The sequence below is a fragment of the Antechinus flavipes genome, chromosome 1 (assembly GCF_016432865.1).
Source record: "Antechinus flavipes isolate AdamAnt ecotype Samford, QLD, Australia chromosome 1, AdamAnt_v2, whole genome shotgun sequence".
Lineage (NCBI taxonomy): Eukaryota > Metazoa > Chordata > Mammalia > Dasyuromorphia > Dasyuridae > Antechinus > Antechinus flavipes.
The window spans coordinates 678,933,413-679,077,591 of NC_067398.1; the positions used below are offsets into that span (position 1 = coordinate 678,933,413).

Sequence of the window (144,179 nt, forward strand, 5' to 3'; positions counted from 1 at the left end):
GACCCCCAAAAAACTCTGACAGACTTATGACAAAGAATGTTATCAATCCACAGAGAAACATTAATGATGACTGAATACAGACTGAATCATGCTTTTTTAACTTCATTTTTCTTGAGGTTGTTTTTTTTAAGGGATTAAGTTTCCTTTTACAATATGACCAATATGGAAATGTTTTGCATGACAACCCATGCATTGTCTATATCAAATTTCTTACTTTCTCAATGAAGTGAGGTGGTGAGGAAAGAAGGGAGAGCATTTGGAATTCAAAGTTTCAAAAACAAATGTTAAAGACTGTTTTTACATGTAATTGAGGGAAAATAAAATACTAAACAAATTCCCACACAAGAAAATATTTAGTTCATTACTTTTTACTATTTAATCACTAAGGAATGGCTTTTAGTCATATATATTTATTTTACTTCCCTAAATATTAGATTTCTGCCAGAGATATTTAACATAAAGATGTTTCACCTTTAATTACATTTGTCAGGCTTATATTTTTCTTTTTCATTTCTTTTATATTACTTTTTATTCTTTTTATCTTTTCTTTTCAAGCCAGTACTGTTTCCCTGGGTTTGGTTGATTTTTGTTTTTGATTGAGCTTGTGATTTCATCCTTATAATGAGTTTCTGGGTATGAACTTCTACCAATATAAGGTTTTATATTAACTGCAACATTATCTTCTTAGAGAGCTGTCCAAGGTTCTGAGTTATTGAATGATTCACCCAAAGTTCTACAAGCAGTATATCTCAAAGTCATCACCCAAATCTAGATCTTATTGACTCTAAAGCCAATTTTCCCTTCACTACCTTTAGACCTCACTCTTATTTACTTTTGCTTACACTAATTTGATTTTCATCTATTTCCACAGCATACTATCTCACACCAATATGTATTCATTTTACAAAAGAGGAAACTAACACCCAGAGAGGTGAAGCTACTTACCCAAGGTCACATAAGTAGAAGGTTATAGAGCTATATTCAAACCTAGATTCACATACTACAAACCTCAATTTCTTTTCATTTTCCTATGTCATTATAAGTATGTCAACAAGGTGTTTTTCTCACAATAATTGTATGAAGCTATTGATTGGGTATGCATATCTTTGATAACTAGGGTAGGGTTGTTTTTTAAATAGACTTTACTCTTATTGTGGATCTGCAGCAGACATCTTTTCTAAGGTAACTGGTTAATACAATAATTGTCATTTTGTCACTACACACACACACACACAGATACAAACACACACAAACAGAAGGAGGATATAAATTTGGGCCCACTACCATTATCCATAACCTCTAAGTTTGGGCCCACTACCATTGCCTATACCCTCTAAGTCAATGAATCAAAATTTAAAAATTAAAAAAAAAGATAAATAGTAGATAATAAGAATTGTGTCATATGACAAGATTGGAATGTTATTGCATTTTAAGAAATAAATGAAACCTTTTGAATTTGCATGCAAGTAGACTAAAGAAAGAAGGTTGAAAATCTTAACTATTATGAAGAGGAGGGAAAATTATGTAGTGACTTTTATCAAGTGTAATGTCCATATTTATCAAATAGGTCTAATGAAGACCTCAGGTGGTCTAATGAAGAAAACATAGCACTTAGCATCAATGAGATTTGAGATTTAATCCTGACTTTGACACTTACTAGGTGACCCTGGGCAAGTCATTTAACCTTTGTCTGCATCAGTTTCCTCAGCTGTAAAAAGGGATCAAAATAGTACCTACCCCATAGGATTGTTGTGAGGAGTAAATGAGCTAATATGGTGCTTTGGAAATTTTAATGCTTCTTATTATAATTATTATTCAAAACCTAGGCTGTTCTCCTTCCTGGAGCATAAGGTACCAAAAGAACACATTTCCATACTCAATTTAAATGGGAGCATCAGGTATTTGCTCAAAGAAATAAAAACTGGCTTCAATGAAAAGAAATAGAAAGAGAAGGAATAAAAAAGTAGAGGAAAGACTCATTTTTTTAAAATTTCATTTTGGGGAAAGCTAGTTTTATGCCTATCCATCTTTATCCTCTCTTCAATTTCTTACCCAATGGGAAAAAAGAAATGAAATTTTTACAAACAAGTTTTATATACATACATACATACATACACACATACACATTTCTTCATTGAGTAAAATTCTATGTCAAAAAAAATCTGTCTTATTCTGAATCCATTCTATTATTATTCCAGATGACCTTGCTCTTGACCTAGAATTAGCCATTAAATATTCTCAATCTGATCAATAGAACACATAATAAAACTTTTTTTAAAATAAGAGAATAATACAAGTAACCAGCCCACAGTTTTTCCCAAATCGATGGAAAGACCATTTTTCATGTTGTTCTTTGTTTCTCTTCTTGGTTGATTGAAATAAAAACTTTAAGAATTACCAATGTTCTTCTCTCTGGGTAATCAATTTATCTTCTTATTTACTTATCTTGAAATAGAGGACAGTAAGGGTAGTACCAGAATAAATCAAGGAGACAGAATGTAATGTTGAAAACTGTTCAGTGTCAAGGGAAAAAATGAAGAATTGGAAATGTTCCTGATAAAGAATAAAAAGGTAGATCTAGATTGGCAGAAAAATAACACAAAGATGCATAAAATAGGAGTAAGAGACAATCACAACTGTCAGGCTATAGGAAAAGAACCCTTTATAATCTGATCTCCTCATATTTTTCCAATCTTTTTTACATTTCTTTTCCAACACTCACCTTGTGATCCAGTAATACTGGCCTTCTTTTTGTTTCTCAAATGTCATTCTCCATCTCCAATGTGCTTGAATTTTCACTTGCTGTTTCTCTTATCTATAATTCTCTCCTTCCTTATCTTTACCTTCTGACTTCCATGACGTCATATTATCCTTCTCCCCATCCCATTTCCATTACCATCCATTTTACCCCTCTTCTTCTTACCCCTACCCATTGGCAGAATTTGACAGAGAGCTCCCAAAGGGCTAGAAATGAGAAGAAGTATTCATCTTTTTGTACAGGATGATTGTTCTGCTCCTGCACAGGTTTATATGTGTTCATGACTCAATTTGAGTGAAACAGAAGATTATTTACAAAAACATAAACTGTCTGGATTAGCAAAATATATATATAGAATATTTAAATAAACCTACTTTAGAAAAAGAAACTGAACAGGTATAAATGAGCTTTCTGAGAAAGAAAAAAAGCATCAGGACCATGCTCAGGATGTGCAAGTTCTATGGGATTAATTCCATTAATTCCATTAAGTTAATTCCAGGGATATCCTGGATAAATTAATTCCAATACTATAAATTATTTGGAATAATATGTAAAGGAGTCCTACCAAAGTCCTTTTGTGAAATGATAGCTAAACCAGAAAGAAGAAAAACAGAGAAAGAAAATGATAAATCAATTTCATTAATGAATATGGACGCAAAAATCTTAAATAAATTTCAAATACAAGGTTTCATAAGGGCAAATATTGAAAATTATCACATTTTGAAAATAAAAAGCTCTAGTAATAATAAAAATAGGAAACTAAAAAATTTTTAAATTTGTAAAATTTTTAAGGTTTTCAATTTGATGTTTAGCTGGAAATTTTTAATTTGTTCTTTTTCTAGTTTTTTTAATTACTTACCCAATTTATTGGTCTGCTATTTCTCTATTTGCTGATGATAGAGATAATTTTTCATCTGATTATTGTTTTTTCTACATCTCATAGATTTTGATATGTTGTTTTATTATCATACTCTTTAATAAAGATGGCAATATGACTTGTTCTTTAACATTCATTTCTTAAAATTAGGTTACTTAGCCTCCAATTAATTTATAACACCCATTTCCTTATTTAATATAATTTTCATCACATTATTATCTGAAAAGGATGCATTTAATATTTTGGTTTTTCTGGATTTAACTATTTTGTGTCCTACTATATTATCAGTTCTTCTAAAGGTACCATATACTATTGAGAAAAAATTTCTATTCAATTCTCTCTAGCTATGTATCATATCTAACTTATCTAAGATTCTATTCCTTTCCTTGAGTTCTTTTCTAATTTTTGTTAGATTTATCTAGTTCTAAGAGGGGAAGATTGAAGTCCCCCAATATTACAGTTTTGTTATCTATTTCTATATATAATTCATTAACTTTTCCTTTAAAAAAATATTTGGATGCTAACGCATTTAAGGCTTACAGATTGAGTATTCACATTACTTTATTATCTATTGTACCTTTGTTCATAATATAGTTTTTCTGTTTATCTCTTTTAATTAAATCTATTTTAGTTTTTACTTTGTCTGAGATTATGATTGCTTTTTTGCATTAGTATTTCTTGTTTTTAATATATTTCTTTCTTTCTTTTTTTCTGAGGCAATTGGGGTTGAGTGACTTGCCCAGGTTCACACAGCTAGATAGTAGTAAGTATCTGAGGCCAGATTTGAATTCATTTTGAATAACTTGCCATAGACTTAAATTCCTGACGTAAGGGCCAGTCCTCTATCAACTGTGCCATCTAGCTGCCCCCCACTGCTAATTTTTAAGGAGTTATTCTTTCCATAACTTTCAGGACTTCTTTTTTCCAATTGGTTGACTTTCAGGGTGTCTTAATTTTCCCAGAAATGAAAGGTGTTGATTATTTGCATTCACCTGCATTTATGCAACAATAGATGATTTCAACCATTTAGTTTCCCATGGATAATTTACAGAAATAAAAAAACAAAATGGAGGATAAAACCTGTGGCAGCACAAGATAGATTCAGTGTTCGTGATACTGAATCTAATTGGTTCTCTTCATTTCCACATCAAAACAACTTCATTTTGTAACTGTTCTTCAATTTTGTCACTTCTACAGTTTTGATTAATGAAGGAAAGATCAGCCCATTTCACCATGAATCATTGATCTGTAAGGTTTGTCAATAGCTTTTTAGTCAGGATTGCCTATTGAGAAAATACCACTAGGTGTCACTCTTTTACACCGCTTAGAACAACAGTTACAGTCTCAAGTCCTGAAAAGAGCTGACTGGAAAGGACGAATAATGCAATATATAAATCAAAACAATTCAAGGATTGTCCATATCATTTGTCTCAAATACGATGATTAAAAATGTGAAAGATACTGTTTGCTTGTTTTTTTTTTCTTTCTCATGTTTTCCTCCACTTTGAGTCTGATTTTTCTGGTGCCCCATGATTAATATGGAAATATTTTTAGAATTGAACATATTTAACCTACATCAGATTGCTTACTGTCTTAGAAAGAGGTGAGGTGGAGAGAGGGAGAAAATTTTGAACACAAGGTTTTGCAAAGGTGAATACTGAAAATGATCTGTATTTGGAACAATAAAATACTACTGAAAAACTTTTTTTTCAAAAAATGTGAAATATAGAGGAAGTATCCATCTTTCTCTTCAGAAAGATGGGCATTTATTGCTTCCCCACTCTTCTGAGAAGAATGAACAGAAGAAGAACAGTACATGACAAGATTAGGCAAATCACAAAATGCATTACAACTTTCATTAAAGAATTTTGTTTGAGAACAGTATACTCAAGAGTCCTTTTTTCCAATCTTGCTTGCAGTAAACATGTACCTAGACAGGCTGCGTTATCTTGGTTTGCCGAAAATTCTTAATGTAGACTTTATTTTCAGGATAGAAATCATACAGTGAAAAGTCCAGAGGGCCAGTTTGTGCTGCAACTCTTGTCACTAAGTTCTCTCAATCTGTCCTATAGTTCCTGTGATTCCCATATTAATCTGCTCCTGAAACACAAGGGGGAGCATATCAGGTCACTTAAAGTGAGTTTATGAACATAAGTTGCCAATCATAGACTTAAATTCTCTGTCCATATATTTGACTTATTAGAACTCTTAAAGTGATAAGGGTTATGAATCTCGTGCCAGAAATAAGATCTCTTGTCTGAGTCAATTCAAGTTGAAGTCCCAAACCAAAGATATAATTTTTGGGAAAATAATTTTTGCAATAAAATTAGTAATCGTTTTTGCATTAGGGAAGACTTCTACTCATTGAATCAGCCTCTAATTAGTTAGCAGTTTGTAAAGATTCCAACATCAGCCAGTTAACAAATATAAGACAAACGCTGTAGTAGCTTCATTTAGATATGTTAATAAATTAATTCACAAATTTTCCAGTTTGCAAATGCTCAGAGTCCAGGCTAGAGGATAGCTTCTGAAAGCATGGAATGCATGTTGATTAAATGTCTGACAAATAGGACAAGAACAAAGGCGTGCAGCAACAGGAATATAACCCCAGAAGTAACTCTTGCCCTTATTATATTAACAATCACTTGTGTGCCAGAATTCCCTCCCCCCTTATGAACAGATAGATATAGCTGGTAATAAAAACTCTGAGGCGGGAGTGATTTGCCTTCTGCAGCCTCCCAGACCCCAGATACCTATTTAACATGAAAATTCTATTCCCAATTAAAAATTTCAAAGACCTTATAAGATAGAAGTCAGCACTATCACAAACTATAAGTTAAACCTGTGGGGCCATCAAGGATAGCAAGCTTTTAGAGATATCAGGACAATTGTTTCCTTTTGTAACAGGGTCAGTTCCATTAGTATAGGAAGAGCAGTGAACAATGACCAAAATACTAGGAATTTATAGGGCAGATAAAAACCCTCCCATTTACTTTGCCTTTGTAATAATCTCACCAAAAGAAGTTAAGAAACCTTACTGTAACCACAACATCTGGATAGCATTACAAACTCCAAAGGAATAACAATAGTCAGTGTGTATAATAGTACTTTGACCATCAGTCAGATGGTAAGTTTGAGTAAGTACAATTAATTCAGCAGCCTGGGCACTGAGATTAGATGGCAAAAGAGGCTGCCCAAACAGTGACATAGTCAATAACCACAGCAGCCCTCCTACAACAGACACCATCTCTCATAAAAGAGTAACCATCAATAGACAGGCCAAGGTCAAGATTCTATAAAGAAGTAACAGATAGGTCATTATTGGATCTCTTGGCCTTATGTATCATAGAAAAGAAGCTTCCTTGAGATAGGAAGATCAGGAACAACATGATTGAGTTGAAAAGAGAACAATGTTTTAGAGTCATATTTTCCTTGTAGCATTCAAATGCAGCATTTCCTTGTAGCATTCAAAAATTTCACCATGAGCTATAACTGATGGTTCCACATATGGATGGTGTGGGGCTGGCTGATGGAGTATCTATGTTTTCTTGGTATTGATTGTTAGGCCAAAATTAGCACAAATAGCAGAGAATTGATCCATACTTTGCTGCATCTTAGCTTCTGAAAATGGATTAAGCACACAATTATTTGCAAACAAAAAATCATGCATGATATTCCCTCCACTTTGCTTGTAGTTTTAGCATGGAGCTTTTTCAGTTTGCAGAAGTTACCATCAGTGTGGTAGTTGACTTTGATTCCATATTTCTCATTAAAAGTGTTTGACAACATGGCTGAAAATATCATTGAATCAGACCAGAAGAACTGTGAGATGCACAAAATTAGAGAAGTGTCCCGTCCAGCAGGAGGAAACGACTAAGACCTGCAAGAGAAACGGGCGAGAAGGAGGAGGGAGACTACATTGCGGTGGAAAAAAGTCTCATTTATTGAAAAAAGGAGCTTAGTTATATATGGTTTGACTGCCTGTGTTTTCTGGGTGGGGGGTTGCAATGTAAAGAGAAGAATGTCAGAACACAGGTGTGGCTGACATCCTGGGGCATACTCGTTATCTAGTTCCAGGGCGGATATGGCCGATTTCCTGGGACACACTCGTTACCTTGTCTCAGGAATTTAGGACGTATTGTTTGTTCACAATAAGGTTTTAGCTAACCGTATCAGAGTTTACGCACAGGTAGTCACATTCTTCTTGGCTCTTTGTTTCCTGTCTCCAACATCTCCCCCTTCCTTATTATATGCACGATGAATTATGGGTCGGTGGAGGGCCTGTCTTAGGTTATGCGATGTGCATCTGGACCTGCAGCCTACATAATTCATTTGGCAGGACTCCTGTCTTGGGCTATGGGAGCTGACACCACCCCTACTAGGGGCAGGCTCACAATAATCCCGTCATTGGATAATCCTGCAGCATAAGGCCAGCATATAGCAGGTCACAGAGTTGCAATAATCCCGTCATGGGCTCCTCCACAGCTTTAGGCCCACTTAACTATCTCGACAGCATTTACGATACCAGGGGGTGTTGAGCTCGGCCTCTAAATTGGCGAATTGCAGAGGCTCAAAAGTGGATTTTGCATTTGTTCTAACGACTCAGGAGTATGGAGCCTTTGATAGAACATGTGAGTACTCTTCTGAACGGCAGCATCCACCTGGGACTTAACAAAACCAGTTAACTTAGCAAACAGCCAAGGTCCGAAAGAAATAAGGAGAATAGCCACGAACAGTCCCAGAAGAGTAGGAAGAAGGGTTGTCAGCCAGGAGGAGGTTGATAACCAGTTTTGATACCAGGATTAATAATCCCAAAACTGAGTCTGCCAGGGAAATTTTAACAAAATAAGGGATTCTAAAACTAAAGCATCCAAATTCAATCTGAACTAGTGAGATAGGGGGTGGGGCAGAAATGCCTAAGGCAAAATAGGTGCTAGGGGTTCCCATTCTTTTTGGTATTTTGGCTATCTCTACCTCCCCTTTTTTTTTTCTCACGGAAAGGAATTATCAAATGACCATTCCCCATATAAATTCCGAGAGTGAATCAAAATCCCTATACATAACAGACTAATACAGTAGCATTTCCTAAAAAGCCCTCAAACATAACAGCAATAATTACACAATTTTAACAAATCCCATATCAAATCTTAAACACACAGTAATAGATGATCCAGGCAAGGTTTAACAGTCAGTCATCAACCATTCCCAAAGTCCCTCATATCAGTCCAAAGTACAGTCGATGCAGGGTCCAGTCCATGGTCTCATGTACAAACTGCTGCTTCAGGCTGTGAAGTGATAGGAGGCTCTCATTCCTTGCAGAGTGGGTGTGTGCTGTGGTGATAATCAAAGCTGATCAAAGCTGATCCAGGTTCCAGAAGCAAGCCAATATCTGTAATTTGACCAAAATCTAGAACAAAAACACAAATCTAGCAAATAAAGATTAGATCAGTCTCAGATAGACTCAGTTCACCAAACTGTTGCAAAATACGAGGAGGCCAAAATGGATTGGCCAGCAGTTTCCTATGTGACGAGAAGAGTTTGCTTTACAGGCCAAGCAAACGGCTGCAGTCTTACTTATCATGTAGAACTTTAAAGGAACAGAACACAAATATCCAGTAACAGAGAGATGACCAGATGAAATACTTAGTTGCCCAAGCATTTTGGATACATGATTACATATAACCAGACTGAAAATAGCAAAGCATGACATAATTGAATTGCATTAACAGCTTTTTTTGACTATTGCTCTTATCAGAGAGATCAGTTACAGAAGGAAAAATTCAAGAACATAACTATAATATAACATAAGCAGTTGAGTTTTAACTGCTTATCAATTGTCCCAGTAATTGTCAGAGGGTGGAGCTTTAAAACTCCCAAATAGCATTAACTAATTAACTCTAAGCCCAAAAACCTTTACCTCCAATAACAGATGTCATTAATCAAATGTCTGAGAAATCTTAAACAAAGAGTTACCATAACCTTACAGTAATAACAGAAAGAAATTTTGCCTCAGTAAGTTCACAACTTAGAACAATTATCATATCTAGGTAGATGTTACATGAGTGAACATTATACATACAAATCATTTTGCTTTTAAAATACCCAATACATAGAAAAATATCCCAAACTGCATATTGTCCATAACAGAAACATTCTCAAAGGACAAAGAAAAAGCTATTATGTTCAGAGGCCCTTTAAATAACCTCAGGATGACCCAATACAATCAATTTAAACTTATACAAAAGACCCAATTCCACATAAAAGAATTCAAGAAGGTTTTTAACATAGCAATTAAAACTTTTAGAAATACTCGGACCAAAGTATGGATCACATTTATGACCATATTCCTCAACCAAGAAAACTTTTATCTATCAAAAAAACAAATATTCAATCATTTAACCTAAAAGTAAGCATGTCCTTAAAAATCACAGTTTGCTGCACTGCCACAATCAGATAAGAAAAAAAGCGGCAGGAACATACTTAAGAGGGGTGAGGGGAGAAGAGGATTCCACATGGCCACCCTTCCCCCACTCCTGACCCCCTAGAAAAAAACTTCCCTCAGGTTCCCCACTCGATTTCCTACATGGGGATCCTTTTCAAGATTTAGCCCATCAGTTTCCCAACATCAGATTACTTCCCAAATCCACCTGTTTCCAACTTTCTCCTTCTCTCTAGCTACATACTTAAACAATCTCCTTAAAGAACTTTCCTTCCCAGATGCTCCTTTGGTAAAGTAGCAGAAGGCAGTGGGGGTGGGTGGCTCCCTCCCCCACCTCTTCACCTACTCCCAAAAGTCTTTCACCTTCCTAAAATCATGCAAACCTCTAATTTCCCCTACAAATCAGTCCTTCCTAAATCACCTGTAATCCTCTTTCCTTTTCCCTTCAAAAACCTGTAAGATTCACACTATAGTGAATAGCCCAAACTTCCACAAAACCCACACATGTCCAGCAGAGCTGGATTTAAAGTATAACTTACTTTAACAAATAACTCAATATATTTCAGACGGTAACAAACTGAATCAAACTAATACAGCTGTCTTTAAAAGTTTTTTTTTTCTTTTCCACCACATTTCTTCTAACAGCATCTTATTAGCATCTTATCTCCAGAGCTTTTTATTGCCCAGGCCAGGCTAAGTTTGAATTTTATTGCTCTTTACTCTAGTAGGCTTTTCCTTAAAAACAAATTTAAAATCACAAGCAAATTTTCCTTAATCATTGTTCTTAAAACTTAGCAAAGCTCTTAAATCAGCAAACAGACTAGGGGCTGTTTCCAAGACCTCAACCCCCAGAGAGAGGTTTGTTTCACCTTGAATTCCCTTTTCCCATTCCAGAATCCAAAGGGGCTTCTGTGAACTTCCAAGCCCATTTAGTGCTTTTCTCTGCCTTCACAGAGAATGCCTAGATATTCCATTCAAACTTCTTTCCTTTAAATGTTAGCACACTGCTCTTCTATATATATTTTAACTTTCTGAACTTTCAAATCCCTTTCAATCTGTTTTTTTTATTCATTTCCTTTTTTTTTTCCTTTTTTTTTCTTTTCTCTCCCTTTTTCTCACAGGCTGCTGCAGTCAGCCAGAGACAGAGAGAGAGAAAGATTTTTCAAACTTCTTGATATTTTCTAAGCCTGCAACACAGAGGCTGAATTCTTAACCCTTACTCCCCTTTCCCTGAGTGAATCCTTAAGATCTTTAACAAAGATCTGTTCCTTAGAAAGCTTATGGCCCATAACTGAAATGAGGTGGACGAAACTACTCACCAGAATTAGGGGTCCGGACGACTTCAGGGGTCCACCTGGTCGAGAGTCCGTTCCTCGAGTCCACGTTGGGCTCCACTTGTCCCGTCCAGCAGGACCTCATAATTCGTGGGGTGTCGAGGAAATGACTAAGACCTGCAAGAGAAACGGGTGAGAAGGAGGAGGGAGACTACATTGCAGTGGAAAAAAAGTCTCATTTATTGAAAAAAGGAGCTTAGTTATATATGGTTTGACTGCCTGTGTTTTCTGGGTGGGGGGTTGCAATGTAAAGAGAAGAATGTCAGAACACAGGTGTGGCTGACATCCTGGGGCATACTCGTTATCTAGTTCCAGGGCGGATATGGCCGATTTCCTGGGACACACTCGTTATCTTGTCTCAGGAATTTAGGACGTATTGTTTGTTCACAATAAGGTTTTAGCTAACCATATCAGAATTTACGCACAGGTAGTCATGTTCTTCTTGGCTCTTTGTTTCCTGTCTCCAACAGAGAAGCCACCCCAAATGTTCATATGAACTACCGTGTTTCCCTGATAATAAGATCTATCCCGAAAATAAGCCCTCCCCTTACTGTGGATTCCTCTAAAATAAGCCCTCCCCCAAAAATAAGCCCTATTGAGATTGCTGCTGTAGTGAAGGTAATTCCCTGCACTACACACTACATTACGATACCCTCTGTATGCACCGTTCCCTCCTTCCTCCCCCCCCCCACCCGGTGAAACGCATGCCTCGCTCCAAGCTGCATCCAATCAGAGCTGCAGCAGTGAGCGCATCATCCTGTTCTTCCCCAGTGATTTGCTTGCTGGCGCCATTGAGAGCAGTGCCACGGAGGAGAGCTGGGGCAGGACAACATAAAAACCCGGTATGTAAGCGGGAGTGAGGGGGCATGATAGAGGATAAAAGAAGAACTCAGGGGGCATGATGGAAGATAAAAGAAGAACTCAGGGGCATGATGGAGGATGAAAGAAGAACTCAGCCAGCACTCACCGCTCTAAAGAAATGAAGAACTTCCTTGCAGAGAGAAGAATAGATCAAGTAATGATTCCTGCAGGAATGACTGCCTATCTCCAGACCCTTGATATTGCAATAAACAAGACATTCAAGGGCCATTTGAGCATGGAAGTCAATGACTACATTGAAAATAGAATGGAAAGAAATCAGCGTGGAAACTTTGTGAAGCCCTATCTGCAAGAAGTTGTGACTTGGGTGAAGAAGTCATGGGATAAAATTACTGACAGCTGTGTCACCAAGGCACTATGAGCAGGTTACCTGGACAAGACATGTTCATTTAAAGAGAGCTATATTGCTGGACATGACAGATTGGGTCCACTTCTTCTGAAGGAAATAGAGGTGCAAGACATCCAGGATGGAATTCAGGGTATGGACACTTATGACGATGTTGTTGAAGAAGATGACATGATCATTATTGAATAAAGGTACTTTTTTTGGTTCACATTTACCTGTTTATTAAAATTGCTGTCAATGTTCATTAAAATAAGCCCTCCCCTGAAAATAAACCCTCTGGTGGTTTTCTGTCCAAAAAAAAAAAAAAGACAGTGTCTTATTATCGGGGAAACACGGTATTTGTATCCGATCTGTGGCAGGACATTCTACGCTCACATTGATCTGATCGGCCACAGTTGGACACACTATAACTAAATTCTAACTTAATAATATCATTTTGGTCCTCTTCGAGAACAAAAGACACCAACCAACCAACCAACCAAAATTAGTAACTTCATATCTAGCAAGTCGTTGACTAGAGAAAGCTTGAGTGTGAGGTCTAAAGTACAGGGGGCACTACACTACAAGAGGGGCCCCCAAAACCAAATCACATGCTTTTTCAACTAAAATGGAAGTAGCAGCTACCCTCACAGGCAAGAGAGAGCCCCTGTAGCCACCAATTTTTTTTCTGAATGGAGTAATAAGCTACAGGACAAAAAGAGGGTCTAAAAGATAGAGTGAGGATGCCAAAAACCATGGTTTTACATTTGTGAACAAAAAGAGAAAAAGGTTTACTATACCTATGACTCATGGTGCTGGATCTGATAAAATTGTTTTAAGGTCTTCAAGTACAGTCAAGTGGTTGGGTTCTAAAGTTCTGCAACGACAAGAGAACTGTTCGGTTCTGCAAACATATATTGTATCTAGGATATACTGCAACATATCCAACATATAAAGGACTGCTTGCCATCTGGGGGAGGGGGTGGAGGGAGGGGGGGGGAAAAATTGGAACAGAAACGAGTGTCAATATAAAGTAATTATTAAATAAAAATTTAAAAAAAAATAAATAAAGTTCTGCAACGGAGTCTCTAATTAGAAAAACTAGAAGCTTAGTGATCTAACCAAAAGATGAAATCCACTAGTGGGAGTATTCAGCTATCCCCCAAATAGCATACAATTGTTTCTTAGTTCTGGCCACTGTTGAAGAGACTATGATACAGATTGAGTGCCAACAAACAAAATGAAAGCAAGTATTCACCTTAAAAGAAGCAACTCTACTCTTGATTTAGAAAATTTATGATTTCTCAAATGAGGCTGAAGAAGATGATGAGGAAGAAAATGAGGCTGTCATCATGTCAACTCTTAACACCACGTACAGCTAGTAGATCATCAATGTGCCATATCTGAGATGAATCCCTTGAAAGAGATGGAAGCTAAATTCTGTTACAAAATTTGAGAAAACAGGGTGAGCTTTTCTACATATCCTTGAGGTTGATGGGTTCACATTCATTGTATGTTCTTCCAGGTGAAAGCAAAAAAGTATTGAGGGTCTGAGTGAGTATCCTGGAAATACTAAAAAAGGTGGAGCAAACATCTATCACAATAAATCAGGGAGTCTCCCAAGGGAAAAAAAAAAGATGGTTGCAGGTTTTGGAATTACTGAATGTCTGGAAATAAACATTAATAGCACATAAATCTTGCACAAAACAATAAATGTTTTCCATCAGAACTTAGCTATAATTTTTTAGTAGGGAGAAGAGAAGTGTTACAAAGGCAAACTCTCAGAGAGTCAATAATGAGTGAAGTAGCTACAATATCATCCCTTGACAAAAGATACTAAAGAATGCATGGCAAAGAATGTACCTTGTCTTGATAGTAACAGGAATGGCAGATTTTAACAATCCTACATCTAATGGTATATCAGAACTATAAACCAGACTGTCTGGGACATTCTGAACCAACATAAGAAATAAAGTGAGTTCTCAGTTAGTTTCAACACCAGAGATATAATAAAGGAGCAGAAAATAGTGGCTCTTAATTTACAAAGAAAATCATTATCTATCAGGTTAATTGGAGATTCAAGCATAAAGAGAGCTTCACTGAAAGAGAAGTGCTTTCCCAAGACCTCTACAACATCTAGAGATCCAATAGAAAAAAAAAATTAGAATCTGGAATTACTCATTAACATTGAATTAGAAGCTTCACTATCCAGCAAGCAATTATAAACTGTGTCACCCGCCCTAATGATGATAGAGAGTTCACTAATTTGGGAGGAGTAGAGACAAGAATAATAACAGCAAGAGTGTCAGGATCAGAGAAAATGAAAGGATTCTCATCAACATCAACTGTCGCCCTCACTTCCCTGAATGTTCATGGTGAAGACTCTGCGTGAGTTCTTCTAGAGCTTCCTCTATTCCTATTTTAATATTTTATATCTCATTTTCTTTTTCTAATTCCTGACTGTATGGTCTACATTATCATTTAAAAGCATAGATAGTTAGAAGATACAACTTGGAAAGGTAGTGAAGCTAACTGGCCAGGAGCCCAAAAACGAAAGGAATTTACAGGAGTTTGGGCAGGGGTTGAAGATTGGAAAATAGTTAAAGATGCCTGAGTGATGGCCAAGATTGGGAAAGAAATGGGGGTGTCTGAGCAGAAGCTGAAGTTTTGGAGGGATACCAGACAGGACTGGGCAGGAGACCAAACTTGAAAGGGAGCTAAGGTTGTCTAAGTTGTTGGCTGAGGTTTTTCTCTATCTTTAACTTTTCCTCCATAAATAGAGAGAGCAACACTTTTGAGTTCTATGACTTTTTCATGCCACCCATGACAATTTTTTAGAAAATATTCTCCTATTTCTGGCAGTGCTTGCCTTACAGAGTATGCATTAATAATTCAAGTATCTCTTAGATCAAGAGGATTTAACACAGCATAGTGCTTAGTACTTTTATGTGGTCTGTCATAAAAACAATCTAGTGTCTCATTTTCTTCTTGGCTAGTTTCTTGGAACTTTAGTTCTTGGAATATGCCAAGTATATCTCCATGATTAATGATCCCTATCCTGATGTAACCTGTTGTGATCAACTGAGATATTGGGTACCATTGAGAGTCTTGTAATGGTCAATTTGTAATATTCACAGGGCCAGCAGGGTATTCCTTCCTGATGGAGCTTGTCTATTTGCAGTCTTTATAATAGCAGTTCTTTTCCCTGGGAAGAGTAAATTTCCACTAAATTAATGATGTCTCCCTAGATTGAGTTATAATTTCTAAATGTGGCCTGAAATTGGGTTATGACAGCTTCAGAATACTCATCCACCATGTGGAGAGATCACAGGGACTAAAAGATTGATGATGTCTTATATTTAACAGAATACCTTGGCTAGCTAGATTAAATACAATTCTTTCCCAGAAAGGAAAAACACCTGTAGAAAATCACTGTTGTGCATGTTTTTTGTGTTCAAAAGAAATCAAATTTCCCCTTGAAACAGGAGGGGAGTAAGACAGAGAAGTAAAGGAAAAAGAAATGAAAGTCTGTTTAGCAGCAAGTCCAACAGTGTAAGATTAGAAACCACATTGATTGAGAAATAGGTACCAGGTAGGAGAGACTGAAGAGGAGTGGGAAGGAAAGGATATAAAGAAGAAATCATTTTAGGAGCAGGTGAACAGAAACCATTATTTTTTAAAGATTCTAAGCAAAAACAAAAGTTCATTTGATCAGAATAAGATTTTTCAATAACTAGCCTTAATGTTTTCAATTTGCAATTTTGAAAAGCGCTGAACTGGAGCCAAAACAAATTAGCAGCTGAATCTCTTTCAGATTTATTCCAGATTTTACATAACTTAATTTTTGCACTGTTTAGTCATTCTTTAGCCATCAGGAGAATCTTCTGTTTCTAAGTTATCAAAAATTTATCCAAGGGAGGACCCACCAGTATTTTACTTCTACTAAAATTCATAGTCCTATTTTGTTCACCCCTTAATTTTTTCTTGTTATTTCAATAGTATTCCAGACTATTATTTGCTAATCTTTAATTCATTGGATTTTTCCCTTTTAATTTTAGTGTATACTGTTGTTAAATAGAACCAACAATTTAATAAATATATGTATTTCTTAATGTGCAGTTTTGCCATTATTTGTTCATACTGGTGAATCTCTGTTGAATTGTTGCTAATTAGTTAGTTATTCCCTAAGAAATGAAAGCACTTCATCTTTCTCTCATATTCCTAGAAGGGAAGAAAGGAATATAGTACACAATTTTAATTCTAGTCTTGCTGAAATGTTCTGAAAATCCAGTAAGATGTTCTTTAGCAATTATAAAAATCTTTAACAGCTTACAAAAATCTGTTCTATTTAAACAATAATTAAGTACAGTTATATTAATCACAGAAGTAACACAAAGCATTTTCCAATTAAATTTAACTTCCATTCAGATTTCTCTCTTAAATAATTTCTCTTTTTGTATATAAGTAAGCATATATTATGATAAAACACATATTTTAGTTATTTCCTAATTTATACAAACTTCTTTTTTTCTGTGAACCAGAAAAAAGTTAACAATAAGCAAGTAATTTTAAAGTGCCAGATCTATTCAAAGCAGTTTGTTTTTTCCTCTGCTTTAAAATTTCACTTATACCATTTTCAATCTTACCTCTTTCTAATCAGTGAAATAATCTTGCTCTCTTATTTGTAAAATAATAAAACAGTCATTCTGAAAAAAAGGGGGAAGATTACAGGTCCACTATTATCCTCTATAAGTATAATCAAATCCTCCAGTGTCACAGCTACACAAGTCTGCTTACTCTGCTTATATAGATGAGGACATCCTAAATAGATTTCTGCTACCCCAAATTCAAAGTCAAAACATTATTATTTTTATTTATATTTCTAAATGAACACTTGGCACCATTCTTTTATCAATATAATCCATAACCCAAGGAAATACAGAATAAAAGAGCAAGTACAATATTTCTAATACAATAAATGTTAGGCATCATCTTTATCCATATTACAGAATGAAAAAAACTAAGGTAACTTGTTCTAAAAACATAAAGCTAATGAATTTCCTTATGTGTGCATTTTCTCAGCACTTTATCTTGCTATTTATTGTTATGTCTTGAATTGCTGTATATACAGAGTATAACTTAAAAATAAAATGGTAACTATGGAAATTCATATTTTTTAAAGTACATGCATTTGAATGAAGTTTTTCAGTTCAAGGATATTTGGTGCTGAGTGCCTGATGACAATGTGAACAAAATAGGGGAAAATGAATAATTTGATAGGGAAAAGGAAAGGAAATATAAAGTATTTATTAAATTCCTATGTGCCAGGCATGTTGGTAAGTACAAATATGATCTCACTTGATAAGATTTGTATTCTGATAAGATACTAATATCATCAAATTATAGTAATCAATATAATAATGCAATACTTAATAATTTGGGAAGATGTGAAGTGCTCAGTGTCTCTATTTGTTCATGTTCTAACAACCCTAGTGAGATTATGATCAGGGAAAATACTTGGAAACTAGTTATTAAACTCCTCGTTGAAGAAGAAAAGTTTGAAATAAAGTTCACAATCTTTCTGCCAATGAAAGAACTCTCTAAATATGTTGCCTAGTTCATTCATGTAGTTACAATGACTAGAGTGCTGATCACATTTCACAGGCTATTAGATAGAATAGTGGACAGAGCAGTTGGTCTGGCATCAGGAAAATCTTAATTCAAATATGGCCTCAGATGTGTTTACTAGCTTGTGACCCTTTTACATTTTCTACCTCACTTTCCTCATCTGTAAAAGGAGGGTAATAATAGCATTTATCCCACTCCAGGGTTGTTCTGAGGATGAAATAGTTGCAAAGCACCAAACATGATGTCTAGCATGCAGTAGATACTTAATAATTTTTTTCTTTCCTTCCTCATACATATGAGGGAAAAGTTGAGATTTGAAAGAATAAAGCAAACTAGATTCCAATCAGAGCAAAGACATGATTATGGGAGATTCCCTTCCTTTTCAGGAGAATTATCACCTCCAAATGTCAGGAACAGAACTTGTCACAGAGATATTATAGCTTTGGCATGTGCCACAACTGGAGAAAAGGAGACTATCAAATCATCTTTAAGGTTTCTTTTGATATGCAGCCTGAAACTTGAAAAGCCTCATGTTATGTGTTACAATAGTTGCAATGTTGCTTGAGAAACATTTTGGCATTTTAGAGAACCCACAATAGTCTTATACCAATGGTAGAGTACTCTGTGGCTTCATTCTCCCAAGCTTACAACATCTCCCATTCAATGTAGTAATTATTAGGCAGCTAAGTGATATGAGTCAGGAAATCAGGAAGACCTGAGTCGAAATCCAGCCACAGACTCTAGTTGCATGATCCTAGACTTATCACTTAACCACTCTCGACTGTAAAACAGAGATAATACTAGCACCTGCTTCCCAGGGTTGTTGTGAGGATAAAATGAGATCATATTTGTAACATGCTCGGTAAACCTTAAATTGTTTATCCTTCATTTTTGAAGAGGACCAATGACATGAAATGATGTCTTGACTTGTGTGTAAATTGGATTTAAATGGGGATAGTGTTCTCATGAAATTGTCAGCTTTGCTCTCTCATGGAAATCCAGTAACAAGACAAAAGTCAAAATTCCGTGATGACCCAGGATGCAATGAATGATCAAGCTTCAAGTGCCACACAGCATGGTAATTCAGCCACCTTTGTGGCCATTGGAACAAATTGTCCTCATCTACCCATTCCTACCAGGGGAAGTCATGACGTGTTTAATATAGACATCCTCTAATTCGCTGATGGATTTGATAATTTACGCTCAACCCAGTTTAGTTTGGTTTAGTCTAACTACTGAGATGTTTTTAACCAGAGTGTGACTACTGTACATTCTATAGCTTTTTGGAGCCATGGATAGCCCAATTCAATCAATGGAGGGAAAATAAATGTGCAAAGAATGGAATTAAAATATGGTCACAGGATGAAGTCACGTTTGGTAAAGCAACTAGTTCAGTATTTAATCTTATAGTATAACGCATCTATCTCCAGTAACCTAGTGGGTTACAACTTTGAAATTAAGCTGTCAAAATAAAAGAATGACTCCTGTATGGTTGAGTTGTATCTAGAAAAAAAAAAACTTTTTTTCATGACCAGTAGTTCCCAGTTCCCAGTTGCACACTTTAATCATAAAATACAGTGTTTTATAGATAGATAGATAGATAAACAGAAAATGAGAAAAGATCAGAAGGTATCACAAACTGGGCAATGTTGGCACAGCCATATTAAATTTGTGTGTGTTTCTGTATATATGTCTAATATGATATATAAAATGCACATAGCATATGATTTATATATAAATTAATATGTAACCATGTTAAATTATATGTATAACATGCAATTTCTACCCGTATTATATAGCATTGTAATTTAATGTGATTATGTGAATATATACACACATGAACACATTTAAAATTATGTGTAATAGATTTTCAATTTTATAAATAAGCTTCATTTTCTAGCCTTCCTTGTATATGCAAATGTTTGATTTCTAGTTTATGTTAGAAAATAAAAAATTCTAAAAGATTGTGTACAGTTGGAAAGATACAATCCATCAGGGGTAGCTATTTGGCACAGAGTGGATAGAGACTTGCAACATGCTATCATTGCATTTGCTATTGCCAGTGTCTCCTAATTCCCAGGGCGTCAGAGAAATCTCTGGTAAATATTAATGTCAATCTTACCTCTTCCTGAGGCCTTCAGAAATCCTCTGCCTGCTATCTCATATGGACGCAGTTTAAGCACAACAGAGCACTCCAGAGTTTTATCAGGCTAGCTTAGACTTTATTCATGTGGTTTATACCTCATCCTATAAGGTTCTATGACCTCCTGCATTCTCTTAGCCCCTTCTCCTTGACAGAGCTCCAGATGAAAAGAGTTGGGCTCCTCCTCCACTGAGCTTATATCAGGTCTATGAGGTCATAGGTATAGTCAATCAGAAATAGAGATACTTCCCGTTCTTGATGCAATTTCGGAGTGTTTAGGATTCCCACAGTGGCTGGAGGTCCCACCCACGAAGGAAATCCATATGTACCCTTATCTCACCACGTCTGGGGTCCGTCAGGCCATAGACCTGTGTTATATCCTAACTGTGCTTGCCTGGCCTCTCTAATGGACCCTTACAGAGATTCCTGAAGTCAGGAGAATCTGAGTTCAAATTTGACCTCAGACATTTAACACTTCTTAGTTGTGTGACCCTGGGCAAGTCACTTAACCCCAATTGCCTCAGCAAAATAAATGAATAAATGGATAGATAGACAGATAGATAAGCAAATAAATAAAGAGAGAAAATATTTCACTACTACTAGAAAAATCACCTATTATTTTCTGTTGATACTGGGAGTTTTTTAATCATATGAAAGAAAATTTTTTTTAACATATGAAAGAAAATTTGTTTTATTTCATCTTACACATTAATTTAAATTGATTAAATCTTTTTAATGTTTATTTAATTCTTCTTTTAATTAAGAAAATTAACAAATCTGCTTTAGGAGAGCTACTCCATCAACCTTGTGTCTAGTATATCTGGTTCCAGTTCCAGTCTATTGTTTTGCCTCCTTCTTCAACAGGACCTATAACAAGGAATAAGGCAAGACCTCATGAGGAGAAGCAGTCCAAAGTAAAGATTCTAAGGATTAGATGTACCCACCCTGGTACCGTTGCTGATTGCTTTCTATTAATAGTGTACTTAAATTTATCTTCATATATAATTCTGGGCTGATAATAATCCAGGCTATGTTATAATTATACACACATACACACACCCTTACTTTATAGTCACCATGAATGATAGTTATTTCTCAATATTGATGATGTCCATTCAGAGTGGAGGGTTCCAAAGGACCTGGATGCTTGATTTACTGGATAATGCATTTATCATCAAGTCCTGTTAGGCATGTAGTCAATGGACTCTAGATGACAAAAACCAACAATGTTATGATCATTTTTACTTCAGCAATAAAGTTAAGATTTTGGATAAAATAATATATTCCTATAGGCAATATACTTTCTTTTACTTAGTTTGTTTTTTATCCTGACACTTTTCAAAGTAAACCCCAACTTTTGTGCTCTAATAGTCATTTCATCAGACCAATAACTCAGATGATACAGCTTGCAGACTCAATTATTGACCTTGGTTTCTTTTTTTATAAACCAGGATGTTGAAAGCCCTTCAGATGAAGATTTATTGATGAGGGGTAAGCAATAGCTTCAATGTTACTGATATCCTGGTGAGCAAGAACTCTCTAGACCTTTCATGCTCAGGCAGTAAATGTCAAGTCTTAAAAGGACTTTATGAATTATCAAGTCCAACCCTATCACTGTAGAGATGAAGGACCTGGGGCATCATGAAAGGAAGTAACTTTGCCAAAGTTACACAGTCAATGAAGGATGGAACCCTTACTTGAAAGAACTGAGTTCTCTTAATTCCTAGTTAGAGCCATGTAGCTATATCACACTGTCTTCGATGTTAGTGCTTCTACATACATTAGCTTCTCTATTTCAAAATAATATCATGCTATTACTCTGGAATTTTTATTTTCCTAGAAAAATTATCATAAGACTGAAGCAAAATTAAAGTTGTGAACATATATCAGGTATTTCTCTTACCAAATGTATTCAAATTTCCTAAAGGATGACTTCAAATAGTAATAGCATCCTATACCTTAGGTTAGTCATTTGGTGGTTGCTACAGTTTTGTTATTCAGTTGATTTACTTGGATCCAATTCTTCATGGCTTTACTTGAGGTTATTTTGAAAAAGACACTGGAGTGGCTTGCCATTTCCTTCTTCAGCTCAATTAACAGATGAGCAAACTGAGGCACCTGGAATTGAGTGACTCAAGGGTCGCACAACTATTAAGTGTCTGAATTAAGTTATTTAAACTTAAGTCTTCCTTACTCCAGGCTTGGTGTTCTTTCCACTGCCCGTCTAGTTGCCCCATGTCATATTACTTATATAAATAGGCAGTATGTGTATATATGTGTATGTGTGTTTTGAGCACATATAAAACTACAAATTTTGACCAGGATTTGATTTATTGAACTAAGTGCAGTATCCTCTTAATAAGATGTTTACAGTGATTCTTCATGTGTTCCTTCATTGCTAAGGTAATACAATGTTAAACTTAAGGTTCATTCTCCTTTCAAGAAATTTCCAATATGACTCATTCTTCTTCTTTCACTGCTTTTCCTTCAGCTACCTTTTCCCTTTGTTTTTACTACCTTTATCTCTGTTTCTCACTGCTGACCTACTTAACTCTCAAAGATAACTAGATATTGGTAGGACCAGCTAAACTGGATCTGCTAGCATTTTATCAGGCCAAGAACTCAATAATAGAGAGGTGGGGTTAATTAATAAAGAGTTTATTCATACATCAACAGGAGCAAATCACTATGTATATACAAGATGTATGTGATATAAATGGAAGGCAATCTCATAGTAGTGAAGGGGAGAATTCACTAAAGGCTTTCTATAGGAGGTGGAATCTGAAAGAAATCTTGAAAGTCAGGGAAGCAATAGGCAAAGGTGAGGAGGGAAAGCATGTCAAGTGTGGGAGTCAGCCAGTAAAAAGATAAGAGAGTTGGGCTATTGTCTCAGACTTATTTTATTTCCATCTTTTCATTTTTTCTAATTCATACTCTCAGATTTTTCTAACTCTTTTCTTACTTTTGAGTACTTAGGATGACTCTAACCAAGTTGCTTCTATCCCTACTTGGGGTTTCTGAGGCCTGAAAAGTCCCCTGGGCTAGTCTAGTCTTTCTTCTTCCATGACTGACAAGGTTGTCCAGGGAATAACTGAATTCTCTGGAAGCACATTAAAAATTATAGAAAGTTTTGCTAGATACAAAGTTAGCATAGAGACTAAAAACACATCCTGAGGTTTTTGAGGCTTAGTCTACTATTCAGGGGCTGGGGGACTAGCAGCCTTTATTCAAATCCCATGTTTAAAATTGTCCCCCTTCTTTCTTTTTAATCTATTTTTTTTAAAGTCTGTCCACTGAGTTACTCTGTTTTTTCTCCCCTCCCATAACTGACAATTTGGGTACCCATTTCAGGCTTAAGCAAGAAGTAGAGATGAAGAAAGGGAATGAGGTTTCAAACACTAATTACAGGGGCTGAGAGAAGAGGCAAGGAATGACCAATAATAGAGTGGTTACACACACAGGGAGTCTTGAGCTATTCATGCTACCTTCCTCACCTCAGCTCAAAAATATCCTAGATCCATTCCTATCTGAAGCATGCCTTCTAGGCTCTCTGTCTACTTCATTCCAGTCCAGCTTCCTATAGCAGGGAAAGGACATTTTAAGCACTTTCAGTTCCATTCTTCATTTTCCAAACTTTTCTATTTCCACACCAGAATCCTTTTCACCTTCAAGTTCCTTTGCTGTGTTCCTCTTTTGTAATGAAGCCTAGAGCTTAAACTATCATTTTATGAGAGTTCCAAACCATGCTTACTTCACTACTGGCTCCATTTCTCACTTTTAAGACCTCCACCTTGCTGCCAAGCTAGGATCTCATGTTAATATTTGGAACCTCATTCCCTTTCTTCATCTATATGGGGGAAAGAGTGTTCAAGGAGGACTAGCACTTCTGATGTGAGGACTTACCAAGCTCTCTTCAGGGCTGCTCATTCATCTTTGGTGTCCACCTGGCACTCAGTTCTCACCTGTAGCTCCAAGAAACTGTAGCATGCTCAGTGGTCACACCCTGCAAAATCATCTTCATAGATAAGTTCAACCAGATTGAGAGTAACTGTCTCAAATTCCTTGGTGAGGTAGAAGGGTGTCTGGGATGGATGTGAGAAGACTGAAGACCATGCAGTCATGAATCATAATCCCCATTTTGTGAAGGAATGGGGAATAGTTGACTTGGAGACTGTGGCTAAGTGATATTTAAATTGCTTTATATTGTATCTCCTACCTACTTGTATAGTTTTATTAAGAATTATTGCCCCCTAAATGGATCTTACTTTTTCACATACAAGGCCCTCTAATTCCTGCCTCCATGATTTATCTCTGTCTATGCCTCTTAGAAATGCTTAAGACTTTAAGTCCCATCTTCTGTATGAAGCTTTTTTTGATTATCCTAGCTGCTAGTTCTCATTCCCCACAGATGACCTCGTATTTATTTCACATCTATGGATATGCAACTATTTATGTGTATGTTTCTCAGATAGAATAAAACCTCCTTGAAGACCGCCTTGTGTCCCTGATGTATTGCTGAAATATTGTATACTACTCTGGTTGGTTTTGCAGCTCCCCTACTGTAATATTCTCATGCAGATACTTGGTGGATTTATAACTCTAATTCTGATTTTTAGACTGATTCCTCCTTCTATTTAAAAAAGTGCTGAAGGCAGAATCAAGATGTAGCAAGAAGACTCATAAAGTTCTTCCATAAAAATCTAGAAAATGCACCAGATTGAATCTTGATCTGAAAATCCAAGAAAAATATCATGATGATTCACTTTTTTTGGGACACAGAAAGATCTATAGACATTGGAGACATCTGACCAGAAGCACAACATACAAGTATTCCAGGGTCCAGGAATTGAAATAGGAGTATACTGTAAACTGGAGCAGAGCGTAATAGGGTAGTAAGAGGGCCCAGAGATTGTGGGAACAGGTATCATCTAGCAGTTCTGTCACTGTCTAATTCTGGGTCACAAATCCAGTGCCATTGAGGAGTGAACCTGCATCTAGATTCAGTGAGAGAAAGCAGCCATATAGGCCTTAATTGTATACTGAATAAGAAACAAATTCAGAAGCAAATAGCAGCTCTGTGGCTCTGACCACAGATGAAACAAGAGGTATAAAACCTCACCAAAGAAAATAAGTGTAAAAAAATTATAACTGGCCAAATTGAAGCTAATGATTCAAGTTATTAAGAATTAGTAAACACACGGGGCAGCTAGGTGGTGCAGTGGATAAAGCCCATCATCCCTGAAGTGAGGAGGACCTGAGGTTAAATCTGACCTCAAATACTTAACACTTTCTAACTGTGTGACCCTGGGCAAATCACTTAACCCCAATTCATCAGCAAAAAAGAAAAAAAATAGTAAAACAATATCAAAAGAAAGAAAAAAAATAAAAGAAAACTTAAGGCATTTCATACAAAAACAATTGACCTAGAAAAAAGACTGAGAGATTAACTTATGAATCACTTTACTAATTCAAAACTATAGTCAAAAAAATGAGCCTAAGTATTACATTTCAAGAAAGTATTTAAAAAGAAATCTTGCTGATGCTAAGTGAAATGAGCAGGACCAGAAGATCATTATATACTTCAACAATAATACTATATGATGATCAATTCTGATAGACATGGTCCACTTCAATAATGAGATGAACCAAATCAGTTCTAATAGAGCAGTAATGAACTGAACCAGCTACACTCAGGGAAAGAACTCTGGGAGATGACTATGAACCACTACATAGCATTCCCAATCCCTCTATTTTTTGTCTGCCTGCATTTTTTATTTCCGTCACAGGCTAATTGTATATTATTTCAAAGTCCGTCTCTTTTTATATAGCAAAATAACTGTTTGGACATGTATACATATATTTTATTTAACTTATACTTTAACATATTTGACATGTATTGGTCAACCTGCCATCTGAGGGAAGGGGTGAAGGGAAGGAGGTAAAAAGGTGGAACTAAAGGATTTGCAACTGTCAATGCTGAAAAATTACCCATGCATATAACTTCTAAATAAAAAAGCTATTTAAAAATAAATAAATAATAAAATGAAAAAAAAAAAAAAAAAAGGAATCTTGTTGAGAACTCCTAGAGCCAGAGGACAAAGCAGAAATAGAAAGAGTCCAATAGTCATTTTCTGAAATAAATCTCAAAATGAGAACATCCAGAAAATTACAACCAGAGCAATCAAAGTTATTTTAAAAAAATCATTGAAAGTAAACAGATAGGAAGAATTCAAGTACCAACCATGAGCAAGATCACACAAAATTTGGCAGCCACCATTATAAAGACTTTGGGGCTTGAAATATGATGTTCCAGAAAGCAAAAACAAAAACAAAAACAAACAAACAAAAAAAAAAACACCACCTAGTCTTACAAGCAAGAATAATTTACCCAGCAAAACTGAATACAATTCTACAGGGTTGGATTAGAAAGGTAAATGAACCTTTTTATAAAAAGATAACTCTTAAGTGTATCAGATAAAAAGAACAGAACTTCAGAGAATCTTTGAATAGCAAATACAGGAGTCAAGAGGGAAATGAAAAGGTAGATATAAGTAAGCAATTATAATTTACCAAGTAAAATAAACATTCTAAAACGGGAAGATGATATCTTTGTCTTCTTTGAATTCTTTTTATCATCAGAGATCACAGAGGGGAATCTAATTAGAGGTGTTTTGAGTCATTTTATAATGCTTTGATGATCTTAAAATAATAGAAGAATACTGGAAAAGGAATGCACTGAGAAGGATGGGAGAATTTATCTTACGTATGTGGGGTTCAAAATAGAAATTCATACTCGTTCAGAAGGAAGGAATAGAAAGGGAATGAATAACCCTTGAACCTCATCTGAACTGTAAAAAAAGAAAAGAAAAAGAAAAATATATCTTTACACACACATAGTTGGGTACAAAAATACATTTCACTTAACAGGGGAAAAGGAGACAATAAAACTAAATGCAAGGGAGGGTAGATTAAAGGAAAAATTAGAAATAAAAATAATTCTTTAAGAGGGAGTGGGAAAGAGAGAAGTAAAAATATAAGAGAATAGAATGGGAGAAAGACACAACTAACAATTATAACTGAATGCAAATAGAATGAACTCACTCATAAATCAAAAGAAGACAGCAAAATGGATCATGAAATAGAATACAACAATATTATTTACAATAAGCATAATTGGAATAGAAAAATATGCACAAAGTTAAAATAATTGATTAGAAAAGAATCTGTTATGTTTCAGATGAAAAACAAAATGATGGAATAGTGATCATAATTTCAAACAAAGCAACAGCAAAAATTGACTTAGGTAAAAGACATGAATGAGAATAGTATATTTTCCTGAAAGATACCATAAGCAATAAACGAATATCAGTTTAAAATATATGCATCAAATAGCATAGATTCCTCATTCATTTTTTAAAATTAATATTTCATTTTAACAATTTCATGTAAAAACTATTTTAACAGTTTTTTTTCAAAAGTTCTAAATTCTGTTTGTGGCAGCCCTCTTTGTAGTGGTGAGAAACTGGAAACTGAGTGGATGCCCATCAATTGGAGAATGGCTGAATAAATTGTGGTATATGAATATTATGGAATATTATTGTTCGATAAGAAATGACCAACAGGATGATTTCAGAAAGGCCTGGAGAGACTTACATGAACTGATGCTGAGTGAAATGAGCAGGACCAGGAGATCATTATATACTTCAACAACAATACTATATGATGATCAATTCTGATGGACCTGGCCATCTTCAGCAATGAGATGAACTAAATCAGTTCCAATGGAGCAGGAATGAATTGAACCAGCTACACCCAGTGAAAGAACTCTGGGAGATGACTAAAAACCATTACATAGAATTCCCAATCCCTCTATCTTTGTCCACCTGTATTTTTTATTTCCTTCACAGGCTAATTGTACATTATTTCAAAGTCCGATTCTTTTTGTACAGCAAAATAACTGTTTGGACATGTATACTTATTTTGTATTTAATTTATACTTTAACATATTTATCATGTATTGGTCATCCTGCCATCTGGGGGAGGGGGTGAGGGAAAGGAGGGGAAAAATTGGAACAAAAGGTTTGGCAATTGTCAATGCTATAAAATTACCCATGTATGTAACTTCTAAATAAAAAGCTATTTTTTTAAAAAGTTATAAATTCTCCCCCCTTCTCTGTCCTATCATTGAAAAGAAAAGCAAACTAATACATATTATGTATGTGTTGCCATGCAAAACACATTTCTGCATTAATAATGTCATGAAAGGAAGCACAAGTAAGAGAGAAAGAGAAAAAGAGAGAGAGAAATAAAGTCTTTTAGAAATCATTCTAATGATTGTTTCTTATAAAACAATAATATTCCATAATATTCATATACCACAATTTATTCAGCCATTCTCCAATTGATGGGCATACATTCAGTTTCCAGTTGCTCTCTCACTACAAAGAGAGCTGCTAAAAACATTTTTGCACACGTGGGTACTTTCCCTTTGTATGACCTCTTTGGGATACAGGCCCAGTAGAGACATTTCTGGATGGAAGGGTATGCACATTTTGATAGCCCTTTGGGCATAATTCTAAATTGTTTTCCAGAATGGTTGGATCAGTTCACAACTCTACCAACAACCAGTGTTCCAGTTTTCCCACATCCTCTCCAACATTCATCAATATATTTTCCTGTGATCTTAAACAATCTGAGAGGTATGTAGTGGTACCTCAGAATTGTCTTAATTTGCATTTTTCTAATCAATAGTCACTGTATAATTTTGTTGTTGCTGTATACCATCCTCTCTTCATTCTACTCCACTTAGCATCAGTTGGTGTAAGTCTCTTTAATTCTGCTCCTTAACTTGGCTTACTTAACTTCCTCCCACGCATGGATGCCTCCCTAGTCTTCCTCTCTAACCCTTTACTTCCCTGTCTTCCCATCCCTCTCTCTTATTTCTTTATAGATTTTGTAGGGTGCTACAACCTTCATGGAATATATTTAGTGTTGCCTACTTAACCCATTCCTGATGTCAGTAGGTTTTCAGAATTATGAGCTATACCCTTCATAGTATATATGTATTGTTGCCTTTTGAACCCATTCCTGATGTGAGTAGGTTTTCAGAACTATATGCCTACTCCCCCCTCTAATGCCTTTGTGTCTATTCTTTCTCTGTACTTCATTTGTATAACATAATAACTATTTTTACTTTTGCTGGATGATTTTGCTTTTTAAAGTTAAATCATACTCAACTCTGCCCCAGTTTTTTTTGAACTATCCAATTACTGATGCCAATCTTAAATATAAAGCATATATTTCTATGTAAAAAAAAAATAAGCAATTTGTTCATATTAAATTTCTTGAAATTAGTCATTGATATTGGTTCTCTTGTGTTAAATTTTCTATTGAGTTTGGATTTGTTTGAAAATCCTGAAAATCTGCAAACTCATTAAATGTCTATTTTTTTTTCCATTCAAGACTATGAATAATTTTACTGGATATGATATTTCTAGCCACAGGCTTAATTGTTTTGCTTGCCAGTATTTATGATTCCAGGATGTGCAGTCTTTTATGGTAGCTGCTGATAAATCCTGTAAAATTATAATTGTAACTCGAGCATATTTGAATTGTTTTTTTTTTCCTTGTTCCTTGCAAAATTTTCTCTTTGATCTGGGGATTTTGAAATTTGGCGATATTTCTATTTGTTTTCCACAAAGGATCTCTTTGACAGAGTGATCAGTAATTTTTTTTTTCCATTTCTGCTTTCCTCTCATTTTCTATCACTTTAGGACAATTTCTTGGATTGTATCTTGCTTTATTTTATCAGGGTTCTTTTATTGGTCACAGCTTTCAGATAGTCCAATTGTTCTTACGTTCTCTTCTGGATCTGTTCTCCAAATTTGTTATTTTTCTTATGTTTTACATTCTGTTCTATTTTTTCATTCTTTATATTTTTGTTATTTCTTGTTTTCTTATAATTCCACTGACTTCCCCTTTCCCAATTCTAATTTTTAAAGAGTTATTTTCATCTTTAAGATTCTGTATCTTCCTTTCTAGTTGAATAATTTCATAATCTTATTTCTTTTGGATGGTTTTTATTTTAATTTAGTTTTAGTTTTTGTTTAGTCTTTCTCATTTGATTTTTAAATTCTCTTTGGAGTTTGCCCATAAATTCTCTCTGGGCAAAGGACCATTTGGGATAGAAGAAGCTTTTTTTACTTCAGTGTCCTCTGAAGATGAATCCCAGTCTTCCCTATCCCCACATTAAGTGTCTGTGATTGAGTTCTTCTTTGCTGGTTCATTTTTTTTCTGAAAAGAATAAAAGTATTAGTATTAATACTTATACTAATAAGAAGTATTAGAATAAACACCTCTAATTGTGGGGGTGGAGGAATGGTGCCTCTAGCTTTACTTTGGCTCTCCTCTCTGACCTGGAACCCTAAAGCAAAAGCTCCACCATCTTACAAATGCCAGCAGCCAGCAGCATCCCTGACTCACTGCTTCTACACTCTCCAGATATGCTGATTTGTTCTCTCTGGTGGCTACATCTCTGCAGAACAGCTGGATCTGGCATTCCTAATCAGCCAAGGTTCCCTCACTCTTCTCAGACTCAGATCCCTGGCTCTGCATACAGCCAGGAAATGAAAGTTTCTGTGGTTCCTGCTGAGGCTCTAGCCAAATCCAGCTAACCCCAGGATTCCTCACTTGCTAAACAGCTAGAAAGAGCTAGCCTGGAGTTATTTGAATGTCATGCTGGTTAATCTCCAACCTGAGGTCTTTCTCCTAATCTTCTTGGATTGTTCCAGAAGTACCCTTGTTCTGCTGCAAATCTTCCTTGATTTTTTTTTTTTACCAACCTATGTTCATTCTGAGGTGCAAATTTGTTGTTTATGGAGGAAATCTAGAGAGCTTGAAATTTATTGATTTTATTATTATTATTTGTTATATTATTATGTTATATATAGCATATATTATATATCATTATAATATATATTATTTTATTAATAATACATATTGTATATGTAATATATAATATATATTATGTAATTTTTTATGATTATATTATTACCTACCATCTTCCCAGAATCCTTCCCAAATTCTAGTTTTCAAAAGTTTTTTCTTCCTTAAAATTTTGTTTCTCTTTTCCTAATTGGTTAACTTTTTTCATTAATTTTCTTGGATTTTTTTTTTCTAATTTTTCCTCATTCTTATTTGATTTTTTAAATTCCTTTTAAACGTCTTCCTTTTTAGCATGATGTTTTCAGGGACATTGTCAGATGCCTTCAAAGAAAACTAAACTAAACTAAACTAAAACTAAAATGGCATCAAGGTCAAATACAACAAGGATGGCAAATTATGTAACTTGAAAAGGTTACAAGGCAAGATTAAAGTAGATGGAGAATTGGTGGGTGATTTTTGGTTTGCTGATAATTGTGCACTTAATGTGATCTCTAAAGCTGAGGTGCAAAAAAAAAAATGTATTCTCTGAAGAAAAAAAATCTTAAAAATAGAATTGGCCTAATGGTAAAAGAGGCACAAAAACTCACAGAAGAAAAGAACCCCTTAAAAAAGTAGAATTGGCCAAATGGAAAAGAAAGTTCAAATCCTCATTTAAAAAATTAATTTCATGAAAATTAGAATTGGGTTAATAAAAGCTAATGATACCATCAGAAATCAAAAACCAATCAAAGAAAAAAATTAAAAATAGAAGAAAATACGAAACCTTTCATTGGAAAAACAATTAACCTGGATAATAGATCCAGGAAAGAGAATCTAAGAATTATTGGACTATCTGGAAACCATGATCAAAAAAGAAAAACCTAGAATCATTATTTTAAGGAATTATCAAGAAAAACTGCCCTGATATATTAGAACCAGAAAGTAAAATGAAAATTGAAAGAATCCATTAATCGCCTCCTGAAAGAAATCCCAAAATGAAAACTTCTAGGAATATTATAACCAAATAACAGAGTTCCCAGATCAAGGAAAAAATATTTCAAGTAGCCAGAAAAAGCAGTTGAAATTATGAGTCCAAAGTCAGTATATCCCAAGATTTAGTAGTCTTTACAATAAAGGATCACAAGCTTTGGGATATGATATTCTGGAAGTGAAAGGAGTTAGGATTATAACCAAAATTCTCCTACCCAGTAAAACTGAGTATAATCCTTTAGTGAAAAAAGTGAATATTCAGTGAAAATGGGAATTTTCAAGCATTCTTGATGAAAAAAACAGAGCTAATAAAAAAAAATTTGACATTCAGCCACAAAGTTCAAGAGAATAACAAAGTAAACATGAAAAAATAATTATAAGGGGCTCAATAAAATCAAATTACTTATAGTTCTATATGGAAAGATGATACATGTCATTGCTAAGAATTTTATTATCACTAGATCAGTTTACATAAATAGAGGATATAAGGTATGAGTTGGTTATGTTAAAATGATCTTCCAAAAAAAATGAAAGGGCAAGAAATGGGGATGCAATGAGAAAAAGGGGAAAGATAAGGAAGAATAGGGAAAGTTATTTCACATGAAAGAGATGTGCAAGGATGAATTTTTTACAATAGGAGGGAAAATGGAAAGATGAGCAATGCTTGAACCTTACTCTCATAGGAATTAATTCAAAGAGGGAAGAAGGTATCCATATATTCAGTTCTGTATAAAAATCTATCTTACCCAAGAGGGAAATAGGAGAGAGGAAGGGGAGTTGATAAAAGGGAGAGCGGGATAAGAGAGGCAGTGGTTAGAAGCAAAATAGACATGTAAGGAGGGAAAAAAGAGAAGAAATGGGATGGAAAGAAATACACATAATCGTACCTGTCTCTATGAATGGAATTAGATCAGACACACACACAACACATACAAACAAAAGAAAGCCAATAGCAGAATTCATTAGATACCAGAATCCATCAAAGGGTGGTTAACAGGAGACATACTGAAAGAAAAGGCATACATAAATTTAAAATATAGGGCTGGAACAAAATGTAATAAGCTTCATCTGAATGAAAAAAGGTAAAGATAGCAATCATGACCTCAGACAAAGGAAAGGCAAATATGGATCTAATTAAAAGAGATAATCAGTAAAATTGGATTTTACTAATAACTTCTATAGGCAATGAAGTAATATCAAAAAAAAATTATAAGACATTTCTCTTAATAAGTCTCATTTCTCAAATATACAGTGAGCTGAGTCAAATTTATATGTAGATAAATCATTCCTCAATTGGTAAATGAGTATGAGAAGATACTGAAACAAAGATATGAAGCTAAATAGATGCAACATAAAATACAAACATAAAATAGCTGTTAAGCCACTAGAGATAAATCCTTGAAGTAAGGAAGATCTGACTCTTACATTTAGACACTTAATAGCTTTCTGACCCTGGACAAAATATCTCTCTTGTACAGTTTCCTCACTAGTAAAGTAGGGATAATAATAGCAAATAATTCAAAGATTTTGTGAGGATCTAATGAGATAACATATATGTAGTTCTTTGCAAATCATAAAGTGCTATATAAATGCTGTTTAGGAATCTACATTTGACCTCACATATGACCAGAAGTCATAGGGTACTGAGGTTATAGGATCGGGTTGTTTGTATGATACAAGTTCCAAATGGAGACTTTTGGATGTGTGTTTTCAAGACAACTTTCTTAAGCTTATAAAAAGACAATGTGTCTCTTTGTCAATTATAAAGTATGAGTTTAATTAGTTGTCTGCCATATCTAAGTTGCTCTGATTACAATCTAGTAATGTTTGTGTGATACTAGTCTCACATGGGGCCCTTTGTGCCTTTGTGTGGTTCAAGGGCCATTACGCTTATAATTATAGAAAGGTACTGTCTTTTGTCAATCATTCAGCAAATTCATTTTAATTAGGCAAACTTACCTGAATTAGACCATCAAGTGACAGTCCACATGTGTAAGACTTCAAAAAAAAGCTTTTTTTTTTTCTGGATGATAGCACTTTCCTGAGTCTACAATATCTCTACCAAAGCATACTCAGGCCACCAGAGAATGCTCAGCCTGCAAATACAGGCTTCCTCATTTGCCAACTCACCAAAGTCACTGGGAAGCTGACCTGAAAAACCATCTTTGACTCATTGGCCAAATTTGAATTTAATTTAGGGCAGGGATTCTTTACCTTTTTTTAGGGAAAGTTCAGGAGTTTATAGTGGAGCCTATGGATTCCTCTAAATGATGTGTGTTGCATACATTCATAATTGAAGGAAATGCTAAATTTCATGTAAAGGTTAAGGAAAACAACTCACTTTATTTTAGTTTTATACATATCAAAGTTGACAGAGCTCCTGAAATCTACTCCTTAATCCTATGTTAAGAACCACTGATCTCCATGATAGAATGCAATATTGCTCAAAATAGTAAAATACAGAATCTGCTGTCTACCTTCATCCAAGCTCCCACTCCATTGTGAGTTCCACTCTTTCAGGTCAAATTCCAATACCTTGACAGTATCCAAGATTTAGCATGAAGGCTATGAAAGACTTCTTCTCATCTTAGGATCATGAACTAAAAAGAACAAGTAGTTTACCCAGATAACTAGCTAAACAAGATTCTTAGTTGTTTGCAGCTGCACCAACTTGGCTGGATGTCCTCTCAATTTCCCTTAGGGATAATGAATCATAAAGAAAGAGACTAGCAAAAAAGTTTCTAATTAGCCCTGTAACTCCTTCTTTTCTACTCACTAGTGAACTCTTCTTCATTCTTGTTGCTCAGTCTTGCCCCCAATCTTCATGATTTCCATTTGGATTTTTCTTGGCAGAGATACTAGAGGCATTTGCCATTTTCTTTGCAGCTCATTTTACAAATGGGGAAACGAAGGTTTTTCTCAGAGTCACACAGCTCCTATTTGTCTGAGGCCTAATTTTAACTCAAGTCTTTCCGACTCTGGGTCCAACATTCTATCCACTGAGCCTCCTAGCTAGATCAAATGCTTCTTTGCAATAGAGCAAAAGTCACCAAAAAGTCTAAAGAGCCCCTAAATTGCATTTATGCCTCATAATCCCCTTTTTATTCCTTTTGTTCTAAGATTTAGTGTCTTAGAAGAAACAGACAAAAACCAAGGGGCTTTGACTTCTATCCAAGACAAGAAGTATCTTGACTGTGAGGTCTTCAGTGTTAGGTGTGGTTAGTAGAGGAATTGATCCCTGAGGCAAGCAGGCAGAAGGCTCTGATAGGGATCAGTTAAGCTTCGTGGTCCCACCCTTTAGAGAGCTGGTCCAGTCTGAAATCCAAATTATGTCAAACTCCTGAGACTCACCCTCTATAGAAATCCCAGTCATGTCCCTGAAAATTTCCTTATGAAATCTACTTGTAGGCCATTTCATGGTTGCTACCTTCCTTTGTCTGGGTCAGCCCATGGCATTCTGCCTTGTGGTGTCTTTCCTCTTTCTCTTCCCCCATGCCACATGGTATCTCCCTTGAATTAATTCCATTATGCTTCTCAACCCCACTTTTCCTCCTTATAGCTAACTAACGCTTTCAGGCTGCTAAATCCCTTTCAGGATTTAGTCTGCCCACTAAGGGCATGCTCCAATCTCATTGGATAATCTCTTACTACTGGGTAATTATGAGTTCCACTGAGGAACTTGTATCTCATATGCTCTCCCACTCTATTTCATATTTACTCTTCCCAGTGTCCATTGTATGTCTTCATTTTATCTGTAATCTATTTCCCTAAATAAATTTGCCAAAGAAATGGCCATTTTGAATTCTTCAATTCTTCATGTTGAAGTTGGGAAGGGGACCTCAAAATTTTGGAGTCACAGACTGGTGTCCTGAGGTGTCTCAAAAGAATTTGCAGCCTTGAATCCATTTCCTATTCAAGGGGGAAAGTTTATTGTAATAGTAATGTCATTACAAGAGGGCTGAATTCCATAAGAAATTAGCAGAAAAACAGAAGTAAGGAGACACATTTATCCAGTTTTCTATCACTGACATGTTAATTTGATGGCCCAGAGGAGTAGTCTGTGGAATTTGGTTATCACACACCAAATTATCACTGACCAGATTATCAGTCAGCAATGAATTGAGGAGTGGTCTATTCTGAATCAGAGGATTGGGCAGTTCCTTGAGGCTCCAACGCCAGAAAATTTAGGATTACTGATTTATTGTTAGAAGCTCTCCTAAAATTAGGGGACCACAAAATCATTGCTATATTACATCATTTCCCTCCTCTCAAATAGTTTGTACTCCAAATTCATTTAGGACAAAAGGATGGAAAGCTCATCTTCTGAAGCTTCATGCTGATAAAGGGCGCAGAGCTGTCTCTACTCAATGGGACTACAGACCCGAGGAGGGGAGATATTACTTGAAGATGGTGGCAGCAGCATTCAGTGGGGTACTGTACCTGTAGAAGTATTATGAGTGAATTTGCCAGGATAATTGTGAAATGGATATCCCATAATTATTATATGGGTAAGAGATCCTTTCTGGCAAGAAGACAGGAGATAGGTTAAAGTTATTCCCCTGGGGATAGCTGGTACAAAGGGGGCAGCATCCAGGGTGGGAATGGTGACAATTGGGAATGGGGCCCTTGCAAATAATGCATCAGGTCGCATGTGTGGGCTGCCTTGAGGATGCTGAGGGCACATCCAACAATTCTGAATGCTCCCACTGCCCACAGAGTTCCTTAGCCTGACTAAAAAATAAGGAGTTATCTCCCCACTGGCAGAGGCCACAGAGTGACACTGAGAGAGCTGGAGAGAAAATACTAGGAGCAAAGCTCTCATCCTTGATATATTCTTAAAGGTACACCTGGAAAAAAGTGGGAAAAAGAAAAGAAAGGAAGGAAGGAAAGAGAGAGAGAGAGACAGGGGGTGGGGGAGAAGGAAGGAGGAAGGAAAGCAGGAAGGAAGGAAGGACAGGTAATCTTAAGTGCCTCAGCCACTTTTTGAATTATTTGAGAAGTGAAGGCTGGGCCATTGTCACTCTGCAAAGAGCTGGGCAGGCCAACAAAAAATTCCCACTGACTTGCCTCTGGGATTAGACACTGGCCTGAGGGTGTTTGAAATCAGCCAGAAGGACTAACTTCATAGCCCTGCTGTAGTTAGGGTGGCTGGAAGTTAAGGTTTTGTATGACTGAAGTCAGAGAAGTCTCAAGTGGGACTGCAGCTCAAGATAGCATCTAATCCATACTGGCCATGTTCATTGGTGGGGGGTTACATTCCCCTGGATTTGCCCCTTCAAGGGCAAAAAGAAATTGTGAGTCTTTATGCAATGGTATACAAAAGAAAGCATCTTTAAGATCTAGAGTAGAGAACCATTTTGTCCCCTGGGATACTTGTACTGGGCTCACAATTTCTACTAACTTTATTTGCTTTGATGATAGAAATTTGCTATAAGAGGAAAAAAGAGGGATATGATTATAATAGCATCAAAACTGGTCCTTCAGGCCTCAGCCTGAGAGCACATACATGACAAGATAAGTCATCTTAGATCTATTTGACAGCTGATCATGCAGTAATAATTAGCCAGACTTAGAAATAATCAGATGGAGTCAGACTCCCAAAAAACTATTTTAATGACCTAGAAAAAATAACAACAAAGTTTATATGGAAAAACAAAAGGTCAAGAATTTCAAGGGAATTAATGGAAAAAAGATTCAAATGAAGGTGCCCTAGCTGTATCAGATCTAAAAGTATATTATAAGGCAGCGGTTACCAAAACCATTTGGTATTGGCTAAGAAATAGACTAGTTGATCAATGGAATAGGTTAGGTTCAAAAGACAAAACAGCCAATAAGTTTAATAATCTAGTGTTTGACAAACCCAAAGACCCCAGCTTTTGGGATAAAAACTCAATTTGACAAAAATTGCTGGGAAAATTGGAAATCAGTATGGCAGAAACTAGGCAGTGACCCACATTAAACGCCGTACACCAAAATAAGGTCAAAATGGGTTCATGACCTAGGTGTAAAGAATGAGATTATAAATAAATTGGAAGAGCATAGGATAGTTTACCTCTCAGACCTGTGGAAGAGGAAGGAAGTTGTGACCAAAGAAGAACTAGAGATCATTATTGATCACAAAATAGAAAATTTGATTATTCAAATTGGAAAGTTTTTGTACTACAAAACTAATGCAGATAAGATTAGAAGGGAAGCAATAAACTGGGAAAACATTTTTACAGTCAAAGGTTCTGATAAAGGCCTCATTTCCAAAATATATATAGAATTGAATCTAATTTATAAGAAATCAAGCCATTCTCCAATTGATAAATGGTCAAAGGATATGAACAGACAATTCTCAGATGAAGAAATTGAAACTATTTCTAGCTATATGAAAAGATGCTCCAAGTCATTATTAATCAGAAAAATGCAACTTAAGACAACTCTGAGATACCACTAACACCTGTCAGATTGGCTAAAATGACAGGGAAGATAATGTGGAATGTTGGCGAGGATATGGGAAAACTGGGACACTGATGCATTGTTGGTGGAATTGTGAATACATCCAACCATTCTGGAGAACAATTTGGAACTATGCTCAAAAAGCAATCAAACTGTGCATACCCTTTGACCTAGCAGTGTTACTACTGGGCTTATATCCCACAGAGATTTTTAAAAAGGGAAAGGGACCTGTGTGTGCAAGAATGTTTGTGGCAGCCCTCTTTGTAGTGGCCAGATACTGGAAACTGAGTGGATGCTCATCAGTTGGAGATTGGCTGAACAAATTGTGGTATATGAATATTATGGAATATTATTGTTCTGTAAGAAATGACCAACAGGATGATTTCAGAAAGGCCTGGAGAGACTTACATGAACTGATGCTGAGTGAAATGAGCAGGACCAGAAGATCATTATTTACTTCAACAACAATACTATATGATGATCAATTCTGATGGACTTGGCCCACTTCAACAATGAGATGAATCAAATCAGTTCCAATAGAGCAGTGATGAACTGAACCAGCTACACCTAGGGAAAGAACTCTGGAAGATGACTATGAACCACTACATAAAATTCCCAATCCCTCTATTTTTGTCCGCCTGCATTTTTGATTTCCTTCACAGGCTATTTCAAGATTTCAAAAGCCTTTACACTATTTCAAAGTCTGACTCTTTTTATACAACAAAATAACTGTTTGGACATATAAATATATTTTATTTAACTTATACTTTAACATATTTAACATGTATTGGTCAACCTGCCATCTGAGGAAAGGGGTCGGGGGAAGGAGGGAAAAAGTTGGAACAAAAGGATTTGCAACTGTCAATGCTGAAAAATTACCTATGCATATCTTTGTAAATAAAAAGCTATTTTAAAAAATAATCAGATGGGAAACAAAAAAACAGAATTAGGAAAGTGAGTCAGAAAAATCCCACTTTAAGCAGAGGCTAATGTTATCTTCCTAATGTTTGCCCAGATAAGACATCCACTTAGATATTTCAGGAGCATTCTGAGTAATTTATGGCATTTCTCTCCCAAAGGATAGGCCACTGACTCAATGATCAGGCAATCAAATTCAGAACTCAAAAGAATAATTAGTTATGGTCCCAAGAGATTTTATCTCTAATAGCAAATTCTACCAATCGCAGCAAAGGGCTAGATACATTATTTTAAAAGTTTATCAGGACTTACACATATAGATTTTATTTAACATGCCTCATGTGTTGAAACTTATCCTGGTGCAAAGGATTAATCATTAAACAAACTTATAAATTCTTAATAAACAGATTCCTTGTTTATAAGTTATAAATCCTAAACAGGCTCAGTTCTCAGGGCTGATGATCTTGCTTACCCTGATGATTTCAAGAAAACTGACAAGTTTACAAATTAAGGAGAGTTGACAGAGAGCCCATGGAAAGGGCTGAGCTTGCTGTTGCCCACCCTACCTATTCTTAGTGTTTTTGTGGACTGGGCTATTCAATATTTCCTCCCACTCTATGAAGGGGAAAACTTGGAGGTAAACTGATAAAACTTAACATTATGACAATAACTCTCAGTAACTTAGTTAACAATTTTAGAATTTTTCCTAAGTAATAGCCAAATAGTCTTAGCTGTAATTTCTATTACTTTAAATAAGTTTCCCAGAGAGAAAACAAGGCAATCCTTAAAACTGAGATAGAACAGATTTAAAATAGATTTTAATTGAGATTCCCTAAATTCTGATTAAATGTCCTATACAAACAGAATTGCAATTTGATTATTTTCCAATTTATGAAAATCATTTCTCTTTTTTGAACCAGGAAAATGGTTAAGGTGCCAGTTTTTACTGATAGGGCCCTCGAATATCTGACTCTAGATAACTAGAATTTTTAAAGTAATACCAAATGCTTCTATTAATACTATCAGTGCAAATAGATCCCTTTAGTGGGTTTTAATTAGAGCTCCTTTAAAATTGCTTTTACTATCATCTCAGACAAATTTCCAAATTATTTTAGAAATCACTTATCAATTGATCACATCTAAAAAAATCCATAAAGTTGTCAAATATGAAACTATTATATCCAATAAAGTAGTTAACATTCATATAACACTTTTATGCTAAACACTTTTGCAATCATGTATTCTTCACTACAATAACTATTATTTCTCTTTACAAATCAGAAAACTGAACAGAGAGAAAATAATTTCCCATAAGTTATATAGCTAATGCATATCCACAATTGAGACAGAGAATGGTGGTCTTACCAAATGCAGAGGCTGAGTTGCTTTCTCACCTAACACTGCCATGCTAGATGATGCCAGGGGTATCCGAATTCTTCCCAGGCAGTTCATAGACAGAATCTGCTGAAAGCTAGGGGGACTTGTCCCAAGACATCTCTTTGATGGTCGTTTCAGGTGCCATGTCTCAGGGGATATGGACCATTGGACTTTACCCCCACTCTTCCAAAACTGGGTTGGGGAGTTGTTTGGAAAAAATTGTGTGGGGTCCCCATGGGCTACTTCCCCTATTTCTACAAGTGAGGCAGAATTTGAGTTTTAATCTGATCTGAGATGAGAGGGATTGTTAGCAATCCTCACGACTGAGATACCCTCAGGTTCACTCAGGATCACTCAGTAAGTAGGTCCCTTAATGCTTTCTGGGGTGCTTTCCCAAAGGAGCAGAAGGGGGGCTTCAGACAAGATAGGAGTCAAGGAAGGGTTAGCCAAAAATTGCTGACAAGATTATCAATCAGCAAATATTGAAGAGTGATCTATTCAGAATCAGACAGATTGGGCTTGGGAGTTTCCTGAGGCAGATTCCAAAACCAGAAGATTTAGGATTACTGACTTATTGTTAAAGCAGAAGCCCCCCTAAAATTAGGGGACCACAAAATCATTATTATATTACATCATTCATATGACCAAATCTCAAGTTTTAGTGCCAGATCCCACATCATAGATTACATTAGTAGCTGGGACCATTTTGGGTCCTGATACTGCTCCTGTCACTATTCAAAGAAGAATAAGAGAGGCAAAGACACTCCCACCAGCTCTGGACAAAAATTGGAGTACCACGATGATGGGGCAACTAGAAGCCAGAATATCTGAGGGATATTTTAGTCTTGGGCACAAACAGGGGATTCTCAGATAGCAGATGAAACAACAAGGAGAAACCAGTATAGCTTTAAGAAAAGATGCTTTCCTGTGGAATATCCTGTGAGACTGGTGAACTGGAGACTTTTCATTTAGCTAATGAGTCTGAAGTGGAAATGGGAACTCATTACTATCTTTTCAGATTTCTCTTTTATTTTGGTTCTGAGTCTGAGACAAGGACTGAATCACCTGTCCACCATTTCCTTTAATGTTCAAAGTAGTAAAAAGCATTTAATTAAGGCTCTTCTGGCCATATCTGAAGATCTTGGAAGGTAAATGTTAGCAAGGGTAAGAGATAGACACAAAGTATTTTGTTCTTAAAATATCTTCAGCTCAATGTGTCCAAAATAGTAATCGTGACCCTAAACCATTCCATTATGCTACCTTCTCTATTACCATAGAAGACAACATGATTTTGCCAGTATCAAGATCATAAGTTAGAAGTTATATTAGACATCTCTCACTCTCCATATCCAGTCTGTTGTGAAAGCCTGCCAATTTTGTTTTTATATAGCGTTTCTCAAATATGGTCTCAAATATGGCCAACATTTTAGGAAGAGAAGGGAAAGGGAAGGAAGGGGAGCAGAGGGCAGGAGTCAGTCATTTGGTCCAGTGGCAAGATACAGATCAGGACAACTGGAGACAGTTTCAGATGCCATGGGAGACATTGGCCTTTTTAAGCTAAAATCTTTAACAGGTTTCAGTTTGTCTGAGAGTAGGCCTAATCAGTGATTCAAGTTAGATAAGATTGTGTATGAGTTCTATGAAGAATGTGAATTGTTGTTTGAATTTTATAGATAAGAAAACTGACTCTAAAAGAGATGGGATCACAAAAAAACTACTTAAGTATTGAAGCCAACTAATTGGAGTAGAGTAAATGTCAAAGGCAGATGTAGTTAGAAATAAGATAGAGTTAACCCTGTAGGCTTCTTGAAAAAGAAAAATGGGGGGAATAGAAATATAGGGAAAGAGGGGATGGCTGCCAGCTCAAAGAAAGGTCTCATATTTCCAAAAGATTGTTTTATAAAAAGAAATTATAAATGTTTGCTCTAGGAGAAAGAAAAGTTAGAGGAAGAAAAATCAGGGTAATCAAATCAAAACAGTTGAACTTATTCCTTAAGCAGTCTTCCCAGGTGGCCCTTACTCTGCTTTAGCTCTGCACTTTCAGATATGGTTGCAGAGGGTGTTCCAGAACTCTTTCAGTAGTCAAACAGCATCCAGAAAGCTAATCCAAGAGGGTGAAATCTAAGAAAGAAAGAGAAAAGGATGCAAGGAGGCTTAGAAATAGATCTTTGTCAGTTGATTGACTATAGATAATCGGTATTCTCTTTAGGAGCTGAGAAAAATGATTGATAAAATTCAATAGACAGTAAACTGGATACTAGGTTTAGAAGATCTAGGTTCAATTCCCCTGCTGTTATCATTGTATAACTTTGGCCAAGTCACTTAGCCTTACTGGGCAGGCTTCAATTTTTTCAACTATTGAATGAAAAAATTATCCAAAATTCCCTTCCAGCTCTAAATCTATAGATTTATATAGAGCTAAGACAAAAAAGGAATTGAATTTGTTCTCAAGGAGTGAATAACCTTGCAATGCGTACACACAGGAGCATAACACAGAGGACAATGTGATAGAGGCTCTTATGGACAGGTCTGACTTGACTTAATATCCTATTAGTTTAGGTATGATGTTGGAATGAAATGAGGTACTTATAGCTCTCTCCACAAAGAACAAAAGAAAATTTACTTAATGATACTATGGGAAGGCTATTTACTAAGCATATTCAAGCATTTGGCTTAAGGAAACATAGTTAATTCTTGCTTTCATATAGGTCTGATAATAGGACAGGCTTTGGTGATTGGCAAAGACTTATGGATAGTTTGCAAGATTGAAGGATCTATACTTGATTTGGACAGGCTTTTTTAATGTGGATGACAAGGAAGCCATGTAAATAAAGTCAAAAGCTACAAGAAATCTATATCAATGGAAGCACAGCTTGGATCTCTAGTTTAATTAAGTCCCTTACAATCTTTCTGAAAAAAAAAAAAGCCTAATTTGCATAGGGATGAGAGTGGAAGGAAGATTAGGCTGTTCCTCCCACCAAATGAACAATGAAAAGAGCAAATTCAATCAACATTTATTAAGTTTTTTCTTGGCCTTAAGTGCCAATGGTTGTGCCAGGTGCTGGGATAAAAAAAGTAAAATCATCATACCCATCATCAAAATCCTTACATTCTATCAGGTGTGAGAGGAGAAGCAACTTGTCCATTGATAAGAAGAGAGTGATAATGGCATAAAGAAAAGAAAAAGGACTCCAGGAGAATTTGAGGAGTGAGAGAATACTTTCTGAAAATTAAACAGCATCTTCTTTTATTATGTACTACTTTAAAATTTCATATACCAACTATTTACCTGTCAACCCAGAGAGGAAACTCACATACTATTTCTCAATATAAAACTATTTAAAAAGAGGCATGGGGAGGGCAGAGCCAAGATGTTAGGAGAAAGGAAGGGACTCACCTGAGCTCTCCCAAACTCCACTCCAAATTACTTTAAAATAAGGGCTCAAACCGATTCTGGAGAAGTACAATCAACAAAAGTTTGGGGTAAACAATTTTTCAGTCCAAGTCAGCATAAGAGATCATCAAGAAAGGTCTGTCCCAGCAAGTTTATGGTCATGTTGGAGCCCAGAGCAGACCAAGCAGGGGCACCAGAATCATTTCTGGAAACTATTTGACAGCAGCAGCTTTGGGAGTTCTCAGTCACATTTGGTAAGGGGTAAGACAACTGTCAGAGATTACAGGGGAACTTTTGATGGTTCTGGATATAGTCGTCTGTTATATTGCCCATACGTTATTCTAGGTCACAGTTTCAGAACTAAGAGAAGCACTAGCTCATTACAACTTGTGGCAGTAGGAGTGCAGAGATGCTTATTAGAGTTCCAGGGCATGAGGTGGGGGAGAAAAGTTGTTTGTGGTCATGCACAGACCAGAGCAAAGCCAGGAAAACAATGCACATATTTCTCACTAGATCATAAATACTTGGCAAAAATTAAAACCCTGCAGACTCTCACAGCTAGCTCTAAAAATCACAGCAAGAAAGGATAGAAGCTTGGGACAGTATACCCTCCACCTGGAAGCAGAGTCCAACTTTAACATAAAATTATAAGTAAAGAAATAGGCTGGAAAAGGAGCAAAGAACAACAGAAGAACATGACCATAAAAAGTGACTGTGGAAACAGGAATAATGAAGACACCGACTCAGAAGAAAACAATGAAGTGAAAACAGCCACATTCAAAGCTTCAAAGAAAAAATATGAATTGTTCAGAGGCCCAAAAAGAATTCTTGAAAGAGCACAAAAAGACTGTTAAAATCAAATAAGAGATGTAAAGGGAAAATTTGAAAAAAAGAAATGAAAGTGATACAAAAAAATCATGAAAAGAGTCAACACATCAGTGATTTATTTCTTTGCTATCTGACACACATACCCTTATCAGTAAGTTCTGTGCCTTTGTTCCTGCTCCAATCTTTGAACTTCCACCTTGGTAAAGTTTGCCATTCTTTATAAGAAAAACTCCAGTGCCTCTTTCAAATTCATCTCCAATCATTCTGGTAAGTATATCCTTTCATAGTGGTGCATCTCTGTTAATTGAACTCTGCATGTCTCTGATTTTTTTTTATCACACATTTCTGTAAAATTGTAACTGTATGTCTCTTGTCCCTCTATGTGCTTCTGTTGTTTTGTAAACAGCACACCTTTCTAAAGTTGACACTGCATATCTCTATAACTGTGTGCCTCCATATGGATTGTGCAGTTCACTTTGTTAAAACTATCTATGCCTGTTTGTATCATCTTGTATGTTATCTGTGTGTGTGTCTTTGTAAAATACAGAAGATCTGTATCATGCTTGTGTTGTGAGCTAGATTATATACCTTGAAAGATTTGGATGCAGGCATCCAAAAAAAAAAAAAAAACCTTCTAAAAGTGTAAGCGGAGACTTTATTGGAAAAAATTAATGAACTTTCTTAGCTGAAACAACTGACCAGTAAGCAGGACTCACTCCCACTTTAGTCTAGGAGATTGGATTATAAGAAAAAAAAATCTTCAACACATTTTTTCCCTGTCATTTTAACTTTAGCTATGTTGTAATTATGAAAAATAAAGTCAGATGATCAACATTTGTTGAACTACTAAAAACAGCTGATTTTGGAGATTTGAAGATTAATCATTTTAAGATTGCAGAGAAATCCTGGGATTTGGGGTAATTCCAGGAATTCAATCCCTTCTGAAATATCTTAGTAATTTGGAGGGCACTACTCTGTAGAATTTGTTTTAAGGAAAAATAAGGATTAGAGTTTATAAAAGTTTTAAGAGTAAATGGCAAGGTTGATAGCCTCATTATTCTAGGGCAATGAAGGAAGACAACTATTTTGGAAGTAATCTCAGAATGAAGAAACAAATAGGTAAATGGCTTGCAGCTTGTAACAATGTTTTGTTAACTCTTCTTTTACATATGAAGGGAGAAAAGATTTTTTAAACCAAAAAGATTAGAGATCCTCCCATTAGAGAGACTTCTTTCATTCCAAATCAGATTTCCAAATACAGGTGTTGAAAGAAATGATGGAAAAATGTAAGGAAATTTAAATTGTATTCCAAATGCAGAAATTTATTAGCCGTATAATCTTAGGCAAGTTAGTTGATTTCTGTTTATCTGTTTCCTATTCTGTAAGTAAAAAAATAATAATGGTAATCATCTCCCAGTACTGTTATGAGGATCAAATAATATTATGATTGTAAAATACTTAACACAGTAACTGCCATAGACTAAGCATTATATTGTTATTTTTTAATTGAATGTAATTGTTCCATAACTGATAACTCTAAAATTGTTTTTAAATACCAAAGATAATAAGATAAATGATTTTATGTATGATAATGTGCAAATGAAATTGATATCATCTGAAAGTTTTATGTATGTGATACAGTTTATGTTAATATTGTATTTATTGTATTTCTAAATTCTTTCATATTGTGAAATTTGAGAGACCACAAAACAGAAATGCTTTTAAACAAAACTTTTTGATCTGATGAATTGAGTGAATTGGGACTTTAAAGGGATGTAATAAAAATAAATATTTGAAAATTGTTAAATATTTAATAAAGTATTTTTCCTCATGAAATAGATAATAATTCATAATAGTAAATTTTCATTTGAAATGCTTGGCTTTTATGAAAGTGTTTAGGATAGTTTAAAGATTTAGCTTCAACATAATAATGAATCAACTGAGATATTTACTTGAAGCCCAGAAAAATGGGTAGTTTTAATTTATATGTAAAGGAGAAGTGAGATGTTTATAGTTAAAGAAATATCAGGAAACATATTCAAGCCCTAACTTGTGCTTAGTGAAATTTTACTATTTAAGGTAAAAATTCTTGGGACTGTAAAAATTCTTGGGACTGTAATTTACTATTGTTTGAGTTTTGATTACAGGGATAGTTGTCTAAATTGTCATAAAACTAGCAGTAGAAAATGACATGTGCTGCTAAAAGTGGATGTCTGTGCATTGGAATAATTCTGCAGACAGCTTTGGCATAATCAAGTTAGGATCCCCTTGAATCTTTCCCTGCATTATTATTTCCTTTCTGAAAAAGAAAAATTCCACCTAGATAATCCTAAATTTTGCTTTTAATACCCTCTGACTAAATGATAGGCTGTCAGATATGACTTACACTAGAATCAAAGAGAGCTAAGGGAGTTTTTCTCTCTGTTATGACACTTGTTATAACTATGTCCCTCTTTTCCTTTCATAGCAAATTTCTATAATTAAGAAATTTTAAAAGTATAATTCTAAATCTATTGAATAACAAACTGATACAGGAACATCTCTAAGCTACTGTAATAAGATGCAAGTATAAATATCTTATAATTTTTTCCTATATTTGTGGCAAAATTATAATACAGCAATAATATCTTCCTAAGGGGATGGAATATAAAAGTTTTCTAATGAAATGGAATAGTAAATTTTGAGAAAAGCAACAGGATTAGACTCTTTTCTCTAAGATGCAATATAGATATACAGATGCATATGACTGTCTTTCAAAATCTATCATGGAAATTCAGCCTTTGAATATGTTTAGGGATTAAGAGCTCAAAATTGAATTTTACATATAAATTATAAGATTTACTATTGTAAAGGAAGTGAAATTATTTATCTCTTATTAAAGTATCTGTTTGATAATTTTAAAAGGCAGAAGAACTCATTTTATGGTTAAATCCTCATAAATTTTTAAAAGATTCACTTATCAGATGCAGGGTATCTTTTTTATCCTTTGGTAAGGATAAAAACAGTAAATAATGTATAAACTGAAATTCTTTGAAGTTTCAAGATTGAAGAACCATAATTAAATGATTGTACTAAATTATATTAAGTTAGAATTATCTAGGAACCTCTAGATTTGGAACCAGAGAAGTGGATCCCCTTTAGACCTGACCTGAGAATAAAGACTATTATTCAAGAAAAGATAACCAGGGACAAAATAATTATATGAGACATCTAGGATTCAAAATGTGCTGGCTAAATGGACATTAAGAATGAGTTACCCGGATGCAAGGAGATGATGTTAATTAACATTGGTGATAATTATTATATGGCTTTGCATGGTTTATGTTTACATTTACATTACCCTTGATGACATAAATATCCCTTCTCAAGACTAGTTCATTGTGAGCCCTCTAAGTAGTTTGATCTGTAACTGACTCAATATAATTATGCAATTATGAAAATTCTGAGAAACCTTTGTTGCATTGTTTGAACTTATCCTACATGGTTAGGAAATTGGATCTCTATGTTCTGTTTAGAAATCCTTAACCAAAGATTTATGTTATGTTGACCAGAAACTCAGATCCAAAGATTGAAGCAAAGAGTTTTCTCATCTGAAAACTGGTCCAGTACTGATCAATCAATCATTGTTTCTAAGGGCACCTACCCAGTCCTTCAGACTACCCCCATAGCTGTCAGACTTGTAGATGTAGACTCCTGGAACATCTCAAGAAAGCTTCTGCTTCTAAGTGGACAGCAGAACCCTCTGGAGCCCTCAAAGTTCTTCTAATATGGAACCATAAGCAGTTGACACCTAGATAAGAGAGTGGTCCCAAAATTTTAGAGAAGGGCTAAGTATACTGTCTTCTTCCCTTTGGTTGTGTATCTAACCAACAAAGGACTGGTTTAAGTATGTGTTGATATTTTCTCCCACTACATTCTTGGCCCTCCCTCTTCTTTCTGATTGCAAGCAAACAATGGCTAGCAGTGATATCTGGAATATAATTCCCTGATAGATTACTTTTATTACTCCCTGGGCAATATCTCATCCTGGCCCATCTGGCTTCTCATAGCATCTTGGCTTATACTTGCCTCTCTTTTATTGATCAGAAAAGTAGGACCCCCCTTCTCCCTCACCTCCGTCTTTGACCAAAAGAGAGAAATGTCATATTATTAGGAGATACTCTGTTTTCTCAGTAGACCAAGACAATATAATAAAAATGACAACTCTATCTAAATTAACTTACCTAGTCAGTCCCATATCAATGAAATTACCAAACAATTATTTTATAGAGCTAAAAAAAAAGATTTAAATTCACCTAAAAAAAATCCAAAAGATCAAAAATATCAAAAAAAAATCATTGGGGGAAAAATGTAAAGAAAGGTGACCTAACAATCCTTATCTCAAACTGTATTACAAAGCAATAATCATTAAAACAGTCTGGTATTAGCTAAGAAATAGATAGTGGGCTAGTAGAATAGATCAGGTACATAATACAGAGTAGTAATGTCCATAGCAAGCTAGTGTTTGACAAATTAAAAAATCCAAGTTTTAATTTACCAATAGATAAAAATTGCTTGGGAAAACAGGAAAGCAGTTTGGCAAAAACTAGGGATACTATATTTCAAGATAAGATCAATATAGGCACATGATTTAGATTTAAATGGTAATCTCAAAAGCAAATTAGGGGAGCACTGAATATCTTTTCTGTTAGATCTATGAATTTATGATAGAACAAAAGATAGAGAATGTTATGGGAAGTAAAGTGGGTAATTTTGATTACATTAAATTAAAAAATTTTTTCATATACAAATCCAATACAGCCAAGATTAGGAGAGCAGAGAATTGGGGGGAAGAAGAGAAACTTTATATTAAGTTTCTCTGATAAAGACATCATTTCTTAAATGTATTAAAGAACTAAGTCAAACTTATAAAAAATGCAAGTCATTCCCCAATTGATAAATGATCAATGGATATGAAAATAGTTTTCAGAAGAAATCAAAATTATGAACGGTTATATTAAAATTGATCTAATGAAGAAAATGGCAGCACAGGAACAGAGTAACCGTTTATCTCAGGAAATATTAGCCATGACTCACAATGAAGAACTGGCTGGGGACCCTCTGTCCCTGAAAGAACCTGAGACTGTTATAACTTAAAACTTGTGAGAGATTTCCAGCTTCCTGCCTTCTCCCACTCCTCCATCAATGCATATATTTCATGGACACGAAACAAATTTGTTTCTATCTGTATAAAAATGCAAATTAGTTTTTGACCCTTTAGAATAGGTAGCCACTCACTTCTGTTCAGGTTCAAACGTCAAAGATGGGATCTCCCTAGATTCAAAGCTTGTTACTGGATCCTTGAGAATATGGAGGTGGGGAAGGAGTTCCGAAGGAGTTCCCGGTGTCCAAAGTGAAAAGTGCTTGAAAGGTAGCAAGAGGCCGTATGTTTTTGTGCTCAGAGTGGGAAGGGGGTGTCTTGCGCTTGGAAGTACCAGAGGTGTCTGAAAGGAGACGGTACCCCTATTTCTTGAGGGGGGCTGAATAGTGATGCTGTGGGGAGGGGGAGGGGTGGAGGTGTATGGAGGACTGGGTGCGAGTCAGAGGTTGGTTAAGTTCCGGAAAGGCTAGAGGAGGTGGGTGGAAAGATCAGTTGGTTCCTGCTTCCAGTACTGGGATGGAGAAGAGCCAGCTGCCAGACCGGATAGGTGAAGATGAATCAGATAAAGGTTTCGAAATTTCTGATGCTTCTTTGGATTCTATCGGCTACAATAATTCCTTTTCCTGCTCCCCCACCTGCTTTTTCCTTTTCCTCCTCCCACCCCCACATCATCTCCTGCTGACTACACTTTCAGCCCCAGCCCCTGGTCCCTGGCCAGCGATATCCACCCACCTCCCTCCAAAAAACACCTTCCAGAACACATGCCACCTATGTTCTCTATGTTCCCACCTCCAACCTCCCTCCATCGCTCCCATTCCGAGCTCAGGCTCTTTTTCACTCTAAATTTTCCTCTGCCTTCCACTTTCCATTCTCCAGGGCTCCCGCAATCCCCGGGAAAACGTTTCTTCCCTGAACTCCCTTCTTTTCTGGGGAGCCTCCCCTCCCCTGTCTTTCATCTGGGGTCCCTTTTCCTTCAGAGCCTGCCGGACTTCCAGGACTCCTGTGTGTACGCGGGCCCCCACCCTCCTCTAGGATGCTCCTCCCATTCCCTGGAGCCCTAGACGCCTCCTTCTGCCAGAGTCCTCCCTCTTCCTCAGAGAGGCAGCGGTTGGGTAATAGGGAAGAAGTTCTCTTCCGAGACTAGTCCCCGCGTGATTGTGAGATTGCTTGGGCAGCGGGGACACAGATGTATACGGTATCTCTTGAGCCAGGACTGCTCAAGTGGAGGGCATAATCGGTCTCAACTATTTTCCATCTCACTGTGCCTCAGCCTCAGGTAAGCATTTCCTCCCTATATCCTTTATTCTCCTTCTTCCCAGATAACCAGCCCCCATCCTTAAAGGGTTACTCCAACTCATATTTACACAGCTAGGGCTCACACCCCATGTGCAGGACCCCCGCCCTGCTGCTCAACTAAGTTGACTCTGGGGTTCCCATAGATTTGTCCTCTCGGTAATACTCTCTGTCTCTTCTCTCTCCCCCCCTCTCCCCGCCAATGCCTGAAACATGTCTTCCTCCTCGGCTCCTCTTCTTTCAAAAAGCGTTTTTTCTTTGTTATCCAAAATACAACTAGGTTGCCCAGTAGATAAAGACATGGGCTAAGAATCAAGAAGATCCAGCTTCCTAAATTCAAAATCTGGCTTCGGATTTTCACTAGCTGCAGGATCCTAAAAAGTCACATCCTATTTGTCTTAATTCCTCATCTATAAAATAAATTGGAGAAGGAAATGGCAAGCCACTTAGTATCTTTGCCAGGAAAACCTCAAAGTGAAGTTATGAAGAGTTGTAGAAAATAAGTCAACATTTTTTTTAAGGATCCTATCAAGCACTTATTCTTGTCGGATATATTTGCTCTTACTCCTGCACCCATCACCACCCACCATTGTCTCTCCTTCCTCTATTATCTTGCATCTATCTGATATATAGTTCTATGTGTAATGTCTTCATCAGCACAATTCTCTCTCCAATTGTGATGCTGGAGAAAACTTTTGAGAGTCCCCTGGACAGAAATATCAAATCAGTCAATACTTAAAGAAATTAATTCAGGGAATTTTGAAGCTGAAGCTTAAATGCTTTGGTCACATAATGGGAAGACAGGACTCATTGGGAAAGATTGAAGGCAAAAAGAGAAGGAAGAAGCAGACATGGACAGATAATGTCATGGAAATAATTAACATCAACTTAAGACTTTCATCAATAGTGGATTAGATGGGCTTGGTGTACTATGGTTCAGGGGTCTGGAAAAGTCAGACATGACTGACTAACAACATAAGTGAATATTTCACTTTTGCCTTTGCATAGTGACTAATACATGGTTGAGCTTTTAAAAATTATTGCTTGATGATTAATTTATCTACCACATGCTTCTTCCAAATCTCAAGAATTTCCTCAAGGGAAACACTATGGTTCTTCGCACACACACGCACACGCACACGCACACACAGACACACACACCCCATTCCTACTTTGTCCTCTTCTCTTTATCCTACTCTTGTAGTTCCCAAATAATCCCAGCTCTCCATGACACAGGCCTCCTCCTCTATGTTATTTACGCACCTGTGATATCCCCATTTTATACACACACACACACATCCCAAATGCTATGTATCCATATCACTAATACAAACCCATGTCAAACATATATGGGGGGAGTGGGGAGGGGGGTAATCATACATCTCTGTCATTCTTGGGTCACATCCAGTTCCTCCAAAGTTCTGTTACTGACAGGTTACACATTTAATCCTTTTTTCATATCCTCTTGAGTATCTTTCACAGTCAAGAAAGAGCTATCAATCTGTCAATCCTTTCCGTGTCTGGGCCAGGTGAGTCCCAAATAGGACTATCCAGAGGCTGGTCCAGATTTGCTTCCAGGTAGATAGTCCTAAACCCAGAAGAAATCTGGTCAAAGTCTCCAAATTTTTTCTACTTCTCGAGGTTAGAAGGTCGAGGGACAAAGTGGACTCCAGTCTCGATTCAGTTTTTCATCTTGGTTGGCTTAGACTAGAGGCAGGACAATGTCTTATTGGAGGAGAAATTGGATAGACTGGTGCTCATCAAAGGGCATCATTCATGCCTGAACTGCTGGTGCTGGATGGCAATGACATAGGATAAAGCCTAGTTTTCAGACTTAAAGAGGTGTGAAGAGAAGAACCACAGTGGCACCCCTCCTCCCAATCCAGGGCTAGTTGCCTTCTTGTGAATATTGAAACTAAATGCTGAGCTTGGGACCCAATTCCCAAGGAAGGCCTTACTGGTCCCTCCATTTTCCTCATCTTTTCTCTGTTTTGCTCCTGGCTCCCAAATGACTTCACTTCCCCATCCTACACTCTTTCATCTTTTCCCCTATTCCTATGATATTATCCCATGAAATACAAATTAGAATATCCATATGCAAAATGCATCTCTGAGTCAAACATACCTAACATGTCACACACATCTGTCATCTTGTGTCACACATATCACACATAATAGCACCCTATTGTCTTCATATTGCACAGATATTCCATCTGTTCTGCACATTTGAATACTCCTCTGGGAATTATATACAGAGGATCAATATGATCAGAAAGATGAGGGTCAGAACACTAGGTGTCTGTGTGAGCTCAGAGAGAGGTGAATTCAAGGTATACCAAGGAGACAAAACTAACAACACTTGGTAACTAAAGGTATGTGTGGTTGATAAGGGTAAGGAAGGGTGAGGAGTTAAGGAATACTCCAAAATGTCAAACCTAGGGTACAGAAAAGATAATAATGCTTTGGATAGAAAAAGATATATTTAAAAGAAAACTGAGTTGGGATAGGGGGGAGATAAAACATTTTATTTAGGGCACGCTGAGTTTGAGATCCATCCAGTTGGAAATGTTCAACAGTTGGTGATGTAGGACTGGACCTCAAAAGAGTAGAATGTAATTGACAATCAGCAAGCATTATATTATTATTTTTTTAATCTTTATATTTCTAGCAGAGACCCAACCAGTATTTGTTCAGTGAATAAACACTGGGTGGGAAATATGAAAAATTTTCTATTTCTAGCTCATTTCTATTGGGCTATATACATACATCAAATAACAATCCTGTGCGTTATGCCATGCAAGTAAGAGTTTACCTAATTTACAGATGAGGAAATAGGAATCCAGAGAAGAGAATGCACTACACCATGTGTCTTCTAGGGGCAGTGGTACTTGCTAGGCTGGTGAGCAGAACCACCATAGTCATTTGCTGTTACAAACCCCCTGATACAATCACTTTCCTTCTTTCTTTCACCCCCATCCCCAGCTAAGAAAGGTTTCCAGGGGAAAGGTTTCTAGGGGAGATCACTGTGAACTGGCTTCACCTCCCTTCCCCACTTATTGGTGCAATTTAATCTGAGTGAGTTCACCCTCCACTAGAAAATTTCCAAGAAGTTTGTTGATTCCAGTTGGCTCCAGTTGAGATATAACATCCCCCTCTCCTAGAAGATAGTCTGGAAAAAATACTGGAGAATGTTGTCAAGGAGGCTTTCTTGCTCTACAAATTGGGGTTACACCTTTGCTTTTCCAGGTGCTCAGATCTCAGGAAAAGAACAGCTGTTCCAATTAGATTAACGGAAATGGGTGTTGAATAGCTGGGACCCACCCCGAACCCCACCCTTCAGGTGGAGTTACAGCTTCCTGAGGCTCCAGATAAGAATCTGACTTAAAATGGAGATAAAGCCTCCTATCAATCAGTCAATCAATTTGCTCTGTGCCAGGAACTTGACACTAGATATGCAAATACAAAAATTTTCCTAAATCACAAGACTGCCTCTATTACCCTCTACTCCTACTCAATAAAATCTAGTGTCTCCCTAAAAGTAATCTTTTGATGTGGTACAAGGATACAAAAGTGTTGAATCAAAAAATTATATTGGGGTTCCAGGACTTTCCCCATATCATCCACCAAAATTTTGGGGAATAGGATTTGGACCCCAAAATATATTGAAGTTACGGGCTGTCACAAGGTATCTCAATAGAATTTGTAGGTTTAGACCTTCTACTAATCAAGAGGCAAAGATTTTTATTATTATAGTATTGACGAATGGCCAAGTTCTAAAAGGTAGTTTTAGCAATTAACAAAGAGAAAAACTCGTGAGTTCCCTAACTGAACTTGCCATTTACAATGGGAAAGCTTAGTAAGCAAACTATTTACTAAAAGGAGTTAGTGAAAAAGTGGGGTATATATAGGTTCTTTTATCGGAGAAAAATAACCTTAGGGGTTGATATCATAAATTGGCCTTCTGATTAGATACTATTAACTGTGAAGTCCTGATAATTTTGTCAATGCAAGGACAACAAAAGGCCCACTTAAAAACAAAAGACCTGCTAAAGGACAGAGAATCTTGCTTACCTCAGGGAGTAGTTGCTTGTGGAAATTCTATGAGGGCTCAAGGCTACCAACACTCGCTTAAATTCAACAAAATCTTCTCCAGGTTCAGCATCAAATAGAAAACCTTCTGTTTTCTTCACAAGTAGGCCCCTTCTTCTATTCTTCTAGTACTTGACTCATCCTATTGGTACTGTGTGGTTCAGACACCATTTAATAAAAAAAAGCTGGAGATATCTCTAGAAGCAAAGCAAAGCAAAGTTTATTATACGTTCTCAAGAATCGGGCGTCCCACTAATCGAGCAGATAATCCAAGGGAGGCAGGCTCTGTAGGGGGCAGGCTCAACACTTTTAATCCCTAACGCAAATGCCCCCTCCCACCATTGACCCTCATCCTTATTGGCTGAGGATCTTACATTCTAAACTCGGGAACTACCCAAGAAATTGAACTTGACCAATAAGTACATAGTTGCCCATATTTGACTGAAATAGGAAGGATAATGAGAAGGGGACTTAAGTATGCCCTTGACTTAATGCTTAAAGTCCTTCAGGCCTACTCAAACTTTGAAATAGATGAAGCCTTACTCGATTTTCACAACTGTCTTGAAAGATCTCACCTCATCTTGTTCAGTACTCTCCAATGTGACACTGGTGTTCTTCTGTTCCTCATCTGCCACTCCTCAATGGCCATTCCCTCTCCCAACTCCCAAGATTTCTTCCTGTTTGTCCCTCATATCTGCAATGTTCTCCCTTCTCATTTCAGTCACTTTCTTCCCTCTAGACTCAGGTCCTTTTGAGAGAGGCTTTTTCCAGTCTCTTTTCCACTCAAAAGCTCTTAAGGTAATGCTTTCCCTTTGAAACTACCTCCTATTTGATGAGGTCTAGATTTGGGGTACCTAAATGAAATTAGGATTTAATTGAGGTCTAGTGGCAGGTTTGGGGTACAGAGAGTCAAATAGAGCTCCCCTACAACCCCCTTGGATTCGGCGCAAGGATACCGAAATATCCCAGGCAATAAAATTCAAGACAGCCGTAATGAGGAAGATTTAGAGTTTTTTTGGTACCGAGCTCGGGATGGAGTTCTAATCGAATTCCGTACTTTCACAGAGCTAAAGACAGCTTATAAATGGTTTTTTTGTTCGGCTATGTTACATTGGAATCTGTGATTAGCATTTTACAACAGGGTGCAAGCAGATATTAGATCAATCTTGAGCACTGCCCGAGCACCACCCACCTGGAACAGATAACCTTAAGGGCATTGTTGACCCGGTCTTTTGAAATACAAAAGAAATCCCCAATCTAACTAAGCAAACTTTCTTATGCTGGCCCGAGGCAGGAAGGAGGGATTTGTCCATTTCAGATACGGTGTAAATGAAATCTAGTAGCAGCGGGAGTCTCCAATAAAGGCATTTATCAGCCTGAAAGCTAGATTGAGAAAAGAGGTTTATTATTGGGTTTGGAAGCAAGGTTAAAGGATAGTTAAGGAAACAGGCGAAGGTAGAGATAAAGAGGGCACCAGACAGAGGGTCCAGTGGACAGAGAGTCCTGATATGGCTAGCATGTTTGGGACCTCTGCAAAGAGGGGATCTCAGCGAACCCCTTTTATAATGGGAGATTTAGCTAGAGGGGCCTGTGGGTGTAGCCCCTAAGTTGGCTCAGATCCGTATGGGGGTCTCTTCACACTGAAGAGGAAACTGGGTGGAAATGATCTGCCCAAGATTAAGAAGGGCTAAGGGTCCAGATCATTTAACTAAAGGCTAAGAAGTAGTAAAGCCTAGAATTTCATCTAAGTCTTTTCACTTCAAATTAAATTCTTTGTCCACTTTGGAGAGTACTGAGTTTGGAGGAATAAGGGAGATTGGTTTGAAGGATTGGAAGCAAAGCTAAGAAGTCTTGAGGGTAGGGACTGTGTGATTTCCAGTTGATCCTGGCTTTGGAGTCAGAAAACTGGGGTTAATACTTACTGGAGCATTAGTGGGCTGTGTGATCTTAACATCACTGCCCTTTATTGAACCATATTTTCTTAAGCTGTAAAATAAACAAGGAGAGACCAGAAGCATTTGTGAAATATGTGCTTATCCTTACATTGTACTAATTCCTGGATATATAAAAAAAGACAAAAAATACTCCATGCAACTTAAGGATATAATGAATAGAGTCCCTAGACCTGGATTCAGGAAGATCAGAATTCAATTATGCCTTGGATACTTAATAACTATGTAAATCCAGACAAATTACTTTATCTATTTAGTCTCAGTTTCCTTGATTGTAAAGTAGAGATAATAATAGCACTTCTCTCCCAGAATTATTGTGAGGATCTGATGAGAAAACATGTAATGTGTTTAACACAATGCCTGCCATATGATATTCTATTCCTCTCAGTCCTAAAGGAGTTTACATTCTAATAAGGACACAAAAGGGAACTAAAAAAGTAGGAAAGTTTGGTCTAGAAGTCTAGAAAATCAGAAGAGTCAAGAAGAAAATGAAAGATGGTTACTCTGGACCCCTCCTCAAAATGGAGACTCCAGGAAAAACTCACTACTGGGAAAAGAAAGCCAAAATAGCAGAGGGATGATCTGGAGTGAGAAGACTATAGGAGGAATGGATATACCAGGGGAAAGAAGCATTTACCCCAAGAACTAGAATAAAATCCAGGGTAAGATTAAAGCAAGTGGGAAAAATCCAGAAAATCAAAAGTAGAGTTGATAAGGGAATTGGTTAATAAGATGGCTAATTAGTTACAGGGCAATCTTCTTGTATGACTTCCATGACTGCTCTGCTTTCTTCTGGGCTTCCTCAACTTTTTTGTCAACAGCCCACAATCTGGCATTCCCTTAAATCTTTTGGTTCTATGAGATCTTTACTTCAAAATTAAATCAGGAGGAGTATTTCCCATGCTTTCTTCCTTCTTCTTTCTCTATTCATAGCTTCATTTTAGAAAATCCATTTCAACAGTTTGAGATTGCCTTAGGAGATCCTGGGTTCTCCTTCAAGGAGATGATGGATTGACTCTTACAGGGAAAGTTAGACAAGGATTCTTGTTCAGGTATGAGTTAGATCTCCCCTTCCTGAGATTCAAAGATCCCAAGCCTTTAGGCAAGTAATATGGATTCCATTGGGTGGTAAATTTGCAAGATCTGAGATAAAAATTCCATAATTTCAGAATTGAGATAATGGTTTTCTCATGTTAGTTTTCTAATCCATTGGACTAGTGAATTCCAATAAGCCAGTATGAATCAGAGATAAATATATTGTAGTTTATTCAAAGTATGACACATTACTATAACACTTGATAGAAATGTGTGACATTCCCAATTTGGCCAGCAATATTTTTACATTATATGAGACAAAGAAAAAAATTGGGGTTCTTACTGTAGTGCTCCTGGTCATACAAAGAAAAAAAAGAGAATGTATATCATTAGCTTCAGGAGATTGAGAAGAGATATGTCCTTGTTAGTAAAACAAATTGCACTAAATCAAAAGGAACTGTCCATCAGACCAGATAAGGAATAAGAACATTCCTTATGCCGTTGAAGTCTTCTTTAAAGCAACTAAGTTTTTTGTCCCTATTAAGAGAGTGAAGAAGATATTGAAGGGAACCAGATGTTGCAGTTTATGTAAGAGCCATTAACTGCAAATTGATTATAGAACAAAATGGAATTGTTCATGGTCTTTCAAAAACCCATTTTCAAATGGTTCTAGCTGGCCTTAATTGTATCTGCACAAAAGTTCTCTGTAGAATTGCCAATATTTGGCAAGGGGTCATCATCATCTGTTTGCTCAAATATTCCAGTGAGGAGGAACCTGCTGTCTATTGAAGTAGCTCCTTCTACCTTGACTTCGCTCTAGTTGTTAGGAACTCTAGTTGTTTTTCCTGACCTCATACCAAAATTTGCTTCCACCAGTTTTTGGTTCTGTCCTTAGGTTGAACTGGACCAGGCTGACCCTTGACAAGACCAACACACATGACAGCCCTTCAAATACTTGTCTAAGCTAAACATTCCCAGTTTTTCTAAGCAATCTACATGGGCTATTACTCATAGCACATCCTATGGGTCTTCTCTAGATCCGCTCCAGTTTATCAGTACCCTACTAAAAATAGAACTTAAAACTCAACCTCATAGCCCAGATATGTTTTGACTAGGTTAGAGAAGAGATCATCTGAATCTAAGAACAATGAGATTATCTTGTTCTGAGTCCTAAAATCCTCATTCAAGGAACTGAGAATCAGGAAGTTTGGATGCTTTGCCCAAAGTCACACAATGGATAAGTGGCTGAACTAAAATCTTTGAACCATATACCTGCCAAAGTGGTAGTGTAATCTTCCCCTAATTAAAGTTCAGTGGCTCCATGTTATCTGTAAAGTCAAATATAAATCATTTTACTTCTTAAGACCCTTCTCATACTGGCCCTTTCTCAGGGATAAGCTAGTAAATATTAAACCAATTGTCTCCAAAAATTATATTCCCATGACACATTTTTGAATTTAATCTTCATTATTAACATTTTCTTCCTCTCTTTAAGTCCAGAAATCAATAAAATAATAAATCAGATCCAAATTTGTGGAATTGGGGATTTTCAAAGTCTCCCCCCCACTGAAAATTAACAATCTATTCTGTAATTGCTTTCCTCTTCAGTACTTCCCTCCATGTACTCAGTATACCTTAACTAACCTATTGGCTGTATCTCACACACAGGGTATCCTCATTTCTATGCTTTTGTAGTAGCTGGCCCATACCTGGAATGCTCTCCATCAATTTTGCCACTTAAAATCTGATTTTCCTTCAAAACATCTCAATTCTGATCTCTTATAAGAAGTCTTTCCTGATCCTTTTCTCTTTTTCCTTCTGAGACTTACCTTCCTTTTACTGTATATATGTACTTTTTTGCATATTGTCTCCTCCATTAAAATGTAAGCTCTTTGAGAGTAGAGTTCATCTTTTTGGTTTTCTTGAACTGTCATATCTTGGAGCTTTTTACAATATAAACACTTAATACCTACTCTTTGATGGATTGATTTTGCTTTTCTTTTTTCTGCCAATGAACAGAAGCTTTCATAGAAAGCTAAGAACTAGTCATTAATAGCAAGGTTTTTGGTAACCCTGATATATGGACTGAGATAACGAGAGTACCTGTATTTCTCAACTTTTAAATCATAAGATTATCATAGAGATATTTAACTATTTTTCAGCAAATAACTTGATAAAGTCTTTCAAATAAACAAGATTTAAAAAGAGCTTACTATGTGTCAGAAACTGTGCTAGAAAGAAATTTTTTAAAAAGTTCTAAGAGTTAACATTCTAATCAGGGAGACAATATACAAATAACTATGCAAATGACATAAACAGGATAAATTCAAGGTAATTGCAGACAGAAGGTTCTACAATTAATGGGTGTTAGGAAAGATTTGTTGTAAAAGGTTTGATTTTTTTTTCTGGTTTTTTTTCTATTAAAGCTTTTTATTTTCAAAATATACACATGGATAATTTTTCACATCCACCTCTACAAAACCCTGTGTTCTAATTTTCTCCCTCATTCCAGTCAACAAGTGATCCAATACATGTTGAACATGTGCAGTTCTTCTATACATATTTCCACAAATATCATGCTGCTCCAGAAAAATCAGATCAAAAAGGAAAAAAATGAGAAAGAAAACAAAATGCAACCAAACAACAACAAAAGTTAAAATATTATGTTGTGGTCCACATTCAGTTCTCACTATTCTCTCTCTGGGGCTGATGGCTTTCTTCATCACAAGACCATTGGAACTGGTCTAAATCAAAAGGTTTGATTTTTAACTGAAACACGAAGGAAGCTAAGGAATCCAGAAATTAGAGATAAGGAGAGAGAACATTCCAGGTATAGAGGATAGTCAGTGCATTTGCCTACAGTTGGTACAGGTGGTGTTTTTTCCAAAGGGGCCAATGGAAAATGGAGAAATATGGACTAGAAGATTACAATTGGATGAATTCAGAATTAATAGCATTGCTAAATACAAAATAATAATAATAATAATAATGATTAATAGTTTATGACTCTTTAGTATTGCAGTAGATAGAACACTAGACCTGGAGTCAGGAACACCTGAATTCAGATGCTATCTCAGACATATATTAGTTGTGTGACTCTGGGAAAGTCACTCATCCTCAGTTTCCTCAACAATAAAATGGACATAATAATAGCACTTACCTTCCAGAGTTCTTATAAGGATAAAATGAGTTAATATCTATAAAATATTTTGTAAATCTTAAGTTGCCATATAAATTTTAGATATACTGATGATGATGGTGGTGGTGGTGGTAATAGAAAATGTAAAAGTTCCCAAGGGAGCACCAGGGATTTGTACTTGTCTTACCCATGAATTCAAAAATTAATTTCCCAAACATAAAATGGAGGAGTTATACTAGACATGAATTCATCTAGAAAACATTTGAACCCAGCTTTGCCCTCTGGACCTAGGAAAATCTTTTCCTCCAAAGAGGCAGTGCAATGAGGAGACCAATTTGGGGAGCCAATATATCTGGTTTCTAGTCTGAAATATGCCAATAACTTTACTGAATGATTTCAAGCAAGCCCCTTTGGTCTCTGTTTGTGGAGGCTCATTTCAAAGGAAGGAGAAGGGATTAAGATCTCTTGACTATTGCCCAACATTTAGCAGGCAGTGCTCTCTAAATGAATAGTTCTGTAAGGCCTGTGCCTCTAAAAAATGAAGGCAGAAGCTAAGATATATCCTTCAAATAACAATCCACATAACTTTCATGTACCCATAAGATTTATTGAAGGATCTGAGTCTTTACAGAGATGAGTTAGGGTTACCCAGATCTTAAACAGATATTGAGAGCAGGTTTTGCAAATGTTACTTATTACAGGAGCAGGTGTGGTTCAGCTACTTCATAATATTGGGCAAATTTACTGACTATGCTGTTGGGGGAAAAATAATCATGTTCCCACAAAACAAAAATCAGGAAATTGTTAAGGAGAATACGTAAGTGTGAAGGGGCAGGACAGTTCTCCAAAAGCCCCCACAGCTGTGTATCATAACATACTTGAAGGAATTGCAAATCAGCCTTTACTGATACAGATGTTGCTTGTGAATTGGGAATGAAATAAATTGGAGGCAAGAGGGAAAAGGAGAGAGGTCAGAGAATACAACTGTCTCAGTCTCCTTATATCATTATCATCCTCTCACATGAAGGGATCTATTCTGCTGATCAGAATTAGATCCCCAGAAGCCATTAGCTGGTGGCCCCATAACAAATGGTGCCCCACATTGGGCACCAAATGTACTGTCCAGATTAGCTCTCTGGAGGATCTCAGTCACAGCCTGAGTCTTTGGTCTTAGAAGAGGAGTGATGAAGCAGGGACCCACATGGATGGTCAAATATGGAGCCCATTTATTTCAAGTTCTCTCAGCCTTAAATACTTTAGTACAATTACATCATCACAGCACATTGACCATATGCTAACTATAATATGATTACATTACTGCAGCACACTGAGCTCGTGCTAACTATAAGCACCTTGCTATTATTATGTAAATGCCTCTTTACTGAAAGTATACACAGGTTGTCCTGACTTCTCAGGAAGGCTGAGACCCTCCCAAGGGGAGATGAGAGCAAAACCAGACATTGTCAGCAGGTTCCCTCTGGGCTGAAGGGTCTTATATCTCACTGAGAGTTCCTCCATTATTTGTAGCCCTCTACAGTTACTCTTGGTTAGGTCCTTTCATATGAAGGACACACTTTTTTTAGTCTATTGTTACCTTAGTTGGGGATTAGGGGTAGGAGAAAAGAAAAGAAATTGTTACCTTTTGGGCATGTGAATTTATGAAGCTCCAAGCCCCATGCTTCAAAGAAAACTATTAGCTTTTAACATGCGAACAACAGGAATTACAAGAAATGATACTTAATACAAAAACTTGTTATGCATAGTTGTCTCCCACAGTGGGGCTTACATTGTGTAGTTTCAGTAGACTTTACAGTAGAAAGGCTGATCACTATCCTTTGGGAGTAGAAGAACATTCAGGGGATGGAGGCACCTGGTCTCCCTGAACACAGAACCTATGTCCCAAACTCCCAAGATGAGGTTGAGTACAACTTCTGCCTACTCAAGCATTCTCTCCTACATTGTCAACAACAGGGGCTATCACCCATCCTCTCCCTGAATGGAGAGGAGATAATTTTTTTTTTTTGCTCAAAATGAATGGTTGTCCCTAGCTTTGTAATTATCTTTTTTCTTCTGAGAACCCTCTCAATTCTAGCATTCACTAAGCCTTCTACCTCTAGCATTCTGGGTTCTCAGGACCCTATCAGTTCTTTGATTCTAGGATCTAATTCCCTCTTTGTGAAACTGTCTTCCCTGACCTCTGTCATCTTGACAATCCATGGTCACATCAAAAATAGCACTAGGCTGGTTTAATCTGTTTAAGGCAGATGCTGACAGATTGAGTCTCTTATGCCAAAAAAGATTTAGGCAGCAGCCAATATGTTAAATGAGAACTGCCTAGCCAATCCGTTCTCACCTAATCCTTGACCCCAATAACCAGGATCTTTGAGTAGCAAAAGTATTAGGAATATCACTGGACAAGGAATGAAGAGATCTGAATGAGTCTCTTCCTATTTAGGGATATCAGTTTTTCTATCTGTAAGATGAATGGGTTATAATTCCTTAAGGTCCCTTATAGTTGTGATATTCTCTGTTTCTAAAATTAATGATCTGGATGCATTGACTCTTTTGAAGAGAATTTTTGAATAATCAATGCATGTTTTTCCCTAGAAATCCCTCTTGAGACATTTGGTGCCTTAACCTCAGGATGCTGACCACCTTGTATGATTCATTTTGGAACACTAAATACTGGATTGCTCCTGGGAACACATGGGCTGACTTGGAAGATTCAGATGGCATCATATACCCTCATCCCAAGGATCTATTGGCAGCTATTCCTCTGACATTTGTCATAACAATTATTAGATATGGCATTGAAAGGTGAGTCAGTTGTCAAAGTTCTCCCTTTACCTTTGGGATATAGCTTTCTGCTATTCCCAACTCATTCAGTATACACCTTTCTTTGTAACAAGGGGGAAAAATTAATCAAGACCAAAGAATGCATCAAGCACATATGACAATGTATACGTTTTGCATCCATAGTGTCCTTTATCTGTAAGGAAGACAGGGGCCAGATAATTTCCTAATCTCTTCAAAGGAAAATGTAGGAAAGAATTATTTTGGAATTATCTAGCATTCAGATCCATTTACATTTATTGTAGTCACTGTATATACTATTCTTACAAGTTTCGTTTTACATCCGTTCAGTCAAATTTTTTCAAGTTTCTCTAAATTCTACACACTTATCATTTTTGTTTATCCCACTAAATTCACACACCACAATTTATATAGTTTCCAATTTCCTTTGTTTGCTATCACAAAATATGCTATTAAGATTTCATTATATGTGAGACCTTTCTTTATATAACTGATATGCTTAGGACAGTATATGTACTTAGTAATCAGATATCTGAGTCAAATGATATCAACAGTTCATTGGCTTTTGTAGCATTAATCCAAATTTCTTTCTAGAATAGTCAAACCTATTCAGAACTCCACCAATATTGTGTTATTTATTATGCCTGTCTTCCTACAGTCCCTCCCAACAATGACAATTTACACCTTTTATCATTTAACCATTTTATGGGTAAGAAATGAGTTATTTTGTTCAGCATTTCTCTTATAAGTGATGTGGAAAAAAATCTTCTATTTGGCTATTGATAGTTTATAATTCTTTTGAGAACAGTCTGTCATATCTTTTGATGACTAATCTCTTGGAAAATTGTTTCAGCTTTCTTTATGTGTCAGATCTCTATCTTGCATATAGGACTTTTTGATTGAAAGATTTTTTTCATAGTTAAGGTTATAATTGTTTATTTTCTTCCATTTGTTTCTGTACAATTAATTTTTATGCCTTTGTTATAAGTTAGTGATACGTCCTTAAGTTTGGGTTTGCTTACATTCATTTCATGCTGTTGTTTTCAAGTGAGATCTCCCTTGGATCACTCAAATGCATTCCTTTTAGTTCAGTATTTTCATTTTACAAAAGACAAAATTGATGCCCAGGGAGATAAAGTGTTTTACACAGGGTCACATAATAGGTAACAGCAACCTACATCCTCTAATTCCAAATCTAACATTCTTCTCACCATATCATACCATTCAAATTAGGTTTACAAAATGTTTTCCTCCCCAAATTTGTGAGATTGTGGTATTTGAATATTTAATGCATGTACGAAGCTCCTCAACTCAAATGTTTATAGGTCCTCCAGTAGATGACTATCCCAGGTTCAAGGGACACTGTAGGTCCATGTCACTAATTTATATAGTTCATAAGCCTCTACTAATACTGTCACCATTTTTAGTCAGCCAAAATACATAAATACTTCACATCAAAAACATTTAATGAAATGTCACGGTGAAAAAAGTAGCCTCACATATGTGGGACTTAGTCTCCCCAAATCAGTAGAAAGAATGGACATATTATGTATTTCATATAAGTAGATTATTTGTGTAGGAAGAAAACTCATATTTTTGATTCTGCTGGGTTGCTGATATTTTCTCCTTAAGTCTCATAGTTTACTGGATAAGCCAGGTCGATAGTGGTCTTATATTCTCTGTCAAATGCTTGTCCTCACAGGATTCTGGTCTGTTAAATTAGCTGTGGTCTCTTATACTTCTAGCTTCTGACTAGCTTCCTCAACTACCATTCTTTTAGAGTTTTTGTTGTTACTGTTTTCTTTTTCTACATCCTTTAGGAAAAGCTTTAGGACCAGAAGAATGCTCTCCTGCTTTATTTTTATTTATTTATTTTTTTGCTGAGGCAATTGGGATTAAGTAACTTGCCCAGGGTCACATAGCTAGGAAGTGTTAAATGTCTGAGGCCAGAACTGAACTCAGGTCCTGCTGACTTCAGGGCTGGTGCTCTATCCACTGAGCCACCTACCTGTACCTCCTGCTTTATTTTCTACTGAAGTTTTTCATTTCCCCAGCAACCCTAGGCTTTTTGTTTATTAAAAAAAAAAAAAAAAAAACAGGGTCTTAGCACTTAATGCCTTTGTTTTATGTCTTCTCTTTACACAACTTATGGTACTTGACTTGGTTTCTTATATCAGAAACTCCATGCTAGCTTGGAGTGACTATTCTATTGAAAATAATTTTCATCTTTTTGAAGCTTGAGGTGTAAATCAGACTGTTTATTTGCCAAATGATTATCAAATACCTCTGAGAATCAGGTTTTTTTCCTAGATCCTAAATTTCTTCAGTTATCCCCATGTATTTGAGTGGGTTGAAAAAGATACAGAGGTATTATAGACATAATTAATCAATGATTGATAGACATATTATTATTATATTACTATTAACCTCAATAGGCTGTGTTTATACTTCCCCCTTTTACACCCCCCCCCCCTTTCCCCGGGCACAATCTGTAACAAACCATCAGCATGAGTACAAGCATAAGCATATAACTTGTTTCTACTTCTTTCTCAGATCCATTCTTGGCTTGTTCATGAGTGAATACCGGCCATATAGATATGATGAGATGTAATTGATCTATAAGAAATGAAGCAATGTCTTAGCATTTCTCTGCCTCGTGGATGACACTGCTTCTTCAAGCTATGCCAATTTAGCTGTTAGATCAGTTGGTAGGCAAGATTTGGCCATAAGCCTGAGAATTCCTATATACTCAACTCATCCTATCTCCTCTCACAGGGTGATAGGATTACCTTTGAGCAGAGCCTTCGGTGTGCGTAACCCCATCAGGATCAAGGCTACTCCCAACTCCATCCTGGAATCATTTTTTCATACCCAGAGAAAGAATCCTGAAAAGGTGAGCAGGATCCAGATATGGATTCTGTTAAGGATTCCAGAAGATATAAGCCTCCATTTCCTTCAACAGTATAATCCCTACTGTTCTGTGGTCTATGAATAAGAGGTTGGGGAGATGGGAGGTGCTATGGGCTCAGAACTCACTTAGATACCTATTCTTTGTGTTGCTGTTTCTTCTAGAGAGGAATCAAGTTCTACCAATCTCTAACATCAAAAGGGATTAAGAGCTCAATAGAACTTTACTAATTCTATTTCTACCCCAATCTGCTTTGTGATTTCAGTCATGTGAAGTCAGTCACTGTAGTGTTCTCTTCTTTAAAATATAATGGTTCTCTCTGGGAGCAGGTTTCTTGGGGAGGTTCCTGGAGGCAACCTTAGTTTCAGTTCAGAGTAATAATCACCTCAAATATAGCCAGCTGATAAAATACAAACATTTATTTTCTCCTTCCTTGATTCCAAGAGCTCTTGCAGCTTGTCCTTTGCTTCCGCCTCTGCTTTCTTCAGCCTCCAGCCAGCACAAAGGTGAAAGATGGAATGAATCTGACTCCACCTCTGAGAGTGGGCTTGTGGGCTTCTGTATCTCTCAGAGTACTCTGTGTCTGGTCCTGAGAGCTTCTTGCTTATATACTGTTCACTGAGTACATACCCATCATTATATCACTGGGAAACCATTATTTGTTGTATAATTAAATCAATGCTAAACTCAATTCCACTTAGTACCTTGTTCAAGTTCTGGCCCGTAACATCTCCTCGTAGGATCAGATCAATCATACTGAACCATGCCAAATTAGATGATTATTGTCTCTATCAACTCTAATGAGTTAACACTTTGTAAGCATCCCAACAAGTCACATGACTTTTTTTGAATGGAATCTTGATTTTCTCATCTGTAAAGTGAAGGGATGATCTCCAAAATCATTCTCAGTTTTCCCATTCTATGTTCTGTAGATATGGGGTTTCCTACCCCCCAAGAATCACTTCCAATAGCTAAGTCTTATTGTTTCCATAATATTTCTTGAACCATCCCTTTGTCTTCACTCATTCCATAGTCACTTTAATTCAGCCCCTCATCACCTCTGTGCCTACTCCCACTATTGCAATGGCCTTCTAATTTGATCCATTGCCTCCATCATCTTCCTCTCTAAAGTCCATGCTCCAACAATCAGACATTCCTAAAGTTCATGTCTGAGTGTGTCACCTCTCTGCTCCCTTGAGTGACTCCCTTGACTAAGATAAAATTCAAACAACTCTTTTTTGACCTGTAAAGCCCTCTACAATTGGACTCCAATCTATCTTTCAAGACTTATTGCATATCATTACACTACACACACTCTGTTCTATTCAAATTCACTTATTTGTTATTTGTATTTGACATTCCATTCCCCACTATGCTATGTCTGGAATACTCACCTTCTTCTTCAGGAATGCTCTTCCTCAATTTGGAAACCCCAATCCGTTCAAGGCTTTCTGCTTCTTTGAGAAACTTTCCCCAATTGTTAATATTCTCTTGACATTATTTTGTAATTATTTGTTTCCATTTTGTATTTATATGCAATATAAATACACATATATAATATACATAAATACATATACAAATATATAATATTATATGTACATTTTAATATATACATGTTGTCTCCCTTTAATAAAATGTAAGGTCAGTGAAGGCAGGGAATGTTTAGTTTCCGTATTTCCACAGTACTTGGCAAGTTAGTTGCAGACTCCCCTGTCCTCCCTACACCCATTCCCACAGTATGGACCTCCTCTTTTCCAAAGGACAATAAGACTATGGCTTAGGGAATGCTTTGGTTGAGAGGTCATGCCCCCTAAAACTGCAGGGTAGGGTTTGAGGGGAGAAGGCAACTCCATAGATCCTGCCCCTGGTGATTAGGCTCAAGTCTTGTAGACCAAAACATGCTTTCTACCATGTTCTTGGAAGCCTCTGGATCCCTGAGGGGCAGAGGAGATGCTCCCTGATTAAAGAAATTGTATGAATTTAGGGGAGAGGGTGGTGACCAGAAGCTAAGGTTCTCCCTTTGTCTACTCTAACCTTAATCTTCTCCTGTTGTCCTAGTATGAGCTGAATCAACTGGCCAGTCAATGCAGCCTCTCTGTGAGGCAAGTTGAGCGCTGGTTTCGACACCGGAGAAACCAAGAGCGACCATTAATAAGCAAGAAATTCTCTGAAGCCTGGTGAGCTGGGGGGACCTGATGGAAGACTGGCACCAAGGTATCTAGACTTGGGTCAGTGGGCCATGGGGACCAGGACTGACTTGGAAACCAGTGGCCCCACTTGTTCATCTCTCCACTCATTCCCTCTCACTCCCAGCAATATGATCTCATTCATTCATTTCTACCCCTGTTGTGTATTTTCAGTTGGAGATTTTTATTTTACTCCTGTTCTTTCTTTGGAGGTTTTCTCATCTTCTGCAATGTGAGTATGTTCTATCCCATCCCTACCATATGACCATCCCTCCTCATTTGACTTCTCATCCTCTCCATTCTTATTGTCTTTGTCCTTCTGCCTTCATTCTTTCATATTTTTCCAATCCTTTTGTCTCTCATCTTCTTTCTCCATGTCCTCTTTGTTCTCTGTTCCCATGCTATTCACTTTGTCTCTTCTTGCTTTCCTTTCTTCCTGTCCCTTCCCATGTCCCCATACTCATCATCCTTCTTCTTTGACCTTTTGTGATTTTTTTGTCCTCTTCATGTTTTATCCTCTTCATCTTTCTCCCTCCTTCATCCCAAGTTATTTCTGTTGCCTCTTTATCCCCTAATCTTTAACATTGTCTTGATTCTTCTCTTTGTGAGTTCTGCTGTTCCATTCTCAATCCTACTGCCTTCTTAGGTTTCCTCCTACACACACACACACACACACACACACACACACACACACACACACGCATTTTATTCCTTTTGTCTTCTTTTCTCATCCTGTTTCCTTCTTTTTCTATTTCCTCATCACCCTACTCCTTCTTGTTCTCAATCTACTTTTCCTCCTGCTAACTCTGAATTGTTTTCCATTCTCTTTTTACCTTTCTATTTTTCAGTCTCTATTTTGTGGGGGGTGGTAGAGTCAAGGTCACAGACTCTCTAGGATGATAAAGTTAGATTGATCAATCTGACAAATAGGATGACAAACAGATAGGAACCCTGAATCAAATATGAATTGAAACAGAAATAGTGCCATTCAGTAATAGAAAGGAGGGTTTCAGAGGGAGCAAGATCAGTCTTGGTGGAAGAGAACAGGAAGGAATAGATCACAGAATCATAGGAATTGAAAATTGGAAGGGACCTTAGCAGCCCTTGTCAAATCCTTATAGGAATATTCACCATAAGGGAAAAACAAAGTCAGTCCTTCCTCCTCATGACATGTCCTTCTTAAATCTTCTCCAAGTTAAACAGGATCAGTTTCTCTAGTAGATACTTATATAACATGAATTCAAATCTCATTCAATCAATTGCCAAGTCTTCTTTATTTTATTTCTATGATATTTCTTGAAACCATCTCCTTCTCTCTATACCCCACCAGAGTCATCCCAATTCAAGCCCTCATCCCCCTTGCTCTCAGCCTGCTAATTGATTCTATAGCCTCTATTATCTCCCTACTAACAGTCCCATCTCCATACAGACACTCCTAAAATTCCTTTCTGACCATATCACTTTCCTGGTCAAGAAACTTGAATGATTCCCTATGGGCTCTAAGATAAAATGCAACCTGTTCTCTTAGATCTATTAAGCCCTTCACAGTTTGGCTTTAATCTATGTTTTGAGGCATATCACATATATAAGCCCCTGTCATATTCTAGGCAAATTCACCTATTTAATGGTTGTTTTCCTCTACACTCTCCCCTCCTTATCGATGTCCTTCTTAAATCATGTTGCATACCACTGTACCCAACTGTCCAGAGGAGCTCTAATGAGAATAGAATATAACAAAACTATTCCTCCTTGTTCCTGGAAACTATCCCCCTGTTAATGCATTTAGTTCTTTTGGCTGCCACATTATACTATTTTATTTTATAAATTTATTTATTTTGCTGAGGCAATTGAGGTTAAGTGACTTGCCCAGGGTTCACACAGCTAGGAAATATTAAATGTTTGAGGCCAGATTTGAACTCAGGTCCTCCTGACTTCAGGACTGATGCTCTATCCACTGCACCATTTAGCTGCCTCCTATTATACTATTAAAACACATATGTATATACATAATGTATGAGAAGGGAGAGGAAGACTGGCTAAATGCTCCAATCATTTAATAGCTTCCTACTTTGACAGACCTTTCCAATCCAATCCAAATCTCCTAGCTAGTCCAAAGGTAATAGAAGGACCAAAATGCTAATATCTTGGAAGGAAGTAAAAAGGGACAAAGGATCAAGCCTCTCGTGATCAGGGATTATAGTGGCTAAACTTGAACCTGAGGAGGGGAGAGAAAGTGGAAGTCAGGACATAGATAGGCAATAATATAATAGATAATGTAGTTATTCCTGTTGAGAGCTTGAAATTCCCTGGAGAAAGACCGAAAGCTTTTGGGAGGAGCCATTACCTGTGTCATCTAGTGATACTGAGAGCAGTGTCTAAAACATGTCTTTGTTTCTTCCAGGAAACCTGGTTTAGCCAGCCAGAGACAGTCTGGAATGGATACCCTAAGCAGGTGAGCTATTCCTGGACTGGTGCCAGATTTGTCCATTGAGAGAATACCTAGGAACAATGATAATGATGATGATGATAATGGTGATGATGGTATGGTGACGATGATGATGAAAGTTGGCATTTATATAGCACTTTAAGGTTTTGCAAAGCATTTCACAAATGCTATCTCATTTGATCTTCACAACTTTGTGAAAAAAACCCAGATATTTTCAGACCAATTGATAACTAACAATATCTATCCCAAATTGTATTTATAAAATTGATTTTTTAAACTTTTATGTTTTAAAACTTAATGTTTATCCCACATAAATTCTACCTTATTCATGTTATCTAGACAAAATAAACACTCAAGATTTTTTTTGGATCTTAATAGTCATCAAGTTGACTAGTTAGCGATTATTCCACCAGAGTAGAGGATAACCTTAGCTACATAATTCCCCAATAGCGTGGTAGCTCCCCTATTTCCCTATTTCTGTCTATCATCCCTATTTCTCAGGGATACCCTTCCCCTCCAAAAGGGGAAAGCTCAGATGGATTCAAGACTAAAGTATTTAGACATTTATGACCACTCTACCCTATTGACTCCTACCTGACTTTCTAAAATACCAATTGCAATTAAGGTAAATTGGAGCAACAAAGTTTGAAGCATGTTCAATTTATTGGTAGTTGCCAATAAAAAGAAGTCTTTGTCTCCTAAATAAGTCAAAAGACCCTGGATGAAGACTGACATTATTTTCAAGGACAAAATAAAGACCATCCACAAATTAGAAAACAGCATCATAGACAGGGAAACAATACAACTGATTACAGAATCAGAAGCATTATACCACCAAGGACAATATGATTAGCTGGAAATTTGGAATGTAAAGCTAACAATAACTTCTCTTCCTCTTTGTCACTGTGGATTTTGTTATTGGAGGTGTCTTACCTGCATGGAGCCAGTTGTCATTGTTGTCATTTTTATTTGCACATTGGCTAGATTTACATGGGCCAGAGGCACACAAAGTCATCAGCCTCATTCTCTCTTCCTGAGATATCAAAATCCAGTGGCAGGATCTAAGGCAGGATGGCGTAGGATGCAGTGGATGACCTTGGCATCTTTGATGCCTGCCTGACCGAACTCTAAACACTCCAAGGAGTGACTTCAGTCACTTTCATGACATTTGGAACAAATTATTCTCATCTTTCCATTTTACCAGGAAACATTATCACATACTTAGGGAAGACTTCCCCCAAACTGACTGATGAGATTGAGATCTGTTAATTACCCTCAATCTGATTTAGCCTGTCTACCAAGATGGTTTTACTAGATTGTGGTCACTGGAGATGCTACAGCTTCTTGGAACCATAGTTGAGAATTGGGTGAAAACGTGAGCACCAAAGATGGTTGAGCAGACCTAAAAAGGACTGAGCAAGCTCTCATCAGAGGTACTAGACCTCCTGAATACCTCATGCACCTCGCATGGCTACTTTGTATCACAACAGTAACAGATCAATTCTTCATGAAGAACAGTCAGGGTTACAAAGATAACAGACCAGACTCCCTGACATCTAACTGTATCATTCAAGGAAGAGATTTTCTTGATACAGGAATAAACCAGTGACTAGCAAGAAAACAGAACTCCTGAACTTACTTCAGAGATAAGGAGTGATTTACAAGAAAGCCAAACTTCCAAACTTAACTCGGAGATAAATTATACATGACTTAGTAATTATACAAAATGTCAGTACAGATACAAAATGAAGTCAATTTCATTTTCTCAGTTTTCAGCGTATATGTATATATATGTGCCTTGTGAATGTATGCATATATGTATGTAAATGAACATATATATGTGTGTGCATGCATGTATGTATATAAAGTTTCCCCTAATAGAATATAAGCTTCTTAATGCAGAAATTGTTTCATTTGTATCTTTGTATCTTTAGTGCCTGACATATAAGAAGTAAGTTTAATAGATGTTTGTTTGCTGAACATAAACAGATTTATAGAGGACTGGTCCCAGGTGTGTCTTACCCATAGGTCACAGCCTAGTATGACTAGAAAATGGGAAAAGGAAGAGTCGTTAGCCCCATTCTACCAGAACTCCTGAACTTTTGATTCCCTATTGAACTTTGTATCTATGGGCAACACCAATGACCAAGTGATTTCTTTAACCCTCAGCCTCTGAAAACTACAATATACTGGTGGTTCCTCTTGGAGCTCAGCTTCTACCTCTCTTTGCTGCTCACTCTGACCCTTGATGTGAAGAGGAAGGTGAGTTTGGAGGGAGGCCAGGTTTTGGGAAAAATTCTTGTCTTCACGGTCAGAAGGAAGAAAAGTAGAAGGAAGAAGGACTTGGTTTCTAGTGTCTACCCCATGAGTAAAGTGTCATCCTTGGGTCTGGCTCCAAAAGTCAGTGAATAGGGTTGAGTGCAGGGCCATCTCCCATGGGGTCAGTAAAGGCAGACCTAATCTCCCTGAGTTTTGTGTTCTCTGTGGGAGACTGGATAAGGGACTAAATAGAAGTTCATGGTGAAATTTAATTCAATGGCCAAGTGGCTCTCTTTGGAACTCCTATCACTGGGTCCATATCCAACTCAATTTTCAGCTTTTCCTCCACCATGCTATTAACTACTTGAACCTGCTTCTTCATCTACTCCTTGTACCTCATCTCCTACCTTGTAACTCAATCTCTGATTTCTCTCAGTAGACTTGAACCCTTTTTCAAAGGACTATTACATAGCCAGGACAGAAGTAGTGGAAAGAATGGTATTCCTTGACTATGGGTCAGAGGCTAAGCCTGAACATGCATAAAACCAACTATAACTTTTTGGAAGTCTTTGAGATCCTGGCCTCATGACTGCCCTCTTCTTCCCAGGACTTTATGGGACAGGTCATCCACCATTTTGCTACTATCACTTTGATCTCCTTTGCCTATTGTGCCAACTTTGTAAATGTGGGTGCCCTGGTGCTGCTGCTACATGATGTATCTGATGTCTTCCTGGAGGTGAGTAAATCCAGCATGGAAGAGTGAAGCTCACTTCAACCTGAGTCCTTGGGAGTTTCATGTGTTACATGGGCATGGCCCCAGAGAATAGAACAGAACTATCTCTAAATTCTTCACCTTCATTGCAATCCAGTGTCTAGTGGCCTAATTAAAGGAGAAAGTTGGGACTACAAGGATCTGACTCTATTCCTGAGAAAGAAGGGAATGACACAAAATAGAGAGATGACTTTTTTTTCTCCTTGGTTCTATCCTTATCAGAGAATAAGTTATCAGGGAAATCTCTAAAAATAAGATTTAACTAGGGTTCATAAGTAGGATCTCCCCAAAAGAAGAAAAGAGGCATATTTACTAGATCCTTAGAAAAAAAAACTTCTCCTTATACAATAAGATTATTAGGTATTGATAAAGGAGACAAAAAAATAAAGGAGAAAAAAATAACACCTTAAAAACAGACTAGACCAATGAGAAGCCAATGAGAAGAAGAATGCCTTAAAAAGCAGAATTGACCAAGTGGACAAAGAGACACAAAAACTCCTTTTTTAAAAAACATTCCTTAAGAAGTAGAATTGGACAAATGGAAAAGAAAGTATAAAAACTCAATGAAAACAACAATTCCCTAAAAAGCAAAATTAACTAAATAGAATTTAATGACTTAATTAGAAATCAAGAAATAATCAAAGTAAACCAAAAGAATGAAAAAATAGAAAGCAATGTGAAATATCTCATTGCAAAAATAAAAACTAACTTGGAAAACAGATACAGGAGAGATAATTTAGAAATTATTGGAGTACCTGAAAATCATAATTTAAAAGTCTAGATATCATCTTTCTTTTTTTTTATTATAACTTTTTATTGACAGAACATATGCCTGGGTAATTTTTTACAACATTATCCCACATTACAACAACAATATGCACTCAATTCTGTTCTGACTTTTCCTTTCCCTCCTTCCATCCCCCCATCCTCGATGGTAAGAATCTTATACATGTTAAATATGTTACAGTATATCCTAGATACAATATATATGTGCAGAACTGAACAGTTCTTTTGTTGCACAGGGAGAATTGGATTCAGAAGGTAAAAATAGCCTGGGAAGAAAAACAAAAATGCACACAGTTTACACTCATTTCTCAGTGTTCCTTCTCTGGGTATAGCTGCTTCTGTCCATCATTGATCAGTTGGAACTGAGTTAGATCTTCTCTTTGTTGAAGATATTCACTTCCATCAGAATACTAGATATCATCTTTCAAGAAATTATCAAGAAAAACCACTGATATTCTAGAAGCAGAGGGTAAAATAGACATTGAAAGAATCCACCAATCTCCTTCTGAAAGAAATCCCAAAATGAATATTATAACCAAATTCCAGAGCTCCCAGACCAAGGAGAAAATATTGCAAGCAGCCAGAAAGAAACAATTCAATCAGGATAACACAAAATTTAGCTGCTTCTACATTAAAGTATTAGATGGCTTTGAATATGATATTTTAGAGGCAAAGGAACTACGATTACAACCAAGAACCATCTCTCCAACAAAACTGAGTCTAATCCTTTGAGGTACAAATGGACATTTGATGAAATAGAATAATTTCAATTATTCTTGATGAAAAAATCAAAGCTGAATATAAAATTTGATTTTCAAATATAAGATTCAAGAGAAGCATGAAAAGGTAAACAGAAAAGGAAAATCATAAGGAACTTAATAAGATTAAATAAATAAATTAAATAAATACATTTCTACATGGGAAAATGTAATGTGCTTTCTAAAGCCCCCACGCTAGGGTGCCAAAATATACTATCTTAGTGGAGGAGTGAAGAAGGCAGGAGACCCACAAGGATGGTGGAAATATGGAGTTCATTTATTCCAAGATCTCCTCCCTTTATATGCCCTAATATACATGCACTAAGTATATACTACGTACATGGGACCACATGAACAACTTGCTATTGTATGTAGTTTACCACCTGGTATCACTCATTGCCACTTGATATCACTCTGCTTCAAATACTACACAAATTGTCACCACCCTCTGACTTTTCAGGAAAGCCGAGAGCTCTTAAAGGAGATGGGGAGCTGAACACTTCTGGGCTGAAGGGTCTTATTCCTCACTCAGAGTTCCCCCACTATCTGTGGCCCTCTACATCTCTCCCTTTCTTTTTGTTTTAATTGAAGCAGGTATATATCAATGATTAAATCCATCACCATGGGAGGAATCACACAGGCAAGTTGTAATATCCTACAAGCAAGTAGTAAAGCAACAAACAATATAAACAAACAAGATACTATAAAAGATTTCCATGAGTCCCAGAAGGAAGGTGTAGAAAATAACTATCAATTCACAACCATACATACACTTCCTTCAGCAGCCAAGACTTAGTCCAAAGCCAATCTATTATCCATCACTTCCTATGTCAGAGAATCCAATGGTTCCTGCAGGTTTTGAAGTCCTGTATCAGTCTCATGTCTCAGGGAATCCAATGATTCCTGCAGGTTTTGAAGTTCTGCATCAGTCTCATTGACAATTATTTTTGATATTTATGAGTTAATTGCCATATACATAAGGTTAACTGCTAGACTCTTTCAGTGGTGGGCACAGTCAGTGATGGAACCATGTGATGTTTCTTGGGTCTCTTCCTTCATTTTGAAGGTCTTCTCTTTTTCCATCTCTTTCTAATGGACAAAGTGGATATGGCTCATTGGCACTTATTGGGTTCCATTCTCTGTCTGTTGAGATATAAGCAAACCCTTTCCCCCAAGCAATTAATATATCTGGTCCCTTCCATTCACCACTTTCTGGATCTTCTCACATCACCTGGAAATTATCTAAAGATATTAGAGCTGCTTGCACTGGGTACTACCCTTTTGGTGGTGAAACTGTCTACTTGAGCCAGTGCTTCTCCATCAAAAATCAAAAAATTAATGGTATAGAGGGCTAAATTTAGGAGTTCTCTGGGGTTACCTGTGGCTCCCCCTTTCTTTTGTTTTTGGAGGAGAATCTTGATGTGTCTGTTTCTCCTCTCTACTATTGTCTGTCTTTGAGAATTAAAAGGTATGATAATGGTGTGTAAAATCTGATACTGTCCACAAAAGTGTGCAAAATATTTAGAAGTATGCAGGTCCATTATCTGTTTTTATTGCTTGTGGCATATCCATAATTGCATAAGGAATTATGTGTAAGGAATTCAGTGACCACTAGAGCTGTTTCTTTTGCTGCTAGTATTGCAAAAGTAAATCCTGAAAAGGTGTCTACTACAAGATGGATAAAAGACGACCAAAAGATTTATAATCTTTTGTCACATTGTGTCACACACATCCATTTGTCAAATTTCATTGGATCTTAAACCACAAGGGTTCTTCCCTGAAGGTAGCATAGAAGTATGAAAAGGAAGGCAAATTATACAGGCTTTTATTATGCTCCTAGCTTCCTCTTTTGTTATCCCAAACCACAGATGTAAAGCTTGTGCAGATTGATGATATTTTGAATGAGATTCTTGGGCTGTCTGAAATAAAGGAGTATTGGCTAACATGGTTAGAAAGCGATCTGCCTTTAGAAGTTTTGTATGAGAGTAGACATGTAAGATATAATAACACTTACCTGGACATTTTCTCACTTGCTCTTGAAGTTCCTTAAAGAGCTGATATATGTTAGAGGCTACAAATTTTATTTGGGCTGTGGCAATTCTTTGTACCACACCTACTGAATAAGTTGACTCATATATTAGATTTACATCTCCTGGATAATAAGTAAGAGCTAGTATGATTGCATACAATTCATTCTGCTCAGTGGACTGAAAAGAAGTTTTGACTACTTTTTTATAGCTAAGTCAGGAGAATATACAGCACAAATGTTATGTTGGATGCATCTGTAAAGATAGTTGGTCCTTTAAAAGGAACCTTAGAAATCTTTTCTTCAAAAATTCATGGCCAATTATGAGGTAGCTGGGTTATCTTTAAGGAAGAGCTGTAGCCAATAAAATTTGCCATTCTGGGATGGTTTCACAGCATACATTAATTTGTACATTGGAATAAAAGTTGTATATCTTGTCAGGTCTTATCCCAGATAATTGTACTACTCACTTCATGGCCTTTAACAAGATTTTAGCCACAAACACTGGATAAGGAATAAAGCTTTGGTCAGATTATGCTTGGAAGGTCACCCACTCAATCACACTGTCTCCTTGGTGAAGGACTGGTGTAAGTGGCTGTTTTGTAACAAAAACTGATATTTCCAAGGGTTTTTGAGTGACTTTCAATCACATTGGATAAAGCCAGTTCAAGGACTCTCAAAGCCTCTTGAGCTTCTTTTGTAAGCTGAAGTGGTGAGTCTAAAGCAGTAAATCCCCTTAAAATGTCATATAATGGTTATAACTGATTGATAGTTAAGCATAACACCAGACACATCTATTGGATATTTCCTATCAGTTTCTGAAAGTCATTTAAGGTGTTCAATTTTTTTGTTCTTAAAGAGAGTTTTTGTACTGCGAATACCTTAAGATGTACTTCATGTCTTAAATATTGAAAAGGAGCATGCTATGCAATTGGTAGTTCCTTAGTGTTTCTATGGTCTTTTGTAGGCATGCTTCTAATGTTTGCTCCTCCAGTGCACATCCCAAAATATCATCCATGTAATGTAATAACATAACTTTTGTAAATGATTTTCTTACAGGATTAAGAGCAGCCACTACACATTTGACACATGGTAGAGCTATTTTTCATCCCCTGTAGCAAAACTGTCCATTCAAATCTTTTATAAGGCTCAGCTAAATTAATATTGGGCACTGAAAAGGCAAATCTTTTCATATCCTCCTTATCCAGAGAGATGGAATAGAAACAATCCTTAATGTCTATAATCCAGAGAGGCCATTCTCTAGGCAATTGAGTAGGAGACGGAAGCTAAAGAGTTCCCATAGTTTCCATCTGTTCATTTACTTTTCTCAAGTCAGTTATCATCCTCCATTTTCTTGATTTCCTCTTTATAGCAAATAAAGAGGAATTCCAAGGATTTAGAGAAGGTTGTAAGTGTCCTTGGTCAAGTTGCTTCTGTACTATATCTAATAAGACCTGAATTTTTTCACTGGTTAAGGGCCACTGTTCTACCCACACTGGCAATCAGTTTTCCATTGAGTGGAAACGGGTGAGAGTGCTAGTAGGCCTTGGACAGCAACCCTGCCTAAAAAGCCTAAGTACTTAATTGTAATCCTAACTGTTGTAAAATGTCTCTTCCCCATAGATTGATGGGGATTTTTTTTTTGCTACAAAAGGGGTAAAAACTCTTGTTTTATCTTCAAATTTCCATCTCAAAGGGGTAGCACTAAGTTTAGCTACTATTGATCTTCCTATACCAGACATATGTGTGTCTGCCGTAATCTTTGGCCAGTGACTGGGCCAGCTGACCCCTCTGAGGACTGTACAATCTGCACCTGTGTCTCCCAATCTTTTCAAAGGTGTGCTATTTACATACATAGTCAACATAAGACAATCAGCTGTAACAGCTGCAATTCCAGAATATTCCTGGAATATGTTATTTGGAGTCAGAATCTGGATAAATATCACCAACCTGCATTTCAGGGGAAGGGTGCCCCTTGCTTTGATAGTGGCAGAAGCAATTTGCTCATACATTGTCAAAGGTTAATTAATCTGTGCTAAAGTGTCTGCATAAGGACCTACACCTGCTAGTGGGTCAAAGGTGACTGGTATATTAACTCCAGCCTATTTCATTGGGCTTGTGTCCTACAGAGTTCAGCATACTCAGAAAGCCACAACAAGCTTTGTCCAGGTTCTAAACATGTCTTTGCTATAGATTTCCAATTATTATGAGTTAAAATTTCATAAGCCAAATTCTCTAACAGTATCTTTACATAAGATGATGTAGATCCATAATGAGTACAAGCCTTTTTTAGATCTTTGATGATTTCCAGATTAAAAGGAATGTACCTTTGTCTTATTTGACCAGAAGAGTCAAGCTCTTCAATCACAGGATATGCTTCTATTCTCAATCCAATTGTATCCTGTCCTTCCTCCTTAGAGTTAACTTATGCCTCTTGTAATGGTGACATAGTGGATGGACAAAACTGCTGCATGGTGGTGCTGATGATGTCATTGCCCCTCCCACTTCCCCTCCCACCCACAAAGGTGGAGTTGAGGGAGGAGGGTCAGGAGATGGGAAATATCCTAAGGTCACATGCTCAAGTACAGGCAGAAGTAAAACCACACTGTGAAAGTGAGAAGGACCATATTCTTTAGGCTTATAAGCACAGTACTTGAGGTACTTAATTTAGCCCAATTGACCATGCCTTCCTACCATATTGTCAGTACCATTCCCCTCCTGCTTTTTCTCCTTACACTTCCTTGCCTGGCCATCCACATTAAAATCTTTTCTTGTTTTAAAACTGGTGGGATTCTTTAAAGCCAATTCTATTATATTATACATAAGTAATGTTTCCTCAGAAATTGAATCAGGACTCATAGCTTTGTAATATCCAATTAGTTGCTCTCCCACTATTTTCCACATCTCTGGCTCTAATTTTTCTTCCTTAGAGAGTCAAGGAGATGGGCACTCTAATATATTTAAGAACTCATTGATCTGCTTCTGAGTTACTAACAAACCTTGCTTCTCTATTAACCTAACTAAGCATGCTTCATACTTTGGGGGGAGGGGAGGGACTCTTTTCTTAGTATTTGCCCTATTTCTGCTAAAAAACAAAGGGCTAGTTTAACCTTTACTGATTTTTCTGCTTACCTTATAGAAGTAAGCTTCTATACTTAGCTTATTCCTAAGATCACAAGTTTCAATTTCAAGCCTGTCTTCCTCATTTTCTGGGGACAATCAACACACCAGTTATAAAAAGTAATGATGAGTTGCTGTACCATTCTGGAATAGTCTATGTACCTCCATAAAAGGCCGAAGTAATTGCCAAACACCAGTCCTATAGTTGAAGGAGTCATTCAACAGTGTAATCAGCAGGCCTCTTGCCTTCTTGTGGAGCTGGCTGGTGCATCTGTGTTTTAAGACCTCTTCCAGCCCAGGATTCTTCTATTCTTCCCTATATAGTTAGCTATGGCAGGAATTGTGGATGAGGCAAGGTTAAAAAGAAAGATATACAAGTCTGGGCAGGGGATAAAGCTGAAAGAGGAAAGAAGTTGGGTAAGGTGGGCAGACCTATCTAAGCTCTAAATAACTTGGCTAAAAGGATCAAAAGTGGCTTTGCTAATGTGCTCATAGCAGAAAATGGAGGAGGCTGGAAGTAACAAGTTGGATATCTACCAGGGTCCTAAAAGATCCAGCACTAGGGCAGAGGATGCACAGAGCAAAGGGATGTAGATGAGAAGGCAAAAATTAGTTTTCCAAGCAGAAGATAATCAGGTGGTCCTGGACAACACTTTCTCTGAAAAACCTAGTTTTTTATTAGCCAGAACTCTGAACTTGAAATCAAGTATTAAGTCAGTGGGATTAACAAAGACAATGGTAGTTCAGTACATGTACTTAGTACTTAATATAGTTCTACAAGATTCATACCTATGATGAAAGAGCATATAAGCTTGGACAAACTCAGCCAGAAGCAGAACTAGGGAATACAGAGACCAGAGTGGTGGTCCTCCTGCCTCCCCCACAGAAGCCAAGACACATTCAGGAGGACTTCAAGAAAGCTGGTCCAGGTCTCAGGCAAGGAGACAATAAAGGGTTTGAACTTTAACCCTTGGCTACTCTTGTGGTGATTACTCTGACTGAAACAAAGCCTGCTCCCAAAACCCCTAGAGATCCCAAGAAAAATGAAATGAGAACATTACAGTGATTAGTGGATATAAAGTAATGGGAGTTCAGGGGATGACATTGAGAGCCACAAAAGTTAATGCAGTTTGGGCTGCATTCAGAAAAACCCAATGTGTAATACAGAATACTGTACTCAGTTTGCCTTAATATCCTCTCCTCTCTGGACTTATATAATTCTGCTCCCCTGAATTTCCTCCCCCCTGGATAACCATTTTTTCTTGGTCTTCTTTGCTGCATCTTCTTCCATGTCACTCACTAACTGAGGATCTTCAGTAGTCAGGTAGGAGCTTTAGAATTGACAAACTCAAGTACATTTAGCATAGAAATTGCTAAGTTCTTATGAGCTCATGTCCCTCAATAAAACATTTTTTGAGCTTACATCTCCTTCATATGTGTGTTTATTAATAAATTATTTTCATGTCCCTTTGACTCATTAATATATAACAAAACACAAATATAAACTTTTAAAGGATGGAGAAAATGAAATAAACAAAAATTTTAAAAATTATCTATCACTGTGCAAAAACCCTTATTTTCTTGAGATCAAATAATTGACTATACTTTTTTGCTTTTAATCCTGTCTATGCCTTGATTGTTAATAAGAAAAGAACTGGCTGGGTTCAGATCTCACCTCTTGACACATACCCAGGCTCTGTGACCCTGGGCAAGGCTCTCAATATTTTGGTGTTCTAAACAAGAGATGAAAGCAAGCAACATTCCATAGTCCAGTGGAAACCATGTTAAATATAACTGAGAAATAGTTAACATAATAAATAAAAGCATAATAGAAATAGACAAAGTTAATATGTAGTTTTCTAAGTCAATATGCAGCTAAGAAAACCTGATGTCAAATTTAATGACTTTTATAGTCTTATTTGAAGTTGACACCACTGCTCTAGGTAGAAGTGCCAACCTGAATTAGCAGGAGCAATTTCCTCATCCCATAGTTTCTAAGACCAGTGAAATCACAGATCTGGGTCCTATCCCTGTAACTAATCAGTTAATTTTTTTAAAGGTAATGCTTTATTGAAATATCCAAAAATAAAACAATAAGTTATAACTGATAGGGAACAGAATAGTGGCAATGCGAAAATAACAGGCAAATGTGAATTATATATGGTTTCAATACTGTAAAGAATATTCAGCATATATCTATTCCTCTTTCTTTATGATGGCTTCATACCTTAAATTAGGTGCCCCAATGACTGGCATACGCAATCTGAAGTCAGGAAAATCTGAATTCAAATCCTGCCGCAGAATTTTCTAATTATGTGACCCTGGAAAAATTATTTAACCAATCTCTGCCTCAGTTTCCTGATTTGTAAAATGGAGATAATAATAGCACCTACTTCCCAAATAAAATGAAATTATATTTCCTCTGTGATGCATACATTCTAGTTATTATTAATTTTTTTTTTGTATTTTAATAGTGTTTTTATATGAGTTTGAGGAACAGGAAATAGACCAATCTGTCTTGAGAGCAGAATGCAGGAATGTGCATAAGATTGGAAAAGTAGATTAAGGATAGGTCATGGAGGACTTTGAATCCAACCACACGGATTTATATTTGATTCTAGAAAATCAAAACTGATGTTAAGGAGCCACTGGAGATTTTTGAGTAAGGGAGTGGTATGTTCAGATATGTTCTTGAGGAAGATTGCTTTGGCAGTTCAGTGGGAAAGCATATGAAGTAGAGAAAAACCTGAGAAAGAGGGTCCAATTAAGAGGCTGCTAACAATAATCCAGGCAAGAGCTAACCCTGATTCTAATGGTTATATAACTGGAGATAAGAGAATGTAGATGAAATATATTGTGGCAACTGCTTGGATATATGTGTGGGGACTGGGGGCAAAAGTGAGGAGTCAAAAATGACAGTGAATTTTCAAATCTGAATGACAAGGGATGTGATTGCTGAGAAAAATGAAGAAGTATTGGGGAAGACAGGATTTGAAGGGGATAAGAGCTATAATGAATATCACAACTCATCTATGTATCTTATGACTAGCTCTGTCCTACCCAAAATTAAAAAGATGGAGTAGGGTTCACTGGTCAATGTCCTGAAATTCAGTCTATCCTCCAAGGGGAATCTTTAGGCTACATATAAAGAAAGCCTTCCTGTAATGTTCTTACTTGGTTTTCTTGAAGTCTCTGGAACAGCTTTCCTTTCAGCAAAGTACAAGAACAGCCAGGTATTAAAGTCCAAAAGTCTTTATTGTCTCCTTCTCTTGGTGCTCAGTTAGCTTTCTCGTGGCCTTCAGAGGAAACTTGGTTTCAGTGGAGAAGTGCAGGAGGACAGGCCACCACGGTGATGTGAGATGAAGCGAATCTGAGTCCAAGGGTTTGTGCTTCAGCCTCCAGACACCACAAAGGTGGACAATGGAATGACTATCTCTGCCTCTCTTGGAATGAATCTGTCTCTGCCTCTCTTGTCTGAGTTTGTCCCAGATGATATGCTCTACACTGAGTATAAACCAATCATTATATCTCTAGGAAACCATTATTTGTTGTAATATTAAATCAATCGTACTGAACTTAGAGAACTATTAATCACCATGCTAAACTAGATAACTATTGTCTTTATCAATTCCACTGACTTAACACCTTGTAAGAATCCTTGTTAAGTTTAAGAGTTCTGGACCATAACACCTTCCTAACATGCAAAGTCCTCTGAAAATAGAATATATGGCCTGCAAGATATAAGAGATGTCCATCATTATAGGCCTCCAGGGGAAATGATTACTTATCCAGGAGAACTCTTGGACAAGTGTAGGTTGTACTAGATACTCTCTAAGAACTTCTCCCAATTCTAGGTTTAGTTTTCTAAAATTCTCTCTTTTGTCCCCTTCCAGGTCTATAAGATGCTAAGTTATGCACAGTGGAAGCAAGCTCGGGAAGCCATATTCATCCTCTTTACCTTGGTGTTCTTGGTTACCAGACTCATTCTCTTCCCAATCAAGTAAGCCCAGGACTAGGAGGTGCAGTAGGGTAAAGGCAAGGAGGAGGAAAAAGAGCTGCCTCCTAGAAAGAGAAGTAACCTGCTCCCTGACAAGTCTTTCCATGTATGAAAAAAGTGGAATGACATTAGGCCAGGGGAGGCTAGGAGTCCTTTTAGGATGTTCTACCCTTCCTCCCATCCCAGAGGAGTTTTACTCTTCCTCTTCCATTTCTTTGGGGATGGAAGGTTATTTTTGATGATCAAGATGTCTAAACCCTGGCAGCCTGCTTCATACCCTGACTACATTGTGATCCCTCTTTTTCTTGCAGAGTCCTCTACACAACCTACTGTGTTGCCCAGCAAAGAAAGAGCTACTTCTTTGGATACTATTTTTCTATTACTCTCCTGATGGTTCTGCAGGGTCTCAATGTCTTTTGGTCTTTCCTCATCCTCAAAATGGTCTGCAAGTTTTTAGCAGAAGGCCAGGTAGGTACAATATTAGCTCTGATCCTTTGAAATTCCCTTCCCCCAATCCATGACCAATATCAAGGGAGACTAGAGAAAAAGGGGAAATTATCTGGAAGATGATGATATGGGGACTCAAGATATCCTAGTGCCAGTAGGCACTCAATAGTGCCAGCAAGCATCTTACCTATTGTTCTTATTCTTATTTTTGTCTTTTCCAATCTCTCTCTCCTTCTTTGTCCCTCCCTCTCTCTCTCTGTGTTTGTCTGTATCTTTCTATCTCTCTGTCTCTCTGTCTCTGTATATGTATATGTGCTTCTCTCTCTCTCTCTCTCTCTCTCTCTTTCTCTCTCTTTCTCTTCCTCTCTACTTTCCTTCTTCCTTCCTCCTTTCTTCCTCCCCTACCTCTCTCTAATTTCTTTTACTCCATGCCTTTCCTCCTTCTTTTCCACTCTGTCACACCTTACATATTCAGTCACTTCTACCTCTCCAATATCCACCTCTCCAATACCTCACCGTTCTAAGCCCTTCTTCTCAACTCACACACCCATCATTCTGAAAACTGATTTCCTCAAAGCCCAGGTTACAATGGAAAGAAAGAAGATAATGAGAATAAACTGTATATTGAAGAAAGAAAATGGAAAGAGGTAGGATCCAAGGTTTATATGAAGGAGTTAGCCTTGGCAAGGATAAAGACAATTATTTTTATGTGAGAGAATGATGAAGAAAAAGATAGTAGAAGAAGATGCCTAAATGATATGAGGAGAGGAGGAGAGGAAGTTGTGATTGCATGATTTTAATTGTTTCAGTGAAGAAAAAGATGAGGCGCTCAGCTGAGAGAATATAGGGAAAACACTGTGGAAATCTTGAGGAGGGATAAAAAGGTTTGGAATTTCCATAATGGTGAGTGGTCTAGCAAATCAATTAGGAAAGCACAATAGGTTTCTCTTCTTCAGTTACAACCCCAATTGAAGGTGTATAACAGATTTGTTGGAGAATCTCAGTTCAGTCTTGTGGTTTTTCTCAAACTCTGTTCAGTAGCATGTGAATAGGAAAAAAGGAGATAAATATTGGAAATAATCCAATTATTTAGGGAATGACAAAGTCTGGTAGCTAATAGGACAAGGAAGCAAGAAATTCAAGTGGAGAGGACACTGTTGAGTTGGGCTGATTTACCAAGGGGTCAAAATAGGAAAGAAAGAGAATGTAGTCTTATCAATGCACCTGATAAGAAGGTGAGAATGAGAAGAATTGGAGGTAACAGTGAAGATGAACAAGTTTGGACAATGTAAAGTCTAGGGAAAGATGTAATCATAAAAGATGATTATTGGACAAGGGAATATCAGAATTTATGTATAGATAAGTGGAATATTTGTGGATGGTCAAGGGTATGACCATTTATTTCTATGTGTGGCTAAGGTGAAGAAGAGTAACTCATAGGAGTTGAGCAGTTGAGTTGGAAAGTTAGGATATTTAAGGGAATATCAGCAGGTATATTGAATTTCAAATGTGTGAAAATAGAAGTGTAGACGGTTATGGTGAGTGGGAGGGTGTGGAAACATTGAATTCATTCAAGGTGGAAGAAAAACAATCACTTGATTGTTGACTGATAACAGTCACAGTGACCTGAACTGGGTAACAAATTTTTTCACTGAATAAAGAATAAACTCTCCTGCTCAATGAATGGATGAAAAATTTTTATTAAGCTAAACATTTATTGTGCTAAACTCTAGGGATACCAATACAAAACTGAGTCTATCTTAAAGAGTAGAAGATAATACATAGAGAGGGATGTTTTGGTTTGAGAATAACAGAATAATAGAAAATAATTTGAGAATAATAAAAAATAGACCTTTAAAGTTTGTAAATATCCTTTATGAACATTATCTCATTTGGGAACCCACTGAGATTGTGAATGGAGTCACAATCAATCAACATGTCCTCTACTGGAGAAATGGATCCAGGAGCAATGGAATGTTAAACGCATGTTGCAAAGCTGGAAATCAGGAAAAAGGGATTTGAGGACCCATAAAATGCTAGAGAAAATATAAGGTCCAGTAGTCCCGAAGTCCAGAAGGTAGAACAGCAGGCAGGATCATTGACAACATAAAAATGGCCATCCCTAGCACCCTATTACCACCAAAATAAAGTATAGACTCTTTTTATCACACAAAACCTTGTACCAGTCAGCCCCAGTCTACTTTTCCAGCCTCACTATAAATGCTCTTATTGTTTCATTCACGATTCTTTCTGACCAAATCAGCCTTCCTACTGTCCTTTGTTCAGAACACTATCTACATCTCTGTATCTTTATACATTTTGTCCATCTATTCCTGAAAGTATAATCCCTGCCCCTTCACTTCCACATCTTAGAATTTCTTACTCTAAGACTCAGCTCAAACATCCAAATTTGGCATTTCCTGATTTCCTCACCACTCCCAACTTCTACTGCCATCCAACCCAAAATTTCCTTGTTTATTTATTTTGCATATATTCTGTATATAATTTTATAAGTGCAGACTGGTTCTCCTGAGGGCATGGCCCATTGTATTTTTATCTTGGTTTTTCCATTGCTTTCCACAGTGATGGGTGCATGGGAGGGGGTTAATAGATGCTTATTGATTGTCCCTATTGGTTCTCAGGTGACAAATGATGTGAGGAGTGACTTAGAAGAGGAGGACATGAGTGATGAGCAATTGACAGTGAAACTAATCCAATGATATCACAAGCATCTGAGCCTGGAGAGAGGAGCATTCAAGGGATGCCAGCTTGCCCTTGAGACTGTTCCAGTGGCATAACCTAGTCTAGCTCAATAGGAATCCCTGGAAGACTGTTCTCCTGACTTCTCGATAATCGAATCATTCTTGCAAATGTCCCAGCTTTTGATTGAATATGGATTCTACTGAGCAAGACCTGTGTTGAATGGAGCCCTTCATTTCTATCTCCATGTCTATCTGTCTCCACCTTTACTAGATCTCATGGAGAAGAAGGATTTTATGATGAAATTTTTTATCTTCTTTTGAATAGCCTTTCCCTCTGAACCATTATCCTTGGACTTTGATGATAAGATCCTTCCCCATCAGGAAAAAAGTGAGATTCTTTCTCCCTGCTTTCACAGCCTTGGCCAGATTGGGGATTACAGAGATGAAGACAGACAAGAAAAGAACAGACATCTTTTTCCTGGTTTATAGAAAAGTGTGACATTATAAAATCTTTCCAGGGGAATGCCTATTAACAATCTTAGACTACGTTCTATGAAGTTATGACATTTATCAAATGGAAACCATAGAAATAAATTTGCAGTATGAAATGACTTTACTGTAGCATGCCTTTGTTCCTACAATCTTTTAGTCATGATCTATTCCTCTTCTAGCATGTTTGTAATTTAGTTACAACCCCAATTGAGGGTAGTAACAAATTTGTTGGGGAATCTCAGTTATTATGGTCTTATGGTTTTTCTCAAACTCTGTTCAGTAGCATGTGAATAGAAAAAAAAGGAGATAGATGTTGGAAATAATCCAAGCTTAGGATGACAAAGTCTGATAGCTAATAGGACAAGGAAGCAAGAAATTCAAGTGGAGAGGACACTATTGAGTTGGGCTGATTTACCAAGGGGTGAAAATAGGAAAGAAAGAGAATGTAGTCTTATCAGTGCACCTCTTCCCTCCCTCCATCCCCACTTTTCTCTTTATTCTACCTCATACATATACTGTCTTCAATCCTCTGACGCCTCTGACACCCACTCTCATTGTCTCTATGGGCTAGGAATATAGAATAATAATATTCTATTACATTCATATGCCATAATTTATACAACCATTTTTCCACAGTTGGTCACCCACTTTATTCTTGTTCTTTGGTACAATAACAACAACTTCAAATATTTTCATTCACCCAAGTCTTTGTTAACTTTGGGGTTATATCTAGTAGTACCATAACATAGAGCGTGCACATTTTCCAAGTTGCTTTGTAGAATGGCAAAATTTTCCAGATTATAAATACAGACCATTTTCTCCAACTCTAATTCTGTTTCCCTCTGTCCTCAAAGGGATATGATGAACCAATCTGACTTTTCTTCCTATCTTTCAAAAGGCTACCTACCTCTTTCCTACACACATGCACACACACCACATACCCCTCTACTCATTCTTGCCAAAGTGAAAAGAAAACCTACTTTTAAGTCAAGGGTTTAATTCCAGGCTTTGCTATTTCTTACCCAATTAAACCTAATAAAACCTATATATTATCAAGCTTGCATGAACCACTCTTTTTTTAGTATCTTAGTATTCTCTTAGAGGGTCTACTTCCCCACATATTAGTATATCATGGTAGAACAGCCCTCTTTGATGTCTCCTGATAATTGAAATAGCTGGTAGAATAGCCTGCCCCAACCCAATAAAATTTTTTGTGTTTTTACAGGAAGATGATTTTTTAAAATTTTGTATGACCTACCTAAACTGATATAAAATGAGAAAAACCAGGAGATCACTGTGAATAGTAACAACAATGTTTTAATGATGGTCAACTGTGGAAAGACTTGACTACTCTGATTAATGAAATGATCTGTAACAATTTCAAAGGCCTCATGATGAAAAATGTTATCCATCACTAAAGAGAATAATGATGAGCTCTGATACAAATTGAAGTGTAATTTTCTTACTTGCATTTTTGGAAATATGGTTAACATAAAAATATGTTTTGCATGTTTTCATATATATGTAATTGATATCATATTGTATTTTTTCTCATTGAGAGAAGTATAAGGGAGGGAGAGAATTTGAAATTCAAAATTTTAAAAGGAAAAAAATGTTTTAAAAATAAATAAATGGAGAGAAGAGAGTAAAGATAATGGATAAAAGGGAGGGACTCACCTGAACTCTTCCCCAAAACCTCTACAAAGAATTTTAAATGATTCTTCAAAACAAATTCTGAAGTGGCAGAATTCCTCAACATATGGGTCAAAACAATATCCCAACCCAATTCAACTCAGAATATCAGCAGGAAAAGTGATAATGACGCATAGTCCGGCAGAGGCTGCTCCCCAGAAAACCTGCAGTAAGTCTTGGGGCTAATTGAATCAGTTGCAGCATTGGCATTTTCTAGCCCACAGATAGTAATAAGGGTCTTTTTGCTGGCCCTAGAAGTGAGACTGTTGTACTGCCCATAATTGGATCTAGGTCACAGTCCTAGGTCTCAGTCCCAGGTCTAGGAGTACCTGCCCACAAAATATTGTGGCCACAGTGGAGCTGGGATCCTGGTCACTGATCCAGGACAGAAACGAATGCTTGTGGCTGTTTACAGATCAGAATACATGCCAGGAGAGTACTAAACACACCTCTTCCTACATCCTACCATCTTGGAAGAACAGAAAACGTATTAGTTTCCAGAATTCTTTCTGAAAACAGCATCACAAAAAAACCCTGAAGCTTAACACAGTGTACCCTCAACTCCAGAATCAGATCTCCACTTTAGCAGGTAGTTAAAAGTCAAAAAATAATCTGGGATCTTTTTGTAGTGGCAAGGAAATCGAGTGGATGCCCATCAGTTAGGGAATGGCTGAATAAATTTTGGCATATAAAGGTAATGGAATTTTTATTGTTCTATAAGAAGTGATGAGCAGAAAAGCCTGGAAAAACCTACATGAACTGATGCTGAGTGAAGTGAATAGAATGAGTAGAATATTGTACACAGTAACAGCAAGATTATATGATGATTGATTCTGATGGACTTAGTTATCAACAATGTAGTGATTCAAGACAATTTCAGTAGAGTTAAGAAGGAAAATACCAATTCCAGCAAGACAGAGAATTATGGAGATTGAGTGTGGATTAAAGATAGTATTTTCATCTTGTTGTTTGTTTGTTTCTCATGTTTTTTTTTTTTTAATCTGTTTAAAAAATTTTTTCCTAAACATGAAAAATACAGAAATATGTTTAAAGGATAGTACATATTTAACCTATATCATATTGTTTACTGTCTTTGGGTGGAGAGAAGGAGGGGAAAGAGGTAACACAAAGTTTTACAAGAATGAATGTTGAAAACTATCTTTCCATGTATTTGGAAAAATAAATACTCGGGGGGAAAGAAATAGACTGAGAAAATGAAAAGACAGCAGAAAAATCTCCAGGCTATTATTATGATTCACTGAATAGATAAAAACAACTCAGAAGAAAACAAAGTCAAAAGTGCACATCCAAAATCCCAAATAAAAATATGAATAAGCTCTTAAGCAATGAAAGAGCTCAAAAAGGATTTTAAAAATCAAGAAAGAGAAATGTTTTTAATTGGAAAGATAAATGAAAGTGATGCAATAAAATCAGGCGGGGGGAAGAGTCAACATCTTGGTAAAGGAGGTACAAAAAAATACAGAAAAAAATAATACCTTACAAAACAGAATAGGCCAAAGATATAAGCATAAAAATCCATTGAAAAAAAGAATGCCTTAAGAAGCAGGATTGACTAAATGGGAAAATATGTACAAAAGTTCACTAAAGAACAGAATTCCTTAAAAAGCAGAATTGGCCAAATGAAAAAAGAAATCCAAAAGCAAAATGAGGAAAATAGTTTCTTAAAAATTAGAATTGGGCAAGTGGAAGTTAATGACTTTATGATGCATCAAGAAACAATCAAAATCAAAAGAATGAAAAATAGAAGAAAGTGTAAAATATCTGGAAAATAGATCCAGGAGAGATCATTTTAAAATTATTGAACTTCCTGAAAGCCTTTAAAAAAAAAAGAGCCTACACATCATATTTCAAGAAATTATTTTTTTTTAATCTCTCCTGATATTCTAGAACTGGAGGGCAAAATAGAAATTGAAAGAAATCACTGATCACTTCCTGAAAGAGATCCCAAAATAAAAAATCCTAAGAACATTATAGCCAAATTCTAGCGCTCCCAGATCAAGGAGAAAATAAATCAAGCAACTAAAAAGAAACAATTTAAATATCATGGAACCACAATGAGGACATGGTTTAGCTATTTTTACATAAAAGGATAAGAGGGCTTGGAATATCATATTCCAAAGGGCAAAAGAGCTGGAATTACAACCAAGAATCATCTACCCAGAAAAACTGGGTAAAATCCTGCAGGCAGGAAAATAAACATTCTATGAAATAGAGGACTGGTAAGCATTCCTGATGAAAAAAACAGATCCAAGTAGAAAATTTAACTTCAAATACAAGACTCAAACATAAAAAGGTAAACAGAAAAGAGAAATCATAAGAGATTTGATAAGGTTAAGCTATTTACATGCCTACATGGGAAAATGATACTTGTTACTGCTGAAACTTTTTTCATTATTAGGGCAGTTAGAAGGAATGTATGTGAATTGAACATGAAGGGATAGTTATCTTAAAAAAAAAAAAAGAACAAATTAAGGGGTGAGAAAGAGGAATACACTGGAAGGAGAAAGGGACAAATAGGATAAAATAAATTATCTTATATAAAAGAGGTACAAAAGCCTTTATAGTACAGGGGGGAATAGGAGAGGTTTAATGGTGGGGAACAGTGAACTTTATTCTCATCAAAATTGGGACTAACATATGCTCACTTGGGCACATATTACCGTATAGGAAAGTAGGAGAAGATGATAGGGATGGGTGGCTGATAGAAGGGTGGATTTGGAGATTTGGAGATTTGGAGAGATAAAAGTCAGAAACAAAACACTTTTGAGAATAGACAAGAGAGAAAGTAGGATAAATGTGGGAGAAATAGGATAGAGGATAACATAGAAATCATAAATTTGGGGGGGAAATTGACAGCAAGTTTCCCTCAGAAAGGCCTCATTCCTCAAATACATAGAAAACTGAGTCAAATTTTTAGAAATAAGAGCCATTTCTCAATTGACAAATGGTCAAAGAATATGAACAAGCAGTTTTCAGAAGAATTAATCCTATCTATGATAATGAAAAAAATACAATTTTTTTTTCTATTCACTTACCTTCTATAACTTCTTATTTCTCTTTTAATCTTAGCTTTCTTGATTTTATTTATACACAAACTTTTCAATTTGATATAATGAAAATTTTTCATTGGATTTCTCAAGAACCCTCAATCTCTTTTTTGGTCATGAACTCTCCACCTACACATAATTCTGAGAATTCTCCCATATTTCTCTCATTTATATTACCCTTTATATCTAAATTGCATACGTCTTGGGAGCTTGTTTTAATATACAGTATGAGATGTTGTTTTATATGCCATTTCTATCAAACTATGTTTCCATTTTCCCAACAGTTTTTTTTTTATTGAATAGTGAGTGCTTGGCCTGATCTTTGGATTTATCAAATGCAAATGCTAAGCTACTGGGATCAGTGGCTTCTATGCATTGTACCTAATCTTTTGCACCTATCAATTTATTTCTTACCCAGTACCAAATTATTTAGATGATTATGGCTTTGCAATATAGTTTAAGATCTGGTATTACTAAGCTCTCTTATTTCTTACTTTACTTTTTTTCATTAGTATCCTTAATTTTAATAACATTTTTGTCCTCCAAATGAATTTAGTCAATTTTCCCCTAGTTTTATGAAGTTTTTCTTTGATATTTTGATATAGTAGTGAATAAGTAAATCAATTTGAGTAATTGCACTATTTTTATTATATTATCTTGTCCTACTTATGAACAATTAATAATTATTGGTATATAATTGGGTAGAATAGAAATTAAATATTTCCTTTATTTCTTCTTTATTGATTATAAATATATTTTTCATGTTTCATATTAGTAATTTGGCTTTTAAACTCATTATCTATTTTATTGTTGTTGTTTGAAGAATTGACTATTTGTTCTAGTTATTAATTTAATGATTTTTTTTTTGCTTTCACTTTTCTCTTCTTTGATTTTAAGGAGTTCCATTTTGATGTTTAGGGGAGACTTTTAATTTATTTGTTTTCTCGGTTTTTTTAGTTTCATGTCCATTTTTTTATTCGTTTTTTTCTTTTTATTAACAAAAAATATTTATCCAAAGCAATTCAAATAGACTTGGACAGAAAATGCCATCTGCAACCAGAAAAAGATCTAAGGAGACTAAATGTAAATCAGCACATGCTATGTTCACTTCTTTTTTCTATTTTTATCTCTCCCATGGCTTTTCCCTTTTGCTCTGATTTTTCTCTCCCAACATGATTCATAAAGCAATGTGTATTAAAAACAAAAAATAAAATAAATTTTTAAATGGAAAAAAAGAAAATATTTAAAGATATAAATTTGTACTATTTTGGCTATCTCTCCCAAATGTTGGTGTGCTGTTGCATAGATATTATTGTTTCTAATGAAATTGTTATTTCTAAGAACACTGGGAAATGAATGTGAACTATTTGCATTTTTGTTTTTCTTCCCGGGTTATTTTTACCTTCTGAATCCAATTCTCCCTGTGCAACAAGAGAACTGTTCGGTTCTGCAAACATATATTGCATCTAGGATATACTGCAACATATTTAACATATATAGGACTGCTTGCCATCTAGGGGAGAGGGTGGAGGGAGGGAGGGGAAAAATTGGAACAGAAGCGAGTGCAAGGGATAATGTTGTAAAAAAAATAATTACCCTGGCATGGATTCTGTCAATAAAAAGTTATTATTAAAAAAAAAGAAATTATTATTTCTATTATTTACCCATTCTTTAGGACTATTTGGGAGAGGCATGTAGATTTATCTAGCTCAGAGAGAGATAAATTGAAATTGCCACCATTATAGTTTTACTTACTTTCTCCCTGTAACTCATTTAGTATGTTTTTTTTAAAATAGTTTAGGCACTGTGCTATTTTGTGCATATATGTCTAGTATTTATATTCATTCATTTTCTGTAATACCTTTCACCAGAATGTTATTCCCCATTTTTTATTTGTTTATTTATTTGCATGTTTGTTTGGTTTTTTAGTTTAATTATTTATTTATTCAATTTTTGCTTTGAGATCATGATTGCTACCCCTGCTGGCAAAGACATCTTGGGTACAGATAGATTATTGAAACATTAGCACAATGACAGGAAGCTAAACTGGAGATGCAAAGGGTGCCAAAACAAATGATCTCACCTAAAATGAGATCACTAACCTTAGACTGAGAAAGACATAAGTTCATATTTTAATAGCTGTACAATCCTGGGCAGGGCACAATCTCTCTCAGACAGTTTTTTCATCTGTAAAATGGGGATAATAACAGCAGCTAATTCAAGGGTTTTTGTGAGGATCCAATGAAATATTATACATACATGTGTGTGTATAAACACATATACACACACATATATATATACACACACAGAGAAGTCTTTGTCACTCTTAAAGTGCTATGTAAATATTATCTGGGGATCTTCATTTGACCTCTCACAAAACCAGAGTAGGAGACTGAGGTTACAAGACAGGAATGTTTCTGTTACATAGGCTCCATATGGGGCCCCAATGTTTAGTTTAGATTAGTTTAGTTCACTGTTAAGTTTATAGAAAGTCAATGTGTCTCTCTGTCAATTATGAAGTATGAGTTTAGTTATTTGTCTGCCATATCTGAATTGCCCCATTACAATATGAAAATGTTTGTGTGACACTGACCTCACATATAGTCCTTTGTTTGTGTGGCTCTAGAGAAACTACCTTTGTGCTGCTAGAAAGACAATTGTGTCTTTGTGTCAATTATTCAGCAAGGGAATTTAATTAGTTGAGCGCATCTATTGGAATTGGTCCATCAAGTGACACTCCACTTAAGTCAGACCTTGAAAGAAAGCTCCTTTATCTGGATGAGAGCACTTTCCTAAGAGCCTGTGATATCCCTACCAGAGGAAACTCAGACCATCAGAAGATAGTCAGTCTGCAACTACAGCCTTTTCAATTTGCTTCCCTCTTCCCCCCATTCAGAGTCACTGGGCAGCTGAGCTACAAAAATATCTTTGATTATTTCAATTTTAATCTAGGGTATGCAATCTTTTTAATATCTTAGACCTTTTTGGCAAAGTCCAGGAGCTTATAGTGTGAAACCTAGAGAATCCTTTCAGCAATATTTGTTGCCTGCATTCATAATTGAAGAAAATGCTAAATTTCATTTAAAGGTTAATGAAAATAACTCATATTACTTTTTTATGCATATTCAAGTTCACAGAGCCTCTGAAATCCATCCTAAATCTTAAATTAAGATTTACATGATAGAATGAAATATTGCTCAAGATATCAAAATATGAAATCTTCTATTTTAATCAGAGCCCCCATTCCATAGTGCTCTCTGCTCTTTCAAGTCAAATTCCAATATGTTTACAGGTTCCAAGATTTGACATGTGGTGATTACAATTTGCTGTACCTACAATGAAGCAGAAAAGAGATTAGATTGAATACTCTATATGGAGATTTTCCTCATCAACTTCATTCCCTAGATTTCCTCTCATTAACCTCTGAGATTTTTTTGTTTGAGGAACTGGAGCACACACTTCTATGGCTTCTGGGAATCATGGACCAAAAAATAATGTCAGAAAGACTGTGAAAGACTTCTCCCCATCTTAGTCTCATGGACTAAAAGAAAAATCAGTTTCCTCAAATCAGTAGTTTAACAAAATTTATATTTGCTTGCAGCCTCATCAACTTAGCTCTGTCTCCTCCCAACTTCCCCCAGGGATAATAAATCATCAAGAAAGAAATTCCCATAAAGGCCTCTGAAGAGTCTGGCAAATCCCTTCTCTCTACCAATTAGTGAAGTCTTATTTACAATAGCACAAAAGTTACCACATGGCCTAAAAAGTAACCAAATTGCATTTAGGTCTCCCTTTCCACTCTATGTTTTGCTTTCTTGTGATTCAGACCCTTAGAAGGAACAGGCAAATACCAGTGCCCCAACTTCTGGCTAGGACAAGTAGAATTCTCCTTTCCTCTCTGCCTCAAACTGAAAAGCAGCTATGGATATTGTGGTTTCTGCCACTGCTACTGCCATAGACTCAGGGAGGTGTGTAAGAGAGACAAGGACACACCAGAAGTTGAGGCACCAAGAGAGAGAGGCAACTAGAAGCCAGTAACCCTTGGTGATGTTTTTAGTCTTGGCCACTAATAAGGGAGCCTTGAGTAGCAGATAGAAGCACAGGGAAAGTCAGTATAGCTTTGAGAATGATGCAGTGTGGTTGAGACTGCCAACTATTTTGAATGGGGAATCCTGTTGTACTAGTGAGCTGGAGAGTTCCCAATTAATGATTCTAAAGTGGAGAATAGAAGCTCAGCATTGTCTTTTCAGGTTTTTATTCTATTTTAGTTCTAATCCTGAAAGAGGTAGTGAATACTTGCCCACCAACTCATTTCTTTTACCTTTTTTCTCTTGATAATTTTTTTGTTACATGAACGGGATAAACTGAACCAATGTGCTAATTATAACCTGGTACTTGTGCTATAGCCAAAAGCCACAGGTGTTCACGTATCTTAAATAAATATACATTTCCCTCATGTTCCCCTTTCCCTTTTTGCCACAATTAGCACTGAGTTCCTAATATGGTGAAGAGTGTGTTTTTAGCTAGTATTCTTCATTTCTGGACTAGATTTTTAGTCTCTTGGTAGATTTCTGCATTAGGATTTAATCCTGAACTCCCCCAACCAATGAGAAAAAGCTCAGAAACAGGTAGGGGCTTTCACAGTTAGGGTCTATATAATCCCGTGTATGCAGTTTATGTTTTGTGCTTCTCTACTGATGACACCTTGTCTGTGGGGAATTGCCCTTTCTCACAAGATCATAATAAATTCTTTTTGCTTTTTACCTTGAGAGTCTCTGATTTTAATTTGGGTAAGGGTCACTGTCCCATACATTTTAAATTCTGAAAAATCTCCCACTCTCTCTTCCCACTGTACCTTAGAAAAGGCTACTATTTGACAAGATATTCGAACATATGTACAACTATCCTCTGAAAGTGTATAGCATCTTCTTTCATGGAATCTTTATAGCTGATTTGAATATTTGTAGCACTCAGAATAACTTGGTTATTCACAATTATTTTTTGAATAATACTGTTCCTTTAGATAACATTCTCTTGGTTTTGTTCACTTCACTTTTTATTTCATGAAAGTCTTTTCATGTTTTTTTCTCTAAAAATTAACCAGCTCATCATTTCTTTTTTTATTATTTTTATTTTTAATAGCTTTTTATTTACAAGATATATGCATGGGTAATTTTTCAGCATTGACATTGGCAAAACCTTTTGTTCCAACTTTTCCCCTCCTTCCCCTCATGCCCTCCTCCAGATGGCAGGTTGACCAATACATGTTAAATATGTTAAAGTATAAGTTAAATACAATATATGTATACCAGCTCATCATTTCTTAAATAACAATAGTATTCCATCACAATAATATAACTACAACTTGTTTAGATATTCTCCAATTGATGGGTATCCCCTCAGTTTCCAGTTCTTTGCCACCACAAAGAGAACTACTATAAATATTGTAGGACATATGGATGTGTTTCCTTTATTCTTCCAATCACCTTGGGAAATAAATCTAATAATGGTATTACTGGATCAAAGGGTATGTACAATTTTATAACTCTTTTGGCATAATTTCATATTATTCCCCAAAATAGTTGAACCAGTTTACAATTTCACTAACAGTGCATTAATATTCCCAATTCTTCCACATCCCTTCTAATATTTGTTCTTTTTCCCATGTATTGTTTTAGTCTACCTGAAGGGTATGAGATGATATATCAAAGTTGCTTTAATTTGCATTTCTTTAATGAATAATAATTTAGATCACTTTTTCATATCCATCAGAAAACATTTAGCTGAAGATCTTCGAAGGTAAACATGAGCAGGGTCAAGAGTCAGGTACAAAACATATAATGCTACTTTCCTAAAATACTTTCTTCTTAAACATCTTCAACTCAGTGTGTCCAAAAAGTATTTATTATCTTTCCCCCTAAATCATTCCTTCCCTATTACTACAGAGAGCAAGCCAGTAACTCAGCTTACAAACCCAGACTATCTTTCAGTCCCCCATATCCCATTGCCATAGTTTGTCAATTTTACCTGTAGTATTTCTGATATAGCCCCTTCTCTCCATTGATACTACCACCACTCAAGTGCAGGCCTTACACATCTGGACTATTGTACCAGCCTGCCTCAAGTCTCTTCCCACTCTAATCCATCCTTTATTCAACCAACAAATAATTTTCCTAAATTCACTGGTTCCCTTTTACCAGGAGAAAATATAAAATGCATTCAAAGTCCTTCTTAATTTAAATCCTTTCTACCATTTCAATCTTCTTATAACTTATTCCTTGACATGTACTCTTTGATCCAGTGACACTAGCCTCCTGACTATTCTACAAAACAAAATACTTCCCTAAGCTCTGGGAATTTCTCTGGTTTTCCCCTAGTTTCAGAACACTCTCCTTCTTCATTTCTACTTACTGACTTCCCTGACTTCATTTAAATCCATATTAAAATCTTATCTTTTACTGCTTTCCTTCTCTTAATTATTTCATTTTTAACTTGTAAATGGCTTGTTTTGAAATATATATATATGTATATGTGTACATGTGTATCTATCTTGTCTCCACATTAGATTATAAAGTCTTTAAGGGCAGAGATTGTCTTTTGTCTGTTTTTCTATCCACAGCATTTAACATAGTGCCTGGCAAATAGTAGATCTTTAATAAATGTTTGCTGATTGATTGTTCCTTAGATGAATTCTGTGAGGGAAGTGGATTTTTGTTTGAATTTGATAAATAAGGAAACTGACACTGAGAGAAATTTATTTATCCCCAGCCATTAAGTACTGAAGCCAATTAAATAGAATAGGGTGGGTTTTAGAGAGGGAAATACTGGGAAATAAAACAGAGCTAACTTTTAAAGGCTTCTTGAAGAAAAAAAAAAGAAGGAAGAAAGAAAGAGAAAGAGAGGATGACTGCCAGTTAGAAGAAATTTTCAGAAGGCTGTTCTTTAAAAACAAACCAAAAAAAAAACTCTAATTGTCTAGGAGGAAGCAAAGTTGGGGGAGGAAAAAAATCAAGGTGACCAAGTCAAGACAGTTGATCTTATTCCCTAAGAAGCCTTCCCAGCTCTTCTTTTCCAGATACAGTTACAGAGAGAGCTCTATAACTTCCTCTGGGGTCAAACAGTATTTAGAAAACCATCCCAAGAAGGTAAAGCTCAATACAAGAAGAGATAAAGATGTTGGCTGGCTAAGAAATAGAAGATATAAATTCTGTCAGTTGATTGACCACAGATAATGCCATGAACTCATTAGGGTCTGGAAACATGATTCAATCCAACTAAAAGTAAACTGGACACTGGATTCAGAGGACCTAGGTTCAATTACCCCACTGCTACCATTGTGTGTCTTTGACCAAGTCACTTAGCCTTACTGGCTAGCCCTCAAATTTTTCATCTATATAATGAAAGGATGAGATTACATAATCTAGAAGTCTCTTCCAGTGCTAAATCTATAATCCAACAGCTGAGATGGGAAAAAAAAAAAAAAAAGAAAGGATAATGTGTCCCTCGAGGAATGGATAATCTTGCAATGAAGACACACAGAAGCATAACACAAGAGACAATGGGATAGAGGATCTTATAGGTAGACCTGACTTGAGCCAATACCCTAGTAGTTTAGGTTTGATGTTGGAATGAAACAAGGCACTTCTAGATCTTTCCACATTAACAAAAGGAAATTTACTTAACCATACCATATGCATATTTACTATGAATACTATAGTACCTGGCTTGGGGAAATAATTTGACCTTACTTACATTTGGAAAAGAGTCGATAGGGCAGGCTTTGGTGACTGGACCTGCACTGGGATATTTGGCAAATCTAATTTCACTTTAACAGTCCTTTTAAATGCTTGAATGGCCAGGAAACCATGTAAATAAGGTCAAAAGCCACAAGGAAACTAAATCAGTGGAGGAACAGTTTGACAATTGACCTATGGGTCAATAAAATCGCACAGCCTTACAGCTTTTCAGAAAAAAAAAAAAAACTAGACTTAATTTGCATGGGGGGAAGGATTAGAATATTTCTTACCAAAATGGACAAAAGAAAGAGTAAATTCAATCAATTAAGTTAAGCTTCTTCTTGGCCCTATACACCAAAGATAGTGTCAGGTGTTTAAAAAAGGAAAGTGATTAGGACTTACATTCTATCAGGTGTGGGAATGGGTGAAGCTTGTCCTTTAATAAATAGGAAGAGAGTGATGGGGACAAAAATCAAAAGGAAAGACTCCAGGGAAATCTGAGGAAGGGGAGAATTTCTTTAATTTCTGTAATTTTTCTGTAAATTAAACATCTTCTTTAATTAAGTATGTATTACTTTAAAATTTCATAAATCAACTCTTAACCAGTCAAACCAGAGAGGATATTCATATATCATTTCTCAGAGTGGGGATAATTAAATAGATCTCTGGAACAGGGAAGATCTAAGATGCTAGGAGAAAGGGAGGGATTCACCTGAATTCTTCCAAATTTCCATCCAAACAAGTTTAAACTAATACTGCAAATCTAATTCTGGAGCAGTAAAATGAACAAAAGTTTGGGATGAAAATTTTTGCTGTCTCAGGACAGTTTAAAAAGTTGGCAGGGAAGTTGTATCTCAGCAGGGTGGTGATCAGATCTAAAGTCCAGGGCAAACTGTGTATCATAGGCCTAGTGGGGAATCAGCAGTAGGTTTTGGGAGCAGGTTATCAATTGCAGAAGTGGCTCATTAATAAGGGGGTTGGTCAGGAGGAGATGACAAGGAATCTTTTAATGCCACTGGATGCAAGACTCTCTTTCATTGCCCATACACAATTCTGGATTGTAGTCCCAAAGCTAAGAGGAACATTTTCTCACCATCACTTGTGGAAATTGGTGTAGACAGACCTTGATCACAGTTTCAAGATAGAAAAGAGTGCTTGTGGTCATTCACAAACAAGAACACAGACCAAGAGAGCAGTGATATCACTTTGGAAGAAATGAGATTTTACAGACCTCCAAAAGTATTTCTGGGGGGGGGGGGGAAGTAAGCAGCAAAAAGAAATAAAAAACATGAACCTTGGGACAGTGCCATCTCCACTGTAGGAGTTGAGCCCAGCTTTAATATAAAGTTATAAGTTATGAAATCTGTTGGGAAAATGAGAAAAAAAGTACCTGACCATAGAAAGTTATGATGACAAGAATGATCAAGACACAAACCCAGAAGAAGATAACAAAGTTAAAATATCTGCATGCAGAGCTTCAAATAAAAATGTGAATTAGTCACAGGTCCAAAAAGAATTTCTAGAAGAGTTCAAAAAGTATTTGAAAAATCAAATAAAAGAGGCAGAGGAAAATTGGAGAAAGAAATGAATGGTGCAAGAAAATCATTAAACAAAAAAAAAAAAGAAAAAGAAAAAAAGAATCAACAGCTTGTTAAAGGAGGCACAAAAATACAGAAGAAAATAACTCCTTAAAAAATTTAGGCTGAATGGCAAAAGAAGTTTTTTTAAAAAAAAAATCTGATGAAGAGAAGAACTCTTTAAAAAGCAAAATTGGTAAAATGGCAAGAGAGCTATAAAAAATTCACTGAAGAAAAGAACTCTTTAAAAAGTAATTAGCCAAATAGAGGATTATTTGGGGTAATTGAAAGTTAGTGATTCCATCAAAATCAAGAAACAATCAAAGTCTGAACTTCCTGTTCCCCCTGCCATACTCTTGGACTCTAGGTCCCTGGGGAACAGAATGGGCACTCCCTGATTAGAGATACTTTGTGAGCTTAAGAGAGAGAACAGTCACCTCAAAGTATGATCCACCATTTGCTTGCCCTATCTTTTTTTGCTGTTCCCAGGATGAGTTGAGTCATCTGGTCAACCACTGAGACAAGCCCAGAATTCATTTTGATGCTGAAGAAACCAAGAGTGACTGTAATGGGCTGAAGCTCGAGTTGATGTACTGAGGTCCCAAGCATGTGAGGCTAAATAGTAATTGGACCATACTCTATTAATATATATGCTTGGAGAAAGAATGGCCCCACCCACTCTTTGTGCAAGTCCTGATGTGTTGTATAGGAAATGATGATTTTGGTGAGTGGAGACAGAGGGGCGGAGAGAGAAGTGGAAAGAGACTGCTGGCTGGCGTCTTGTTGCAGCTGCTCACATTGCCATCGCGATCCTTCTTCATCTCCACAAAGAATAAAGATCTAAGATTTTCCCCTAATCTGAATTCCTGACTCCAGCTGATTTTAAATACACAGTCATCACAAGTGACCATTAATGAGGAAGAAATTTTCTGAAGCTTGAGAAACTGGGGGACCTGATGGAAGACTGGTTCCAAGGTGCCTAGACTTAGATCAGTGTTTCTTGGGAATAAGCCTGACTTGGAAAACAGGAGCCCTATTGTTCATCTCTCTCCCCATTCCCTCTTACCACCAGCAATATGATTTTATCCATTCATCTCTACCTCTTTTCTGCATGTTCAGTTGGAAATTTTTATTTTATTCCTCTTCTTTCTTTAGCAGTTTGCTCATCTTCTACAGTGTCAGTATCTCCTAATCCATCTCCATCATATGACTCTTCATTTCACTCTTTATCTTCTCCATTCCCATTGTGTTTGATCTTCTGTCTTTTTCTGCCCATTCATTCTTTTCCAAATTTTTCTAATCCCTTCTATCCTCTCATTTTCTCTCTCCCTATCCTCATTGTTATCTGTTTCCATACTGTCCACCTTATCCTTTCTTGCTTTCTCCATTCTTCCTATCCCTTCCCACCCTCTCTTCCAATGTCCCTATATCATTATCACTATCCTCCTCCCCCTGTGATTTTTTTCATCTTCATTTCTTTCTTCCTTCATTCCTTGTTGTTTCTGTACTCCACATTCCATAATTTTTTTCCACTCCCATTCCCTCTTAAAGAATTGATGTAGAATTAGCTCTTTTGTATTCCACACTACTGCTAACACCTTGCAATCTTTTTCTGAAACAGAAAGGCGGGCTAAATGCTTCAATAATTTGATAATTTCTAATTAGATTGACCTCTCTAATCTAGCCCATACTACTTACCTATCAGAGCTAATAGATGGACCAGATAATAATCTATTAAACTCCTTGAAGGAGTAGAAAGAAACAAAGGGCCAAGGTTTTCATCTAACCAGGAATTATATCTCATAAGTTTGATTTTGCCTTAACCTAAACCTGAGGAGGAGAAAGTAGAGTCTAGAATAAGGATAGGAAATCATTCCTATTGCTTAGAGTTCCCTAGGGGAAGGCTCAAAGATATGGGAAGGAGCCATTATCTCTGGGGAGTAGTGTCTATGACATATCTCTTGTTTCTTCCAGAAAACCAATTTGTAGAGTCAGAAACAGTGTGGAATGGATACTCTAAGTAGGTGAGCAGTTCCTGGATAAGGACCAGTGCCAGATTTGTCAACTAAAACAAGTCCTAGGGATGATGATGATGATGATGATGATGATGAAACTTAGCATTTATATAGCACTTTTAGATGGTTCACATCACTATCTTTGTGAAGCTTTCCTTGATACCTAAATGTTAGTCTTTTCCCCAGATTGCCTTGTATCTATTTTGTATATATGTAATACATTTTTACTACATTCATATATATATATATATTTACATACATTTCACTATGTACACATATGTGTATATATGTATGTTATAGCAATTGAAATCAGATAACTGAGGCAACAAAGTTCAGAGCATATTTTATGTATTGGTAAAACTAGTAGTTACAATAAAATGAGTCTTTAGCTCCTCATCAAATCAAAAGACGCTGAATAGAGGCTTGACAGATTATTTTTCAGGACTAAGGAAAAGCATCCACAAACTACAAGGCAGAGATGTAGAGGGCCCCAGATAGTGGGAGAACTCTAGGTAAGATATAAGACTTTTCAGCCCAGAGGAAATCTGCTCACAATGTCTGGTTTGGCTCCCCATCTAAGGGCTCTCACCCTTCCTGAGAAATCAAGAAGGGCGTGACCACCTGTGTTCTACTTGAAACAAGGGATACTTAAACAGTAAGTGATGCATTTACATATCAATAGCAGAGTGCTTATAGTTAGCATAGAGTGCTGTAGTGATATAATGCTACTATAGTTAGCACTTGCTCAGTATGATGTGATGATGTAATGGTTCTCTAATTGGCATATGCTTAGTGTGCTGTAATGATGTAATCATACCAAGCCCATATTTAAGGGCTGAGAGGACTTGAAATAAAGGACTCCATTTTTGATCATCCTCTTAGGTCTCCTGCCTTCATCACTCCTCCACTAAGACCAAGGACTCGAGCTGGTCCCAAAATCCTCCAGAAAGCTAGTCCAGATAGTATATTTTGGCACCCCAGTGTGGGGGCTCTAGAAAGCATAGTATTTTTAGCACTCCAATTTGGGGTTTCTAGAAAGCATACTATACAGAATCATAGATGAGAAAAGCAATACAATTGATTACAAAGTCAGGAGTATCATAAATGTGGAAGACAATATGATTAGCTGGAAATTTGGAATGTAGGTCCAGCAACAACCCCTCCTTTTATCTTGTCACTCTAGAAAGAGCATTGGGATATCCACCTGCATGGCTAAGTAGTATCCCAGTGCAACAAGCCAGACTATTTTGGAGGACAGCCAGCATTGCAGAAATAACAGACCAATCCCTGTCCACTTTCATCCTTCAAGAAGAACAGAATTGCTTGACACAAAAATAGAGCCGTGATTAGCAAGAAAACTAAACATCTAAACTTAACTCAAAGACAAGGAGTGATTTACAGGAAAGATGAACTTCCAAACTTAATTTAAGGACAAATGAAATGTGATTTGAGTAGATACACAAACTATTAGTAGAGATACAAAATGAAATCAATTACAGAATAATATTAGTTTTTTCTTTTGATTAATGGGAAACATATCACTTATCTATAAGATACTTCTGTAACATTTTCCCCATGGTTATTATCAGTAGCAAACACTAACATGAGCTTTTCTTATGAAAGTTTAGAAAAGGCTTTAATATAGCAATGAAGGCAAAGTCTAAAGAGAATAATAAGACAGAGGGCAATTAAAATCTGTTCACCAAAGGTAGCTAACAGGTTGTCTTCTTGTAGCATGGTGCTCTAAGAGAGGGATTCCATTTGGGGTCAACTGTAATGGGTAGTCACGTTTCTAGTATTGATATTGGATTTTTTGAAGATTTGTTATAATTTCCTCTTAATGTTGTTGTAAGAAAAATAATAATTACCTCTTCAGCCATGATAATAATACCAGCACCTTGAGATTCCACAAATCCATTCAAGCAACAGAGTCTATCTCAGTTTGGAGGGAAGAGATAGATTCACTTATGCCCTGAGTCAGCTACTTCACTTCAAAGGAGAGATTTCTAGCTACTTGAAAGAGTCACCAAGGATTAATTTTAAAAGGGAGTTTTACATGTTACCAAGATAATCAAGTAAAGTCTGCAAACATAAACCCATGAAACAAAAAAGCAGAAGTAATACAATAACAATCAATACTAACTAGCATCAAGTTTCCTTGTATCCTAGTAGCCTACTCCCAATATCCATTTAATTAGCATATTTTGTCTCGAATCACAGATGTTCCATATAGCTGTCTGGTCCCTGAAAATATGTTCTCTTGGACATTCTGGAATGACTTTTTTTTCAGGGCAGCTCCTAAGGTGCTTCCTAAATCGATTTTTTTCTCTGGTTCCAAGTTGCAGAGGATCCTAGATGTTATTGCCAGTAACAAGACTTAATAAAATTTAATACAACCTCTTAAATTTGCTTTCTATTTGCCACCTTATGTGTGAAAACCAGAACAAGTCTTAAGTTTCTAATCCTGTTAACAACAAAGATATAAGAAGAGCATCAAATTAAGAACACAAAATTCACCTGAAACTTCAGAGAATTTCACTTACTATATATGACTTGACATTTCTGTTTTTACCTAAGCTTTACACCTGATAAGAAACTACTATCAACAGGTTGAAAAAAGAATATTCAGAATAATTTTGAGGGCCTAACTTGTAAAATAGGCCCTTCCATTTCTTAAAATTATCAGACAGATACTTGAAATGGGAAAATAATTTCATCCTCTTCACAATTACTAATTGAAGCAATAAACTGGGAAAACATTTTTTACATTCAAAGGTTCTGATAAAGGCCTCGTTTCCAAAATATATAGAAAAGTGACTCAAATTTATAAGAAATCAAGCCATTCTCCAATTGATAAGTGGTCAAATGTGGTGTTTTTCTTCTTTAAAATAATAATGGTTCTCTCTGGGAGCAGGTTTCTCGGGGAGGTTTTCTGGAGGCAGCCTTAGTTTCAATTACAAATAATAATCACTCCATTGCAGCCAAGTGCTAAAAGTTCAGATCTTTTATTGTCTCCAATATAGCCTGGTTAGTTTTCTTAGAGGTCTATCTTTCTGCTTGGTTCCAAGAGCTCTTGCAGCTTGTTCTTTGCCTCTGCTTTCTTCAGCCTCCAGCCAGCACAAAGGTAGAATGAATCTGACTTGCCTCCGAGAGTGGGCTTGTGAGCTTCCTCCCAAAGTGCTCCTCTCTCAATCTAATTCAGCTGAACTCCCTTGACTGGCTCACTGAAGCTCTATTTATGCTCCTTCTCCGAGAGAGGGATTGTGGGATACGAGAGAGTGGGATTATGGGATTTCTCCCAGAGTGCTCTCTGGTCCTAAGAGCTTCAAAGGATGTGTGAATTTACAAAGTTACACAGTTAACTTTGTGAATCTCCCATACTTGTGAATTCCAATGAGTACTTAAATACTTTTGCTTTTATGAGCTCTCTAAAGGTGTGAACACAAGCATTGTTTCTATCAGTTCTACTTAGTACCTTGTTTCTTCTGGCTCATAACATCTTCTTGTAGGATCAGATCAATCATACTGAACCATCCTAAATTAAATAATTATTGTCTCTATCAACTCTAATGACTTAACAGTTTGTAAAGATTCCAACAGTCAAAGAATATGAACAATTTTCAGATGAAGAAATTGAAACTATTTCTAGTCATATGAAAAGGTGCTCCAAATCACTATTGATCAGATAAATGCAAATTAAGACAACTCTGAGATACCACCACACACCTGTCAGATTGGCTAGAATGATAGGAAAAAATAATGATGAATGCTGGAAGGGATGTGGGAAAACTGGGACACTGATATATTGCTGGTGAAATTGAGAATGAATCCAACCATTCTGAAGAGCAATTTGGAAGTATGCTCAAAAAGTTATCAAATTGTGCATACCCTTTGATCCAGCAGTATTAGTACTGGGCTTATACCCCAAAGAGATCTTTAAAAAGGGAAAGGGTCCCACATATGCAAAAATGTTTGTGGCAGCCCTGTCTGTAGTGGCTAGAAACTGGAAAATGAATGGATGTCCATCAATTGGAGAATGGTTGGGTAAATTGTGATATATGAATGTTATGGAATATTATTGTTCTATAAGAAATGACCAGCAGGATGAGTTCAAGGAGGCCGGAAAAGGCTTACATGAAGTGATCTGATCAGAACCAGATCATTATACATGGCAACAAAATTTTACAATGATCAGCTCTGATGGGCGTGGTTCTCTTCAACAATAGGATGATTCAAACCAGTTCCAATTGTTTAATAAAGAAGAGAACCAGCTACACCCAGAGAGAGAACTATGAGAAATGAGTGTGGACAAAACATAGCATTTCCACTTTTTCTGTTATTGTTTGCTTGCATTTTTGTTTTCCTTCTCAGGTTTTTTTTCTTTCTTTCTTTCTAGATCCAATTTTCCTTGTGTAGCAAGATAACTGTATAGATATGTATACATATATTGGCTTTAACATATACTTCAACATATTTAACATGTATTAGACTACCTGCCATCTAGGGGAGGGAGTAGAGGGAAGGAGGGGAAAAGTTGGAACAGAAGGTTTTGCAAAGGTCAATGTTGTGAAATTACCCATGCATATGTTTTGCAAATAAAAAGCTATAATAATAATAACAAACACAATTATTAATTCAATTTTATATGTAGAATCCTTAATCCTATTTTTTAAATGTATTATGCCATTATAAACATTTGGAAGCCAGTTAAATATATTTATATATTCTAGTTCTTAGATAAAATAAATACTGTTATTTTCTCAAAATTTACCATTCTGTTTAATTTTAGAAAATGTTTTTACATCTTTGTCATATTGAAAATTTTTTGTGTCTTTTAATTCCTCCCATACAACCCATATTTATGTTATCTCCATATCATAACTATTAATTGGGGGATAGCAAACCAAGAATTCAGTTACAGATACTTAGTTGCTTAGCATATGGATTTGACTACTAATTCATAGTAAAAAGAAAAAAAAAACTTGCATCCTATTCTAGAAATTCAAAGGTGTTGGAGTATTTCAAAAAGAATCATCTTTTTTTTTAAATTATGACTTTACCCAATTGCCTCAGCAAAATAAAATAAAATAAATAAATTATGACTTTGCCTAGTTGGAAAGCTTTGCAATGAAAGGAAGACTTCAGGACATGGCTGTAATAGCATCAAGACTGTTAACAATATTTCTTATATAATGGGTTTCCCCAAATATACAATACATGAAATTTTAGAAATACAATAATAGCATAAACAATATCATGAGGTTAAAACACTAAGAAAAATTTATTTTCAGTAAAGTGACATCAATACAATTTGAATACATTTCCAAATTATCTTACATAGAAAATCATTCATTTTATTACCCTTTACATTTTATATTAATCACATATATAGTTTCCAATATATATATAGTTTCCCAAAATGGAGCAATTATATTCAGTTGAAAAACTAATAATGACAATAATAACAGTAGTTAACATTTCCATATGTAAGGCACTGTTAAGCATTTCACAGTCATTATATTATTGTGATCCTTACAACAACCTGGAGAAATGGGTCATCACTCTCCTAACAGATTTGAGAACTGTGGGAAACAGTGGTAAGGCAATTTCCTTAAGATCACACAGCTAACAAATTTCTGAGACCAAATTTTGACTCGGGTTTTTCAGAACCATGATTGTTTTAAGGCTATGTATATGTAGTTAATGTAGTTTCTATTTGGATCTAATTTACCACAATAATCTTATTTATTTAATTTCAGTACAAAATTTGACCACATCAGATATGGAGTTTTTAATCACAAATGCTACAATTAAAAGCTAAAAAATTGTCCATGACCATTTGTTGCTGACACTTTACATTATAGGGCCTAATATTTTCAGTTAATCTATTGTCAAAGATTTAAAGTGGCAGTCTTGTATTTTTATCCCCTCTTGTAGGGTTCATAAGGATCTTATATTCCTCAAATAAATATTAAAATATAACTTCCTAATTTTAAAATACTATTTTCGAATAATTCTATGTTTCAACTATACCATATTTCTGTATCAGAAAGAATAATTACATAAAGTCTGTCACATCCATTATACATGGCAACAGCAGACTATATAATGACCAGTTCTGATGAACGTGGCTCTCTTCAACAGTGAGATGATTCAAAACAGTTCCAATTGTTCAGTGATGAAGAGAGCCATCTACACCCTAGAGAGAGGACTATGGACCTGAGTGTGGACCACAATATAGCATTTCCACTCTTTCTGTTGTTGTTTTCTTGAATTTGTTTTCTTTCTCAGCTTTTTTTTCCTTCTTTACCCAATTTTTCTTGTGCAGCAAGATAACTGTATAACTATGTATACATATGTTGGATTTAACATATATTTTAGCATATTTAATATGTATTGGATTACCTGCCATCTAGGGGAGATGGTGGGTTAAAGGAGGGGAAAATTTGGAACAGAAAAATTTGCCAGAATTAATTTTGAAAAATTACCCATGCATGTGTTTTGTAAATAAAAGCTTTAATAAAAAAAAAATAGTCTGTCATATCCTTATCTCTACAAAATCAAAGTCTTCCTTAAAAATCTCTTTTCAAAACGACAAAATTCTTTTACTTTCAAATCCTACTTGCTTAAACTCTCTCTCTTCTTTTTTCTCTTTATATATGCCTCCAATGGACTTTCATTAAAGTCCTTTAAAAGTAGATCTTTCTTGTTCTTTCATGTTCTGATCTGACTCCTCTCCCACTTTCTCAATTCCTCCAGTTTTCATTTCTCAATTATATGTCATACTATCTATTGAGCCCATCTTCATTCCCTCCATTAAATTTCTCCTTTGTAATTTGGCACAAAAATGTTTCTTACACAACCCTAGCTCATTGTAATACTGTAATACTTTGGGGTTCTTAACAAATGCAGAGACTTATCCAATTTCTTTTGGTGACCTTGTTTCTAATCAACTTAAACAATTAAATTTTGTTTTATTATTTACAGCAAAAATACAGAAATAACATCAAAAGACTCCTTTCAATTAAATTTCACTTACTTTTAGTTTCTTCCTGATTCAAACAAATCTTTTTTCCTGTTGAAGGAAGGAGTTTATAATAGGCAATTCTTAAGTACAAGATAAATTTAAACTGCCAATGACAATCTATTTTTTTCTTTCTCCAGCAGTGAATTTACTTTTCTATCTAATGCTAAAATAATTAATCTGTCAGTCTTCAGTGAAAGAATGATAAAAGTCTAACTGTTGTTTCCATGTAACTTCCACATTATTTGTCTTGTCTTTCTTTAAGTCCATCTTTTTAATTTCAATTAAAATTGTGGTAAAATCTTGCATCATGTCTCTTTGGATCCTTCTCAATTAAGTAAATCCTCAGGTTTTGAGGTTGTTTGGGGAGAGTTTTTGCTTATACTCTAGTCTTCAGTCAATCAATAAGATTTATTTATTTATTTATTAGATTCTGCTATGTGCCAATCCCTGTTCTGAGTATTAGGATTACAAAGAAAAGGAAAAAAGATAGTCCCTCTCTCAAGGAGTTCACAATGTAATAGGGAATAAAACAAGATATATACAAGATAAATTAGGAAGAGCTAAATTGGAGATACTCTGAGGGCAATGGAACTGGTGTTAAATGGGATTGAGAAAGGCTTCTTGGAGAAAGTAAATTGTAGCTAGAACTTAAGAGAAGCCCAGAAAAATGGCAGATAAAAATTTTAAAAAGAAGAGAATTTTAATCATTGGGGGATAGTCAGGGAAAATGCTAACAGCTCTGAGATGAGTATTCTCTGTGAACAACAAAGAAATCAGACTATGTAATGAGAAGTAGTGAGGTATCGAAAGATTGATGGGGGAGAGGACAACTTAAATTTAAAAGGTTTTATATAAAGAAAACTAATGAAACCAAAGTTAGAAAGAAATCAAAAAGTGGGATACAATTTTTATGGCAAATTGTCTCTGAAAAATTTCTCAAATATATAGAGAAGTAAGTAAAAAAATTTTTTAACTTTTATTTATTTTTTTTTAATTATAACTTTTTATTGACAGAACCCATTCCTGGGTAATTTTTTTACAACATTATCCCTTGCACTCACTTCTGTCCCAACTTTTCTCCTCCCTCCCTCCACCCCCTCCCCCAGATGGCAAGCAGTCCTATACATGTTAAATATGTCATAGTATATCCTAGATACAATATATGTGTGCAGAACCGAACAGTTCTCTTGTTGCACAGGAAGAATTGGATTCGGAAGGTAAAAATAACATGGGAAGAAAAACAAAAATGCAAACAGTTTACATTCATTTCCCAGTGTTCTTTCTTTAGATGTAGCAGCTTCTGTCCATCATTGATCAATTGAAATTGAGTTAGACCTTCTCTTTGTTGAAGAAATCCAAGAAGTAAGTCAAATTAATAAGAATACAAGTCATTCCCCAAATGATAAATGGTCAAAGGATATGAAAAGGCAGTTTTCAGATGAAGAAATGAAAGCTATCTATAGTCATATGCAAAAATTCTCCAAATCACTATTGATTAGAGAAATGTGAATTGAAACAACTCTAAGATGCCACTTTACACCTATCTAATTAGTTAAAATGATAGAAAAGGAAAATGATAAACGTTGGAGAGGATGTGAGAAAATTCAGACATTAATGAACACAGCTGATGGAATTGCGAACTGATCCAACCATTCTGAAGAACAATTTGGAACTATGTCCAAAGGACTATAAAACTGTGCCAACCCTCTGATTCAGCAATATAATTACTATTTCCATATCCCAAAGAGATTTTTTAAAAAGAAAGAGGACAGTTTTGTACAAAAAAAAAAATGTATGGCAATTGAAGGAATACCCATCAATTGGGGAACGCCTGACCAAGTTGTAGAATATTATTCTAATGGAACACTATTGTGCCACAAGAAATGATGAGCAGTATGTTTTCAAAAAAGCTTGAGAAGACTTACGTGAACTGGTACAAAGTGAAATGGGAAGAACATTGTATAAAGTAAAAGCAATATTGTACAATGATCAACTGTGAAATGACTTAGAAATAGAGTGATCCAAGACAATTCCAAAGGACCTATGATGAAAAATGTTATCCATACTCAAGAAAGAATTGATCAAGTTTGAATACAAATAGAAGCATACTTAAAAAAAAAAAAAACCTTTATTATCCTTGGTTAGCATTTTCTTTTGTAACATGGCTAATGTGGAAATGTTTTGCATGACTACATCTATATAATCCATATCAAGGTACTCTCCTCAAAGAGTGAGGCGAGGCTCATAGTTGGCAGAAAAGAAAAGACTATGAAACTCAAATTTTTAAAAAATTAGTGTTAAAATTTTTTGCTTATGTTAAATTGAGAAAATAAAATTAAATGTAAAATGTTTTAAAATATTGTTTACATTAAATTAAGAAAATAAAGTGAATGTGAAAGTAAAAAAAAAAAATCCCTCCTCAGATACTTATTAGCTGTATGACCTTAGGAAAGTCACTTAATTTCTGTATGCCCCAGAATATATAAAATTATAAATTAGGAATTTATAGGAATATATAAAATAGGAATATAACATCAATCTTTCAGGTTTCTTAAAAGGATAAAATGAAATACCATTTATACAATACTCTGCAGATTTTAAAGCAGCATATAAATGCTAGCATTATAGTGTTGCAGGTAAAACTGAAGAATAGTTACACATATATCAGGCAACAATACTGGTGATTGGCTGTGTGAATCATACTTTACATGTAATTGCATATTTATTGCTGCACATGTTGATTATTTGTATATTTGAATCATTGAGGACTTTTTTATATTTTTTAGCTATTATGTTCATTCGACTATGTTCTTGCTATAACATCTACTTCTTGTTTTATTTCTATTTAATTAATACTTATAATGATAATAATGTACTTTTTGAATAAACATCTATGGAGAATGTGATTGTTACAAGGAGCCAGCTTTGCTTTGCTGTTTGTGATTTTTGAGCTATGTACTATGGCTATGATCATATTCTTGTATTGTGTATACTTTGTCTTTTCCAGTAACATAGATATTTTGTCCCTGAAGTAGCTTGCCAGGTGATTCATTAGCTGGTGCCATATTTCAAAAATTCTATTAATACATATTGTTCTTTTCTTTGCAAGTTACAGAATCCTGAGGTCACAGTGTAAGGAAACTGTGTTACCCTGACCCTGTATTTGGGATCTTTGATTATGCTTATTCAAAGGCTGCCTTCTTTAAGCCTCCAGATTGACATTATAAAACTGTACAAATTATTCAACCAAAAATTTTCATTATCTTGGTACAATAACTGAACATAGTATCAGGTTGTATTGGACTCAAGCTACTTAGGCAGGCCTTGCAAAGTACTTTTTCTGGTATATGGTACAAGATCATCCTTTCCTAAAATGCTGCATATCTATCTCATCTGTTGGTAGAGGTTGTTCAGACTATAAACACAAAAGTCCCAATACTCTCAACACCTGCAGTGTAAAAACAGTTTTGATTAACATTTCATGAGTCATTTTTTAATTCAATCAAGAGTGTGGAATAGAATATTGCTCATTATATTAAAATACAAAATTCACTCACCCTAATTCAGATTTCTTACCTTATAGTGACTTCTGCTTTCTCAGATCTCTTTTCTTTTTTTAAGTCTTTTTTTAAAAAACACCAAAAATTTCCCCATTATTTCTCCCCTTCTTCCTCTTCTAGAATATCTCTTAATCTTCCTAAAAAGTCAGCATATATAACAATTTCTTTAATAAAAAGTTTTTTATCAACAAAATTAATGCATTATATGTGCAAGATGGACTCATGGACCCTCTCCTAAGCAAAGAAGTGGTTAGGAGTATCTTACTACATATCTTCTTTGAAGCCATGCTTGTTCTTGCAACATTCATTTTTTGTCTTTTTTCTTGTTCTTTCCATTGACATTGCTGTGTTCATTAGGTATATTGTTTTGTTGTTTCTGTTAATTTCACTGTTAGTTTTTTCCCCCATGTGCTTCTACTTCCTTTCTTACCTTAGGTTCAATGATTTTGTAAAAACTTTTCAATTTCAGTCATTAAAAAGACCTATTCTCTTTTATAATTGCCCCTATCCAACATTTTGTTAAGGATATCACCACTCTGATCACTTTGAAAGTTGGAATCTTTGATATTGAGCTCTCATATCCATTTAGAATGTATCATGAAATATGGTGTAAGCTACTAACCTAAGCTTAATTTCAATCAGATACTTTCTAGTATTCTGAGTAGTTTTTTTTTAATCAAATAGGGAGTTATTTCCCATATAATTAATGTTTCCAAGTCCATTGGTTACCGAAGTTGTTTTATTTTTTTAATTCTACCTTATCTATCTTTATCATACATTGTCTCCAGTGATCTACCTTTCCATTTAACCAATTTGGAGAGTTTTGAACACTATAACTTTATAACACAGTTTAAGATCTAATTAATGCATTCATAAATTCATATGTTTAGTATTAGCTGGTTATTGTCCTTTATTTTCACAGAGAATTAAAATGACATCATGTTGTTGAAGTCAAGGTACTTGTTGTATCCAACTGTGGTTGATCAGACTAATATGAGTTTGGAAGGCTTTACCTTCCAATCTATTGTTGAATGCAAATAGCATGCAAATAGTCCATATGAACATTTGGAGTAGAGATGTCTATTAATTTGAACATTTCACATTTCTTTTGAGCTACTGAATTGTGCTTCAATCATAGTTTATAATTTCTTCTTTGATACAGGCATGCCAAATTGGGCAGTCCTTTGCCAGTGTCTCCTATATAATGCAATTAATTCTAAAGTTCTTCAGAGAGTTTAGAAAATGTATCACTTCCACAAACTCACAAAAGGCAACTCACAAGGTTATTAGGGGAAGTGATACATTTCCTCTAATAACCTTGTGAGTTGCCTTTTGTGAGTTCTCTATAAACAGTTTTTTTAGGAAAACATACATTGGACATTCAAACACTGTAGCAGCTCATCACACTTGTACTCTCTGCAATAGTTACAATGCTTGACAGTTTAGGTTAAGAAAAGACCTCACATGGTACCTTACCTTGCTAGGTGATCTTCATAATTTTTCTAAGAAAATTCAGATGGAAGTGATTCACTTTCCTGGTATGGTGGAAGTATACTGACTAGATTTCACTGGCATACAACAATGAAGTCAGTACAACGAATCTGTAGATTGTCAGTTTAGGAGGCAGCTTACTACCTCTTTTACAGTTTCCTTCAGAGCCTCCTAAACACTGAGATAGCTCTGGCACTGAGTGCATCAACTTCATCATCTATATGTGCATCCTTAGAGAATATACTGCCAAGGTAATTTTTGAACTTACTCACATTTACCACCATTTACTATAAGTTATGGTTCCATGGATGAGTGGTGTGGTGCCAGATGGGGGAGAACCTGAATTTTTTTGTTGTTGTTAATTGTTAAACCAAAATTAGCACAAGCAACAAAGAATAAATTCATACATTGTTGCATCTCAGCTTCAGAAGCTGCATTGGGTACAGAATCAATCATCTGGGAAACAAAAATGATAATGTATTATTATAAAAAAAAAAAAACCTAATGGCATTCAAAACCTCTTCTTCATTTGGAAATTTGGCTAGAGAGGGAATGACTTCTAACTGAAGTATATGGTCAAGATTTCAGCAATGAATGATATGTTCAGTTGAGAACACAATGGAAGTGTTCAGCCCATGTCTCCAAGATCATGTCCTGATCATTAATCAATATGGCTTCATAAGCACTGATTGGTTGAGATGCATCATAGGTCTTTGGCCCTTAAAAATCTTCAGGATATCCTAAAAGTCTTTTGGATTGTGACTATCAGCACAAAACTGATGTTCCTTTTCACTGAGTTAAGAATTTTCTAAGCTTTGCTTGCATTTCACTGTTGATGGAGTTAAATGATACCTTCTAAGAGACAGATGAAGTATTCTGCTGGTAAACCTTATGGACTTCTCATCTTTTTATTTAGAAGCTGTCTGAAGTTTTCCATTATTTTCATCAAATTAGTCTTACAGCTTGTGAGGGTTCAGGTCCAGATGAATAAATGCAGTGTTACATACCAAATCTCTGGAAGCTGTCCACTCCTTTTCTACTACTTTTACTACTGGGAGAGAAAGCTGAGCCAACACACAATTGGCAACAATTGTGCTTTTGTCACTCTCACATCCTGTCTCTTCTTACAATGACATCGTCAATTAAATGTTAATGTTTGCTGCAAGGCTACATCTATGAAGTTTTATTTCATTTATGTAATCAAAAGACAGTATTGGTGATGAGAAGATAATGAAATGCATGTCTTCAGTGACCATTCTTGTTGCTATCTGTTGACTCCATTCCTCCTGAGGATTCCTTATTATGTCTCATAATCTGGGTCTACTCTTGTATTGGCAAGAATGATAAGGATGGGTCTCTGGGTCTTTATAAAATTCTTCTTAAAAAATCCTCAGGGTTCATCATGGTGGGAGTTTATGCAATTATGCAGTTTTCTGAAGTGGCGGTCCCATCCTCCTGAGGCAATCATTCCCTCCTGTGAGTGTGCATACAAGCTTATTGATTAGATTAGTTTTGATTATAAAACTTATGCCAGTGTTAGTGTTCCTCTTCACTCCGGCTACTCCAGAAAAAATTTGTATAGAGCTCTGATTTCAATAAGCTGGGATTCATTTGCCATCCTTATTTCACACAGAACTGCTGTTTGGAAGCAATACCCGATGAATGCTCTTAGAACAAGAGAACAAGATCTACTGGACTGTGCATTATCCATATGTGTGCACACATTCCATGCATCTATGGCTAATGGAATCATCTTTGCAAAAAAAATTGTATTTTTTGTGTGTTTTAACTGCATGTTAAAATTCCTGCCTATAAACAGTGAGCAGACCAGTTTGGGGTGAAGTAGACTATTTTTAGAGTACCTCTTCTAGCTCCTTCTTCACATGAGGAAGTGAGCAGTGCAGTTCTCAAAAGGTGCTCAGACATCCAGGAGGCTACCAATTCCCATTGCTACTTCTAGTGAAAAAACAATCCTGTGACTTGTATGTATGTATGTAGGGATGTGACTACAGCTCCCAGTGTATTCTCACCTGCTGCTTCATAACTTGTCTGTCACCACAGGACTTTGAAGTTGATTTAAAAAATGTAAAATTGTACTAGTGATATTTTTAATTTGAGGATAAAATGGATTTAAGTGAAGCAGAGTTGGGCAAATTCTTGGGCCTCTCTCTTTCAGAGTCCTCAGACTCCAGTAGTGAGACAAAGTCAAAACAACTAGGGTTGACTCATGATGCAGTAGATAATCTTAGCATTTGGGGATAGCTCACAATCCCCACTTCAGCTGCCTTCATGTTCATCAGAACAAATTGTTCTCATCTAGCAATTCCATTAGGGAAAGCCTTTGCATGTTGGAGTAGACACCTCCCTAACTAACCAAAGGGTTAGAGACTCCTCAGTAACCCTCAATCTGGTTTGGCCCATTTGCCCAAAACAGAGTGTGAACACTGAGCTTGCTATAGATTCTTGGAGCCACAGATGAGAGCTGAGTGAAACAGGTAGACACCAAAGGTGGAAAGCAGCTTTGAAAAGAGATGGAGATTTTCACAGTTAAAGGTTCTGATAAAGGCCTCATTTCCAAAATATATAGAGAACTGACTCAAATTTATAAGAAATCAAGCCATTCTCCAATTGATAAATGGTCAAAGGATATGAACAGACAATTTTCAGAGGATGAGATTGAAACTATTACCACTCATATGAAAGAGTGTTCCAAATCATTATTGATCAGAGAAATGCAAATTAAGACAACTCTGAGATACCACTACACACCTGTCAGATTGGCTAAGATGACAGGAAAAAATAATGATGAATGTTGGAGGGGATGCGGGAAAACTGGGACACTAATGCATTGTTGGTGGAGTTGTGAACGAATCCAACCATTCTGGAGAGCAATCTGGAATTATGCCCAAAAAATTATCAAAATGTGCATATCCTTTGATCCAGCAGTGTTTCTATTGGGCTTATATCCCAAAGAAATACTAAAGAAGGGAAAGGGACCTGTATGTGCCAAAATGTTTGTAGCAGCCCTGTTTGTAGTGGCTAGAAACTGGAAAATGAATGGATGCCCATCAATTGGAGAATGGCTGGGTAAATTGTGGTATATGAATGTAATGGAATATTATTGTTCTGTAAGAAATGACCAGCAGGATGAATACAGAGAGGCTTGGAGAGACCTACATGAACTGATGCTAAGTGAAATGAGCAGAACCAGGAGATCATTATACACTTCGACAACGATATTGTATGAGGACATATTTTGATGGAAGTGGATTTCTTTGACAAAGAGACCTGAGTTTCAATTGATAAATGACGGACAAAAGCAGCTACACCCAAAGAAAGAACACTGGGAAACGAATGTGAACTATCTGCATTTTTGTTTTTCTTCCCGGATTATTTATACCTTCTGAATCCAATTCTCCCTACGCAACAAGAGAACTGTTCGGTTCTGCAAACATATATTGTATCTAGGATATACTGCAACATATCCAACATATAAAGGACTGCTTGCCATCTAGGGGAGGGGGTGGAGGGAGGGAGGGGGAAAAAAAATCGGAACAGAAATGAGTGTAAATATAATGTAATTATTAAATAAAAAAATTAAAAAAAAAAAAAAAAAGAAAAGAAAAGAGATGGAGAGCCGCCACAATGGAAGCACCAGTCTTCCATGAATGTGCTCTAGATGCCTAGCATGTTGTAATCACAAATTTTATTTTTATTGAGGATTTATGATTATTGAGGAATAAATTGAAAAACAACCCTAAGCAAAAATTTATTTAGGATGTATTACGCTCTAATCCCCTTAGATGTCTTCTCATTTCCCTTCCAGATCTTTGGGAATGGAGAAACCTTAACACCCACATCTGTGGTTTGTTAAAAAGGAAAAGAGAAGAACTATTTCATTCCCCAGTTTCTAGGGTTGTGGACATAAGAGTGCACAGAGTGGTCAATAGCAGTATGCTCCAAGGATCTGCCAGCATACATGATTTGTAAAAGACTTAGATCATGATTAAAAGGAGAAAGTAGGGGAAATGGTGAGGAGTTTCTATGTCTCACCTCAAGTTCAAGAACCAAAAAGAAATGGGCTTCCTTAGCTTACTAACAAAATGAGATGTGTAATAGCTGGCAGTCTCAGCAGCTTAGAATTTCCCTACAGGGGTGATGATTCACTAAGAGAAACTAAGATTATTAATGATCTTGATACAGGAGAATAGTTATTTCCACTCCACCCTCTCACCTTAGGTCCAACAGAGCTTGTTTGCAACAGTAAAAAAGTCACAAGGCAGGAAAATTAATTTATATATATAGCAAGGAAAATTTATAATTTATAGCAATATATGTCATTATGTGACTTGAAGAGAGGCAGAATAGAAATCTCTAGCATCATCTCCTCTCCATCCACTCTCCTTCTTTTCCAAGGGAGATTCCTTTGAAGAGTTGAAATACTAATTTGGGGTGAGAAGTTTGAATACTCTGCTTTTCCTCAGAGAAAGGGAGATACTAGAGTAGGGATATATTTATCTGTCTCCTTAAATATTATGGGCCTCGGGGATTTGATTTTCAGAGATAAGCTAATTTTCAATTGCTTCTTATTAACTGAGGAAAAGGAGAACTAAATCTTTATATCAAAGATTTGCTCTCTTCCCACTAAATACTAGTTTTACAATGGACATAAATAGAATTAGCAAAAAAGAAAAAAGAAACCTATTTAAATAAATAGTCAAACTGAAATTATACGTAGAAAACTTATACCAATCTATAGTGAAGGAATTGTCCCATTGGGAATTGTTTAACTGTTCAACCAAGAAAGAGAGAGTCCCAGTTTTCATCCAAGGGGAAATTCCCTTGGTCTCTAGTGTAGCAAGCTGAGTTAGAGACATAATGAAGACAGCTAGCTCCTCTTGTGTCAGCATTCTCCCAGATTCTTATTCTCCCTTCAGTAACCTGAAATGACTTTGCCATAAACCATCTTCTCTCTTGAAGCTAAAAGTCAGAAGAGCCCCAAAGACCCCCTCAAAAGATTTGAAGAGATTGAATAGACTCAAAAGCATTAAAAAGAGCCTGGATCTCTCCTATTCCCAAATCTCCATCTGTACCCCTCACTTCATAAAGTATAAATCATTGATTTCCACCAATAAGAAAAGGGTTCCATATTGAATGGGTTTGGAACTCAGGTTATTTAAGTTTACAAAATCCTCTTTCATTTCCTTACTTCTTTCTACTCCCTTGTAATTCAGATTTTTGGGTTAGAGAAGAAAGTGGTTCAGACTATAGCTATGTTTGTGGCTGCTATTGCTACATGAGACTTAAGAAGCATATGAACAGGTAAGGACACATCACCCAGTGTTGGCCAGAAGTTAGAGCCTCATAGGCATGAAGCAACTAGAAGTTAGTGTACTGGGAGAGGCTTAAATCCTAGAGATTAGATGGGAACCTGAAGCCTCAGGGAGCAAATATAGAAACACAGGTAAAAGACAATAAATCTTTGAGAGAGAGAAAAAATAAAGTTGCTGAGTCTGCCAAGTATTTTAGAATTTATAAATATTGCTGTGCTGCTAACGAGCTGGAGCTTGTTTTCTTTTTAATCATGAGCTTGAAAAGAAAAGTAGAAATTCCACATTGCTTTCTCTCTCTCTTAAAATTTATTGGTATCTTTTCTCTATCATCCTCACTTCCTAATATACCCCCTATACATTGCTTATCACAAAAATAAAGAAAAGAAAAAAATTATTTAGAAAACAAACCATTGGGGCAGCTAAATGGTGCAGTACATAGAGCACCAACCCTGATGTCAGGAGGATCTGGGAGTTCAAATCTGACCTCAGACACTTAACATTTCTTAGCTATGTGACCCTGGGCAAGTCACTTAACCCCAATTGCCTCGGTAAACAAACCAACAAAAAAAGCAAACCATTTGTCAACTAAGCAAACATTATACACAGTGTTTTATTCCTGGGATGTGCTAGTAAATGCTAAGTAACTGTTGGGGAGGGGGTCGAGAAGGACACACCTTTAAGATGATATCATCAAGACTTTCTTCAAGATTTTCTTAAATCTAGACAATCAACAAAGCGATAAATTAAGCCTTGATTTCTAGTTTGCCAATTTCCAAGGTATAAATGCTCTCACAATGAAAATGTTACAATTGGTTTGGGGAAAATGTTTCAAGCCAATTCCAGTACACTACCATTAAAATCCCTAGTTCCCCATATTTCCCAAGAAAGGGAGCTCTAGTCCCATGCCTCTTCCCTTAGAACATTTAGTTTCCTTTTTGTTATTCTTCCCATTGCCAAAGTCATTTTCAGTATTGTTTTCTTACTTCTAGTTACTTCTATATGTTAATTCACATAAATATGTCCATGATTTTTAAGGGTCCTTTAAATGGGTAGCCACAGTGCAACAGAAGGTTTGAGTGGACTGTAAGTAATTTTCTGTGGCTAGGGACTGCCCCCATGGGTGGGATCCCAGCCATATTGAGATAGCTTCATAACGGGAGACAACTCCCTCTTTGGTTGGCTGTGTATGTGACCTCACAGACCCTTTTTAAGTCCATTGCGGGCAGCACATCACTCTCTTTGTCCTGGGTGGCTGAGCCGAGTGGATGGATGGATAGCCAAGAGAGGTAAGGAGCTTGATAGCGAACCGTAGATCTTCAGACCAAGTGTTCACTAAGGAGTTAACAAGAAGGGCGTTATGTGAGCTGGTATAATAAAGGCTTCAAGTTTGCACATCAAACTATTCTTGAGCGTGCTATCGGTTATTAAACTACAATTCAAGAAATCGTGGCCAGAGATCGCTGAAGGCCTCAGAAGAGGTGAGTTGGTAGAATTAGTTGACACTGCAAAGGTCAGTGGCCAGAGATACCCTGATGCCCTGGGAATTAGGAGAGATTGACGATAATAAATGCAATGAAAGCATGTTACAGTGCTTCACTATATTCTTCATATTCATAATTTCTACAGTAATATAATTTAATAACAGTAAAAATTAATATCTCGTGATAATATCCTATTCCATTTATATGCTACAATTTGATTTACCACTTCCCAGTCAGTGGGGAGCCACTTTTTTTCCAATCTACTTTTCCATCAAAAAAGTACCTCTATAAATATCAGATGAATATGAGAGCTTTCTTTTCATCTTTGTTCATCTGAGGGTGTAAACCTAGACAGTAGAATTCTGAATTTCTGAAGGCACAAACATTTTAGTCACTTTCTTAGCATAATTCCAAATTGTTTTCCAAAGTGATTGCCCCAATTCATTGTGCCTATCTTTCCACAATCTCTCATATCTCTTCATTGTTGTCAATTTGCTGGACTGGACTTATTTAAATCTGAATTTAATTAAATTTTTTTCTTTGTAGTAATTTGGAGCAATATTTGTGTAATTGTTAATAACATGCAACTCTTTTGTGACTTGCATGTTCATATTCTTTGACTAATTATTTATTTGGCAATGACTTGAGTCTTTTATATTTCTATTAGTTGTCTATGTAGCTTGGAGATTAGACCCTTTATATGAATATTTGACTCATAGTTTTTCCTCCAAGAAACCATTTTCCTTCTTATTCTAATGACATTGCTAACATATCCAAACTTTGATATTTTATGTACTTGAAACTATCTTTTATCTTGTCCCTTGTTTCATAAGGGTTTTTCTAGGTTTTTCTGCCCAGTCCCTACTTTTTTTCCTCCTTTTTCCTGCTCAAGCATCAGTCAGACTACATAATGCTCATACCAAGCTGCCAGCCCTTGCTATGCTACTGTTACCTCCACTTCCCTATTTCTTTTTTTTTTTAATTTTTATTTAATAATTACTTTATATTGACACTCGTTTCTGTTCCGATTTTTTTTTCCCTCCCTCCCTCCACCCCCTCCCCTAGATGGCAAGCAGTCCTTTATATATTGGATATGTTGCAGTATATCCTAGATACAATATATGTTTGCAGAACCGAACAGTTCTCTTGTTGCATAGGGAGAATTGGATTCAGAAGGTATAAATAACCCGGGAAGAAAAACAAAAATGCAGATAGTTCACATTCGTTTCCCAGTGTTCTTTCTTTGGGTGTAGCTGCTTTTGTCCATCATTTATCAGTTGAAACTCAGGTCTCTTTGTCAAAGAAATCCACTTCCATCAAAATATGTCCTCATACAATATCGTTGTCGAAGTGTATAATGATCTCCTGGTTCTGCTCATTTCACTTAGCATCAGTTCATGTGAGTCTCGCCAGTCCTCTCTGTATTCATCCTGCTGGTCATTTCTTACAGAACAATAATATTCCATAACATTCATATACCACAATTTACCCAGCCATTCTCCAATTGATGGGCATCCATTCATTTTCCAGTTTCTAGCCACTACAAACAGGGCTGCTACAAACATTTTGGCACATACAGGTCCCTTTCCCTTCTTTAGTATTTCTTTGGGATATAAGCCCAATAGAAACACTGCTGGATCAAAGGGTATGCACAATTTGATAATTTTTTGGGCATAATTCCAGATTGCTCTCCAGAATGGTTGGATTCGTTCACAACTCCACCAACCATGCATTCCACTTCCCTATTTCTGCTGCCATGATAATCTACTGAGATCTCATTGGCCCTGATGAGGTATTCTCTGATATTTGCAATATCCAAGAGATCAAAAACAGACTGTGCCTGGAGATAGTGATCAAAAAGTTCTACTAATGATTCACTCATTGATAGAAATGCCTCACTGGAGACAATATAGTAATAAGCCACCATCTGCAAGAAGCTAGAAGCTACTTTCAAAAAGAATCCTACAAAAAGTACATCAAAAACCATATGAAATCTATCTAGCTTGAAGACTACAAGCTAGATAGAATAAAACCTTTTATAATTATGTTATAATAACTGCAGAACAAATCAAACATATAATTGCTAATTTTAAAAACTATCAATTCTTCCTAGATGAAAACATGATTCTAGATTGACATAGGGCCCTTTTGGACTTCTGTGAGAATGATGTGACCTCATCTATGATTTTCTTTAGGAATGTTAGCAAATTCAGCTGATTACTTTGAATCACCTGGCATCATAACTGGCTGCTGCTTTTTGTCATCTATACAACAGCAAGACTTTGACAAAGTTAGACTGAGCTTTATTCATTTATTTTTTTTTTACCTTGATTTATTTGGAATGGAGGCATTTAAATATAGATGTAGATATAGATGATGTAGATATAAATATAGATATAGATAGCCCCCCCCAAAAAAGAATACTCATTCTAGTCATAATTGTAGGAGGTATTTGATCTATTTCTCTCTTAATTTTTTTACTAGTATGATCTCTAAAGTTTAGGTCATATTTTCATATTAAGTTTATTAGCATATATGAAAGAAGGTGATAATGGTAAAACTTGGGTTTCAACCCAAGCTCTTTAATTCCAAATCTAGTTCTCTTTCCACTCTAAAAGGGTGAGATTGGAGGGATGTGGACCTTTTGGAAACTGAAGGCAATGTTTGTATTAGAGCAGATTAAGCAGAAAGAAACACTGGTAGAGCAATAAGGAGAACAGGGACAACGTGGTTTCTAATTGATTTGGAGAAACAATGTGGAAAAGGGTCTAGCCTTACAATCAGAAGACCTGGATTTAATTTCTACTAGAGCATTTGCTAGCTTGGTGTGCAATATTCACCTGTAAAATGGGGAAAATAATAAAAATCTCCAAAGGAGCAAGGTTCAAATCTTAACTCTATTAGTAATATGATCTTGGACAAATAACTTAATTTCTCCAAGGCTATTTCCCTTTTAGTTTTACTTTGGAATAAGTGATAACTTGAATTGAACAAGCACTAAAGTCTTTTCCCATTCAAAATTCCATAATTTTATAACAATCCTTCCACTAGCTCCATTGTTACGGAAATGTGAAAGGTTTTATTATTGTTGGTAGTGGTGTGGGACCAAAAAACCTGGAAGTTGTAGAAGATATAATCAGAGGTGTCTCTGTAACTTAACAGTAGCTAAAACAAGTCAGTCTAGCTCTGGCTTGAAGAGGGAGGGACTTCTCCTCACCAATACATCTCATTCCACTGATGATTAATGGTAATATATTTTTTATTAACATAGGTTCTAAATTTGCATTTGAACAACTTCTACTCACTTCTCCTAGTTCTTCTCTCTGGGATCAAGCAAAAATAGTCTGCCATTCAATAAACTCACAGTCTACACAAATACACACCTCTAAGTAGAGGAAGAGAACTGAACTTCCTCAGAAAGTGGGACAATGGAGAGGACAGACAGAAATGCTAAGCCCTCCCTCCTCTTATATGGGCCCTACAGATCTGTCATCAGCCTCTGGCAGACTTGCTTGAGCTCTTGATAAGGGCAGCCTATTTCCTGAGTCACCAATCACTTTAAGACACTATTTACCTTTTTTGCCTTTCTTTGTATCTCTAACATTTATCTTAATGCCTGACACATAATAGGTGCTTTTGTTGTTATCCAGTGTTCAACCATGTCCAACTCTTTACCATTCCATGGACTGTAGCACTCAAGGCTGTTTTATCCTTCACTATCTCTCCAATTCTGTGCAAGTTCTGGTTCATTGTTTCTTTGATACTATCTAGCTATCTCATCATCCACTATCCCATTTTCCTTTTGCCTTCAAACTTTCCCAACATCAGGATCTTTACCAAGGAGTCCCATCTTCTCATTATGTGACCAGAGTATTTCAGCTTCACTTTCTGTATTTGGCCTTGCAGATGAACAGCCCAATTAATTTCTTTAAGTACTGAGTGATTTGCTTTTACTATCCAAGGTACTCTCAAAAATCTTCTCCAGCACAACAATTCAAAAGTGTCCATTCTGTGACACTCAACTTTCTTTAAAGTCCAACTCTCACAGTCATACATTTCTACTATATGAATGTCACAGTTGTTTCTGCTTTATCAGCATGGTTATGTCTTTGCTTTTTAGTATGTTGTCCAGATTTGCTGCAGCTTTTCTTCCAGGGAGTAAGGATCTTTTAATTTTATAGGTGCAGTTGCTATCTGTATTGATCTTTTGAGGCCCAGAACATGAAATCCAACACTGTTTCCATTTATTTCTCCTCACTTTATTTGCCAGGAAGTTACCAATATCTTAGGATTTTTGTTTTGCGGCGGAAGATTGTATATATATATATATATATATATATATTAGGCTTCAAGCCAGCTTTTATACTCTCCTCTCCCACACTCATTAAGAGGTTTCCAGGGCGTGATTTTCTTAAAGTATTTTATCCAAAACAGAACATAGTAACATATTAGTCTACTTCCTTTAACATATAATAATCCATTAGAAATTTAAAGGCATATGAAATCATGTCCCTTCTGGGACATTTCTTCAGGCTAAACATCCATAGTTCCTTCCATTCACCACTTCTTGACTTCTATGTCTTCCTTCAAGTCTCAGCAAAAACCTCATTTCTACAAGAAGTTTTTCCTAGTCCTATTTATTTTAGTGCCTTCTTTCTGAGATGATTGACACTTTGTGAGATGTCCATTCTATAACTTGTTTGCACATAGTTGTTTACATGTTGTTTCCACTCCATATGAATGTGAGTTCACTGAGATCAAAAACTGTACTGGTTTCGGGGGTTCTTTTACCTTTCTGTAATCCCAGTGTTTAGCAGAATGCTTGATCTATAGTGGATACTTAATAAAAGCTTTCTGACTTGACTCTATGTAGAAGCTAAGCATCTCCACTTTCACTGAATGTCAGAATTAAAGAGATCCCAGAAATCATCTAGTTCAACCCATAACCTGAACAAGAATCCTTCTTAGTAGCTTAACAGTAGGTAACACAAATCTATCTCTGGCTTGAAGAGGAAGGAGCTTCTACTATGTAATATAGTTCATTCCACTGCTGATTACTTTAATAATAATATATTTTTTTCATAATATAGGTTCTAAATTTGTATCTGAACAACTTTTACTCATTTCTCCTAGTTTCTCCCTCTGGTGTCAAGCAGAACTAGTTTAATTTCTCTTCTAAGTAATAGTTTTCCAATTTATCATTGCCTTTCTTAAAGTATATTATCCAAAACAGAACATAGTAATCCAGTTGTTTCTCTTTGTAGTTCATTTGTTTCCATCTTTCCAAGGGATAGGCCAGCCACTTCCTTTCTTTTGTTACTTCCAGCAAAGCAAATTATTTTTAAGCACTTTTTCACTTTTTTTGGTCATTTTAACATTTGTCACAACTCTCAGTACATTCTGAGCTTTGACCTTCCTAACACAATTCTCAGGTCAATATTTTGTGTTCATTCTCTTTTCCATATTGGGCCTTGATAAGATCTAAATCCATTAAAGAGTTTTCTTTGCAACTACATTGGTCTCCTTAGAGAAAGGAACAAATATTTATTAAATACTATGTGTCAGGCACTGTACTAAACACCTTACAAATACTATCTCCTTTAATCAACTATAATCTTAGGATGTAAGTACTATTAGGATGTTTCCTTTTGTTTCAGATCATAGGATTTTTTAATTGAATGTTTTCTTAAATCACCAAAAATCAATCTTTTCTTCCTCATACTTCCAGCCCCTCAGTTTAAGAAAGAAAGAAAAAAAGTCCTTTACAAACATATATAGTCAACAAATTTCCACATTTACAATGTCTAAAACATAATAATAATAAATGTCTCATTCTGAACTTCTATTCTTTCATGAGTAACTAGTAACATGTTGCATGATACATCTTCTGGAATCATGGTTGGTCATTATGTTGATCAGAGTTACTAAATTGTTCTTTTTATTTTTAATTTATTAGTTTAAAAAAACAGCATTTACTTAATACATATATCTCTGCCCTCACCCCTCTTTATAATAAAAAAAAAAAAACTATTAAGCAAGTAAAACTGGCACACTCAGTTGCAACCATAAACTTTCAACTTTCTACTGAGAAAAGAAAAAAAAAATGTTTTCTAATTCTTCTGATTATTACTTATTTACCTTAACATGAAGTTTTTTAGTAATTTATTTCCATTAACAAGTCTCTTAATTCTGTTTTTTCTCTCTACATAAGTTCATACAAGTCTTCCCCAGTTTCTTTGAATACCTCAAATTGGTTGTCTCTACAACAAAAACATGGAGCTTTCCCCTAATTCAATCAATCTTTGACTGCATTTTGTCATGTGCCTAGGTAGTAAATGGCTCAAATTGGGTCAAAGGGTGAAAATAGTTTAGTGATGTTAAAATTCCAAATTGTTAGACCAGTGCAAATCTCTTCTATTAGTTATATTAATGTTCCTATCTTCCCATGACTCATTCAATATTGCTGGTTTGTGGTTTTTTTCATTAAACACAAAATGAAATCAGTGCTGTAACAATTTTCATTTTTCTTAGTTATTTGCTATAATGTTTTATTTGTTAATTGCATTTCTCAATTCTGAAAATTGTTCTTATCTTTTGACCACTTAGCTATTAGGAAATGATTTGGGTTCTCAAATTTTTGTGTAAATTTTTTGTAATAGATTTTATTCTCAATTTTTTGAATAAACTACTTTTCTTACTCAAGTTTCTCTTGGTTTTGTTTATGCAAATGCTTTTTAATTGTGAATAATTCAAATTTCCATTTTTTCTTTTTTATCTTTTGGTTTTGATTTTTCCTAACTATAATTATGAAAGACAGCCCCTTTCATTCTTGGTGATCTCATCCCAATGTGTGGGTATTTTTTAAAACATTGTTATTTTTATATTTAAGTTGAGTATCTATTTGGGACTTTATTGTGAAAATGTGCAGGTTCTAATCTGAAAATTTTCTGTCAAATATATGACCAGTTTTCCTAGTAGGTTTTTTTGTTTTGTTTTTGCCAAATAAGGAGGTTCCTGGGTTTAACAATAGGTACTGAATGGATGACTAATATAAACTTTTAAAATTATTGCTAGAATGGTATTAAGTGGTTCATAAGGTGTAATCAATACAACTCATTCTGCAAGTGAGGGAAAAAGTAGAACTCAAGAAAAACGTGCGAGCTGAAATATTAATGGAAAGAGAATAGTTTGTTCTGGTATTGGGAATTAGGGCTTAAAAATTATACTTCTTGATGTCCAGTTTCAAACAGCATTCTTTCTACATCAAGCCTACTGTTCTCAGTATAGGGAGAACTACATAGTTCATACAACTACATACATACAATTACATAAATAAATAATATAAGATGAGATTCTGTGGCCAAAGGGCTAATAAATTGTGCATAATCTTTGAGCCAGCAGAGCCACTATTGGTTCTATATCACAAAGAAATCATAAAAGAGGGGAAAGGACCCACATGTGCAAAAATATTTGTAGCAGCTCTTTTTGTAGTGGCAAGAATCAGAAATTGAGTGGATGCTCATCAATTGAGGAATGGCTGAATAAGTTATTTTGATGTAAGGAAATACTACTATTCTATAAAATATGATGAGCAGGCTGATTTCAAAAAAGCTTGAAAAGACTTATATGAACTGATGCTGAATGAAGTGAGCAGAACCAGGAGAACATTGTACACAGGAACAGTAAGAGTGTGTGATGATCAACTATGATTGATTTAGTTATTCTCAGCAATACAGTGATCCAAGACAATTCCAATAGGCTTGGGACTGGAAATGCCATTCAAATCTAGAGAAAGAACTATGAATATTGGATGCAGATCAAAGCATATCATTTTCACTTTTTTTTTCTTTCTCATGGTTTTTCCCTTTTTTCCTAATTTTTCTTTCACAACATGACTAATGTGGAAATATATTGTAAATGATTGTACATTTATAACCTATATCATCTGACTTGCTGTCTTAAAGATGGGAAGAGAAAGTAGGGAAGGAGAAAAAAGTGAACCTCAATCTTACAAAAATGAATATTTTAAAATATCTTTACATATAATTAGAAAAAAATAAAATAATATTAAGTGAGAGGAAAAGATGAGATCCTGGTTCATAACATGGGTGAGCTCTTCAACAATGGTTTGGGTTTTTTTGGTACATTGCTGAAAACCTTTAGAAAACTTCATAGAAGATTGTAGATTGTACATTATAGAGTAGTGTCTAAAATTTTCAATTTTCATAATGATAATATTTTAGGCTACAAATATTTTTAGTAATTAATGTTAACTTTTCCATTTTCACCTATACATTAACCAAGTTTTTCCAAGTTGTTCCAACTGTGAAAATGGATATGCTAATTACCTTGATATATTTGAGCCCCCTGATTATCCAGATAACTAAGGAGAACTGTATGGACCTGATTTGACCAATCAGGGTACAGAATGGCTTGACAAACTAGCAATCCTTTGTGGCAATTTAGACTAAACCTAGTTGGAAATGCAGAATCAGTAGCACTGCCACTGGCTTAGTTCAAGCCAATCTTTTGGCGGCTCTGAGAATAAGCTATCAAGGATGAATACAGAGAGGACTGGCGAGACTTACATGAACTGATGCTAAGTGAAATGAGCAGAACCAGGAGATCATTATACACTTCGACAACGATATTGTATGAGGACATATTTTGATGGAAGTGGATTTCTTTGACAAAGAGACCTGAGTTTCAATTGATAAATGACGGACAAAAGCAGCTACACCCAAAGAAAGAACACTGGGAAACGAATGTGAACTATCTGCATTTTTGTTTTTCTTCCCTGGTTATTTATACCTTCTGAATCCAATTCTCCCTATGCAACAAGAGAACTGTTCGGTTCTGCAAACATATATTGTATCTAGGATATACTGCAACATATCCAACATATAAAGGACTGCTTGCCATCTAGGGGAGGGGGTGGAGGGAGGGAGGGAAAAAAAAATCGGAACAGAAACGAGTGTCAATATAAAGTAATTATTAAATAAAAATTTAAAAAAAAAAAAAGAGAATAAGCTATCAGCTAGCCTTAGAGTACAGGAGCCATCCTAACCCATCCAATACTTCATTTATCTTGTTGTTTATACACAAGCCTTGCACTAGGTTAAAGCCCCTTTCCCTGGAATTCTTCATTTCCTTTGCTTCCTGGCACTCCCCCTCCCATCATGGTTAGAGCTTTCAGTTCATAACTCCCTCTTCCCTCCTTAGACCAACTCATTTCCCACCTTCTTTTGTCTGAAAATAATGTAAATCTGCTTTCCCAAAATGAGCTATTTCAGCATTAAGCTATCTGCTCCATATGATTTTTTTTAATAACTTTTTATTGATAGAACCCATGCCAGGGTAATTTTTTACAGCATTATTCCTTGCAGTCACTTCTGTTCTGATTTTTCCCCTCCCTCCCTCCACCCCCTCCCCCAGATGGCAAGCAGTCCTTTACATGTTGAATAGGTTACAGTATATCCTAGATACAATATATGTGTGTAGAATCAAACAGTTTTCTTGTTGCACAGGGAGAAACAGATTCAGAAGGTATAAATAACCCGGGAAGAAAAACAAAAATGCAAGCATTTTATATTCATTTCCCAGTGTTATTTCTTTGGGTGTAGCTGCTTCTGTCTATCCTTGATCAATTGAAACTGAATTAGCTCTCTTTAACAAACAGATCCCCTTCCATCAGAATACATCCTCAAACAGTATCGTTGTTGAGGTATATAATGATCTCCTGGTTCTGCTCATTTCACTTAGCATCAGTTCATGTAAGTCTCTCCAGTCCTCTCTGTATTCATCCTGCTGGTCATTCTTTGCAGAACAGTAATATTCCATAATGTTCATATACCACAATTTACTCAACTATTCTCCAATTAATGGGCATCCATTCGTTTTCCAGCTTCTAGCCACTACAAACAGGGCTGCCACAAACATTTTGGCACATACAGGTCCCTTTTCTTTCTTTAGGATCTCTTTGGGGTATGAGCCCAGTAGAAAAACTGCTGGATCAAAGGGTATGCACAGTTTGATAACTTTTTGAGCACAGTTCCAAATTGCTCTCCAGAATGGCTGGATGTGTTCACAATTCCACCAACAATGTATCAGTGTCCCTGTTTTCCCACATCCCCTCCAGCATTCCGCATTATCTTTCCCTGTCACTCTAGCCAATCTGACAGGTGTGTAGTGGTATCTCAGAGTTGTCTTAATTTGCATTTCTCTGATTAATAATGATTTTGCTCCGTATGATCTTATTGTTTTTTCCTACCTAATGAAAATCATCTTCAATTGCACAGGCATTTGAGAAATCCAAAGAGAATTCTTTAGAGACTGTGTCTCACGTAGGGGTCCTCAAAGTACTGCCTGCGGGCCAGATGCAACAGCTGAGGATGTTTATCCCCCTCACCCAAGGCTATGAAGTTTCTTTATTTAGAAGCCAACAAAACAAAGTTTTTTGGTTTTACTATAGTAAAACTATAGTTGAACTGGCCCCCTATTTAAAAAGTTTGAGGAACCCTAGCATGCTATATCATCTCAAGATCTTATATAACATCTCAAGCTACTCATTGTATTTTGGATATTTGGATGTTATTTTTGAGAAGGGGCAGCTAGGTGGCACAATGGATAAAATGATAAGGAAGATTCATCTTCCTGAATTAAAATCAAGTCTGACATTTACTAACTATATGACTCTGGGAAAGTCATTTAATCCACTTTCCATTAGTTCTTCATCTGTAAACCTGGAGAAAGAAATACCAAAACACTCCAGCATCTTTGCCTAGAAAATCTAAAATGGAGTCATGAAGAGTTGAATGTGACTGAAAAACAACAAACCTTTTGAGAATGAAAACTGTTGCTGTTGCATTCTATTTCTACCTTGTTCTCAATACATTCAAGACTTTAGTGCCCAGTCTGACATAGGCCAAAGGAAGGGAAGATTTTTTAAGTCTTTCTAAGTTACTAGTCTTTATAATATTGTTGCATTGTACAAAATGGTTTTTTGATTGTACTCATTTCTCAATGCATCAGTTCATATAAGTTTTCTCAGATTTTTCTGAAACTATTCCCTTAATCATTTCTTGCAGCACATAGAAGCCATCACATTTCTATATCATAGCTTTTCCAAAATTGATGAGTACCCCCTTAAGTTCCAATTCTTTGCCACCTCATAAAGAGCTGCTATGTACATTATTGTGTATTCTTGGTTAGAGTTTATTTTGTTTAAGACTAATTCTCCTTTAATCCAATTTCCCTTTAATTTTACCTCCTTCCTTTCCCCTTTTCCCTTCTATTTCCTTGTAGAGCAAAATTTAAATCTGTACACAACTCTTTGTGTATGTGTGTTCTTTGACCAGTTCAGATGAGAGCAAGTTTCAAGTTTAAGGTTCTCCACCACCCTCTTTCTCTCTTTTTTTTTTTTTTGTATAAATTTCTACTTACACACCACAATTTTATGAAATAATGTCTTCTAACCTTTCTTCCCCTTACGACCACGCACAATGTATTCCTCTCCTCTTTTTTTTTTTTTTTTAAATCAGTAGAATGTAACAGAACCATTTCCAGTCCTCCTGGCTAATTAGACTCTCTAAGATTCTTGATGATGACAAGATTCAGAGGAGAACTATGTCTATCCCTATGAAGCAGGTTGCAGTGCCTTTAAGAAACTGATTTGTGATCCTTTAAGAAACTGATTTGTGATTCAGATTACTCCCAGCTCCTCCTGGCTGATGTATTATCAGTTCAGGAAGCCTGCACCTTTGATTCACAAATTCTGATCAAAAGCACCCCTTTAAATTCCAATAGGAGATCTGGGCTTGTCCCAGGCCCCATTGGATCTGAGCCAACTTGGGACTCCACCCATGGGCCCCCTTTAGCTAAATCTCTCCTTATAAAAAGAGCAAACTAAAACCCTCTCTTTGCAGAGGTTCCAAATATGCCAGCCCTATGCCTGGTATGCCGTGGGTCTCTGCCCACTGGAATACTGTGAACAGTGCCTCTATACTCTCACCTATTTCCTTAACTAAACTTTAACCTTACTTCCAATCCCCATAATAAATCTCTTTTATCAATCTAGGTTTTGGGGTCTGTAAATTCCTTTACAGAGAACTGCTTGCGCCGCCACTAGACCTCATTTAACTCCCTACCCTTGCGCCGAATTCTAAGGGGTTGCAGGGGAGCTCCATTTGACTCCCTGAACCCTGAACCTGCCACTAGACCTCATTTAACTCCCTGACCACCAGTAATTTCATTTGGGTTTCCCAAATCTAAACCTCATCATTTTGGTTCCCTGACCAAATCTCCGAAACCTAGACATAATTTGGCGACCGAACTCAGAACCAATTTGGATTTTGAGCTGTTGGTGTAGTATTTTTCCAGGAAGAATACCTATGTTCCTTCTTCATCTCACCCTATCTCTAAAGGTAGTGGGTACCCAGACCGGGTCTGGGCTGTGAGCAGTATTTTCCTATGGAGAGTACTTTCATTTCAGAGAAAGTCATCTTTTTGTCACACTCGATTTTTAGAGATAGCAGGACCAGGAAATCCAGACCTCTGGACAAGGTAAAAAACTGTTTTTCTTTCCCTATTCTGTAGTGGACACCCAAGCCACTCCGATCAGACTTGGGTCATTGTTAGAGCTCTACGCTTATGCACAATTCTTTCTCACCCTATGCGAATTGCTGTGGACTGACAAAAGGCCTCCTTTTGTCTCACTCTCTGTCTCTAAAGACATCTAGACATACGAGAGATGCTGCAAGAATTTGGGAAAACTAAAAGCTTTTACCTGTCCACAATCTAGACACACCTCTGCCTCTAAAATCCTTCCTTGAGCAGATGCTTGGCTTGAGGAAACTTCCTCTGTCCAAACCCTTCCAGAAACAAAGGACCTTCCTTTGCATCTTAAGGAATTTCTAAATCTTTTTTCTCTCACCCGAAGCCCTGCACTCAGGCAGGAACTCCGAGACAAGAGAGGAAGTGTCTCTTTAAACCCCCCCCACACACACACACACATACACCACAGCCCCCAGACCAAGGAGACACTCTCTTTAATCTGTTCTGGGGAGATAACTGGAGAAATTTAAGAGGAGCCATCTTTGGGTCCTTCTCCTACTGTTAAATACAATGGAGTCTCTAATGATCAGGCTGTAGCCAGGAGGAGAAAGGTCACTGAATTGGGATGAGCTTAGAGATATGTCTCTACTTCACCTACTCCCTAGAGAGGGATAAGCAGTCCCTCTTTCAGGTCTTGCTCTCCTGGCGAGGTTTGGGGGCTTGGACAAGCTACCCAAGTTCCAGCGTGGAATCTCCAGAGGAGCCCTCGCCATTTGGGACACACTGCTTAAGATGGCATCTCTTTCTCCCCAACCCTCCCTCTGGCCTTTCCTCCCCCTCCCCCATGGAGTGGGGATCACAGAGGAACTCAAGGCCTTTTTCAGACCTCTCTCATATGGCTTGGCAAGCTCCCATTTAAATGCTCCTATCCTGTCCTCTTCTTGGGGGAGATTGGGGACTCAATCTTAATCTTCTCAAATCTCCGTAAAAGTTTCCCATCAACCTTTAAACAGAACTTTGCCATTCTAGACAAGCAGGCCACACCCCTCCCAGACCTTTCACCTGGCTCTTAAACGAGCCTCAGCTTCCAGCCCTCTCAGGAAGCATGCTCGTCCCATACATTTTAAAATGGGACTTTTCCTGTTTTAGTCATCCTGCATTAGAGCAGTGCCTCCCATCACAGTCTTTTAACTGCAGAAGCTTCAAAATTATGCTTTTACATACTCACAAGGCTGTCTACAAAGACTGGGGGTTTCAAACTGCTCTTGATTTTTTTCCCCTGGCCTCAGGGCACTTGCTTAAAACTTTTTCTCAGCTGTTTATGGAGAGATGCATAGCCTAGCTAAACCAGACTGTGTCTGTCTGTCTGTTTGTCTCTCTCTCTCTCTCTCTCTCTCTCTCTCTCTCTCTCTCTCTCTCTCTCTCTCTCTCTCTCTCTCTCTCTCTCTCTCTTTCACTTTCCTACCTAACCTTATAGGTGGGAACTTTTTCCGCTTCTAATTTTCTCAGTCCCAAGACCTTTTGCTTTTAGAACATTCTCTCCTATTTTTCTGGATTGGCATTCTATGTCCCTGCCAACAATTAAAGGTTTCTTTCCTAAGCTCCAATCCTGGCCAGGTTTCAGCTTCAAAAAAGACCTTTGGAATGATGGCTGGGGAATAAAATTCCAAATCAAGGCAAATTAAATTGTTAAGAGAGTAAAGATGGCTTCTTTCTTTCCTTTCTCCTCTCATTCCCTGACTGCAGCAGGAAATGAGTTAGTGGGAGAAACTGAAGCTATTTAAAATCTCCTTAACTTCAATTCAGTGAACACCTTTAAGGAAAAGAGGTCTGTCTTTCCTGTTGTCTTTTTCTCAAGCTCCCTCTAGACTTGTTCTCTGTTCTATACCTGGTCCCTGACAAATTCTCCCTTGCTCTGTTGTGCCACAGTCTACCTCAGTTTCTCTGGCATTATGGCTCAAGGAGCCCAGGGGCTATAGAATATGCATACTGTCTAGAATTAGGCCAGGAGCAATCGGAGAACAAAGAAATGTTACACCCATTCCTACCACACCTCTCCTTTACTACCTGCCCTCATCATTAGTGGCCCTCCCATGAGGTTTATTTATTTATTTATTTTTCCCTTTTCACTGAGGTAAGCCCACCACATCACCCTTCTATAGTGGGGGGGAGGGGATGCAGTTCAAATTCCCTGGGGGATCACTGGCAGAACTGTTCCATAGAGCCTTGCTCTCATCATTGGTCATCATTGGTGGCCCTCCCATGAAGCAAGGCTCGGGTTCAGATTTGTCTTCTCTATCAGGGATGCCTGGGCAGACAAATTCCTGCAGATCAACAAAGTTTCTTTGTCTCACCTTCCTCTAGGGATGCCTGGAGAAGGACACACTATAGAAAAGGAAAAGTTTGGGGCTCCTGACAAGATGGGTCAGCTTCTTTTCTCCATTCCTAGAGATTCATTCTCCTTTAAACTGTCTCTTAATGCAGAGACACACTGGGCTTGAAAAATACCTCAATCTCAAAACTTGAATTCTGAATAGATTAGCTGAATCCCAATCTCTCTCTCTACCCATCAACTCTCTAGGCAAGTCCATTCTTAAAAGTGCTTTTTTTCTCTTTCAAATCTTGGGACTGATTAATACTTCTGCCCTCAGGCAAAAAGGGGCAAGCGAAACACACTCAGGATACTTGTCTCTTTCAAAGTTAAAAAACTCCCAGCCTAATGAGACCTGGGACCCACCCACCCCCTCAACTTTTTTTTCAGGGGTCCAACGTCAATACTAAGGCCAAAACTAGAGGAGCCCATTCTGAGCCCTCAATGTTTCTTCTTCCACTCTGCTCCTGACAGCTGTTGGTTTCCCTTTAACTCTCTAACCTGAGACTCTCAGCTCTTTTCTTCTCAGGGCAACTTCTGCCTCCTGAAAAGACACTCAGAGCCGAGGTGACTTTTTAATACAAATCTCTCCCAGACTCAGGCCTTTGGTGTCACAGAAACTGCCCAAGGAAACCCCAATCTCTGTCCTGAATTCGAGCAGGAGGAACACTGGAGGAATTGCCTTTCCAACACATCAGCGAACACCACAGGGGTTGAACTGGCCCCCCAGCATCCGGCTCTCTGGTAGGAATTTGGGGTCTGGCCCTGTTTCCCCCTTTATCCCAGGATAATCCGAACACTTTAAGGGCCAGTAAACTAAGTAGGCAGCACTGATAGTTTGCATTCCCTCTGACTCTTTTCACCCTCCCCCATAAGAGTGGGGATACTAGGAGGGAAGGCTCAGGATCTTTGCTTATTGAGGAACCAACTCTATTATTTTTAAAGAAAAGCAGCACAGTTAAAAGATTTCTAAGAGCTTAAACTGCATTCCTATCTTGACTAGCTATCAAGGCCTCCTACCTACCCTGATTTGTGAGTCTACACCCTTAATCCTAACGCTAGGAGAAATTAGCTTTCCTAGAAATTAAGAGTGAAAAGGCTAAACTCTAGGCTACTTAATACCTTTTACTAATTTTTCGCTCCTAGCATTTTCTCTTATACTTTTCTTTGGCATTCAATATTGTTAGATGGGCCATCAGCATTCTTACAGGGAGCCCACAGAAGGGACCTGATGCATTTCCTGCTCAAGGCCCAATTCCCAAATGTCGCCATCTCAACCCTCAATGACACCCCAGTGTTAATCTGCTCCTGAGATCTGTTTTTCTAGGCTTCAAACTTTGGATTCTCAACTGCCCTTCAGCCTGGAGAACATGGATGACTGACTAGGGACAACTGACTGGGGATGACTGACTGGGGATGACTGACCGGGACAAACACCCCTTAGATGCCCTGCTGCCATCCCCAAACCCCACCCCTCACACCTCCTAGCATGAACTCCGCCCCCAAAATCTCTACGACCCTTGCCAGCTTAAAGCAGTTAAGAGGAGATCATCACTCCTTTATCCCACATGCATTTGGAGGTGACTGCTTGAGGGGGGAATGAAAAGGGGACGCTGGAACTCTGAAAATCTTTGAAGGAGAAAACCTTCAATTTGGCCTCAATAAGAGACTCTGCCCCAAGTCCTAATTTTCTCTTAAATGAATATAAGTTTTAACTGTTTGAGGGGGGAATGAAATGGGTTGTGGTGCCTTTAAGAAACTGGTTTGTGATCCTTTAAGAAATTGATTTGTGATTCAGATTACTTCCAGCTTGGCTGATGCATTATCAGTTCAGGAAACCTGCACCTTTGATTCACAAATCCTGGTCAAAAGCACCCCTTTAAATTCCAATAGGAGATCTGGGCTTGTCCCAGCCCCCACCAGATCTGAGCCAACTTGGAACTCCACCCACAGGCCCCCTTTAACTAAATCTCTCATTATAAAAAGAGCCAAACCAAAATCCTCTCTTTGCAGAGAGTCCAAACATGCTAGCTACCATGCTTGGCAGACCACAGATCTCTGCCCACTGGAATACTGTTTCCAGTACCTCTTTACTCTCACCTATTTCCTTAACTAGACTTTAACCTTACCTCTAATCCCCATAATAAACCTCTTTTATAAATCTAGGTTTTCGGGTCTGTAAATTCCTTTACAGAGAACTGCTTGCGTTGCCACTAGACCTCATTTAACTCCCTACCCTTGCGCCGAATTCTGAGGGGTTGCAGGGGAGCTCCATTTGACTCCCTGAACCCCACACCTGTCACTAGACCTTACTTAACTCCCTGACTATCAGTAACCCTAATTTCATTTGGGTACCCCAAATCTAAACCTCATCACCTATATTAGAATGTAAGCAGTTTATTCTTGTTTACTCTTTTATGATTAGTCATTTATGTTTATCTTTCATGTTTCTCTTGATGACTGTTTTGTACTTCAGAGTTTCTATGCAGCACTGATCTTTTTTCAAAGGAATGCATGGATATCCTCTATTTTATTACAAAGGTCCACTTTCCCCCCTATAAGATTATACACTAAGTTTTGCTAGATATGTTATTCTTACCTATAAGCCCACATCTACAGCAGTTAGGTGACTCAGTGAGGTAATAAATTGCTCAGTGGGTAGAGTGCTAGACCTGGAGTCATGAAGATCTTAGTTCAAATCTGACTTCAGATGCTTACTAGCTATTGGGTCCTGGGTAAGTCACATAACTTTTTGCCTTAATCCACCATAGAAGGAAATGACAAACCACTCCAGTCTCTTTGTCAAGAAAATCTCATAGACAGTATTGGCATGGTATGGTTCAGAGAATCACAAAGAGTCAGACATGATTAAACAACAACAAAACCCTTTTCTTTGTCTTTCCTAGAATATCATATACTAAGCTCTCCATGTCTTATGTGGTGGCTTCAAAGTCCTGTTTAATGTGTATTGTGGCTCCCCTGTACTGAATTCTTTCAGAATGCTTGCAGAGTTTTTTCTTTGACCTGGAAGCTCTAAAGTTTGGCTATAATGTTAGAGTATTCATTTTGTTTGTTTGTTTGTTTTCAGAAGATGACAAGTGAATTTTTTTATGTTTCAACTTTGACTTCTAGTCTGACATCTGAACAGTTTTCTTTTATTCTTAAAAGTCTATTATTGAATTTTATCTCCTCAATCTATTTTCCAGTTCAATTGTTTTTTTTTTTTATGAGATATGACATTTCTTTTATTTTTTTTCAGCTTTTTGACTTTGCTTTAAACATTTTTTGTTGTTTGAGAATGAGGCTTGGTTTGGAATCATTCTCTTCTCTTTCTCTGCCTTGAATATCTTGTCACTATAGTAGCTTTTGTTTGCTCATTCTCCCTGTCTACTTCCTGACATAAGACTGTGATAAAGTCAGACTTAAAGCTAAACTTAGCACTCTTTTGGAGGAACTGTCTGGGATATATATTTTGGGATCTCAGCAATAACTCAAGCTGGGCATTTAGAAGCTCCCAATATTCCCAAAGTGATTGGAATGCTGCCCCTTCTGGTCTGAGCTATGCAAATTTCTGACCTGGTTTGGAGTCTGAGCAATATGCCTGAGGGCTTGCTTCATTTGGAATTTCAATAGCTCCTTACTAGACTCAGCTCTTATCAGTCATTTGGAGCAGAGATAAAAATGATTTGAAAGTTTGATCATTCAAATGACTGAGATATAGACTCCTCCTTTGACATGATATTCCTCCTCTGGTTATTCTCTTGCATGTTTCTAGGCTGAAGGTTATAACTGAGATACTCCCCTTTCTCCTGGGGTCAGAGTCATATAGCTATTGCTTGTTTCTAAACTTGTTCCTTGCTCAATATACGGTGTAGGGCCTTGTGCACTACTTAGTGTGACCTGCCAATAGGTGGGCCCACTAGGACTGTGACCGAGTAGGTACAGTCCAATCTGAGACCATATAGTTAGCTTGCCCTGGCAATAGTCCATGTGTGGGATGAGAGCCTGCACCAACAGAAAATCAGTGTCTGTGGAGAGAAGGATATGTATTTGAGAGAAGCTGCAAAGAGATGCCTTGGCAAGAGATTAGATGTAGGGAGTAAGAGGAGTAGAAGATGACACCTAGATGAATGTCAGTCTAGAACAACTGGGAATTAGAGATGATCTTTCCAGTTCTGAGGAAGATAGAAATGAGGAAAGATTTAGAAAGAAGATAATGAGTTCTGTTTTGGATATATTGAGTTGAAGATGTCCATACAGTTTGAGATGTCTGAAAAGTAATTGGAGATCAACAAAGAGATTAGGGAAGCATAGATATATTTGAAAATCATCAGTCTGGGGGCAGCCATGAGGCACAGTAGATGGAGTACCACCCCTGGATGGAGTAATTTTCTCAAAACATTTCCCTACTCAAGAAATCTCAGTGACTCTGTTTTCACGTAGTTCAAAAACAGACTTCTCATACTGGCATTTAAATTCTTTCACAGTCTGGTTCCAATCTACCCTTTTGTCCTAATTGTATATATTACTTCCCTTCATACACTCTACAATTCAGCTAAACTGAATTTCTTGCTGTTTTTCACTCATGATATACTATCTTTCACTCATGGTATACTCCTTAACTTTGTATAGGCTCTCTTTCATATCTGGTATTCATTTCT

General features: G+C 36.5%; 1 protein-coding gene and 3 long non-coding RNA genes across 4 annotated transcripts; 1 reads left to right on the top strand and 3 right to left on the bottom strand.

Moving 5' to 3' along the window:
• Positions 1-9,447: 9,447 nt before the first annotated feature.
• LOC127543554 (uncharacterized) lies at positions 9,448-14,280 on the bottom strand. The gene is made up of 3 exons (XR_007949255.1): positions 13,871-14,280; positions 13,413-13,489; positions 9,448-11,525 (listed from the first exon to the last, which is right to left on the bottom strand). It is a non-coding gene; the product is annotated as an uncharacterized LOC127543554 (long non-coding RNA).
• A 6,748-nt stretch (positions 14,281-21,028) lies between these two features.
• Positions 21,029-27,520, bottom strand: LOC127545289 (uncharacterized). The gene is made up of 3 exons (XR_007949624.1): positions 24,287-27,520; positions 21,449-21,589; positions 21,029-21,250 (listed from the first exon to the last, which is right to left on the bottom strand). It is a non-coding gene; the product is annotated as an uncharacterized LOC127545289 (long non-coding RNA).
• A 1,230-nt stretch (positions 27,521-28,750) lies between these two features.
• Positions 28,751-56,041, bottom strand: LOC127545291 (uncharacterized). Its single transcript, XR_007949625.1, has 3 exons — positions 55,759-56,041; positions 43,053-43,153; positions 28,751-30,676 (listed from the first exon to the last, which is right to left on the bottom strand). It is a non-coding gene; the product is annotated as an uncharacterized LOC127545291 (long non-coding RNA).
• Positions 51,063-91,136, top strand: LOC127545290 (ceramide synthase 4-like). Its single transcript, XM_051972464.1, has 11 exons — positions 51,063-51,670; positions 64,510-64,719; positions 67,492-67,609; positions 69,683-69,801; positions 69,985-70,042; positions 72,212-72,262; positions 74,426-74,518; positions 75,123-75,251; positions 85,871-85,977; positions 86,286-86,442; positions 89,064-91,136. Exons 2-11 carry the CDS (start codon positions 64,547-64,549, stop codon positions 89,139-89,141), a joined length of 1,083 nt encoding a protein of 360 aa, XP_051828424.1. The 5' UTR covers positions 51,063-51,670; positions 64,510-64,546; the 3' UTR covers positions 89,142-91,136.
• Positions 91,137-144,179: the final 53,043 nt, after the last annotated feature.

Coding starts and splice junctions, on each gene's coding strand:
- LOC127545290 (XM_051972464.1), top strand. CDS start 64,547: ATGCTGACCACCTTGTATGATTCATTTTGGAACACTAAATACTGGATT. Junction 64,720..67,491: donor ATTAGATATGGCATTGAAAG/GTGAGTCAGTTG, acceptor CTCCTCTCACAG/GGTGATAGGATTACCTTTGA. Junction 70,043..72,211: donor GTTTTCTCATCTTCTGCAAT/GTGAGTATGTTC, acceptor TGTTTCTTCCAG/GAAACCTGGTTTAGCCAGCC.